Source organism: Pempheris klunzingeri, chromosome 7, assembly GCF_042242105.1.
Source record: "Pempheris klunzingeri isolate RE-2024b chromosome 7, fPemKlu1.hap1, whole genome shotgun sequence".
Taxonomy (NCBI): domain Eukaryota; kingdom Metazoa; phylum Chordata; class Actinopteri; order Acropomatiformes; family Pempheridae; genus Pempheris; species Pempheris klunzingeri.
The window spans coordinates 24,838,791-24,982,969 of NC_092018.1; the positions used below are offsets into that span (position 1 = coordinate 24,838,791).

Below are 144,179 nucleotides of genomic sequence, written 5' to 3' on the forward strand. Positions count from 1 at the left end.
ACAGCCACATAGGGAGAGATTCAAGGGAGCGTCTGCATTTTGTCCAGCAGTTGTAAAAAAAAAAAAAAAATCAAAGCCAATGAGCGTGCCTTAACGTTAGAGGGTATTTAAAGATCAAAGTGAGACACCCCTCCACACTGCAGTCTATTGTAGCAGCTGTGTGTTTTTAAAGCCGAAGATGGGTAAGCGAGCCACACAGATCCAGTCCCCAGAGATGATCAGATGTTGCCTTGTGCAGAAATGTGGAGTAATACAGTACATGATAATGCATGTTATCATCTGTCTGCGCAGAGTATTCTGCACACCTACTGATGCATTGCTCGTCACACTGTGAAACTAAGTGTTATCCCTCCACCAAAGAAGATGATTATGTAAACTGTCTGCAGCAGATCCACTTTGTTACATTTCATTAAATGACAGCTGAGTCCTTTTCCACATAATTCATGTTTGGAGAAATGATCTCTTTTCTCTTGTACAGATCCAAGTGCAGCATAAATTATCATATTATAGCATCTGGTGACAGATGGAAGCATCATCATGTAAAGGTGTCACTCTCAGTGCATCTGAATGTGCCGTGTGCTCAATTTAAAAGTAGTTTGCACTTAATATCTGTAAAGATATCGATATTTTTAGGACTTATTTGTAGAAAATGTTAAAAGTGCGAATATTAATCATGGCTCAGAACACAGGAGTTCTGCACGAGAACTTTTATACTGATATGCACCAATATGGCTGGAATAAAATTATGATTGATTGATTGAATTAATAAAGTATCACATAATTCTCCATAATCTATGAATCTGCTTTGGGGAAGTTTAAACAACTTAAATACAGCTTTCTTCTTATTCAGAAGAAAAAAACAATCAATGGAGGGAAACTGATTTTGCTGCCTCAGTTTCGTGATCATAGTGATACAGAGGCACTTGGGTCGGAAATCTGGCAGCAATCTGCCTTTTCTATTACAGGCTAATGCTGAAAGCTCCCCGGGTGGAAATTAAATTATCTGCAGCTTTGTGTAAAATGATGTGTACAACAGTCCTCAGAGACGGATTATAAAGCGTCTTATATAGGGAGCAATTAGACCTGAGGTTCTCCCATGTTAGAGGTGTCTTGTGAGAGGGTGCACTGCTGTCAGCACAGTGGTGATCAAATAAAACCAGTAAGGTCATACTTTACTCGCTGTTTGTCTTGCACTTCTTCGGGGACAGATAAATCACGTTCCAACGACAAGGCACTCATTATAATTAACGATAGTGTTATTACACAGATAAATAGTGTGAAGCGTTAACACATGGACGGCTATTAGTACGCCTCCCGAGGACTCACATATTACATTAGTGTGTACAGTAGGCCGGCTAACAGATGGACAATACTCAGGAGAAGCTTGCACCACATCTATCCTTCCTGGCCATGAATAAATAATGTTGTGTGCCATAATCCACAGCAGAGGCCATGTTCACCACTACACAACAAAAACAAACTAACCGGCGCGGGGGTCGTGAGGTTGGAGGCATATGGAAACATTTCACTGTAATTTGGATAATATCGTATTGATTTTCAGTCAGATAAATGGAGGCAGAAACACAGCCTTTTACTTATCTCGAATGCGAGCTGTCAACTTGTACAATAAGAGGAGGAATGAGAGCAGGGGTGTGTGCAAGGGGGTGAGTTCACTTAATCTGAATTTACACACATCTTTTTAACTTTTTATAAGATGTCACAAACTTTTATAAGATAACTATATAAACTTGTGCATAATTTAAGACACACGTATGCTGCATAAAAGTATTTCTAACTAAAGAAGAGCTGCAAGCGGTGAGTCGATGAATTAATAAGTTGATTGCCAGAAAATGAATGGGCAACAATTCTATGTATTAATAAATCGTTTCCAGGAGACACGCTTATGTGCTTCCTCACTGCGAGTTAGATGAGAATATCAATACCACTCTCATTGCCTGTGAGGTAAATACGGAGCCAGAGCCAGCAGTGGGTTAGTGTAGCTTAACATAAGGAGTGAAATAAAGGGAGGGGGGGGAGAACAGCTGGGAAACAGTTATACGCCTACCAGAACCTGCAAAACTGACTCATTAACATGTTATGTAGGCTGTGTTTAATCCATACAAGAGCAATGACTTACTGAAGTCTTATTGTTACTGAGATACTCAATGGAATCACTCCTCCTGTCCAAGAAATAGTCCGGCACAGAACGCCCAGTAAGACGACAACTTGTGGTCTTTACACCGGGGGTTTTGTAGGGAATTAATAAATGTGACATATTATACTTATTAGTGAGCTTTAGAGTTGCTGGTAGGTGGATTTTATTACCTTCAGATAGAACCATGCTAGCTATTTCCCATTGTTTCCAGTCTTTATGCTAAGCTAGGCTAAGCTACTGGCTCTAGCTCCATATTTAAAATTATTATTGTTATCAATCAACCAATCAATCAATCAATCAATAAAAAAAGATAAAGATGCATCTGTGAGGACATCCTCTTTGATTCTGGGAAACTGTGAGCGATGTTTTTTTTTTCACAGACTAAACAAATGATTGATTATTCTAGAAAATAAATGATACATTTACCACTAATAAAACATTCATATCAAAATCCATAAAACATGCATTACATTTTTTAAATGCGACATTTTTGGCTAAGGCAGATGCTTTTCACTTACCCCTGTTACACTGCATAAAGAGGAGAACGGTTTCTCATCATCTATATGGTAGAAGAAGTGTTGCATTGCATAATAAATTTGGCCCCTCGCTCACAAATGGATGCTTTGGTATGAGATCTCTGGCCTTGTATTCTGTCTTTGGTGGAGAAAAGGAGGCAAGTAATCCTTGGCTTCCTTTCATCCCCTTAATCCCTCCTTTTTTAATTTCTATTCTCTGCGCATCCACCTGCTAGGGGCCCTGAGCCCCCAGCGAGCCTTACGAGTGTCCACCTGCCCCCTGCAACCCTCCCCTCCATTGCACACACACACACACATAAACACACACATCCTGTCCACCTGATGCACAGCAGCACCTCCTGCTCTCCAGGCCTGCTGTCGGGCCTGCTGGCTCTCGCTCTGCTCCACTTCTTCCTGCCTCCGGTTTAAAAGCTGGACCTCGGCCAAGCCAAATAAACTTCAGGCATCCCTTTCAGTCCAAAAAAACATTTCATACTACAATTACCATACTTGTTGTGGCTGGTAATTTTTCAAAACTAGGTTTTTAATTGTGAGTCGGCCACTCTGCCTATTAATAGGTTTTGTTGTGGTTTTTATTCTTAATCCTTTTGCAGTTACGTCAGATCCCCTATTGTGAAATCTACTTAAAATAGGATCTGATTGATTGCCTGTTCACTAAATGAGGATGTTTACACACTGAGTCCAGTTTAGCGGATATTTTCCAAGTAAACAAGGCCACTTGACACATGACTAACTTAGAATTAACCCATCATGAATCCTTTACAGCTTTAGCTACTTCTCTACAGTCAGGTGTAGAAAAGGCGAATTGATGAGAACTGAAGAATTAGACCTTATCAAATGGAAGTCTGGAAGTGACTCAGCTGAAAGGAAAGTGGGAAATTCAGCTAATGTGTTGTAATTTGTCAACATAAGATAAGAAAATGTGAATGTTGAGAGCAGCTGTGAGTAAGCAGCAGTCAGTCTGTGCCACCACCCGCTCAGACTTCATTTCTGAGTTCCTGTTTTTTCGGGTGATGACTGGAGTGCTGCGCTCAGATTGCCAGGCAGTGTCCAGGACTGCTTTTTTTGTCCGTGTGAAACTAGCAGGCTTCCTGCTGTGGCTGGCTGGCTGCCAAGTCCCCAAACCCCAACCCAACTTCCACCACCCCCCTCCACCCCAAACCAAAACTCCAAACCCCTCCCATCCTGAAAAGAGCTGAAACATACAACGGAAATTTCCAGGGCCTGTCCGCCCAAGAGCGTGCCCCCACCCGTCCAGTGACCCCCACCGCCACCCAAACCCCTCCTCTCACCCTCCCTTTTTCCCTGTGGCCCCTGCTCCCTCCCCTGCCTTAAACCCAAAGGGACAGAGAGCAGCTGGAAGGTGAAGTGCAGCTTGTCGGCGCTGAGCTGAAAGTCAAGCCAGACACCTCTCGGACTCCCTCCAACTCCTCCCGTCTGAAACCTCCCCCGAAACACCACCTCCTTCACTTGAACCCCGAAGTGCCTCAGAGTGCTGCAGAGTACACTTGTACGCTGCACATAAGCGGTGGAGAGACGGGGAGGAAAATGCTGAGAACTACTCAGTTTGACAAATCAATTGTCCTGCTGTGGTTAACAGTCGCTTTAAGTGTAAGTACATTTCAAGCAGGGGCCTCTGACAAGGCCATTAACATGCACAAATAGCTCTGACTTTAACACTATTAAGTACAGCAGAGGAGCAACCAGTCACGGTAATCGATGGGGTGTCAGGGAAAAACCCCTGACACTTACATTTCTTAGTTTTCTTAGATTTAAATGCATGTTTCATAAGGTGGCTTTATTCAAGCAGATAGTCTGATTAAGATCACGATGTTAAGAGAGCCCTGAAAAAAACATCAGCAAGTAAATCTTTCTAGTCTGGCTTATTTATCAAGTGCGTCAGTTACAAGATTTGAATAGGAGAAGAGATGTGGGGTAGTTTGGGGGCGTCATTGCATAACGTCATTCAGCTTTGTGGTCCAGAGAGCAGAGACCAATGTCAAATTTGTTTTTCGTGATGAAGCGTAACACACTGTGATAAACAGAATTTAAGTGAAGTGATGATGGAGCAGCAGGGCAGTAGAGGAAGTCTAGAAGTGATCAAGTGCAAACAGAAACGTCGACTGAACAGTTTTTGTGGTTAAAAAGGACTGACAGCTTTTAAAGGACAAGTTGGTATTTAGAGAAACACGCTGCTTCCTTGCTGAGACGATACGAAGGTTGATGCTGCTGCCGCATATGTACAGTAAATATGTAGCAGAAAGTTAGCGTAGCTTAGCATGAAGGGGGGGGGCTGCTGCATTTCTGCTAATAAAAGCACTTCAACATTTACATTTCTGAAGCAATTTCAATGTGTGGATTTTATAATCAAGGGTTTATGATCTACATGGAGTTTAAACTTTTTTCTTTTTTGAAAACTTCAAGTCAATGTGCCACCCACGTACATATGTCCATCATGGATGGATAAAGAGAGCTGGATACAGCTTTGTCCGTTCTTATCAAAACTGTTCGGTGCATGAAAAAAGTTTAACTTCTTGGGTATAAAATGACCCAGATCCTCGGCCCTCTGGGGCCCAGAGAGCTCGTGAACTAGCCAAGCTGGCTAACTACTGGTTAGCCTTCTGCTAACTTGAATGTGGATAAAATGATGACTTTCCAAATGTTATCGGACGAAATGTATTAAATTCCGATGGCGGGGCCCAACGGCATCACGACTGCCCACATTGTTGGAATTGCACTCTTTGGCCACCATGTAAACTTTGCCTCAAAGCCTCGCACACATCGTGGGGGCTTGATGTCTGCGCTGTGCTGTGCTATTTTTTGACTGACACTTCCTGGAGTCTCCTCTGGTTGCCTGGCAACTGGTCCTGGTCAGGAATGGTCAGACTCATAACCAGCCATAAAAGGATGAATTATTATTTTTCATACTTTTGGTGCAGATTAAACAGAGAACATATTATTATTGTAAGTAGTAGATCTTGGTAGACCAGGTAATAAGCTTTAGAAGTGCTGGACTTAGCTACTTTTATACTTTTTTCAGTCTTACTGCTATGCTAAATGAACCGTACCCTGGCTCTGGCTTCATATTTAATGCACAAAAATAACTCATGTTGTTCTTCTCATCTAAGTAAATGCGTAAAATCTCAGCATGTTTGGGTTGCAGGAGTTCAGGTTCAGCGTCTGACTGACATCACTCATCCCATTACTCTGACATCCCTCCACAACAACAAGTAAAGCATGTCTGTGGGTCCTGTGTGTGCATGTGTGCGTAGAAACAACAGTGGAGTGTAAAAACTTAATTTCTCCAAGGGGATTATCAAAGCATTTCTTCATCTGGTTATACTCCGAAGCACTTCCACCAGACAAAACAAAGCAGAGGGCGAAGAAGAAGAAAGCAGGGAGTGTCCACTTGATGCCTGATACAGTGAAAGTGGAAACAATGAAGAAGGGAAGGATGATAATTAGAAGACCGTGGTGGCTCTGCTCTTTTGCTTTCTGTTTGTTCTTTGCTGTGTTCACTCTGCTTAAACAGCACCAGAGCTCATCTATGACTAAACAACTGCTCCGCACAGGTTTTCTTTGCTGTCCGACAATCATATTCCATGTTGCCTTGTTTGGCTGTTTAGTATCCAGACCTCCCACATCACAGTCTCCTTCCCAAGTCCAAGCCTCAGAGTCGAGGAGTACGGCGGCTCTGCAGTGTTTGCAGAGCAGGATGCACCACAGACAACAATGCAGCCTCCAGGACTCTCTCTCACACACACACGCACACACACACACACACACACACTCTAACACACACATTCCTGTGGGCCTGGTGGTGGGGGGAGACTTAACCTCTGGAGCTCAGCAGGCTTTGTCTACTTCTCCCCCACCTCCGCCCCTCCCAACTACAGGCTACCCCCACCCTTTTTACCAAACACTCACTTACACAACAAGCTTTTCTCACACCAGAGGCAGAACACGAAGACCTCCCTAATCAATTCCATTCGGAGTCAGGAGCCAGATTCACGTCAAAAAGGATGTGTTGCTTAATGGACGAGCGAGCGCAAATGAAGTGAATCCTTGATTTCATCAATACGGGCCATGTGATATATATTAAAAGCCATTCAGTTCGCAGTCATTTATATTAATGACACCACTTTCAGATTACTGCAGGCTAATGGGGGCAAAAAAGTGTACATTCCCATGAATGATGAGCCCTCTACGGTCGTCCTAAATTGCATTACAGAGGCAGTAATGATCTTTGTTGTTATTATGTAAACTGTGGTGAATCAGTTATTCATTCAATACGGTCCCTAATTGAATAATTAAATTCTTGTCCGCGTAAAGATATGCATGTTTGTCTCCCCCCCGCGCCGGCAAGAGGCAACAGATGGAGCATGTTATGTAATCACATTGATGTAAATTAAAATCACAGATTATCCTGAGAGACATATAACAAAGTGGCACGCATGCATATCGCACCGAGGGTGATAAGCACCTGCAGTCCTTCGGGATAACGGTGTCTGGTGACAATGACAGAGGGCGTGCTGCGTTTTTCATATGGAGAAAGGCGACAGAAAGTGCAGCTGAGAGTGATGATAATATCACGTCTCTTCCCCTCTATCCACATTTTCTGCCTGGAAACAGACATGCACAGGGAAGGAGTGCAGGGTAAACTGGTGTCACATGCTTTTTCAGCCTTTCTATATGTGGGATGGATTGATATAGATCTTCAAGAGGGATATATAATAACATTTTATTTTTTTGCCTTAAAACTGTGATATATTCTACTTTTTTATATACTGAAACTGCACAACCACACAATATACACATTAATGATGTAATACTTGTAAAAATAATAAGGATTTTTATATCTGAACATGTAGGGATCTGAACAACTACTGGATTAATGGAAATGAAAGTTTGCGCAGACGTTCTTGGTTCCCAGATGATGTATCCTTGTGACCTCTAGCACCGCCATGACGTTGACATTTTGTGGTTCAGGCGTTTGTGTTTCCCTCAGTATGAAATGTAATAACTTTGGAGAGTCCTTAACTTCTCATCTGGCACCATCATCAGGCCAGAATTTGTCCCAGACTGGTGCTAAAAGGCCTCACTGTGTTTCTCTGCACATTTTGTTTTGCGCATGTGACAAATAAAATCTTTCTTCACAGCTGCATCTCTGTTTTGTCTCAAAAACAAGTGGAACGTTCAGCTCTAACCATTGTGACACAGCCAGTCCCCTCAGACGCCGCCACAGAGCTTCAGTGCCAGTGAACTTCCCTCTTTGAGGTCATCAGTCCGAGTAACTCAACTTAACCCCGCCATGGCAGCCACTCCAGCCTGGCCCCGGGGCTGTGAGTCCTCCCCTGACCCACAGAGCCACAACATCCCCTTTTACTGCAGCGGGGGGCCTGGAAGTCATCACTGATACTGGCAACACACAGGGAGCTCTGAGGTCATCAATAATGACTCCATTTACTTAACACCGACCCAAACACCTGCTCATTTATCATGGCTGACACATGTCAGCCTGGCCCATTTCTCACAGAGGAGCCAGCCAGCCACTGCAGATCTTGATCAGGTCACCTCCGGCTCTGTGAGGGCTTTACTGAGTAGATTAATACACAACACACAGAGTTAACTCTGAATACTAAGACACAGACAACTGGCTTTTTTGCAAAATCCCAGATGCATCCCAGTGTGTCCAAAAAACCTTGACTGTGCTCAGTAGATTACTCATTCTGGTCGCATTTGAACTGATTATCATACACTGATTATTATTCAAGGATTCCGTCCCATGAAAACATTGTGTGTGTGTGTGTGTGTGTGTGTGTGAAGGTCCGTCTTGATAGCAGCTTCATACTGCGTGAGAGTGTGTCTTCCTATTGAACTGTCACATGCTGCTGGCCACACTATGTCTATGCGTGTAAGTGACGACACATAAGGAGTGCAGATGATTATGATCACGCATCCTCTGAGCTAGAAGATATTTCAGAGAGAGTCACCCACCGCCATCACCGTGACAACGGATGAGGGAATATCTTTTGCCAGAATGGTGTCCATCCCTCCAATAAAGTTCCACACGCTCAGGGGATCTATGACAAGCAGCACTGACGCTGCTCTGGAGGCTCATGGAGGTCCAACGCTTCATTAACACCAAGATTAAGACGTGTTAAATTACAAGAAACGTTCCAAGTTATCTCCAGTGTTACTCTGACAGGGACGTCTCGGTTTTATTTGCCATCACCTCAATACACCGGGAGTGACCGGAATTACCATTGGCGGCCCTCACAACATTAAAAAAGATGACACGTCAGAGGACTGCCTCTGGGGAATACGAATGATTGCACGAAATTTTACGACAATCCACCCAAATAGCTGTTGAGGCGTTACACTCAAAACTGCAAATGTCAGCCTCTTGGTGGCGCCAAAGGAAACATCAGGGGACCATCAGGGGATGTGTCCCCTGGGGACCCTGAATGCCATATTTCATAGCAATCCATGAAACAACTATTCAGATAATAGAGGAGCTCCTCGTGTGGATGAAATATTCTGCATATTCAAGTTTAGTATGTTTTATTGAAACTACCCTTTATTCCTGTGGACTACTAAAGGGGTGTACTGTACCCCCCCCCCCTTTTTTAAATGTGCCTTGTGAAGTGCAACATATTTTTTTCTTTACCAGAGCTGAGTTTACAGCATTTCTTAAGCCGAATCTCTGAGGCCCCTTTGCAGAGCAAGTGGTAGTTGCCTTCAGTGCCCTTCAGCTCGATGCTCACACAGCTGAGCACACAGCTGAAGACAGAGCTTCTCTTCAGGGATTTCTTTAAGGAACAGCCATAGTCCTTGTCTTTGAGTTGCCACGGCAGTCCGCCTCCTTTCTCTGGAGACACCGTGTCAATGATGATGGCTCAGCTGACTCCTCCACCCAGGACTACTATGTCTCAGATGGACAAGATTTTGATATGGGCCTCTTTCCCTTCCAGCCCCGCTTCGTTTCTCAGCATGCAACAGGCAAAGGGGACGGAAACGCCCGGGAAAGGTCACCGGTCCACCACACAGTCACATAAGGGCTCCTTCACATCCACACCCAGAGGGAGTGCGTGTTTCTGCACTGTGGATGTGGGGAAGACAGGAACATCTATCTATCCATCTGAGAACAGAAAAGAGGAAACAGCTGATAGAATCTTGCAGTACAACATTCTGGTGGAATGTCTAAGGGAAGAGAAGAAACGAAGCGTTAACACGAGGTATTAAATCCTCCTCATTATGCAGCTTGGGTGTTAAATGACTTTCCCTCGACATTCTGGGGCTTCCTAACAATGTGAGAAAGTTACACATCATCAATAGAAGTTTAGCAGAGTGATGTTAGAGATTTCTTCATTATGTGCTCCATTCAGTGAAGTCGATTTCTGGGGTGTTAAAGAGTAAAAAAAAAAAAATCACCTCCTTTAAGGCTCCGCCAAACCTTTTTAGATGAATTCCAAGATTCAGCGCATTTCTTCAGTATGACTAAATATCGCAGGAGAGTTAACATTCAAAGCAGACATTGCTTTTCTGAAGGCGACAGCGGATCTTGTTCGGACATGCCCAGACATTTTGGAGATGTGCAGGTATGTCTCTCTGAGTGTGTGTGTGACTGCTGCTGCTGCATTTAAATGCACTCACCTGCATTCTTGTACCCGTTGATGCTAACAAGTGCACCAGCGAGTTTTTATTTCATTGTGACATCAGTTAAGGCCAAGCTGTCAGACTCTGAGTGCAGCCGTTAAAAGCTTTAAACACACACACACACACACACAGACTTTGATGTGTAAAATGAGTGCATTTCCCCTTTAATGTGAAATGAAAAGTAAGCTGCTCTAAAAGGCCTCGACTACAACCTGACCTGAAGATGCACAGTATGGCTGCACATACTGCTACACATACTGTACAATAGCTCATGGCGCAGATCAATATAGATTTATTCAAAACAGTTTACATCAATGTTGAAGGTTCTAAGCAGCTTTACTCCAAATCACAACTTGTCACTGGGAAACAGATATTTGAATATTGTAAACGCTGTTTTAAAGGACCACAGTTTGATAAGAGCAGCACTTGTCTGCCACAAAATGATTGACAGCTGCTGTATACGACACCACGTCACAGATTTCTTCCCCAGTGAATTATGTAGCGTGTTTTTTTTTTTTTAAACCAAGCGCTAAAAACACCTCGCTGTCTGGGCTCTACGTGCTGCTGTTTGAAGCAGGCTGGAGCCACAGCTGCAGCGAGCAGACACGCAGAACAACCAGAGAGAGAGAGGGAGAGAGGGAGAGAGAGAGAGAGAGAGAGGGAGGGAGGGAGAGAGAGAGAGAGAGAGAGGGAGAGGAGCTGGAGGGTCTCTTGTTGTCCTGCCTTTGTTTGTTGCCCTCCTCCTGCTGTCTTTAGCTCCATAGGAGAGCTTAGAGTGCGCGCCTCTGAGCATCAATAATAGAAGGCTCACAGCATCGGGCGCAGAAAGGGCCGAGGCAGCGGGACAACTTAATACCATTCAGCTACTAATTAACTAATTGAAAGACTAAAGTCTCTAAATCTGGAAGTACAAATGACTGATTATGCGTCTTTGTGTCTGTACAGAAAGTGCTCATCCGTTTTAAAACGAGGCGTAAAATCAAGTGTACAGTGAGTGTGAAATCTTGTGGCTCAGCCCAATATGTCAATGAGATCAATGCTCTCTTATTACTGGCAGCAACAAGAGCCCATAAAGACTTGATTTATTGTCGTCTCTTTAACTCTTCTGTGTGTGGAGGAGCTGGACGGGGCTGTAGGTGGTGAGTCAGGCCCATGAGGTCAATCACATAAAGCTGGAAAATGAGATGTTACCCACATTCAGGAGGGCCTGGAGTAGAGGAGGACAGGGAGGAGAGGGGGAAAAATATAGAGCAGGGGAGCTTCAGTGGAAAGAAATGGACTCCATTTTTTGTAAGTCCTCCTCTCCAGCTGTCAGCCCTCTCCCTGTCCCATGGGGGGTTGCCACGGTGACAGGAGGCCACATGTCTTGGGGGCGTCGTTTTGGTCAAAGGACCCCATTGTTCTTGTGTTAAGCCGTCTTCACTATGCCCGTCTGCCAGGGACAGGGGCTTCGGCTTCACACCCCTCTCACTCACAAACACACACACACACACACACTCACACACACACACTCCCGCTCTCTCTCAGACAGACACAGAAAACACACCCCACACCCACTTGCATGGAGCTGCAGCAGTTTGGCACATTAAAACAACCCATTCATAAAGATGCTTCCAGTTACAAGTTTTAACATCAGAGCCATGAAAAGACGCTCAGTCACAACATGGGCACATGATCATAAGAAAAGAAACGCACACTAATTGCTGAAGTGATTCTTGTTCAGCAGTAACACCCGACAAAAATCCCTTTGACGCAAATAAATGTGCATCGGCTGAATTATTATCCCTCCTGACGACGGCATCAGTTCCCAGGACTCCTTTCATCTCCTCACAGTTCATCAAGTTGACAGATGAACGACTGCAGCTCCTCGGCTCGGCCACCAGATGGCAAAGCAGCCCCACCGAGTTTCCCCCCCCAGAGCTGAATCAGTGGCTATATGATTCTGTCCATTTGTCTTCCAGTGGGAATACAGAAGAGACCTTGGCACAGGCTTGGAGCCAGAAACCTCTGGTGTCCTTCAGCCAAGTGACTCTGACTTGATGTAAAAGGAGGGAGTCAATTACCCCGTGATGGATAGATTACAGTCATGCATCATTCTGGGAGCCAATTTTCCTATGTGAACTGAATTTGAAACTCAATTTGTTACTGCTCTCTCCATTCCGCTCTGACAGATGGATGGAGGCAGCAGAGAGGAGCTGATCTGAATCTGTGACTGCTGGAATCTCAGGTTAGAGGTCAATTTACTTGCAGACATTTAGCTGTGTTCAAAATGTAGATCGGAATGGTAATTTATGTAGCGATGCATTCGATCACGGCGAGAGGTCCTGGTTTATGTGAAGGGAAGAGCTGCTGCACTTGAACGGAGGTGACCACACAGCTGGAGCATCGCACGGGTGGAGATCGGGGCGGTTTGACTATCTGGATGAGTTCCTGTCAAATGAGTCTAAATCATCTGGTTAAAAAGAAAACAATCTGATCTAATGAGGCCACTTTACATGTAATCAAAACATTTAATCAGAATCGCAGTCCAACAAGGAACAGTTTGACATTTCAGGAAACTCGCTGAGAACACTTATTTTTCATTTGCTGAAATGTTTAAGGCCACTGACAGCACATTAAAACCATCCATTAAAAGCTCTGATTATGCAATGAGACAGGGACCTCTGGACATTTTCCTGAATGTCAACAGTTTGGATTATTAAAAAAAAAAAAAAAAAGAAAAAGAAACAACACACTACAAAAGAACCCCACAAAACCACTCCGGCAGCCACAAATAAACTGAATTATTTTAGCCTATTAATTTGATATCCATGTGGAAGGCACACTCCCTTCCTCCATTACCATTCCATTAATCCAGCCCCCACATCTATCCACAAAGAGCAGATTACTGACTTTCAGATGCTCGATCCAGTGACTGTGGACACTGAGCCTGATGATGCACTGTGATTAGCAGCTGAGTGGCTGGCTATTGATTAGGTGGTGGTCAGCACAGATGTTTGGACTCTGTATTGACTGGCTTGGTTAGTGGAGGGAAAGTGGCTACAAATTACTGGTCAGCTCTAATAATTCATAGGGAACAAAAGCATCAATGCTCTGGCGGATATAAAACAAGCTGCCTGTTCTGAACCCATTTCATTTGAAGAGAACAGTGTAGGTATTTATGAAGGCCTGATGTCCCGTGTCCTCATATCTAAGTCTCACAAGCGTTGTCTTGTGTTTCCTCGGGGACTGAGGGTTGGACAAGTGGAGCAGCACTGAGCCGGCGGCCCCGGGTCCTCCTGCGGGCCTCTCTCTTGGAGTCGGGGGAGGTCCGGGGCAGCCAGGCGAGACCAGCACTGTTGCTGCTGTGCTCTGTGCTGGCCTGGTTCCTCAGGCTGCGGCGGACTGAGCGCTGCCCTCTAGTGGCTACAGGTTTGAACACATCTTCAAAATTAAAGTCAGCCTGCCAGGGGGCCAGGTCCAAATTGGCTATTCCCCCCTCTTCCTGGCTATCAGAGCTTGACCAGATGTTGTTTTCCTGCTGGCTGGCTGCTCCCTGTCCCTTCTCCTCCCCATCATGGCTCGTTTGGTGCTCCTCTTGTGGGACTGAGCTGTGTAGAGGGCTGCTCCTGCTCCCCCAGGCTTTTCTCTGCGCTGGCTCTAATGGTAAGCTCAAAGTGTTCATAGATTCTTCACCTGAGGGTGGGCCGTCTGAGGTGGGTGCATCCAGACTGCCATGACAGTCTAATTTTTTTCCATCTGAGTGTGTGCAGTGTGTATCTGTCTGGGCAGTAAGTTCAGTGGCAGCTCCTCCCTGTTCAGGTACAGTATTCGTCAGCGGGGTTTCACTTGATGCATCGTCCAGGTTTGTCGTGGTTTGGTCTTCACAGTGCTCCTCTGTCTTTCCTTCAGTCCGGTCCTGAGTCTCCTCACTGAGCAGGACACCATCAGCATCACTGACCTTCCTTTTCTTCAGCCCTCTCCCACTGACTCTTGGCCCCGACAGCCTCCTGCTCCTCCCTGCGAAGCTTTCTTTCCTGGAGTTGGGAGATGTGACAGAGTCGTCTGAAGCATTTGTCACTCTGAGGTCGCCAATTCCTTGAGTGCCATCGGCCAACTCAGGGTTCACGTGGGTCTCATGATTTGGGGCTGTTGGGAGAAAACAAACAAAAACAGGGAAATTAATTAAATCAATTTGTCCCTCACAAGGTCCAACTAGGGGCTGAAACTGTAGATTCGGAGGGGTTGTGCTACATGTTATGGAAAGACTGTACAGGAAAGAAAATAATCCAGGGAAGTTTTCCCACCCAGCAAAGTAGAGGTGAATTCCACAATTAACCACAAGTTAAGTTAAAGTTAGTTATTGGCGGCATGTCTTACCTGTGCAGCCAGTCTGCTGTGCTGCTGGAGACGGGCTGATGAAGGACAGCCTCTCGGTGATGGGACTCAGGGTGGGGTTCTTAGAAGCGTATGCCCGAGAGCCGTACAGGGAGCGGTCCACGTCCCTGTTCCACCGACGCGCTGCTGCGGAGGCCATCTGTGGAAAAGCAATCTGCATCGTTAGGAAGGTCTGTGCCGACATGTCCATTCAAATCTGTCATTAGCTGGTCTGATAGGACGCAGAGTGATTATTTCTTGTACATCTAAGTATTTACACACGGCTCTGTTTAAATTTCAGCTCAACTCATTTTCTGCGGAGTGCATTGGCCAAACTGAAAGTTATTAGGCTAACCCATTTTGGCTTAAGAACTACTACAAGAGTGTTAGAGGAGCCAGACACTACAAGCTCAGTAAATCAGCTCAGCCCAGACAGCCAAGTGCCTTCAGACAACTTGTTTTATGCTGAGGGAATGTATGATCAACTACAAACTGCCCACTGTACTGCTGCACTGGATAAACCTCCATGCAGCATTACGCATGTAGTTTGTGAGAGGCACAGCTCTTGTGACTCTTTATCAGCAGCACTTGTTAAAATACTTTTTACCATTAGCTGTGAGAGCAGTGCAGGTTCTCCACTCGAGCACAGTTTTATGTATTCATCTAAGATTCATTGCGGTATTCCTATCATTCATAATCCTGTGTTGACCTTAATAAGCCTGTGGTGGTATGTCCACAGATGGTGATAACACTGCTCCACTCAGCCCAAGTAAGTTGTAGTGCGGTTGTGCAGCTATCAGCTCCATGACTGCTTTCCAGAAAGACACGTCTGCAGATCCCCCAGTGAAGCGGTGTAAAGAGAAATCAAACGAGTAGACTCAGCCAACTCACCTTCATTTTCCCAGAGGCCGACTTGGCAGCAGAGCGTGTCGACCTCTTCACAGGTTCGCTTTCCTCCGACTGCTGGAGGAACACAGAGTCGGCATGAGCATGCGTTAGAAACACCGTCTTTGCCACACTCTCTCTCTCACACACACATAACGTGATATCCTCGGATGTGATTAAGTTCAGATCCAGTGGAATTAAACAGTAGATTAGATGGGAGCATGTTATGACCCCTAAATTATTAGAAAGACAATCTCATCTAGTAAATGGAGATTTCTACAAGTGAGATGAAGCTGAAAGCAGTTTCTGGTAATAGCAGACCTTTCTCTTTCGACTGCTGGAGCGAGCAGGAGCCTTACTGGGATATTCACACTCTGGTGCTGGCTGCTATGGAAGACATTTAAAGTTTTAGTACAAAAAGGAAATGTCACTGTGTGGGACTTTGTAGAGGAATGTAATAATTACTCTCAAGCTGTTTAACAGTCAAGTTGCAAAAAACATATCTTGTGCGGCAACAATAAATATATATATATAACGCTGCCAGACCTTTTTCCTCAAGTTTCTAGATTGGGTCGGAGCTGCAGCTGTACTGCCTGCTTCCACTTGCTTCTCACTCTCTGCTAAGGACGTAGGCTCCTCCAGGGCTTCCGTCTGGGAGGTTGTGCTGGTTTTAATCTCAGATTCTGAGGAAAAACTACAATATTACACCTGAAACGACAACTGTTAAACACCCTCAGCGCTGGTTAATATTAATAATGATTCTGTGGGTTAGCATAGTCTGGTACTGTCTTTGATAAGTCCGTCTGGTGGTTTAACATGCTTATGCATCATTTTGACCTCCCTGATATTTATATTTTTCTACACATGTAGACTGTCAATTGGCTTGGCTTCTTAAGATGACTTAAAAATAAGAAACCGAGCAGAAGAGCAGTTTGAGCTACACATATTATAGCCCGACGTTCTCAAATGTGTCATGCAACAGGACAAGGAAGAGAACATGGCAAGAAGGCGTAAAGCTAAGCGACAATGAAAAGCAAAAATAGAGAAGTAGGATGGCAGTTCACCTGTCTGAATCTGACAGAGAGCCTCCTCATGGAAAGCAGTGTTTAAATTCAACGGCTGGGCTTCCCACGTACAGTCTGAAAATGCAATAAAAGGAAGGCTGTTATCATACCAACAGAGTTTGAATGTATTCTATTAGAGAAAATAAGTTATGACTCTCAGAGCAAATAAACTGCAATAGCCAACCTGAAAAGCTCATCACTATAGAGTCGGTCTCCATCACAACAATCTAGGACACAGAAAATGAAGAAAAATAATGTTCAATGGCAGCTATAACAAACACAATCTAGACCAGATAGGGGCTCATATCCTGGTCCTTGTTAGTAATATACAAGCATTAATCAATACGGACAAATGATTGTATATTACTGCACATGTAGTCAGTTATAAGTGCAGCAAGAGAAAGTAGTAATAAAAACCACCACAGTTGTAGCTGATTGTGGAAATCTTGGATGTTAGTAGATGATCCATGTTATTTTAATGCAAAGCTTTAATATAATATTTTACAACATGTGCAGTACAGTATAAACACCAAGCTACCATCAGAGAAACAGCTTAAAACAATCCTGCCATTGTCTACCTTTCCATTCTTCTCTGCTCCGTCCTCTCCCACAGACTGCAGTCTGTGGCTGCGAAGCATTGCAAGTGTGGGTGAAGCATCAAACATAGTGGGGCTGCACAGGTCGGGCTCAGCTTGTGGTGTTTGGGATTCACTCCTCTGTGGCGTCTTCAGCAGTGAGCGCAGCTGTAAACTCCCACCTGGCGTAGGCGCTCGCACCGGCGTGGCCCCTTTCTGTAATGGAGTGCTGGGGGGCAGGTTCTTATCAAAGAGCTCAGGAGAGAGCGGACCTCCAAAGTGCACCCTCTTTTTCTTCTTGGTAGTGGACATCCCAGTAGAGTTATCCTCTCCTACAAACACAGTGAAACTTTAAATGCACAAGTATGCCAATTACATTTTGTTATCCTTATTACAAAATACAGGAAGAGAAAGCTACTTTGCCATTAAGTCTTTTGTAGATGGTTCTTGGTGTTTAATATTTCATCTAACTTTCAAATATCTTCTGAAAAACATCAAAAGAGATGTTTATTTATAGTTCAGTGTAATAGTGCAATAAACATACATTTAGAGTTTGCAGATACTTCTGTGCTAATTAGAAACAGAAAATAGTGTTCAAAATATTTTGTATGATATACCAGAAATGTAAAACTCGACTTAAAATAATAATAAAAATAATACTAAACTGTATGTATGACTGCATCTGACACATTTCAGGACACTGGATACTTGCATGTCATGAAGTACAAATTGTTCCTATAAATGACAAGTGGGTGATGGGTGCTGAACCCTACATTGACCAGCTGGTGCACATCCCATGTTGGTCTGCTATTTAATACCATCACTGCAATTTCATGGGAACCATTAACACCCCCCTTGTAGCTAAAACACACACAGTGCTCTCCAACATAGAAAACTCAAATGGTGTTAATTGACATGATTTTTCTCTTTGAAAATACAAATTTGACACTCTCATGGCATGTAGCCTGGATACACTGAATCAAGCTTAGCTCTATATACCAAGCCTCAAAGGCAGGATTAGATCAAGATAAAAGGCCGGGCACTCTTGCATGGCCACTGTGTGTTTACCTGTGGGTTTCATCTCCAGCAGAGAGGGGAGAGAGATAATGTGGAGGGAGGATGCAAGCCGGGCTGTTGAAGCAGCGGCAGGATCATCAGATGGGGGTTGGCTGGGGCTCTGGAGTTCAAAGACGCCATGCTGCTGAGAGAGAATAGATAAGAGCTTCTGTTCTGTTGGAGTCCATGGAGCTTCACAGAACAGGTTGTTAAATAAGAGTGCATGTGAATGCAATTTATCTGATATTAGCATCAATTAAAGTCTGTATATAAAAACTGAAGGGATACTGAATGTCAAATTATGCAAATCAATTCATCTGATCAGCCCACTGTAGATTTCTTTCCTTGCATCATTTAAAACTGGTCCACTGACAAAAAAAAACATCTAAATCTTGTATTACAAACCAATTATTTTGAACATCATCAGTTAACACTCATGTAAGGAAGACAAACTGCATTTCCTGTAGCTACTAGATAAGAAAAGCCTCCAAGCATTTAGCCAGGAAAATGTTCTAACGTAACATAGAAAAGCAGATCAGAAAACCGAGGCCGTTATATCTTGGATGGAAGTAAGAACAGGGATGTAGGAGAGGTACAAACAACCCAAACTGCAGGGTACTTACTCGAGAACTTGACATAGTTTTCTTTCTAGTTGGCACAGTCAGGATATTGTTGCCAGACTCTGATTCCACAGACTGTCTTGTTATTACCTGCTGTATGGCTGCACTTAATGCACACGATCACTTTTAGGCACCATATTGCAATAAAAGTGTGCTAGACTAAGACTGTGAGCCGAGGCCATTACATGATTCATTCAAAAAAATGGTGTCATTGGTTAGTAAATGTTATAAATCTGTTTCTGCTTGAATCCTTACGGCATCTGAGGGCTATACTACGAAGCATAATCAACATAGCCAGGCTTTCTTTGTGTTTGCTGGCTCGACAAACTGACTAAACTCACAGTCAGAGATAACTGGTATCACAAGTTGGTTGTCGACTGTCTGTGTCAACCCAGGCTTTTCTGCTTCAGACTGTGCGGGTTCCTGATAAAAGGGGTGCTTGACGCATCATTTGACTCTTTTTGCTGAATGTTTTCTCAATAAAGATGCAAAGAAGAGCCTCCTGTTCTATTTGAATGTAAAAGCTGCACATTTTCAGCCTCTTGACTCATAAAGCATACTTAAACATAGTGCATTTAGACTCCGTCCCATAATAAAGGAGATGTGCAAATCGTGTGAAATATGCGTGTCATATTAGAGATTTTCTGCATCACTAACTGAATGCTGGAGGTTCCCGTGATAACATGATGCTACAGCTTGTGCTACTATAACTGCACTGCTTTGTTCAGTGCCATTACTAATATACAGCTCGACAAGTTTGCATCACGATTTGCATACACAGTATAATGAATTCCTTCGCCTGAGAATCTCAGCTGGGAGTGGATATTGTTGTGGAAAAGAGGGCAATGCTTAAAGCTGAAGCTGATTCAAGCTAAGGGTCTGAACACAACCTCCTCCGGACCAGGAAAAGTTTACAGCATAAGTTACCACAGTGATATAAGTTTGTGACACTGAAAGCTCATCTATTTTTGCATGAGAATCATGGTAATGTCACTCTATTACTCAAATGGCATTATATCACAGCAGGAAGCAGTGTGTGTCACAGCAGAATCATTGAAAGCCTACATCAGTTTCTGTGATTCACGCCTAACTTTGGTGTGCTTGCTTGTGTGTGTGTGTGTGTGTGTGTGTGTGTGTGTGTGTGTGTGTATGTGCGCTGCAGTCTGAGTTAAGACCTAACCTGCTGGCTCTTAGTAGGGGTACAGGCTTGGAGCTCCGAGTCACCATGAAGGGGTGGGCATATAAGCACAGCTTGGGCCTCATCCACAGCGTTACTGGATGGCAGTGGTCCTTGTGTCACAACCTGCGTCACTGGTTCTTCGTCCTCCTGTGGATATGATTGAAGGATTCCCACTGCTTTAATTTTGCTGCACAGCACCACAACCGCAACAACCCTACTACTGTGGATACAGAAAATATACCAAACTGCTATTTTAGTGCTTAGGAGAATGCATGAGACTTGATATTGCACTTTACTGGATATAAGTTTTGTAGAAGCTCAGAGTATAAAAAGGCAAAAAGATGCAATCATAAATAAACAAACTTTAGCTTGAGAGTGCTTGTTTTTCCTCTTTTTGGATGCTTGTAGTCAAAAGCATGTGCATAGTACTGGCATCTACCATTCATAGAGGAGTTAAAAATAATCAACAGGCTCAATGGAAGCCATGTACAGAGAGGTAAAACCTTTTAGTTCAATTATTTACAGCAGTCAAGTAAGTACATGGTCAGAGTGAGTGTACCTCCTGTTCCTTCAAACTCAAGTGGAGGATAGGAGTGCTGGCCTCTCTAATCTCCACCTCGCAGCCCTCTTGGGGCCCCAGGCGTCTCCTCTTGCTGGGTATTGGTGTCATCGTTAGTGGGTGGTTCTCCTTCTCTCCATCAGAACTGTTTCCATCTGAGAGGAAAAAACACACATTGAAACTACACATTGAAAAAGGCTCGCAACATAAAAATTTGGGCCACGCAGACACCTCTGTTAAATGAACATAAAATCACAGCTTGAAAAGAAACTTTGATTAAGTTTATTAAAGGAATGGAGATAAAGTCTCAGTTCACCAACAAACAGCTCAGAAAGTGACCCATTTAAGAAGATGACCAAGCTCAGAAGAAAGGACTGCTGTAAAATGTTGTCAGAGTCAGGCTCATACTGTGCTATGCATTAATCCATTGCTTTTGAACAGTGCCTCCAGACATCATAAAGAAATCCTACTGGCATAAATCCTAGCTGAGAAATGAAACTATTAATCCTGTGGCAACGAGGCAGCCTCACCAGACAGATAATCTCTTGTCTTGATGCATCCTCCAGTGCTGCTGTCCTGCCTTGGCGTCGGATCACAGACCTCACTCTCTTCCACATCCATCAGGTTCTGGAAGGAGGCCATCTTCTGCCTCAGTGTGGGGGCGACCCGGGGTAGGAGCGGGCTACTTCTGACAAGCTGAGAGTTGAGACAGCAAAAACAAACATATCAGCTCAATGATGCAGCTTGACAGGCCATACAATTCTGAAATTACTGAAGTGGTATTACTGAGAGGCAGCACATCTATCACATACTCTTTGCACACATACGATCCAAGAATATTATGGTTTGCTGAGCTGTGCGTCATCTAACAGGCAAGTCACAGTAAGTCTCATGCTTCTGTCGTAAGCACTCACACACGTGTAAAAGAAAACTTCCCCTCAAGCTAAATTTGACCCAAAATGAACTCATTTTGCGTCAGACTTCCCACCTCCTGACTTGATAACTGGTTGTTTTCCCGCTGGAAAAAGGCACCAAAACTCCAAAGAAACTTCTTCAACCACTTCTGCAGCATAATGCACTTTTCAGCTGTTGATTATGTACACGATGTTCCAAACACACGTTTTGGTTAAATGCACTTTCATTTGAATCCTTAGCACAAGCCATTTGTACTTAAGAACCAATTCATGCCATTGGCTTCAGTGCCCACCTACGATCCTTCATTGGTCAGAAACATGCTATCTTAAGGTGTGACTCCACCCACTGCATCATTCTGAAAAACACTAAAAAGCAGGCAACAGGCTGAAGGAGCAAAGGGGAGTGGCTGTGTGAGGCATGTGTTGCTCTGTGGCATGATCCACTGACCAGAGACAATGCCACAGACTGACACAGAACCACACCGATGGGGGGACTTTTTCCTCACATATTTGAAAATGAGTGTGGTATCACAGCAGTGGGTGTTACCTTTTTTTAAAAATTATAATTATTATAATTTTATTAATATTGTTCTTCATCAGTCCCAACTGGTAGACTCTTTCAGCAGGGGCTTTGCATAAATTTGAGCCGATTTAAAACAGGTTTTTGTTAGATATTTAAAATATATTCAGCATCGGTGTGTTATATTACAGTACAGCAATATCATTTCGTTAACAGCTCAAAAAACATGTTTAAGTGTGCAGAACCTCGCACCTTTTAACCTTAAAACCGGTTACACTTGAAATTATTTTTCTCTTGTAGAACTGTAAAGCTCTTAAAAGAATGCTGGTTTCTGTTTTTAACTCAAATGTGAGGCGATTGTTTTTGTTTGTGCTGAAGTTCCAGTTAAAAAGAAAATGATCCAATGTGATGAAGTATGATATGGCCATTTTAAAGTTTTTCTTCATTACATTTACTGTATTGACATTTACCATTGCCTTGATATAAAACTACATTTACAGAAGACAGAGAGCATTGAGAGCTAGAGGAGAAATCTAATGGAAGTTGCCCATTTAAAAGCTTAATCTCAAATACTACATTTGTCCTTGTACATTTCAGCTTAATTCATATACACTTTTAAAAATCATTGTGTGATTCAACTGATCATAATTCATATCAGCCACAGTACTGTGGTTTTCTGATGCTATTAAATGCATTCATGCTTAAGTTAGACACAGAGGTTGTCTACTGTTAGTCCAACTAGGATGTTGCAAACATTATGGTTTGGGCTACACTGAGAAAAAGAATGGACACCACCCTTGTGTTGGAGGGGTCATGGGAGTTTACCCATCCAATCTACATGTGCTTTGTGGACTTGGAGAATCCATCCGGTCCCTGACTAACCAAAGTGAGAGCTGTGCCCGCATTCTCAGCACAAAGTCAAGCATGTACTCAGCGGGTGTTGGACTCCGCCAAGGCTGTCCCCTGTCATCGATCCCATTTGTAATATTCATGGACGGGATCTCAAGGTGCAGCCGACGTGAGGAAACTGTGGTTTGCAGCTGAGTGAGAAGCGGTCGGGATTAGAGTCAGCACCTCTTAGTCTGAGGCCATGGTTTCCTGTCGGAAAACAGTGGATTGCCCCCTCTGGCTTGGGAGGAGGTTGCTGCCCCAAGCGAGGGAGTTCAGGTATCTCGGGGTCTTATTCACGAGTGAGGGTAAAATGCAGAGCGAGATGGACAAACGGATTCGTGCAGCGTCAGCAGTAATTCGGGTGCTGTACTGGTCCACTGTGGTGAAGAGGGAGCTGAGCTGGAAGGCAAAGCTCTCAATGTTCCAACCCTCACCTGTGGTCATGAGCTCTGGGTAATGACCGAAAGAACAAGATCACAGATGCAAGCGGCCGAAATGACTTTCCTCTGTAGGGTGTCTATACTCAGCCTTAAAGATAGGGCGTTGAGCTTGGACATCCAGGTGGGGCTCAGAGTAGAGCCGCTGCTCCTTCACATCGAAAGGAGCCAGTTGAGGTGGTTGGGCATCTGGTCAGGTTGCCTCCTGGGTGCCTCCCCTTGGAGGTTTTCCAGGCACATCCCCCTAGGAGGAGACCCCGGGGCAGACCCAGAACTCACTGGAGGGATTACATGTCTCATTTGGCCTGAGAACACCTCAGGATCCCCCAGGAGGAGCTGGTAAGCATTGCTCGTGAAAATGACGTCTGAAGTGCCCTGCTTGACCAGTTGCCACAGCAACCCGACCACGGATCAGCAGAAGATAATAGATTTATGGACATTTCTCATTCTTTGGTCGTTACAAACATTTGACAGCTTCAGACACAGTCTGAGTCTTACCTTTGGTAAAAAATTGTGCAAATGCCATTTAAAATGAGAGGAAACCAACATAAATATGTAATGCACACTAACAAACATGATACATGTTTTTAAAACAGGTTTTTAATTGCTCATCTTGCCATGTCACTGACCCTATTACACTTTCACATGGTTTGACCTCTCTCTCCATATTGATCTTGTCGAAGCTTATTTTGTGGAGTCAATATATTATATATCCTGTGGTTTCCCTCACACTAGTGCAGTGGAAACTGCTTACAGTGATCATGTCTATCGGGATCAAATTGATCACTATAGGCGGATAATCATTACAAACTAATTTTATTGAATTTTACCAACTTGCCCCGCATTATGTTACCAAGCATTATCAATCCACGTGACAAGGGCAGCTCCAACCACAGGCACTTTTCCCAGTGTGCATTTGTCTTCTGTATCCTTTATTTGCTGCCATGACTGTTTCTTGTTGTTTGAGTTTAATACATAAGGCAGCCTCAGAAATGCCAAGTTTCACAGCAGCATCTTGTTGCCTCATGTTTTGACAGTTTGGCATAAGTGTTGAGTAACATGGTGAAAAGTAGCAGCGCACACAGCTTAAAAAAAAAAATAAAATAAAAAATCACTGTATTGCAGCAGAATCAAAAACAAACAGAAAGCTCACTGCTGAAATGTGTTCGTTTTTACCCTAAACGAACAGGAAGACTATTGATCTGAGTGCAGACGTTCTGTTTGTGTTCTCATAAGCTTGAGCACCAGCCTCAGGTAGCCAGCTGGGCACGATAGTAAAAATATTAGTAGATTTAAACAACTACTCGGTTGTATTAATTGCAATATTTCTTCCTCCACAATGAGCGCATCAGTTAAAAACTACATCTAACTTGTTTCCACCAAGACACGGGTTGTTCTAAATTGGTCAGAAACTTAGTAACTGACCTCACTAGCTTTAGTAATATCTGTCTAGCATGCCTAGCCCAGTTTTATGTAAAACTTCAGTCATGTGCAGAGGTCGCACAGCTAGGCAGGTACATAAGTAGACAGGCAATTAGGCAGTCCAACCATTTCTTTTAGGCCAAATGCAATGATTGGACAGGCTTATTACAGACTTGAGACAGCCACAGATAGCAGATCGTTTCCTTCTAAAACCATTTGATATTGATTACTGCTGGACTGTTATGACGGTTTCAATAAATATAACAAAAATGCCTCCAAGTTACATTTCCTGCCTTTAAGCTGCAGTTCTTTTATGTGGCTGTGAAAAGTTCTTTATAGAGATGAATATCGTTAAGATTGTCTCGATGCTGATTGCTACTCTTATTGATAATTATCAGCAAAATGTACAGAAATTATCAAATATAAAAGTAGTTGTAGTGCAGTAAAATACCCCGTCAGTGTTTTCCTACTATATCTATCCGTTTCTGCATTAATATTACTTGTTATTCAATGTATGATGCAGTAGATGGTTGAAGTTGTGCTATCTTTAATTACTTTATATACTATTGGGTAGTTTAATCCGCAGCAATGCATCATATTCTATAAGATCATTAGGGCTGGTGTCCATTGGTTGATATGTTCATGTCAAACATTCAATTTGCAGGGAGAGACTCTTCTTCTGCTGTGAGCAGAGGCAAGAAAAAGCCAATAGACGATTAATTGCCCGATAATACCTCCTATTTAAGTGATAACATCCCCCATTTAAATTATCACCTTATAATAATAATGATATACTCTACAAAACAGTCCAACTGATATGCACAGAATATGTGTTTTAATTCAGTGTTTCTGCTGCATTCATTCACATGTGGCCATCTGCTAAGCTTGAATTTTCTGTGCCATAGCAACCCCCCAGTACATAATATTATCATATTGGACAGCATTTGCCAGAGGTCGCAGCGGGAGCTCCATCATTTTCTGTTCTGCTCTGTTCATTTGCGGCATTAAAGTGATGTTGATACATAAAGCTACTGTCGATATTATCATTCTATGAGTGTATCGTAGGCAGATCATGACATGAATTATTATTATTATCAAACATCTTTTGCAGGCAGAAGGGAAGCCAATGCATGCTCCACACCAAATATTTATGGTGTTGTGGAAAACAGTCCATCCGTTGTCTGTGACTTCTACACGAGTGCACATATGTGATGATATACTATAGAATAGTGTAATGTATGAACAACTATATCTAGTAGTGGCACTGACGGTCTTTGTATGCGTCTGAAAGTATGCTGTACAGCATCAGAAAGATATGGTCAGTTTCAATATGGCTCACAAAGATCCAACCAAAAGCCAGACTGTAGTCTGAACACTGCCTCACACTACAAAATGGAGAGCTTGACTTGCTCAACTTCATCCCAAAGAGTATCTCACCTCTGGAGTTTTGAGGGTTAGTGGAGTCTTCATCCTCTGTTGTGCCATGAAGCGGATGAGGGAATTCGTCTCTGGGGAGCCCCGGACACCAATGCTGGACCTCCGCCTCGCCTTTATTTGTGCTAGACGAGACTTATCTAGAACAAGAGGGAGAAGAATACCACATTAGTAATAATCCATTGGTGCCATATATGGGAAATATATAATTATATATATGGGAATATATTATTAACCTCAATGTACTTTGGCTCTAAATTTATGCACCAGTGGTGGTGAACAGTGCATCTGTTTTTAACATTTCTGACTTATGTATGGTTTAATCCTTTCATGCATAGAGATCACTGCAGTGTACACCTATTCAAAAGCTGTTTTCTTGTATATGTGTATATGGGTTTTGATGGCATAGTTGCACATCAGCCACTACAGTGGATGCTATTGCATCATCTCATACACTGCTACCCAGTGCCAAGCCATTGCAAGTGGAAAAAAAAAAAAAAAGAGTGAAACCAAGATGGTCGACAGACAGCCAGAAACACCAAGTTGGTCATTTTATTCTGTTCAAACCTTGTATAAAAAGAAACCCTTGCCAGTAAGAAAAATATGGTGACATCAATTAACATCTAAGGAGTCATGCAATTGCAAAAATTTTTATGATTAATCATATGTCCACTGAATTGTACATCATGCATCACTAGCTATATTTCAACTACTGGACATGTAAATATATCTTGATAAAATAAATAAAGTTCAAACCTTTTTCCTTGCTTAAAGATGAATAAAAACATCTCCAGAGTGAGGTTACCATAATTCATGCATGAAAGGGTTAATATGCACACACAAATAAACTCTAACATTACAGCACATAATAAACCCTGCAATATATATACACACACAGCATTTCTCATGTGTGCACTAGTGGTGGCTGAGCACACCCAGTTCATAAAAATTTAACACCTCTGCCGTTTAGCTTCAAATAAGGACCTTCTCACCTTTGCGGTTTGACACTGATGCTGGTGTAAAGCTATCGACAGAGATGCCAAATTGACAAGGTGTGAGCCTGGAGAAATTCAGGGGAGCTGAGGTGTCCTGTAGAACAGTAGAGTCCTCTTCTGAGGGGGGCGACCTTTTCTCCTTCTGATCTCCATTAGTACTTGCGGTGTTCATCTCCACAGTAGCCATCTGAAGAGAACATTTCACAACATTTTATTTTTCAAGAACATCTGACCCACAACATGAAGTGTCTTACTGGGGGGGGAAATTTGAGACGGATGACAGCAGAGGCCTTGGAAGTCATCTGTCCACGAGTTGATCCAATGAGGCTCGTGGTTGTGGGATATGATGGCTAATGAAACATTTTGTATACATACAAAACGTCATGTCAAGGTCCATAACAAAAAGTTACAACAAAATAATGCTTCCGGACTTCCACAGGGTGTTAATGTAGTTAGCCGGTAATGGTAAGATACGCTGTTAGTTAGCTAACGTAAAGATAGGTTAGCATTAGCGTAACTCAAAACGCTCTGCATGTGCTTCAAAACAAACGCTTGTATTGGATGAATAGCGAACTGAATGGTAACTGTTTAAGAGAGACTTCTTGTAGAAACGTAACGTCATTATCGTCGGCTAGTTAGCTAAATTAGCACTAATTATTGTTCAACTTAGTCTGCCTTCACCTTCTGTTCATCGGGACGTTAAGTTAGCTAACTGTAGCAACAGTGGTGTTGAAGATAATAGACTGACAGCGAGTACAACACTTACCTTGTGCATTTAGGGCGTGTCTACAGTTAAAACGTATATATTAAAACACATATAGGCGACTGTTTCATAAAAAGTCCGCTAATATCTCAGTGATTTCACATGCTCCCAAGTAAAACAAACCATGAATGGAGGACCATTCAAATTACGCTCCGCTGCGGAGCAAGCGGCTGCGTAGGGATCCCTCCGCGAAAACGTCAGCAACGCTTGTAAAAATCAAACCCTTATACAACTTCAAAACCACGCTATATATTATGTAGTCTTGCTTATATATTCAACGTGTTAATAACAACAGTATGCACTGTTAAAAATATCGACAATAACTGGGAAACTGTACCGCTCGGAGGAACTAACTTCCGTATTTTTAAGGATTTGAAAGGGCCCGGAACTCGTTTAATATGAATTGACCAATAGAAATACAGAAAAGATACCACGTGACGTCCTAAAGCTAAAGCAGGCTTGATAGCCAGACAGTTAAATGGATGAATAGATTTTTTTTAAACTTAAATATGTTTTGTGTATATTATGAAACCAACATGATTATAAGCAGGAGTGTGACTTGATACAACAACAAAAAAACTTTTTGCACATCATTAAAACTTGCAGGCTTGACTGATTTACTGATGCGCCCTCCTGAGACAATGAGCACCTCATTAATTTAAATTGATACTGAGCAAATACTGATCTATAGTCCAGTTGCACATAATCAATCATTTTGATGTTTAGGAGTAAATTTTTATTAAACATCTTTTTTCCCCAGTGATCCAGCTGGACGGGAGCTGGCTCCATCGACTGTCGGCCCCCATCTGCTGTTGGTTGTCTTGAAACCAAACAGCTGGAGCTCGGCTGCATCCTTCTCTCAGTCTGGTGGTTCATAGCTGACCTGATGCTCGAAGTGAAAACTCCCCCAATCTGTCAGTCAGACAGGCAGTTCTCAGCATTTTCTTCTTGAAGGTTATATCTGATGTTTTTAATTGTACTTACTACTTTTAACACACATATCAGAGAGATAGGTTTGGGGTTAGAACTTTTGGGAAGCATTGTACTTTGTGTCCATTCACTGTTTTGCCCCCCCTGGTTTTTAATGGTGAAGTTGTGGTAAATAAAAAATATATAAATAAGATTTGACGTTATAAGCCAAACAACCACCAGCATAAACCAAAATGAATGGCGCTTTAAGAAATAGATGATCTATTTCACCATAAATTAGCACATTTTCACGTGGTTTACAATGGTTTGACATAACTCATAACATCCTGTATGTGACTGAAAATCAATAAGCCCAAACAGGTGGGTGAACTGTGGTCTCCTCTTGAAAAGCTCAGACAACCCTGCCCACACATGCCAGACACAAACACACACAGCATTTCTCCCTTTGTGAGCTTTCTGAGTCTGTGGTGCAGCTGAGTACAGTGAGATCAGATGCAACTGTGAGCCTCTTTCCACAGCCGGGACTGTCGGCCACATGAAGCATGTGGCTTCTTCTGTTGACACCATGCAGGCAAGGCTGTGCGAGTCGATGGAGGCTTGGCTGTCGTCGCTGTTGCTGTTGTTGTTGTTGTTGTTGTGAGGCGCAGGCGGGGGGCATGAAACAACTCTAGACATTCACAGGTGAAATAATCCTGTTTCTCTGTGAGTTCCTGTCCAAAATGAGATCAAATTTAAAGCCCTGTTCTTTAAAGATAGAATGCGTTAAAACACCACCTTATCAACAGCACTTGTTCCAAATGTCTTGGTCTGGTGTCATTAAACACTATAATCATAAAATTGGATCATGTTACAATATTTTTTTGCATGTAAAACATTGCTTGTGTGGATGTTTTTGGTCACATTTGTATTTGCACCCAGCACTTCTAATATTTTAGTTCCACTTCTGCTTGCTTGCTAAGTTTCTCCATGCCTTCAATCTCAGGGCTTGGTGATAAATGCTTCAGCTGATTCTGGTTCGTTGGAAGTGCGTCAGACTACTGGAGCTTGGTTATTAAAACAAAGATCAGCCACACACCAGTTTGTAATACTGTGTGTTTGTTTAATTTCCTCCTTAACACAGGTATATATATATATATATATATATATATATATATATATATATATATATATATATATATATATATATATATATATATCCCAAACATAATGGCATAGATACCCCCTGAAGTGCAATAATAGTGGCTCCTACAAGTCCACACTGGCATAACTCTGACATCACTATGACATCACCAGGGTCATTTCCTCAGACTTGGCAAAGCTCCTTCAGACCCAAACTGTTTTCACAGGCTGACTAGTATCTCCTGTGACTAGTAAAATTGGTGTACTCCCTCTTTAACAAACACACGCGCACACCTTGAGTATATCTCTATTTTTATTTGTGTATATATACACATATAAAAAATAAGGACATATGTACAATGATAATAAATATCAACATGTTTGTACAAGTGAAATAAGTTACTTAACATATCTTAAAAACAAACAAAAGAACAATAACAGACAAGCAAAAAGGGGGCAAAATGAAATTGGGGTGATAATACAATAATACAAATACTAATGCGAGAGAAGAGCAGAACTTAAAGCCTTGTGTGACTGAAAATATTATGAGCAAACAAATACGAAAGAACTCAAGAAATGCACATATAGTACATTACACATGCATTTTCTTTTCAAGCTTGGGACCTGTGTTTCTTTATCTTTTTAGTTTTTGCAACATGTTATACTAAAAGAAAAGCCCAATTGTACAAGGGAAATACATGAAGACATAACCGAGTACCAGTGTAAAGAGCTAATGTGTTTTAGCTATCTGCTTCGGGGGATTTAATCATTTAAAGTGGAGACACTCTATCACTGATCTGCTTTGAATCAACAGATACTTATTTAGCTTAGAGGGCTGACAAATTAAATAATGGGTAACATTTTGGTACATTGATCAGCCTTTCATATAGTGAGGAGATAAAGAACTGGGTCCAGCAGATCACTACTGACACATAAACAGGAAGCAAACAGAAACTCCATCAGCCTCAAAGCGTTTTTTTTTTTTTTGCGTTTCGCTTGAGGGAAAATTTAACTGCAGATAAAATATGCAGAAAGGTTGCACATCAGCTCAGTGTAGCAAAGTGGACGGACTGCTCAGACTTAAATATTGATCTGGAATCAAATAAAATTAACTGAAGTATTTCGACGAGAACAAGAGCAACTGCAGTCTACTTTGGCTTATCCAAAAGGTGAAGAGGCACAGAAAAAGTAAACACTTTGAAACGCCATGAAATCCTGTACAACCCTTGAACCATAAAATCTGACATATTTTGTCTTTTTTCCCCCCAAAGAGAGCATGAGTTTTCCACAATGTCAGCATCTGTAAAAGTCCAAAAATGAAAATGATGCACTTGTACAAGGGTGATCATGTCAAACATGTACACTCCACTTGCAGAGGATCATGCAACACTAGGATGGAGTGCTGATGGCTGAGTACCTCTTCAACCTTGGGATCATTTTGATATTCTACATCTCTCTCGGCACTCTGTACACAGTGGAGAAAAAAAACATGGTATTTTTGTCCTCCCCTTCCTTCTTGCTGTGCTCCTCTGGTCCCGACAGACACGTCCCAAAAACAAAAGCCACCCCTGATGGACAAAGCACAGAAAGAGGACAAAATAACATAAAGTTAGGAACAGAAAAACATATGTAGTGTTTGCTGTAAGTTTCAGTGAAATTAGATCAGAAAGTAGGTTGTATTTTTTTTTAGGACGGCATTACATCATCGTGGAACACATCACATTTTGGGAAGATTGGCCTTTTGGTGAATTAGATCATTCATTATATGAGGGCAGCCTGTAGGGGAATGTGCAGCAACTGGAAAACTAGTGTGTGGTTATATCTGTTATTTTTGAGTAGGAGATTGGTATCTGAATCTTGCAAGTAGAACATCGTTATAAAACAGTCAATTCAGTCTGACAAAGGTCTTTCTCAGGTCAACTTGTTTTGATCCTTGTCAGATTGAGATGTTTTCTGTTTAATGAAATGTTCTGCTCGCACGCCTCGGGCAGTGTGGGTCCCTTTCTTATCTTTTGCAATAAAAGTAGCTTTTCTGATGCACCTGTCCCTTAAGACTTTTATAAAAGTGAGTACAAGGACAACTTTTGATGAAAAGGAAACTGGTCAAACGGTGCAGAACATACAATACAGACATACAGACAGTCTAACATAATAACTCTATATTATATATATATACACTACTCACAAAACGTTAGAATACTGAAAGTCGAATATCCCTAACTTTTTGTGAGTAGTGTATATATATAATATATATAATAAGGCTACATTAGCCATATTGCCTTTTATCATTTCATTTTATTGCCATTCAGTCTTTTAAGCCAATAGGGAATCTAATGTAATAACACTTCTTTATCTTATTTAACTTTAAGAGTCTTCTAACTGTGGATATGGCTAGTCTGTGGGAGAGGCTCAAGTGAAGTGTAAAACAATAAATTGTAGTTTGACATGGGGGTTATGCGCAGACAATTTCTTGGCCAGGAGCAGTGACTTTGTGGAGCTCTAAACTTGTTTTTACACTGTGTTTTTTTTGTGTACAGATTAAACAAACAAGATATAGCGTGTTATGTAGTCAGCCCTTTGGACAGAGACTGGCTTGTTGTTTTTTTCCTGCCTTTAAAAATGGTACTTCCCAAAATGTTGAATTTTTCTTTTCACTGGTAAACTGAGCAACGGGACGACGGGATAATCCAGATAGATGGACTAAATCATTCTAGACACTACACTGAGCAGCCAGAAAACTGAATTGGGAATCGTTAAAGGTTGGGACATTGCTTAAATCTGTTTGCATGAATTTAATTAAGTGGAGCAATACCTTTCACTGGTTCACGACTGCTTCCCGCCTGGAGCCAGTAGTTTATCAGCACAGCAGCAATCAGTCTGTGTGTCTGTCCAGTCTTCCATCAAAAGTGAGTCTGTCTTCTTGTTGTGTTAGTGTGTTTTACAGTGCTCTTCCTCTGAATAAGTCCACAGTAGCCCCAGGTCAGTCTCTGGGCATCGGTGCGGGGGAGGGGTTTCATGGGGGGGTTTAAGGGTGCGCCACAAACACACTGACGCCCAGAATGGTTGGCATTCAGTGGACCGTGAGTGTGGAAGTGTGTGGGAGAGCTAGTTTCCTTCTTGGCAGTGCAGGTTACCACCCTCACCAAATACATACAATATAAAGCACTTATTGAGACATCCACAGCGGTCACGACAGTGAGGGTTCAGCTACATTCTCCATGCCTAATGTCTTCACGTCAGCTTCAATTTGGAATTAAGTGTGCAGTTATTGTTCCGCTGCTAAGAGCTGAATGCAAATAGTCTTTTTCTTTCTAAAGAGATGAACAAACGTCCAATAGGGCTCAACCAAAACACAAATCTGTTACACTCTGTGACCTAATAAATGCTGTTTGGAGTGCACTTGTAATATATTGGACTTGAAGGTGCATTTGAAGGTCACCGCGCAGGGCTGCGCGGGGAACGGAAGCGCTTGCCCCCACATCGTCATTCACAGAAGGGACCATTAGTCTCTCGATAACTGTTTGAACGCGGCTGTAGTCCGTAAAGACATAGAAAAAGAACAACAAGAAATGTCTTAATTCAAACCAACCATCACAACAAATTAAAGGGGAAGGGATTGAGGACTTTCTCTGGTGTAAATACAACATGGAGGAAAAAAATATAGAAATTGAGCAGAGACAGTCTTGAGAGATTGTCCTTGATTCAAAAACCCCCTTGCGTCTTTTACTCCAATTCACTTCATTTTCCATTTAATTTCCTCTCTCTTTGTCTCTTGCTCTCTCTCTCCTCGCTTGGTCCCATGCAGATCTCCTGCTACAGGGACTTGATTGTCGTCTTGCTTCGAGATTAATTAGTCTTTTTATACCACTCTCGCACTCTTGGCTCACAAATACAAAAAGAGAAGATGCGCTTCCAGTTTTTAAGTGCAGTAAGCTGAACAAGTCTCAAAGGAACAGAAGGACTCAGAATCAGTTCAAAGTTTCCAGTCAGTTAATGTTTGCCGTTCGTCAGCTGGTTTCAGCACAGGGGCTGAAAGCCACACTTGGTCCACTCAACGTAAAAGAAATGTGCCCTTCAGGAAACATGTGACGCCATTTGTTCAATTTCCATGCTTGAGGTGTTCTCTTCTGCTTTCGGCCTTTTTAAATACACAATTTACACAAGTGGCAATTGCACAGTGGAAGAAGAAAAAGCCACAATCATGACTGCATGTTGCCCAGTACACAATAATAATAGGAGTGCATGTTGGCAAACACGGTGTATGAGTGTGTATATCTAACATGCTGTGTGCTATAACTGTCTACAGTGAGCCAAACAGGCATTGGCAGAGCGAGAGAGAGAGAGCACGGGGAATCAACAGCATGTCACTGAAAAAGAGAGAGAGCGCAGGCATCCTCAAAAGGAGGGAGGTAGGTTGGTTGTTTTGTTTTTCCAACTTAGGGAATGGAGACGGAGGAGGACAGGCCTAGACCGACGACTCCTCGGGATTGGCGTCGGGCAGCACACTTCTCTGCTGCAGAGTGCGTCTCAGCTCTTCCTTGAAGGGGCTGGAGTAGTCGTTCCCGCCCATGCCCAGGCCTCCCAGCCCGCCGCCCCCAGCGCCAGCGCCGCTAGCCCTCTCCTCCCCTGCTGTGCTCAGGTTGAGGCGTATGTAGCCGTTGCTACCGGAGCCTCGGATGTTGGTGAGGCTGAGACGACTGGGGGAGTGGATGGGCTGGCCGGGAATGGCGCTGGGTGACGCCGTGCTGCTGACGCTGCTGGGCCCCAGGGCGTGACCAGGAACGATCTTCAGCGAGCCGTCTGAGTAGTAGTAGTTGGCACCCGTCTCCCAGAAGCGGTCCTCGTCGCTGGGCATCTTGCTGGGCACGAAGGTGGGTGGCTCCTTGGGCAGAGTGATGGGGTAGACCAGGGTGCTCTCGAGAGGCTTCATGTCGGCTCCCTTACCCAGTGCCAGCTTCAGCCTCCTGCGCAGGTAAAGAGCTGCGACAAGCAGCAGCAGGCACGCCGCTCCGAGGGTGATGACCAGCACCCAGAAGAGCCCCATGCTGCTGTCTGGAGCCCGGGCCTCCATGAAGACCGGAGCGCTGGCTACAACGGCCACCTGGTAGCGCTCTGTCTGAAACTTGACCCCCTGCTCCTCAGAGTAGCAGATGTAGCGGCCCGCTTGCATCTGGCCCGCTTCAGGGACGACCAGGGCCTTGAGGGTCCGGTCAAAGCGTGGCCCTCCCGCCTCAGGGTCACCTAGCTGGAGCTCACGGTCGTTGAGAACCCAGCAGGGCTGAGCCAGGTTGGAGACCAGCTGGCAAGGCAGCACCATGTCGGAGCCCACCACCACTGTTACGTTCCTCAGACGAGAGTGCTCTGCAACGGAACAGGAGAGGAGTAGGAGGGAGAGGTGGGGGGGAAAGGAAAAGGGAGGAGGGGGTTAAGTATCATCCATAATAATACTCCACAGCAGCCAGCTGTCTTCTACTTAATTCAATGTATTCATCTCCATCTAAATGTATTCACTCAGTCCAGCTCAAGTCTCTTTCCTCGCTGCACTGAAAGTCAGTTCCCACAAGGGGCCACTGCTGAGGCCCCACACTCACCAGGGCTGGGGATGGAGACGGGCTTATCGAACTTGGCTTTTCCTCGGCTGAACCTTTCCAGCATGAGGTCCTGTGACAGGGAAGAGGTGGACCTGCAGGGGAAACGACAGAAGATTAATAATGATCTCTCACCAGAACTGAGAGACAGTAGCAGAGTACTAACAATGGACCCAGTATAACTGCAGTCTGTTGTGTAAGATTAGTGATGAGAAAACAAAGTGACCAAAGTCAGAGCAAAAACAGAATTTTAAGCGAGATAATTACATTTTAACTACTAAAATGTAAATGTACTCACCCCTCATCCTACCAACATATTTAACAGACAAGGACTATTGACGGGGTCCCCTTGAGACCAGTACATATTAACTATGTAATTAATGCTCTTCGAGAAAAACAGTTTTTTATTATTATCCTAGGAAGCTTCCAGTTCATTTTCATCCTGTGTAAAATGAAAATATTTCCTTTAGAATAGGAAAGCTGTGTCTGCTGCATCTGTGTCTGCCTCCTTCAAAATGACCAATATGGTATTTGATCATTTAGGGCCCACGGCAAACATTAACTTAATATACCTAATATTACAAACAGTTCCATCTGTTAAAACTGCATAAGAAGATTTGGATGCTTCAGACTGCAGTCCCTCAGGACTCCAATATAATGTTTTTTTTTAACAAAGCGCTAATTAAAACAGACACAGAAATCAATGGTATGAAGTAATTAGAAATAATCTGATTGACAAAGTCATTAAAAACTGGAATGATGGAATAAAGCACCTGTGACACATGAGAAAAACCTCTGTGGTCTGTGGGTCCCCCAGTCAGTAGGATGAGGCTTAAATAGACAAATACAGTATAGTGGCCTTAAATTACAACATAGTTGTGGTAAATGTTGGCCGTTCTGATACGCAGGAGGTCTCTCTCTAACCAAAGCTTGTCAATATAGTTTTATGGTTTATGTTTGTTTCACAAGGCTGACCCCGAAATCAGCATGCAGTGCAGCAGGATTTTATTCAACAGCTTCAGGGTGAAAGTCTGTAAAACCTGCAATGAAACACACTTCACTGTTCTACAAGGAGCTTCTTTTATCCAGCTAAAAGACTTTAGTATTAGTAATAGTATGGGTGTCAATACAGAGTTTATGGGTGGTTAATATCTAAATACTGTTTCAGAGGCTTTTCCAATATTTGCAGATTTGTTTAAAATATCGATAAAGAACTTGAAAATACCTATTATCAATATTGGTTTATATCTACAATATCATACGAATGTCTGGTTGCACGTAGGTCTCTCACCCGCGGTGGAGGTCGATGCGGACGCAGGCCCGACCCTCGCTGTCCCAAGCACAGTAGGGGTCCCGGGCGAGTAGGCAGTCTGGCTGAGACTGATAGCGGCTGCAGTTGGCCAAGGGCAGCTGGAGAACCTCAGAACGAGAGCCGATGTACAAGTACTTCTGCAGAAAAACGGAGAGATAATAAGAAGAGAGGAAGAGGAAGACAAAGAACAGATCCAGCCATCACCCAGAGACAGAAACCAGAGAGAGATGAAAAACAAGAAGAAAGATAAACAGAGAGAGAGAGGGAGAGAGGGAGAGGGTGAGTGACTCAGTTAGGGGTTAGAGGAGATAATGGGATAATCACTCTCAATTACAATAACATTCACCCCCCCGACCCTCTTCCAATCCAATCTGGGTTGCGCTCTTTTCGCAAAAGCTGTTATAAAAAAGTCTGGTCATGGCTAAGCCAGCATTAATGAGATAAGCAGTGGGCTTAGGGCTGGGAACACCCCGTCAAAACGGCATCGATCGGCGGACATGCCACTGTAGAGCCAAGGGGACGCGGCCAGCGTCAACACATACCCTCAGCTGACAGGGCAGGGAGATTGAGAAAACAACAGGGCCAGAGGTTCCATTCCCCGCTGTGGTGGAGGATTGTAATTACTGCTGTTGTGAAGAGGGTTTTTAGATTCATGAGGCGACACTTGATCTGAAAAAGGGCAGTGTTGATAAAAACATCTGCTGAGTGGCACCGGGCCAATGGCACCGCGCTGATTGTTATTGTGCGTTGTCAGTGGATCCGTGATTGTTAGTGTCTCGCATGAACAATTGGTGCACGAGCTAGTCAAGCTAATGGGACCCCAGAACTACACTTTGCGAGGGATATGATCAGTTGAAGCACAGAGACACAGTCGGGGAGGAGATTACCAAAACAACAAAACCTTTTCCCCTGAGAGACCATTAGGATTTGTCATCTCTCAAAAAGATAGACAATAATACATTTGGAGTCTGTTGCCATTATATACACATGCTTGTGCTTCAACATACTGATTGGGAGCGGATGGAGGCTCAAACTGTTCTTCTTGAAAGCTCCTCTGCCTCAATTTGCGGTATTGACTCTGGTCCGTTAACTTGTTCTTAACAAAAATGTATCCAGACTGCAAAGCCGGCACAAGACGAGACACGACAACACTCCTTTTAGAACCAAACGCAAGTCATGTATCTTGAAGGGGTATCGTGCTGATTTAAACTCCAGCATTTTTTCACTCCACAGGTGGGAAAATAAGCAGGATTTGAACTTCTCTCTCAAGTTCACTTTGTTCCCATCTTTACAAAACTGTCTGTCACTTTTTGCGTGAAAAAAGTGCAACACCATGAATGCCCTTATTTACATGATCTACCAGTGATGACCAGCTAATCCTGGTGACATCATCATCATATGTCATTTATCAAAGACTGTACAAAATAGATGGACATAAGTTCGGGGCCTGAAATTTGAAAAACCTTTCAAATCTTTTAAGGGGTATTGTGCTCGTATAGTGAGTTTATGGTCTCAGACCCCAGGTTCAAGACAGCATGATGTTCATTTTGTAAATTATGGTTTAACTTAGAATAAACTAGAGGATGCTGTGCTTTAAGGCGGGACAACCTTGTGACTAACCAATCAGAGGCAGGGCATGCCTTAGCTTAACCAATGAGCGTAGATAGCGACAGCAGTAAAAACCATGATGGTCATTTTGAAAATCCACAAACAAATGGGTGACATCACGTTGGCTATATCCGCTTCTTTCGCTTGGTCAATGGGGGACAAAGCTCCACCAGAGCCACAGAGCCCCTGGGATTAATGTGAATGTGTGGTACAGGTGGTAAATTGCTGCAAAAAACAAATTCCTCTGAACAACTGAGAGACCGCTTCTGCCATTTTCCTTACCTTGGAGTGGGAGATGGTCAGGCTGTCCACTGGCTGGACTGTCTCAAACAGCTGGATCTCCTCTATGACGTGGGCTTCGGAGCCCAGGATCACCACCCTCTGCAGCCAGCCCTCCGCTGCAACACACAGGGGAGGAAGAGGACTCAGCTCACTTAACTTCTGTTCTGTTCAGTCAAACTTTGAATTCAAATTCATTTCAATGCAATACACTTTCTATATCCCCCTCTGGGCATTTTTCATGGGATGCGTGAAAACATACAATTTCAAACAGATAGCTTTGGCACTTGGCACTTGAGTCTGGATACAAAATACCCAATAAACACACAGCTTTGACAGGAGGGCAGCTCATTTAAAAGTCATTAGTATAATATTAAAAATATTCACACACACACACACACACACACACACACACACCGGTGACAGCACACTAGTTCATTTGAATTATAAAGATGTGATATCATACATTTACACATACACCTGTGACTGCATACCAGTCAATTTAAATATTAATGATCTGTAAACAAACACCTGGGACTGCACAGTATTTTACTTAAATATTAATGATATACTAATACATTCACAGACACACACCTGCAACTGCATACATGCTTCTTTAATTATTAATGCACAGATATTATAATATACATCACACTCCTTTGATGCCCAAACTATTGATTTAAATATTAATACGCAAGCTGAGAATCTGCATTCCTGACCTGCATCCAGCTCAGCAAGAAGCAATCTAAAGGTGAACTTTAAGGAGTCTAGGTGCTGTTCCTGGACTTTTAAGGCCTTGGGTAAAGGGAATATTATCAGAGACATTTTAAGACTTTTTTCAAGTGTGGTGTGTGTGGGGCGCTGATGCTGGAGGAGGAGGAAGAGGAGATGCTGCATTCCTTTCATGTAGGGCATTGTGACGAGTTCAGATCCCCTGTGATGAAAGGCGTTTCAGGCACAGCTGGTGGGGTGACCTTGATGTGTGTGTGTGTGTGTGTGTGTGTGTGTGTGTGTGTATCTGTGGATGGAATAGTGTTACGTGCTGACATGTGGTTTCTTGTGTGTTCCTCTTGATTAAGAGACTGTCACAGATAATATGAAAACCTAACCAACGGGAGGCTTGAGAGAAGGAAATACATGTACACACTCACACACACACGCAGACATAGCAAGAAGTAGGCATATCATCACACTCGCCTCTCGCGGCGTCAGGCACCAGTGTCGGCTAATCCCTCAATCCTGTAGCCTGTTTTTTTTTTCTGAAAAACAGTCTCGACAAGACTTCCCTCTCTCTCTTTTCACATCAGCTGTTGCTATGCTGCAGCTAATAGCTAATCAAGCCCGCAGCCCAATTGGCACTATGAACGCACGTCTGCCAGGGGCCCTGTTGAGTTTGTGCTGTGAAGCACGACAAGCGGGGATGACTGCTCTTGGCTTGGCTCAGGGAGTGTGAGTGTGTGTATCTGTGGGTGTGTGTGTGTGTTTATCAATTTGTGAATGTGTTATCCGTGTGTGTGCCCACGTGTGTGTTGGTGTGTCCAATGTGTGTGTCCGGGCTGGCCTCCCTGCTTACCAGGAGAGAAGCCTTGAGTCCGCTGTTGTCACACTGTCAGTTGCCACAGTCACTCTGCCGCTGCAGTGATCTGAATGGCAACTAGTTGGGTCTCTCTTCATTCATGGAATAGGCTGCATTCAGATTCACATTCCCTGGAATCCACTGTCAGATCTGTGTTATTCAAGATTAAGGCTCTGGGACGGCCGTCCGACTTCAGATCCGTGCCAACACAGGACACCTGCATATGGGCCCGATGGCTACGGACTGGAGATATTAATTAAGTTGCGCGCACATAGACGCTTCCTTTGATGCATGACGATGGATGTCAGCATGCAAATGGAATCCTTAATTGAAACCCAGCTGAAGTCTGGCCAGATGGCATGTTGTTTTGTACCACCATGCCTAATGCCAGTACCTGTCCCTGTCTGCCGCCACGGCCTGTAAGCTCACATCTCTTCAACAAATTCGGTGTGCAACTCCCCTCAACACATACACAGACATAAACACACACTCTTCTCCAGAGGGGGAATAGGGGAATATGAGGAAAGACTGTGCACCTACTACCTGCTGCCACATCTAGAGAGCAGCACACAGGCAGACAGAAGATGGGGAAAATAACAGGAACACCACATACTGTGTAATGCAAAAATACTAGCTTTAGCCTGGACCTGCGAGGGTTAATTTATAGATGCAAATACTATATCATAAAGGTGATAATTTAACACAGTTGTCTTTTCTATGTGCTGACTCATGTAGAAATTTGCCAACACTGTAAAAATAGTAACAGTATAATCTGAGATGTCGAATGGCTGTTGCAGCTTAAGCTGGAGTGTTTGCTGCAACCATTAAATTTCAATTTCAAGTTAAAGACCTGTGGGCAGTCTGTCAGTTTGTATGTAAGCAATGAAAATAGTGAAACTAATATTTGAAGTATGAGCTCTGAAAGCAGTTAAACCGTCATTTGAAATTCGATAATGAAAACAATGGAATTTTCTTATGAGGCCGAAACACCAGAGAGAACTGAAGCATGTTCACGGTAAATAGTTGAAGTGTCAGTTGGCTTATTTGAGCTGTCAGTAAGAAAGTAAAAAATTCTTCAAGCGTTTTTTTTTGCAAGTGCAGAGACTGAAAGCAGTTAAAATGTCATTTGAAGTGTATAAAATAAAAGCAATTAAACTGTTTCTTACAAAGTAAAAGTGAAATGCCCAAATAAGCTGAAGCACCAGAGGCCTGGCTGAAGTGTCAGAAGGTTCAAGAGCTGACGTGCATGGACGCATCACTCCATGTCTGAAAGTTTTGTCCACATGTAATTTGTACCTGTGCCGATGAAGAGCATGTTGTACGCCCGCTGGTCCAGGGCGCTAACTCGATCCACCGCCAGCCTCGTGAAGTTGACACCCTTGGTGAGCAGCAGGGGGCGAGCCAGAGCCTTGTCCTCCATCAGTGGGTGCTTCTTGGCAAAGTTGAGCGTGGCGTCAGGCAGCTGCAGAGAGCTGTTGAAGCCGTTCTCCCTGTCTGAGTTAGTTATACACTGCAGCACAGATGGAGGACGGAGATACACAGGTGGGAAACGGATGGGGGAATGGGAAAAGGGAAGGTGGAGAGGATGAAGGGAAGAGTGAGAGGGCCAAGAAGGAGAAAGAGAAAGAGGAGGGAACTTCTTAGCTGCAGCTGGTACAGGTTGGTTGCTTTGAGACGACTGCTCTCCCTCCCTCTCTCCCTCCCTCTCTCCCTCCCTCTCTCCCTCTCTCCCTTCCCTTCTCCATCACACCACTTCTTCTGCTTCCTTTGGGCCTGGATCATTATGTTCTTAGCTTTTCCTGTTGTGCCAACTTTTTCTCTTTTCCACTTCTATCGCTACAGTACCCCAAGCCACCCTTTTCTACTTCCCTCCCGCCTTCTTTCATTATCCCTCCTTTGCCCACTCATCTCTTTTTTCCGATTCAATAGTTCACAAAACAGATGCACAAACCCCTGCATTTCAGAATAATACTCTGTTTTATTCTAAAATGCAGGGGTTGTCTGGAAATATTTGCATTTACCAAACATCATAAATCATGTGCAGTAGTACAGGGCTCCCACTTTCTTACCGATCCAGGTCGTGGAACAGGGACCGCACCGGTGTAGCGTCCCCACCTTTGGGATGCTTCCCTGTACTCTTTGTAGGATCCTTCAAACACCTTCTTCACATCTCCGATCTGGTACTGGCACACCGCTGAAACGTCCACGTCACCCCTGAGACACGGCGGCAGGACGGGGGAATTAGTGATGTGTGTCAGTGCAAATCGACAGATGGATTACCTGTCACCCACTTATGGAAAATGCTACTTTTCAGCAACAAGCACAAGAAAATCCAGCCTGACATGCAAGAATTTGAGATATACTAAACAGAAGGGAATAGAGAAAAATATTCGAATTAAAAATAAACACGTTCACAGTAGGCAAACACTGGCGTGGTGAGCAGATGTGCTTTTACAACATCTTCAGTAATCAGTGTGTAGTAAATACCTACAGTAAATATTAAGGTACAGCCTACACCGTCCTTTATTGAGTGAGCTGGAATGATTAGACGTGTTAACACATCTCCACTCTTTCTATGGTGAAGCAAACTGACGAACAAATTGAGGTACATGACATGTAATAAATTTCCTTGATAGGCCACTGAAATCAATCAGTTGGTGCTGTGACTCGGGAAATGCATTTCATTTAATGGTAAAGTCGGGGGTGTGGGATCTTAATTTTTTTTCCCAACACAATTTTGGACCTCAAGCGAGTCTGAAATTGGGCATTGATGTATAACCCAGACACATTAAATCATACTTGTACGCCTCATCTCACCAGTATACTTGATTTGCTCAATCACTAGAATGAAACATTTTTTTTTAATTTGGCTCTCAAATTGAGTCACTAATTTTTCTAACAGAGCCATATTAGTTATGAACAAGCCAAACGTTGATACATGACAAATACGCTCCTGAGCGGTTCTTAAGCAGGACGACATTCACTCAGTGAGTAGCAAAGTCCCAAATTTACAGACTTATTACAGTTATTTGTTGGAATATTCATCAATGAACACATCTCCAAATTTAGCTTGAAATGGAGTGTGCACTTCTGCTGTAAATGGGAAAGAAGAGGCTGTGTCCATTGATTGGCTCTGGAACAGTGCTGTTAATGCGCAGCAGTGCCACGGGTTTGAAAAGGTGAACGTCAAAACCAAAAGGACAGCGCTGATGTCTTAGCGAGTTAAAAAGCTAGCCTATTCAGCCAGATTATGGCTTGAACTCCAAGTCATCATTTCCATAATGTCCAATTATCTTAATGTTATCTCTATCAAAGCCACAGGGCTTTGAGGAATCCCCAGTGAGTCACACGGAGAAAAGGGATTAGGCTTTTTCTTGCGGGAGCAGTAGGAAGTTCGAAAGAAGAAACAAAGCTTGAAGTTCAAAGCTGCTCCACTTTGAGATATGATATCTTATGGAGAAATACAAAAGACTCTCATCAAAGGGCAGCACCCAGAGATGGAGAAAGTCTCCAACTTTCCTCCCAAAGAAAACCTCCTGCCCCCCTTCCCATTTCTTTGTTGATAAGTAACTCATTAACACATTACAGTAATGTAGTGGTCCAATAAATGCCAATTTTTATTGCACTAATAACACCACAATCGCTGATCAAAGCTGACTTATTATAGTCAACACCCTTCTAATTACCCGACTGTGGTTGAAAAAACCTTCTCTCTGGAGTTACTTCAGAAGAAAAGCATCAGAAAAGTTTATTCTATCCTAAATTTTTATCAAGCTCAAAACTAAGAGCCAAGAACAGTGGACATCAGCGGAGAGATATTGTTTCCCCTGATCAGCCTCCCAAATGTTCAAGAGACGTAAGTTACCGTGGACCTAAAGTAATCAACAGAATGGTTGAATGTGTGCTCCCAGGAAGAATAAAGTAGTTGGGTCACGATTCTCAAGATTGGAAGATGTGACAAGTGATGAGAAATATCAAGAATTTGATTCAACCATTGGCTCAAATGCTTTAATTGCTTGTCAATTGATATCTGTGATGGAACGTCTTCTTATGGAAAGTAGCAGAGGTCCTGATTTTATCAGACTGCTTGCATTTAGCAAATGTGTTCATTATCATCTGAGACAACATCAAGTCTACGTGACATTAAATCACTAATAAAACCAATAAAACATATTCGAGCACACTTAAGTTGCATCCACTTTAAATAACTCGCATCACTGTCAGTTACTGGCCTGTTATATTAAAGGCCCAATTAGAGAGTAAACACCTAATCACATAAAGTACATAATTAGGATGCATCATATCAGAGAGACTGGCTGACCTGTGATTTTAATAAAACCTGAGTATCTGACATGTTGGCAAAGTGATGTAGTCTCTCGCCCAGACAGCAGATGGTACATCCAGTAATTAACCGGCATTTATCTGAGGAGGGTCCTGAAATTGAGCTCTGCCTACACTCGCCGCTACATGTCTGTGACAGCGCTCGCTCGGACTCACCACTGGGCGTGGAAGATGCCGTAGAAGGTGGTCCCCCGCCAGTCCTGGCCGGGCAGTGTGAACACAGCCCTCAGGTTGTTGAAGGAGACGTGGCGCTCGGGGAGGGAGCACTCCAGCCGGGCTTTCTGGAAGGTGGTCCACTTCTTCTGCAGAGTCCTGGTACCACCCAGATCCCCCTGAGAGAGGACACGTCAGGTCTCATCAGTGGCTGATGGTGTTATACATTGTGCAGATCTTGACTCTAGAAGGCTGTTTTCACATTCATCTGTTTCTTCGGAGATCGTGCACTCTGCTGCGTCACTGTCGCATGATGCATGATGCAAGTCTTGTTTTTCTCAGCCTGCAGTGCTTTAACTTCTCAGCTTATTGCAGTGATGTAGAGATGTACCACAGGGTGTGGCCTGTACAATGTGACATCACTATTGGCTATGGCTACACAGCACACTTCCTGACCACAGCGGTGTGGTGTCAGAGGGGCAACAGAGGGCAGTGAAACTCCACTTTCCACCTGGTGTCCACTTACTCTTTAAGCTAGCAGCACTCTGCTCCCGTTCTTGCTCTATTTTAGCCGTGTCTGCTTACTTCATTAACCTCACCTTCACCTCTTCACATCCACCTCTCTGTACATGCTCCATATCGACATAATTATCAACTTATTCCGCATGTATGGTTTAACTGTTGCCATGATGGAAAAGCCTCTTAAGGAGCCTTTAGACCCCGCAGGATAAAGATGATAATAATATTCAACAACACAATAAACATTGCATTAAATACAATGATGAGCGGTCCCCTTATACAAGTGTTCTGTGGGCGCAAGAGAGGACTGTCAGCCAGATACATCTCGTTCCTATTATCCTCAGTGATTGCAGAAGCTGTAAAAAAGGAATTAAAGATGCAAATGATCATATTACTGCAGTGAGATATAGACATTGTGCTTCTGCTGCAATAGCAATATCAGGAGGATGCACTGAATTATTCACTGCTCTAGCACGCATCATGTGTGAGCATCTGTTTCTAATTTCATTCAAAGAGCTTTATTGTTCATCGCAGCACAGACATTAAAGGGAACTTTCCATAAAACAGTGGATGTGTTGTACACTTAATTACACAAATCTCCCCAGACTGTTAACAACCTGTCTGCATTTTTCCTCAGTTTAAATGTTACTGAGATGATGTGGGTGTGTAATTGTAACCTGACCCTAAACCTTGTGCTAGTTTAAAGGTCAGTGAAATCAAAACGACCTCAAAATCCAAAAGAGCTGCGGTCTAAACCTCTCCGAGTGACTCTCCTCACAAGACCCACCCCTGACGTCTTGCCATAATCGCTGTGGTATATCAAACTAATCACTTATCCTAATGAGGCCATTAATTAAGCAAATTAACACATTAATTACCAAATAGCTCTATGTAAATGTGATTTTCTTCACATAACACATTGTTAGTAAAGTGGCGTCGGGCTGCATGTCAGCTGCTCTTGTTGTGAGCAAAACTGAAGCACAGGACGGATGAATAGTCGCAGCAGTTTGCATCACTTGCATTCAAAGCCGACCTAAAGCAGAGCAAGGCTGGTCAGCGTTTGATTTATCAGCTTTGCAGGTATGAATATTTATTTGACATATATAGCCGTAAAACAGCTCCACTGCTTTCCTTCTTATATGGCCATCGCTTGTTGGAATCTGTAAGCCCTAAACTGTTAGCAACTGCCATCTCACATTATTATGTGCTCAGAAACAGCTGTCAAAACAGCTGGAGGAAGAGGGAAATGGCTGATTTCAAGCCCAGCACGCATATAACTACGATTTTGCAGTCAAAACTTGTTGTGGGCTTACAAATCTGTCCCTGCGCACTCTTCAATCGTCACTTGCAGATTGATCACTGTTTGAATCGGCGTGTGCTTTTCTCGAGCATCTCTCATGGGGAAACGTCCACGCCCCGCACCACACACGGAGAGATAATAAGGTTTTAGGAGATTCCCCGCTGAATCCGTTCTGATCAGATTTGATTATCAGTTGAAGCATTACCTTGCAGACGCGGGCCACCCTGGCCACAGTGAGCTCGGTGTCACAGTCCATCTCCAGCGCCCGCTCACTGAAGAAGAAATAGATCTTGTCGTCGTCCCCCTCTTTACTGCCGCTGCTCTCCCTCACCAGGGCTGAGCCCACAAAGTCCGGCTCTGCACACACACACACACACACACACACACACACACAGACACAGAAAGTATATTTACACACCATAGTAAAGACATACATCACAACAGAACAAATAGACATCTTCAGCCTGTGGGTGCATTTGGCCCCCTCAACCCCTCCCCACACACACACACACACACACACACACACACACACACACAGAAGCTTGACACCTCCATCTCTTTCCCTGCCGCCCCTTCTCAGCTCCCTGCCTATTTTCTATCATCACTCTCTCCTTCACCTCATCTCTCCTCCAGTCATTTCTCGCTCCCCGTCTCTCCAGTGGTCCCTATTAGCAATCCATTTTCCATTTTGTGTTTCACACTTCCTCCCGTCCTTCCCACCTTTCTCAGATTCTCTCCATAACCAGTCCTCATTAGGTTGTGAATGATGAGTGTTTCTTTTTAATAGGCAGATACATAATTTTTTTCCTCTCGGGCTGCTGGGGATTTCAAATTCAACCATTTTTATGCAAAAGTTTTTTTTTTTTTTTTTAAATCACAAGGAGAGTATGTTTCTTCAGATAGACAGTTAAATAGAACTTCAGAAGCAATATTTTATCATGCATCATGGGACACTACAACTCTCCACTGAAACCCAGGCCAATTACATGCTTTTAGGCTGGTCAGAGGCTGCTAAATTAAGGTGAGGCTGGCTTCATTGGTCCAGTTTTTCATAAGAGTTCGGTATCAGCATGAATAATAAACGGACACAGTGGTCCAGATCTCAGCCTCATCTGTATGCTCCTCCTCTCCTTCCCCTCCATTCTCCATTCCCCTCACCTCTCCCTCTATCTTTTCATCGCCAATCCCAATGTCTGTTCTTTCATCACCCATTTTCTTGCTGTGTGACTTCATCCTCTTCTCTCCCACACCCGCCCACCCCCCCACTAAAAGATAACGATCCTTCGCTGTAGTCGAGTCCCGGGCTTCATTTCCTGCATCTCATTTCTCTTTCTCTAGTCCTTTTTATTTGTGTTGCTCAGTTAAAATAACTGGTGCTATCAACTTCTTTTATGATTTATTTTAATTGAACACACACTTCAACCTTCAACCTGAACTTTCATTTTCTCCTGAATATAATTTCAGGATACAAGTTGACAGATACTACACAGATTTAAAAAGTAAGGAATGCATTGATTATTGTTTATTGATTATTGTTTATCTGCTTTAATGCCTGGCAACTAGCTTACTACGCCCTACAGTAGTAATCTAGCAGCACACTCATGACTACTAGCTAGTGCACACAGTGTAGCTAGCAGTAAGGAGCAAATCATTACCTATCTAAAGACTTAAATTGACCAAATTCATCAGTTATTTCTTCTTCTCTTTTGCTTAAATGAAATATATAGTTTGAAAATACAAAGCAAAGGCAGAAATTAAATTCAACTTTTGTGACGCTTGTCCAAGTATGTCTCTCTGTAGTAAGCATCCTATTAACAAGGTTATTTCAGAAGTGATTTTTTAAAATTCAATAATAGAACATTGCTGCTCCTTATTTCAAAACGACCAATTCCTCAACAAACACATATCTGTAATTTGATTTTTTTGGCAAAGAACTCCTCAAATACAAAAATTATTGACGAGACTTGTAAGAAATGAAAAATTAAATTCTTTTTTAAATTCTTTGCAGTTCCTCCCTCCTTTTCTTCCCTTCCCGACTCCCACTTGCAGTTGGCAGGTTTACCCCTGCTTTCTCTTTGCCTTTCTCATGTCCTCTTTATCTCTCACCATTGAGCCAGGCAGGCAAGTATTCGCTCTTCATGCTGTAGTGCTGTTGGCCCAGGTTCCTCAGAATGACTGGCTCCGTACCCAGGAAGTTGTTGAGCGTTGCTGAATACAGCTCCTTATCTGTGGCAACAAAATGCAAGCTTTAGTTTAATTCTGTTCTTCAGCCACAATAGTACAGGCTCACAATGAGAGAGGGTCAGTGGTTCAGCGGGGAGGCACAAAAACAGAGAACAGAATGGGCGCCTATGGGTTCAGTGAAGCTGTCAAGTCAAGGCAACATGCAAACTTAAATTGGTCTCCTGGACTCTTGGTGCAATTGTGTGGCTGCAAAACAGATGGGAAATGCTGCAGGAGAGGTTTGTGGAGAATTGATGGACATTTTATGCTTCTGTTTGAGCTGTAAAAACATGCTGCTGTTCACTTTAATACAAAGAGCGCTGAGATGGAACAACAGGCACCGCAGTGTTTGCTGCTGATGTGCAGTGCAAAATGTCAATGGCTAATCAGGCATTTTTAGTGTCAGATGATCCTCAGATGATTATTATACCTCTTTAGAATCACTCAGTACTTTAAAACTGATTTTTTTTCTCTAAGTTGGGGTTGTCTGTATATAGACTGCATGAACACATGCATGCATATACATAAAGCAAAAGCACAATGTGTGCTCACACTAAAAGACTCACACTTTTACTCACCCACTATCAGGCCAGTATGTCCCTTGGCAGGGTCATATGGGCATTTACCCTTCCCATCCTCCAGGGCAGTGTTGAGGGTAAAATAATCTGCGTTCTGCAAGCACACACACACACACACACACACACACACACACACACACACACACACACACACACACACACAATGAGGAACACAGATTGTCCGTCGTCAGTGTTTATTATGACCAACATGACACAGCTGCAAGCTCTGTCTGTCCATTACAAGGACCACAGCATCACCCCTCGCCATGTTGTCCTATCGCATCAGTGTCACATACATGCACAAGGACACACACACACACACACACAGAGTACTATTCACACATTCAGCTAACCCTGCGTGACAAATATTTTCCCATTGCATTTATTTTTGTTTTGTCACACTGTGGTCTTAGCCTGAGGTCAGATGGCAGACATCCCAAGTTGACACCTGTCAGCACTGGCGCGCAATAACTCACTATCTAGGAAAACACACACACTCACACTCACACACACACACACACACACACACACACACACACACATACGCATACTTACCACGTAGGTGCATTTGGGCTGGAAGGCGTAGGTGCCACAGGTGTAGAGGTGAGTGTTGTTGTAGCTCTGCAGGAAACGGATGTAGTTGAAGCACTCGGTCTGTGAAGGAGAGAGGGGGGAATTGTTAGAACGCTGTTGTCTTTCTTAAAGGGGCAATCAGTGCTGTTTTGTCCTCTGTCGAGGTGAAGCCTATTTCACCATGAAGACCTTCAGTATGCTCATGCACCCTCTGAGATTCAGTTTTACTCTAATGCTTCAGTGTGACTTCTTTAAAATCCCCATTCACCTGAAATGACTCAGTAACCTTGAAACTTGCTCATGCTTGCTGATAATTTCCTTTTTAAAAAAATGTGTGAAATCATTTGGCCATTAAGCGATTGAAAAGACCTTTTTTTAGGAGCATACAAAAACCTGAAAACACTGAAGTTAGACAGCCTTCAATAGTGACACTATAGCTTTAGGTGCTTTGTGTGTGATGTCAGTCAGTTGAAACAACACTATTCAAGAGGTCAGTGTCATATAGAGGACATCACTTAATAGGTGATGCAACCACATGATCTCAGTTCTGCCTTTAAACTGAACAAAAAAAAAGCGACAGATTGATTCCATTCAAAGGATCTGTGTGTAATTAGCAGTTTAATATATGCAGTGTTTTACAGGAGGTGGCCTTTAATGTTTGCACTGTGATGAACAATAAAGCTCTTAGATTAGAACTGGAGACAGATGCTCACATATGATGCTGGAAGACTGAATAATTTGGTGCATCCGGTTGATGTTGCCATTGCAGTAGAAAAACAATATCTGTATAATACAGCTGTAATAAGAACAATATCTTTTTTTGTTTTTATTATGCATTTTTACTGCTCCTGCAATGAGCGAGGATAATCAGGATGAGTTGCGTCTGGCAGCCCAGACTACAACGTTACATAAAAAGACTAATCATTAAATATAACGACTGACAGTGCAAACACCATATGGTTATTCTAGCATAGTACGCAAATTCCTTTCATATACATATATAACCATATGTTAGCCATCACAGCTATTTTAGGCACTGAACTAAAGTAGCTGAGCAGAAAACACTTACTTTTGCTGGTATTTTTTACTGAATCATGATCACAGGCTATCAATTTTCAAAAGGTGAATCTTGAAGACACATTAAGTTTTAATAACTATTGGAAATCGCAAGAGTATTTTCAAAGGTCAGTTTTAGTTTAACTTATGTTGCCGCTCCAGTGAACTCTTTCCCCTTTTATAGTAAAACTGCATTTAAAGTTAGTGTTGCGCAATAAGAGAAGTTTTAGCTTTGTTTCCAAAAAGCTGTGTGTTTCTATAAAATATTAGCGAGACTCCTCGCAAATGTACATTATCCAGCCTGAGTGAGAAGCTCTTGGTGAGACTGAAGTGCAGAGCTGGGGCCAGCTCACTGTCTGTGTTTACAAATGAACCACAACGGATGGCCAGAAACGGAGGATTTCATAAGACCGGACAATGTGTGAGTTGGCGCTGAATTACAAAGAGTTATTCAGCTCTTACACGCCATTATAATAAAAGTGGAAAAAGTGGACCATCATTCTGTGTCTTTAGATGAGTGAGGAGTGTATTTCTGACTGTGGTATATCATCATAAGAACCATATGCACATAGGAAGGGAATAGTGTGTTGCAGAGATTTAGATGAGAACACTGACCACCACTTGCATGCCTGTCTGTTGAAAACAAAACCACCACCTGCGGCTGGTTAGCTTAGCTTAGCATCAAGACTCCTACTTAACTACAGACATGAAAGTGCTATTGACCTTCTCATCGAACATTAACACTAAGCGCATTTTCCAGAATGAACATTTATTTCTTTAATGGTAATACCTTATTTATGACTGCATTTCCTATTGTTTAATGTATGCTGCATAAACACGACATCAGTACTGAGACTATCAGCAGAGAGAGAAGCTCCTAACCAGTGATGTGGAGCTACACTTGTGTATATGCAAGCTAATTATGCATGTATAGTATTCACTTTAATTCTTTTTCATGCTATTGTATTAAGCATTATTGAACTGATAAAGCCTCAGTGTCAGTTTTTATCATATGTCAGATTCTTTCTGGTGCAGAGCCTCGCCCTCTTTTTGTTGCTCAAGACGAAATCATCCCTGAATCGAACCACTTTAAAAGTTGCTGATCCCAGCCCTCTGTGGAAGATGCACTTCACTGTGTGCTAATGCAATGACTGGAAGGTCTCCAGTTTAAACCCCCAGACTGACTTGACAAAATATAACTGAGCGAAAAGAAGGGAGTAATGTTGCTCTGAAACCTAATTGCCACGGTGCCATTGAGCACGGCAGGTAACCCCAACAACTCAGACACTCTGCCAGCTTAAATCCACGTTACCTGGTTGTTCTTCCCCTTGGCGACGCACTCTCTCTTCTTGTCCTGTGGAGCCGGCCATTCGATCTGGAGAAAAGAAAGAGACAAATGGAATGATGCTGTCTTCCTTCAGCCCCTAAGTAATACATTCTGCAAGTGTGTATTAGTAAACCGTGTTCTCTCCTTGCCGTAGACCACGACAAATAATGCACACCATAAATAGATGTGTAAATGGCATCTGAATTGTATGAGGGCAGTGGTTCGGCGGGGAGGCACAAAAACAGAGCGCAGAATGGGCGCCTATGGGTTCAGTGGAGCTATTCATAAAGTGAATGCAGCATGCAAACTTAAATTGGACTCTTGTGTGGCTGCAAAACGGACGGGAAATGCTGCAGGAGAGGTTTGCGGACATCAAATGGATATAATAAACAGATGTGTCAATGACACATCTGACATCACGTCGTTACTTTCTAATAGGATGCACATTATGGCAAACTATTTATTTCACACCGTCCTTGCTGCCATTTTGCTTAACTCAGCCTCTAGACTCTGAACTCTTGACCGCTAGCTGCTGTAACTATGGCAACAACAGATGCAGAAAAATAGCTTATTTTAATGCTGAATACTGCACATTTTCTGAAGATACACAATGCGCACAGATACATAGTGGGCCCTAATGAGAGCGTGTGCAAACTGGTGTCTGAAAGATCGGAGGATAAATGCATCCTAGTTTAGCTTCAGTCCCTGGCAGCAGTGTTTCTGAGTTGGCCCCATCAAACGCACTGTTAGTGGTAGGTAGGTGTGAGGTCTTTAGTGCAGCAAAAAATTCCCTAATGATTAGACCATTGTTTAAAGCATTAAAAGACCATAATGCATCTCTAGTGACAATCCTTTGTCCCCCAAAAGGTACAATTCTGCTGAAACATGCAGAAAGGAGGCAAAGAAAAAAGAAATATGCACCATCTTGCACCCTTTATAAACCTGTGCTTGCCTTGACCTTTGCTATTTAGTATTATTTACAGTAGCTGCTTTTTTTAATGACTGCGTGACACATGGCTGAACTTTGCTCTGCGGACAGAGATCCAAAATATGAACTGTGTTTACTAAGAGGTTTCCACACCATTAGAAATAATTACACTGGCCATTACACGCAGAGAGCTGCGGCAAATTCTGTATTACACTCTGATTTACTTGACTGGATTTCAACCATCAGCAGTCAAACAATGAGTTATGACTGTATACTGTAAAGGTAAATAGACTGCTCTTTAAAAGCTAGACTTAAAATAGTGACTCATACCATCATTTATCATCATTTAGCTTAGTAAGAAATCTCTGATCAGTGTAATGCAAGTCACAAAAATGTGATGTCCGCATTTAAATGTCCACATTTAATTCTCGTACAATTCCCATGGTCACTGCAGAGATGATGGAGTTCTAATGGTTAACATTTAATAACTGAATTAATCATTAGGATCAGCGGATACCAGCTATTACCTGTGGGGATCTGTGGTTTTAACTAATTCACTTTTTTAAATAAACTTTATTCCCATGGGATTCTCATTAGTGACTAGCTGCTGATGGGAATTCACTCTTCATTTCAACACGGATCAGACGTAGCTGTAGAAGCTTTAAGTGTTCGGGAGCGAAAACACGTCTACAAAAGCACGTCTACCAAAATAAATGACCCTGACATCACATCAACACACCGCACGACGAATAAGCAACAGCTATTAGGCGAATATTTCAACTCTTTAGATACATCCTTTTGGTCTCTGTGTGACAAAGAGATTGTAGAAGTTAAGAATGGCTAATTTGTATTTGACGTTGCCATTGAAAATGCAATTATTTAGGGAAGGACCTCAGTGCTATTACACGGCCACTTGGTTTCAGCATTTTAAAAAGGCATGTGCTTATGGCTGATGTTTTATCTCATGCATGCAAATAATGCAGTCAGTGCTTTTGGCCATTAGCTAATGAATAAAAAAAAAAAATCTTAAAATTAACACAGAGGAGCTCAAAGTGCTGACTGAATATATAATATTGTGTAAAAACAAATGTGTGTAACAAGGATAAGTAGATATGTGAGCCAAAATGTCGTGTTATTTGGATAACAGTTGCTGCATTTCGTGGTATTTAAAATGCGGGAGCATGGTGAAACACTGCATTAATGTTGCAAATTTAGTCAGTGGTGTTTTATGGATAGAACATAACTAAATAATGTAAAAGGAAGCACTTCAGATACGATTGGGAGCTGCACGTCTGAAAGAAAAAGTCAAAATCCCTAGAAAATATTCAGGGAAGAGAGACAGATATGAATGTAATGAAGGAAGACAGTGAGTAAGACAGCAGCAAAGGGGGTGAGAGAGTGATGGGCAGATGGTGACAGTGGGGATTGACTATTCCCTCGTCCTCGTGCAGCCATTTTTCTATCTTAGCTCCTTCCCTCTACATTGCACACTGAGGGCTGACAACAGGTGGTCTTATCATTACTGTAAGACACATAACCCTCACTAGCACAGCCTGTGCCTGCGTTGTGTGTGTGTGTGTGTGTGTGTGTGTGTGTGTGCATCTAATAGCTGCTCATTACGACGGTAAATCAGATAACAATCCCCAAACCACTGCAGGCTGCTCACTACACCTTCATTGGACTGCTGTAATTGTATTGATCGCAATATGGACCAATTACTGGGGTAGCAAAGCAAAACCAGATTGAGTCTCGGAGGCTGTAGCGTCTGTGTGTGTGTGTGCGTGCATCAGGTCAAGTCAAGGGTGTTTATTGAGTGCTTGGTTTGCTCAAGAGAGCTTCACAGAAAAACAAGATACACAAATTAAAACGAGGACAATAAAAAAACAGGATTGAATAAGTGCATCATAAACTCTGAGAAACAAAGCCAAAGCCTGAGCAAGTGTGTGTGTGTGTGTGTGTGTGTGTGCCTGTGTACTCCCACACATACACAGTGGATATGTTTGCGCTGATAGAAGTGAAATATTGGAGCCAATATAGCCACGCATGTAACGATCTGGCAGATGTACTCACACTATTACTGTCGTGGGCTTTTAGCAACAGAAAACATAAATAAGGATGAAGTAATAATTTGTCAGAAAACATCTGAACTGGCTCCAAAATACATAAAATCTCAGAAGGTCATCAAGTTTGAAACACTATAAACAATAAGACATCGGTGACTAATATTACTATTCATAAATGAATCATTTAATTGAATTAAGTTATAAAATATGAATTATTTACTTAAAATGAAGTTTAAACAGAAATGAAACTTCCATCCAGTTGGTTTTTGTGTCTACGGAGCCAGTAATTGAATCCACTGACGGCTAAATGCACTAATCAGCAGCATGTTCAGCTAGCTGCCTGACTGAAACTAACTTTCATCATAAAACCACATCAGCCAGCATGCGTAACATTAATCTTCATTATGCAGAACTGCTGATTGATGTAGCATCGCTGTATGAACTCTTGCAACAGCAGCGAAAGCATTTTTGATGGCATTAGCTCACATTGAGTTCACAGGGGCCATGCTTTCATCCTCGAATCATTATGTTCATCTTCAAGTGGAGCCTTCTTTGCTCTCGTCTTTATCAAGGACCACAGTGGGAATAAAGTGCATTTCTTCTCACATTGTTGTTAAGTGATGTATTAAGTTGACTTAATGATAGCATTTCACTACATTTTGTCAGTCTCAGGGCTCCGTATATACATGGTTTTCAGTGGTAGAACAAAAGCTAGAATGGTCTTAGGTTTATCCTCTCAAAAAGCAATAAATCAAACTCGAAAAATGCACGTGTGTCACACCAAAAGTAAAGCTATTTTCTGCTTTGAAAAGCCGACATACTGGAGGGCTCTTAGCTAACAGAGGCAATTAAAACATTTTATTATATTTTTGACCCTTCAAGGAGGACACTTTAAAACATTTTGAGAAGTCTTAAATTGCTTGACAGTTCCTACATTATTAGCTTCTACAACGCCTGAAGATTTAATAAAAGAAGTACAGGCCAGACCAATAAAATACCCAGCAACTGGTATGACTCAGTCGACTTCGTAATCGTTGTATTATTCGGTTCTTTGATTATCTGCCAAATTTTTGCTTGTGTGTGTTCACTCAAACGTCCTTGAGTCCCAAAATGAGCCAAAAAAGAATAAAATAAGGTCAGTCTGCAAGTTAATAGGCAGCAAAAGGGTGGCAGAAGCAAAGATTATGTTTTCTTTCCATCCCTGCTTATCCAAGCTGGAGCTCTGTAATGTTTCAAGCTTTTGTACAATAATTATATCACAGTTAATATCATAATTGAATTTGGTGTATTTAAATTAAGTATTTGAAATGTGTGTTTATCTCTGCAGTGCCCACTAATCAGGCCTTGTAGAGGAGAAGGCGGTCTTTGTTCCTGAACTGTCCATCATGAAGCTCAGTGATAATATTATCATTTAATTTCTTGCACTTTCTACAAGAACCTCAGACCGTGTGGGTGTTTGCTGTGACAGTCAGGCAGTGTTGTGGGAATAATTGTTTTTCTTGAAATCCTTCCTTTTCTATATTGAACTTTTTGTAAGTTTTAATCCCCTTAAGTGGTGGAAAGTAAAGCCTTTAAAGAGTGTGTGTGTGTGTGTGTGTGTGTGTGTGTGTGTGTTACCTGTGGCCGTAGCTGCCTGCTAATGTCGTTGGGATCCAGGGCAAACAACGTCTCCCGCGCTCCGACGTACAAAACCCTCTCGTGGTCGGACAAAGTCAGCATGCTGTAGTTGAACACTCCCTGAACGCTGAACCTCGCCATGCTGTCCAACCCATCTGGATGAAGACACAGATGCATCATTACATTATTGGAAATGCATCACTGCAAAAAAGGCTCGTGTTTCCTTTTCGGCTGATCTGTTGACAGATGACAGGATAAAACCCGAGAAGAACATTTCACACCTCCCTTGTTGAATTTCGTTGATTTATTCACACCGTGGAACCTCGCCCACTCCGCCACCTATAGCTTAATGTCATCCTGCTTGCACCGAGCGTGGTACATCTCACCAGCATCTTTGCTTTTCATTAGTCTGTTGTCCTGTTTATACTTCCATTTAATCCTCAAAACCCCTCTGATCAACATTTTATATTAAAATGTATTTATATTAACCCTTTAACGCCTACTGTATCATATTTGATACATACTCCTTTACATCATCGGTGTGATTTTTTGTGTTCTATATGATTTTGTTTGTTTAAGATTAAAAAAAACTGTGAGCAATAAATTGCACAAAAATGCTGGATGTAGCAAAAATGATACAAATTAAAACTTTTTAAGCTTAAAATTGTTTTTTTTTTTTTTTGTAATTTGTCAGAAGGTTCAATAAACACTCCAGTTTCAAAAAATTAGAATTTTATGGCAATTATTTCATGGTTCAGGCTTTAAAGGGTTAAAGCATTTTCTATTTGAAAAGTAAAAACTCTTGCATCTCACATAGCACAAGCACGATGCAAAAGATCAGCTGAATATCAAGACGCAGCAGGCAGCTGTTTCAATGAAAGAAGCTGTGCTAAACCCCCTGTGCACTACCTGTCCAGGACCAGACTCTGGAAACAGAAAGATAGCAACTAGCTGGAGAATATGGCATCTAGGTTTACCCCACTTACACCTCTGCTTTGTCTTTGACTACCAGCATTAAGTTCCACAGTGCATTTACAATTCTCCACAATTTATACACACTGAGAAGCAAGAGTCCTCTTATTCAAGACTTTAAATGAACAAAGACAGTGAAAGTAATAAAATATCAACACACACGCTGAAACTACCCACAGTATCCAGCTTTAATCTGCTGTAAATTATTCTTGCATGATGGAACGCCGTGCTGAGCGCTTCCCAAGCTCTGTATTTACTTTAAAAACCTGGAGCAGAAGCCAGCCTTCAAGGCTACTCTGATAACTTCCAGATCTGCACGTCAGAAGTGAGATAAGGTGGTCGCCTATTTAGAAAAGCCGTATAAATAAACAAGAAGCAATGATGCTCTTGCCCGACCAGCCCTCGTTTCGCTGAAGAGTGCGGTGGCACGAATCAGAGTGAAGGGCAGCGTCTGAAGCCTCTGAAGTAGAATTAGATTGATGAATACAAATGATATCAAAATTATCTAGGACTGATGGAAACTGTTGCAAGTCTGCACAATCTGCAGAATCACTAAATCTTTTTTATCTATAAAAGAAACTAAACTTCAACAGCTTCAATCAGCCAGAGCTTAAATGTGAGTTTTAAAAGGGAGTTTCTTATTGAGCCAGATGCTCAGAGATTTGTATTCATACGACTTGTTCAATACAATTCCATTAAGAGGAGTAATTTCCAAATAATGAAAATCGGCTAATCTTGTTTTGGTAAACAGCCTACGTAGTGGTTTGCTTCAATTTGATACAGCTTTTAGACTAGAGATTGTTAAAGGACTCATTCACTCAGCTCTGCAGCATTAAGAAGACAGCGGCTTAATCTAGGCTACACAGAGCACCTATATACAACAACACAGGGATTTAGAGTTGGACTAAGAAGCATTATTGCAAATGGAAAATGAGATCCAAGTGACGACGTGGACAGAATGCAGAGCTTTAAGTTGCTTATGAATGCACACTAATAATGATTGTAAATCTGCAGGTGTGGTTGGATCGTTCATTATCTGGGCTGGCAGATGCAGATTTTAATACGAGGCCTTTTACTCTGATTAGGTTATCGCTCGGGTTATTAACAGAACATCAGCCTCCTTTGTGAGCCCACTTATTGATCCTTTAACATCAAATAGCTGATCTCCGAAATATCTAATTTGATTAAGCCGCATATTTCTGGGTTGTTTCTTATTTTGCTGCTCGCAGACCGACACAAACAATCTCAAAGAGATTATGAGAGAATCACAAAATGTTCCCTCCACGGTCCCATCTGCGGGGCTTGTTGAAAAACTACAGCCGACTTTTTTTCATCAAAATTTAAAAAAGATGCACCCACTGTTTTGCTGTTCGCTCTCACACACACACACACACACACAAACACACACACACACTCGAATACACACACAGTGCTCAAATCCCCTGACTAGCATACAGACAAACTAGTGGTGCAGAGCAGATGAGAAAGCAAGACAGAGACAGGAGGAACGAGAGAAAGGATGGTGTTTAGTTTTCATTATCCACACTCTTGTTGCTTGTAGTGTCACCTTGTTCTCCCTCTCCTCCTCCTCTCTCCTCCTCTCTCTCTCTCACTTTATCTGGGCTGATGGAATGTGTGCAAAACGCGAGGCGGCGACAGCCCGTGCTGCACTTAATGCGATCTCATAAATTGAATAAGAATATTTTTCCTTTTTTGTTTTCTACCGCATGAATATTTTCACTTCTTTCAACGTTTCTGCGACTGAAAATAGCAGCTGAAATCCAAGAAGGAACAGCAGGAACCGGTGTGATTTATGGTGTGACTAACTGCTCATGTGATGCTGTGGCCTAGTTGGGACTAAATAGACTTATATACATGGAGCAGGATGTACTGGATGAAGGAGCTGTGTGTGTGTGTGTGTGTGTGTGTGTGTGTGTGTGTGTGTGTGTGTGTGTGTGTGTGTGTGCATGTGTGAGAGAGAGCGAGACAACAGAGAGGTTAGAAAAATGATGTTTGTTAGTAAAAGATTGCTAGTTAAAAGCTTGATGGTCTAACTGTTCAATTACTGATGCCAAACAACTGCTCTTTCCTCATAAATCTTTTACTCCTCTCTTTTACAGCCACTTGATAAGTCATTCTGAAAGTCATTCAACCTAAAGCCAGTTCTTGGAAAATCTAGCTTTTGTTACTTTAAAAAACAAGGTGAATCTTTTTATACTTTTTATTTTGACGGAAAACGATCACATCAACCGCACTGACCATTTTATACCAAAGGTGGTGCCGAAAAAAAGAATAACAAGCCTTACTTTAAACATGAATAAGGAAATAATAATGGAAAACCCAAACATCCACAGTGGCATGACAACTGTGTGAACTCTTTCTGCTGATGAAGGCCATGTGAAGTGGTGGAAAGTGCCAGACCAAGCTAGTAAACAAACCTTGAGTGAAACTTGCTTTGTCAACTGCTGCTTCCACAGTTTAAGAATAAACTACTGAGCACTAATTTACTGTCACGACACACCAAAATGCATCTTAATGTATCTGCATGTATGTTAACACTAAAAGAACCTTTTCTTGCCTTTTGGTCTGACGAGTTTGAGACCCCAGACTTCGCAAAAGTGGGCAAAAAAAAAAAAAAGGTATCATGGAGAGAAATGTACTACCTAAATGAAAATGTGATTCGGGGCAAAATGTCAATATGAAGTGACAATTTCAGACCAAAGGTGGTGCCAGAATCAAGAAAAACCACAATCTTGGGCATTATTAGCATTTTTCAAAAGGCCAACATTTGTTTCCTTCCCAGTCTTTTATTTGGGAGTCATGATCTAATTTGAGTAAAACTGCTTTTTATTGCACATTTGACATTTAGCAGTTTAACCTGTCTGCTATGGCCTACAGCAGTCACATGAAACCCTAAGGACCTAAAACTTTTTTTTTTAAACCACAAAGTTGAGGAAAACAACCTTCCCAGTGGCACAAACATCATCTGAGGCTAAAAGCTTATATTCTACACAGGTAAGGAATTTATCTATTTTAAGTTGGACTATAGTTGTGCTTAAAGATGCCAAAAGGTTTAACCCTTTATCTGCCATGGGACCATATTTGGTAACTTAAGTGGGAGTTCAAAATGCCGCCCCTTGCCTCACCATGAGACAGTAGAACTACGAGATTTCTCCAAGCCAATCAGCAACAATCAGACTACATGACAGACCGGCAAGAGACCATATATGGTAACTTCATTGACCTTGATTCACCAGAAAATTGAACTCACAAAAGAAAAAAAAAGTCTTGTAATGACCACCAGTAATGGTCTCGGGTTGAAATTTTGAATTTCTCAGTATTTCAATGAGTGCCCTATAAAGGGTTAACTGATGCCCCTAGAATAGTTCTACAAGGCCTGGAAGCCTCTAACGCAGCATTTTGACCACCATGGCACAACAAAACCCTTCACTTTAACCCTGATGATAACCAGCTACGGTGTGTGTGGAGGCACCAAACAGTCAGTCGGATCTGGTTATGTTAGGGTTAAAGAAACACCTGAGAGTCGACATGTTGTGAGAGGTGCGGAGGGATGGAAGGACAGAGATAGAAGAGAGGAGGGAATAAGTAACCAAAGGAGGGAAGGGGGATAAGTACTGAAGTCAGCTTATTATCTGAAGAGCAGCGGTGTATAAACATTGGAGGGTATGTACGGATGAGGGAGCCTGATGAGAGTGAGTGAGAGAGAGAGAGAGAGAGAGAGTGAGAGAGAGAGAGAGAGTGAGAGAGAGAGAGAGAGGGAGAGAGAGAGAGAGGGAGAGAGAGAGAGAGAGAGGCGGCATCCTCCGGGGAGAAGTGAGCACATCTGCTGTGTTCCACACAGCCAGGCAAAAAAACTCCAGAGCTGACACACTTTTGCTAGGTTACACACACACACACACACACACACACACACACACACATACACACACACACACACACACTCAAGCTCACACTTGTGTTGAGTTATGTGGCGGTTATACACACAAATCAGTGCACGTCTGAACACACAAACACACGCAAGATATACAAAGTTTATGTGTAAGCTAAAAGACACATTGCATTTGCACACACACACACACACACACACACACACACACACACACACACACGTATACGCTGTTATGCAGAGTCCTGAATAGTTCTCCAGGGTACCTGCTTGGTGACTTGAACGTCTCTCCACCAACAGAGGGAAAGTGTTGCTCCGAGTGGCTTGTTTGAAGTGATCAGCGGCTCTGTCATTAAGAGGCGATACGGCCAGATGCACTAACCATCTGCCACCACACTGTGGCAGCCCTGAGGCTACACACTGTGTGTGTGTGTGTGTGTGTGTATGCTTCTCAATAACAGACACAACACTGCCCACACCTGTGGTTCATCACGGTTTATGTGCAGGTGAACGAACAACTGTGGAGTTTTTTTTGTTTTTTTTCTTTTGGAAAGAGAGCCCGAGTTCAGATTTTTGTAAACAGCATCTGTAGAAAAAGTCAAACTGTTTAGTTGTTTTTACAGCTGTGGAGAGCTGAAGATAAGGAAATCTCCTCATCCGTGACCCGTAACGCATAAAGACAGCATGTTGTACAGCTGACCTCGTGCTGAATATACTTTAATGCAGCATAAAGAATCCAGTCCTTCTACTCTCTTCTGAAGAGAATCAGCTCCGTGTTTACTGCAATATGAGGCATTTGAAAGCTGTTTCAAGCTTCAAACTAGGCTGGTTGTGGGATGTTTCCATCACTTTAAGGAGATGGAGAGTACGTGTGTGTGTGTGTGTGCGTGTGTGTGCGTGTGTGTGCACATAAGGGCGGTTTGTGTTAAATTACAAGGCCTTTGATGCTTGAAGACAACAGTTTGTAGGGAGCAGAAGAAAAGGGAGAATATAAATAAAAGATCAGGAATAAAAAAATGGAGGGCAGAGATGAGGGGAGGCATAATGAGTCCAACAGATGACGGGAGAAATACAAACAAAAAGGCTAAAATAGAAAGCCAGAGTAGAGAGGGAGAATACAAAAGATGAACAGCGCAGCACCGCTGGAAACACAGATCACCAGAGATCACTGCAATACAAGACCTCTTCACTTTGTCTTTCGATCGGTGTGAGACTGTGACAAAAGAGGGTAATAAAAAGAGACCAAAAGACAGGCATTTGGCTGGTATGTGTGTTTGGGTGGATTACTTACATTCTTAAAATTACATACATTCAAACAAAGAGATGTTTGGGTTCTTCGGTCCGGTACATGGACGGCATCACAGTAACTGACGCTGACCAGCTTTAGCTCATTCACTTTGCATTTTAAAAAGCACACCACGCATTTTTAGATCGATTGCAGCCATTATATTTCACTCATTTCATCTTGCAGAGACGTGAAACGTGCCTTAAAGAGGTAGACCATCACAGTGAATCTGTGCTGACGGACGTGTTCAGGCCTATTAGCTTAGCTTAGCATAAAGACTGGAAGCAGGGGTAAATAACTAGCCTGTCTAAAGGTAACAAAGTCTTTCTACCATCAGTATCATAGAACTTATTTGTTTAATTTTGTTTGCCATTTCCCAAAATGCCAAACTACAACACAACACAAGTAAAAGTCCTCCATTTAAATGTTTCAGTATCAAGAGTAAAAGCACTCATAATGCAGAAGCTGTATATTGTCATGGATTAGAATACTGAATTGTTGTTAATGATGATGTGTAGGCAGCTCTAACAAAGCAAAGCTTACGCCTTAATAAGCCATTTATTCTAACAATGCCTTTACAGTCACCATATTTGCGTGTATAATCTTAATATTCAAAGTAAATAGTAATTATGGCTATTGTAAAAAATACAATATTTCCCTCTGAAACGTAGTGATGCTTAAAGTATTTAAATAGAGGCACTAAAGTACAGCACTTGTTGAGTGGTCATACAATCGTGAATTTGGAATAACCTCTTCCTATTCGCTTCATGAATGAGAAGCAATAACGTCTGAGCCTTGAGAGTAGTAACTGCTGCCTGAAACAATCATTTTCACCTCAGCCCTCCCCCATCGGTCTTTCAGCTTTTACTTGTTGAGCGTCTTGTGCATTTGATGTACGGCAGATTAAATGAACAAGTTTAGTGAAGCTCAGAGAACTTTATGAAATAGACCTGCGCAGCCATTGGCCCCTATCAGATCGTTTGTACTGCACTTATTAATTGGTTGACCTCTAATACAAATATGCTTCATGGGTTAAAATGTGCAAGCAGTGAGGCAATTTACTGGAAAGCCTAAATGAAATATTGCTTTTGTTTAATACTAGTAGCTGTTTGCTTTATAGTGAGATTTACTGCCATGGAAACTATCAGGGTGTGTAACGTGCTTGTGTCTGCGCTCAAATGTGTAGGGTGCAGGGTATCTCGAGGTCATGTCGCCGCTTCACCATCCAGCCCTGCCCAAATCGGGCCGAGCCAGACCAAACAGAACTCCCATGCGGGGCGGAGGAGAGGGAGGAGGAAGAGGGGACGAAGGGGAGCGCCTGCTGTTTCACGGCCGGCTGAAAAGGTCTCGATCCGGGCCTCGCCTCTGTAATCTGCCTCCATCAGCCTTCCAGCGGAGCTCCAGCCTCCCTCTCCCCGTCTGCTATAAATACGCCCAGCCTCTGCTTATAGCTTCTAACCGCAGAGCCACTCACACACCAAACTATGATTAAAGGCCTATTTTAGGGAGAGCTTTTGAAGCAGCGACAAACACCGAATGAGAGGCAGAGACAGACAGACAGAGGAGGGAGAGACGCTGTGCAGCGCCCACATAAACATGCAGATATACCCGAGCGTGCGCCCGAGAGTGCCGTCAGACTTCATTTGAGCAGGTACCCTCTTTGAAGGAAAACAGTGCGCACACAAACACACACACACACACACACACACACACACTCCCACGCGGAGACTCAGGCTTTGTCTGCAGAACAGACGACAGGTTCACACGAGAGTCAGGTGTGCGACAGAATGAGAGCAGGGAGATAGAGAGAGACGGGAAAGGGACAGATATATATGCTTTCACTAGCTACATCTGCAAAAGTATCTTTAGGTTATTATGATGATATGCTATTGTCAATATAGAATAGAGATTTATAGCATTATTCAAACTGCAACACAAGAAATCCTTGTACGTAATTCACTTGAATCAATACAAAATAAAGAATAATAGCTAGTACAGAAATGAACATAAAACATGCTGCACGTGTGTATACATTTTTCAGCTGAGTAATTAGCCGTCTCTAAAATGTGTAAACCCTTGTTTATTGGTTACGGAGCATTTGTATTTCCTGTAGAGCTTTACCATTACTGTTTCTGATCAACAGTCATGGCAATAGAGCGACTGAATTGAACAGAATTGGCAGAGTAAGACGAAGGAATGGGAGAGTGGGAGGAGAGGAAGTGGTAAAAGTGGATTAACACAACAACGGAACAAGTGAGCCCAGTGGGGGGATGGTTTTCTGGGGGTAAAGGCAGAAGATGAAAGCGGGAGGGTTTGTTGGTGGGTGTGGGTGTGTGTGTGTGTGGGGGGGGTGAAACAGCCTGGCTCGGTGGGGGGTCGCCATTGTAATCCACAACAAGCAGAACAAATCAAGAGCTGGTTGTTGCCACAAGTGAGGTTTTTTTTTTCATTCCAGCGTCATGGTTCAGCATGTATGACTGGTACAGCAGCGGGCACCAGCTGGGGAGAGTTAGGCCCTTTTTTGTATGATGCTGGGGTGATGAGGCACACACACACACACACACACACACACACACACAGAGATAGAGCTCAACGGGTGAAGCATGGCACTGCTATAGTTTGAGAATCTGACTCACTGAATGATTTCCATGCCAAAAATTACAAGTATGTGGTGATTCACAAAGAAGGGGAACTCTTGTTCAAGCGAAAAGCCACTGGCCCCACTGAACAGTACACTCAGACCCAGCACATTAATGATAAAACATGCGCACACTGTAGGAAGTTGTGTGGAAGCTGTCAACTTTTCTCATTTACCCAGAATTTTGAAAAACCTCGGCACGTTTCCACTGAAATTACCCGTGGAAAAAAACTTTCACTCAACCCCAAACTTTCTCTGGAAAAGGTCCTAGTAGTGAGTAGGAACTTTTCAGATTACCCCAGAATTCTTGAGGGGCGGGGCTGTGTGCTGAAGAACGCTGATTGGTGGAACACACTTGCAGCGTTGCACACTTCCGTGTTTAGGCCAGTGCGGCTGCGAACTTGTTTACTTCATTTCTACGAGCTTCACTTCGCTTGTGTTTTTGATCATTTGGAAAACGGAGCAAAAGAAGAGAAGCTACGAGAAGTGGACGGACAGCGAGGTCCAGGCCGAGGAAGAAATTCAGCGGGACGGCCGAGTCTGTGGAAGAATAGCTGGCAGAGCTAAAGTTGAAGAAACTTATGCAAGATTATAAGAAGCTGAAGGACCACGGTCCCACACATCATCATCAGCCTGATTTGAATAAATGTGCCGGAACTTTGAGGTGCAGTGGAAACGCAAACCACACAGATTACCAGGAATTCTTTTACCCAGGTACATAAATTCCTGGTAATAAAAGTTCCTGGAAATGTTGGTGGAAAAGGGGCTAAATAGTCAGAAAAGAATCAAGTTAGGTCTCCACACCAGCCAGCACACCCAGTGTAGTGCAGCGTCTTTCTCAAGCACGCGTTTGAATGTGAGCAGGAATGATTGGGGATTGAACCACAAACCTGAACAAGCTTACAGTTAAAACCAATCTCTGCTCTAAAAAGCCCTGTGATTGACTGTTGTTCAGTCCCGCCTCTTGCCCCACGTTAACTGGAATTGGCTGCAGCCACCCCGTGACCCTTAAGGATCAGCGGTATGGATAATGTATGAATGAATGTTCTGCGAGCTGAGCTACAGCCTCGAGCTGTATGTTCGATTGCTGTCACTTACATGTTACTCAACAAAAAGCACCTGCTGAATGACTGTGGGTATTCCTGGTGTTGTAATTGTGAGTGTCGGACAAAAAAATGACCCACTTCCTGCTGAAACTGTCTGTGGGGGAGGCAAACACGTGCAGCCACGCGAGGTACAGCGTGCAGTCTTGTTCATGCAGAAAGCTGCTGATACGTCCAAAACCTCCGACAGGTCTGTGTAGGAGTGTTTTTGGTAGCTGACTTACTTTTAGTAACTTTGTATTATGAAATGGTAAATTATACAGTGACAGTGATTAGTTTTGCATATGATTTGTATCAACACATGCTGCATTTATATGATATCACGCAGTTGTTGGTTTGAGAACTGGCACCTATTCTCAATTAATTGATCTAATCATTTAGTCCATAAAACAGAGAAAAAATGCTTTTGCTGACAAATAGTAAAAAACCTTATATATTCAATTTACAATGCGATAAAATCAGCCAATCCTCCCATTTTATATGCACAAACCAGCTAATTTGAAATGACTTTAAACAACTACTTGACTTTGAAATGTAAAAACATTGCTCTCACATGTGATGTCTCACATTTCACAGGAACGTCATGAACGTCACAAGCGCTCGAATGTGGGACGTTCACTTTCACAGACGGCTGTGCTTTTTAATATAATGTCAATAATAAAAAAAAAAGAAGGTGTGAAGCAGTTCAGCCGTGGCACCGCTACCATAAGAAGGTGCTTAAGATGAGAGCAGCCTCTTTCGAGTGGCATTTTAATTTTAATCCACATGTCCACTTGCCCGCACATCAGCTCTCACAAAGTCAGTATGACAACAGAGAGCTCTCCAGGTCCTGACATCTGGTCCCCGCTGTTAATCTTAACTGACCAATCAGCGCGGGGTCAGGGGATGAGTGACACTCATAGCAGATAAAAAGCAGTGATGAATCTCCTTCTCCCATCCCTCCCTCCTTCTCCCCCATCAATCCTCCCAGTCACGCACAGCCTCTCTCTCTCTCTGCCTCCTCCTCTGCCTCGCTCTCAACCACTCATTACTGTAATTGGAGGGTTTGGGGAGATACGGAACAGAAAGAAGAGGGAAAAAAAAAAGAAATGTTGAGAGTGAAAGAAGGAGAGAGGTTTCAGGAGGTCAGAGGCCCAGCCCTTCTGCTCTGTGTTTTTTTTTTTCTCCCACCATCTCTCATTCTATCTTTCTTTTTTCTAAATCAAGAGGCATGCGTTTGCTTTGGCTTTTCTTTAAAGATGCAGGGCTCATTTGCTTGATCAAAGCAGGCAAGTTTTTCAAACCAAATATAATAGTTCTAAGGACTCTACTTCTCTGACTCTCTTCACCTCCCTATTTCTTTTCTTTCTCTCATTTTTTCCTCCTTTCTTTGTTTAACCACAGCTGCTGCGTTTTGTCATAGCTTTGGCTTACTGGCCTCTGTCACTGGGCTGGGCTGAGGAGTGTGTGTGTGTGTGTGTGTGTGTGTGTGTGTGAACCCAACAGGACAAACCCAAAAAGAACGAGAAAAAGATAGAGAGGAGAGGGAGAGGAGAGAGTGGTGTTATCAGCTTAAGTATTTTCTGCGGTCAATGGAAACGGGTCAATTTAAGAGCGTGAAAATAGCTTAAATCACCACAAAGGATGCTCCAATCAGCTGTGGCCAGTCCAGTAAGAAAGGAGAAAGGACGAGCCGTCCACTCACAGGAGACGGGAGTGAAAGACAGAAAACACGTGACATTTTCAACTTCTACGTTTAAAGGAAGAGGCTGGTGGCTTTCTGTTAAAGAATGTTGAAATGAACAGAATGAAAAGAAAATATAAAAATTGACGCTTTCGACTTTGCAAGACACAACTTGACAAAAAAAAAGATTGGAGCTTTACTTTTGAAAGGACAAATAAGAGCTCTTCCTCTCACAAATCAATCAGGAAACCTTGCTCTATTCTCTACACTTTAGGCTTTGACAGATAGAACCTTATTAGGTCTACCCATTGGCCCGTGGTGGCTAGTTTGAGCTAATACAGATGCTGCCGTGTAGAGAACATTACTATTGTCTCACCAGTACGCTGTTTTCTACTGACAGTGTTCCACTTCATTTTACTGCTCACCATAATGTCTCCTGTGGTCACTCTGGCAACTGTAAAGCTGAGGTTACATATTTGCTCTGAATGCAGCATCACTCTTCACTCTTTTGACTTGAGATGACTCCAACATTTCAAAACCCTTCATTTTTCTGACAAGATACTTTGAATCAACCAACAGCAATTAATCAAACGACACCTGAAGAGTCTATTGTTGTCCAAAACTTTTCCAAGAAAATGAAAGTATTTCTTTGTGTTCTGTTTGTAGATTTAAGTTTGGTTTAATGTTGGTTTTGGCCTTTTCCTGAGATCTGTTTCCAGAAAGGAAATAATTCAATAACATCACCCTTTCCCTGTAGAATTAAGTAAAAATTTATGGATGAGAAAACCTTTGGTAAACAGCAATGAATGAGAGACTTGTACAGTATGAATCCACACAAAAGCGAGCTGAAATCAAGATACATGCACATGTCAGTGATTAGAAAAGAAAAGTATGTAAATTTACAGCGCTAATTAGCCGCTCTACGAGGGCTATGCATAATGTGTGTACATAAAATGTCTCATTTTCCCCCTGTAAATGGGATGAGCGGCTGGTGAGGAATAACAACAGCCTGAAAAACAAAATGTCAGCATGTGACTTTTAAAGAATAAAAGAAGAAGAAGGGGCAGATAGAGAGCGAGGGAAAGACAGACACACACACACACACACAAACACACTCTTGCCTTTCTCTCTTTGTGAAGACACTCATTGACGTAATGCATTCCCTTGTCCCTTACACTAACAACTAAATGCCTAATCCCAACCCTAACCCTAACCCTAACTTTAACCTAATTCTAATCTTAATCTTAAAACCAAGTCTTAACCCTCAAATGACCCTTTGGAGTTGCGAGGACCAAAATGTCCTCACAACACAGGAATGTCCTCACAACAATGGTTTAAAACCAAACTTTTCTCATAATTATACAAAGAGTACACACACACACACACACACACACACAGATAGAGGGAGGATGTTTGTGTTTCTTCTCTTGCAACTTCATGTAAGCCTCATGTAATTGCTGGTGGGGTGGTGGTGTTGGTGGATTGGAGGGGGTAAATATTATCTCTTCAACCATCTCTGCCCCACCATAACCCACCCAGCTCACACACACACACACACACACACACACACACACACACACACACACACACACACACACACACACACTCCGATTCTGCACCCAGAGCTCCAAATCCCTCAGACTGCCAGTCTAAGCAGTACACACACTCACACACATATATAAACAAAGGGGGATTAGATAGACACACAGCTACACACACACACACACACACACACACACACACACACACACACACTCTCTCTCTCTACACAAATAGGTATAAACACACACGCCCTCCATGCCCCCACATTTTCTCTCACTCTGCTTTTTCATTGCCTGTCTTCTTGTCTCTGTCTTGCAAACTCACATTGCATGCAAACAACAACCCCCCCACACCCACACACACACACACACACACGCACACGCACACACACACGCACACACACACACGTTAATATGGATGGTGTGTGTCTGTACAGGGAGATGCCTCCATGCAAAATGAAACACAGACTGAATGGCCTGCAGAGCTTGTGTGTATATGTGTGCACGTGTGTGTGTGTGTGTGTGTGTAAGTGTGTGTGTTTTCCTTTCCCTCTGTCGTTCCTCTGAAGCTACTTTCTGTCCTTTTAAGGCAGTTAGTGACTGGCCTCTTTCTACCAGGGTTCTCTGTGTCTCTCTACCTGTCTCTCTCTCTTGCTTTCTTTCCATTATATATCTCGTCTCTCTCTTTTCACCCCCAACTCTTAACCCCCCCCCCACACAGCTTTGTTTTTCCATTTCGTCTCTCTCCTATCTCCTCCTCAGCTGTGTAGCAAGAACCCATCCATATAAGTCATTTAACCCAGTATTGAGCCTGAAAATCTCATTTTTCTTTAACCAAGTGGAGAAATCTGTCAACGGGCAGGATAATCCGACTTGTTTCCAATGCAAATCAATTTGTGCCAAGAATCTTTCTACACTCAAGTGCCACACTCAAATCAAGTATGATAGAATTGACGTGATCTGCCTTCTCCCCCGTTTTTCATGGTTAGGCTTTTATTTCAAAGACATTCGTGACAAAAAAAAAAAAAAAAAGTAACAAGGAGTTATCTTGTCCCTACAGGCAGATTTATTCATTCATTTTTCAGAAAGATATTAGAAATGACATTAGTAACCCTTCCATATATGACCATATGTTTGCTGCTGTCCTTATTTGCCCTGTCTGGTGTGTCCTGACACAAAAGTGCAGCTGAGATCCGTGCCGCTCTCTGCCAGCATTGGCTTTGCGTTCTTTCACACTGGAGCGTTTCACCAGAAAGTACTGACACCCTATCTGCCCCCCTACCCCCTCCACCCCTCCCTTCTCTGTCCTCATATCCCACCACATTACCAGTAACGACTGTAGCATGGAGGGATGAGAGGAGGAGGAGGAGGGGGGGAGGGGGGCTGTATTGAGAAAAAGGGAGAAGAGGAGTGGGGGCTGCATGATAGCGGCATGAGAAAGCAGCTTTTGAAATAACCCCACACTCCACCACCACCACCACCGCCGCCGCCGCCGCCGCCACCGAGCGCCATTCTCCTCGAGAGCGGCTGAAATCTGAGCTCTTTGTGAAAACGCTATAAGAGAATTTCGGGCTCATATGATGAGCCGCAGCATACAAAGCAAAGAGAGGAGGGGAGGAGTAAAAGGCATAAAGAAAGGGGAGGAAGAGAGCGGGAAGAAGAGATATAGGTATAGGATGAAAGGTGGAATAGGTGGTACAGAGAGGTGAGATGATATAGCTTTTTCCCATATTTTTCTCTCTTTTTATAGTATGTCTCTAATCCCCGAGAGAGAGAATGCAGCGTTTCCCCTCTGAGGGATTAAAAACAGACTATTTTTCAGCTTGCAACATTTGGCATTGTTCAGCGAAGAAAGCGGGGCCTGGTTTCAGAGGAGGGTCAAGATAAAGAGTGTGAATACAGTTGAGCGGCAGGATTAGACTGATGGATTGTTTTACTGACGCCCTCTTGACAAAATCAGAAAGCATCCACCTCTGATATGATGGAAATTCCTCCTTGATTGTTGTAATCCATTTTTGCAATTATTGATTTTGTATGACATGTCTGACCAGATAAATCATTCCAGGACCAACTTGAAGGATTCTGCAGCTGTAGCTGTCGCTCCGTAAACTCCGTCTTAAGGTCTGGACTCAGTGGATTCGGTGCACAAAGGAAAGTAAACCTTGAGTTAAACTCAGACTCAACATGAATAATTTGTACTTTTATTTTTCTGAGAAACTGCGCCATGAAAGGGGAGTAGTTTCAGTGAGTCAGACAGTTATGAGGAGGAAGTTGATAGCACAAACGAATGTTTTAAATAAACTGTGAACTTATTGTCATGTTACCGAGCCGAGAAACAGCTCAGTAGAGAGAAAATAACAAAGACACCAGAGAGCTTCAGTCGTTCCCCAGCTAGCTGTTTGAGTAGTCACTGCGTCAACAAGCTTCTGATCTCACATCACCTTTTCACTTCACTTCACCACTGTGAACGGGCCTTTAATAAAAAGTACAATGTCCAATTCTATTGAAAAAAAAACCATGTTGTCTCATCTTGTATGCTTCCAACTAAATCCTTCTTGTTCCTCTTTCCGTTTAACTATATTTGAGAACTCATCTTGACCCTGGCTTGGGTTGTCCAAATCACATTTGATTGGATAAATGTACGTAGCTGCCCCCCCCCCGAGTTCAGGAGGAGCTATTTTACGGAACAAGAGGAGAGAGGGGATTTACTAAAAGTACAAAAACTCTCAGAAATATTTTTTGGACAAATATTCAACATGTAACAAGGGCTATATGAACAACGTAAACACAGGATTAGAACTTGGAAAATGTGTTTTTTCATTGTGACTTTAAGATGGTGCTACCTAAAGGAGGCACTCAACAGTTTCAGTGCCTCCTGAGGTCTGACTGGCGGCATCAACTGGTGTGACAGTGCTCACTCACCCTGGTATCGAACAGTCTTGCGTGGGACTGGGTTCCAGTTGAGACCCAGCGACTTCTCCCATCCAACCAGAAACACCAGGAACAAAACCTTTGTCCCGCCCATGGAACCCATGTCGGCTCCCATTCGACAAGAACTGGTGTTGAGTGATGGATCGAAGGATCAATCAGTTGATCAGAGGGACTCGAGAGAGAGCAGCCAAGCTCCTGGCAGCCTGCCGAGAGAGAGAAAAACCACCACATCAGCTGCAAGCAGCTATTCACTTCTTTTATTGGCTTGGTTGTTTATCAGAAACAATTTTGTCACAGCAGTATTTACAACTTGCACAATTCTTCAAAAAGCCACACAAAACAGTTCGCACGTTCAAGCTGCACTGAAAGATAAATTTCTCACTTTGAAAACATGTACTATAAAATTGAACACGGTCATCAAATCAGCGATAACGTAAAACAGAAATGAGTTATGCAAATCATTAAAGCCAACAAGGACATAGCTGTAATCAGTGTAGGTGCCTGTGTGTGTGTGTGTGTGTGTGTGTGTCTGCCAACAAAAACAAACCCAACATTTTAATGACTTTTGGCCATGCGTGTGTGTGTGAAGGCGGGGGGTGGGAAAGCAACGCAGGAAAGTTTCCCCTGTCCCTCCCCTCACTCTGAGCAATAATCCACCTATCGCCACTCAAAAATCTCAGAAATAGCTTATCGCCGCACTCTTGTCAAGCCAATTCAGCAGCAGTATATTAAACTGGGGCTGAGTTATCAAAGTTAATTGGAGCTGGCAACGCATCAAACGCCAATGTGTTGGGAGATGAATGTCGAGGCAAGGACAATCCAATAACACTGTGTTGTAAATGAATTGCTTTATACCTAATGAACATGTCAAGTGTGCGGCTTCAGAGCGGCATTACAGTCCAATAAGAGCACGGCATGATTGACTTGTTACGGTGCTGCAGGTGAGACTGATGCACGGGGTGAGAGGGGGACGTTCACATTAAATTAGCACTTACACACACAAAATGACACAACAAAGTTTGTTTTTGTGTGCTTGTGAGGACCTGTCAGCCTTTCAATCTTTACTATGCGTCATATAGTCACTTTGTATGAACTACATTTTATTAGTTAGCGTCATAAATCTGTCAGGCACACTCAAATTCAAGATGGAAAAATCTAAATCTTCAACCAAGAAAATCAGTAGTTTCGTTTTTATTAGCAGTGCTAAAGCATACACAGAGCTTTTTAAACATTTATTTTTTTTTTTACTAATGTTGGACTGCCATCATGTGCCGCCTGTGCTGACAAACCTCCATGATCAACGATGCCAAGTGGGCGATAACACAGCTAAGACAGTAATTACATGATTAAGTGGTTAAAGGATCCATTAACCCAAATTACAAAGAAAAAAAACATAATTCTAACTAATTACTACCTCCAGTGTATCTAGTCATGCAGATGGTTTTTAGCCAGTTTTAATTGTTTACTACAGGCCTCAGTGTGCCACAATGCGTCATCTGACTTTTGCAATTAATAGCCCAAATACAGATACTCCTTGCTCAAACGCATTCATGGAGTCAAACTTGGTCACTGCATGTGGTGGGTCTGATTGTCAGATTGATTGTTTTTTAAGGTTTAAAGATATTCACAAGCAGCCCTGCCCGATTATACCATTGGAAATTGGCTTTCAGACACTGTTCCATAACCTGTTCAGCACTTTGTTAGAAGCATATTAAGGTCTTAAGGACAACAGAACAAAACATTCTGTCCATATTGTTGATTTAAGGACTCACTGTAACTGGCACACTGGAAAAGATAACGCTGTTACATTTACATGACATTTTAAAATGCAGAGTACCACAAGCAGCAACTTTCTGTTCACTTCCATTATGTTCTGATTGCAGCCAAACTCTCCGAGATGGATATATAAGAACCACAGCACATAAAACCACACTTATCTGCATAGATACCACTGAGAATGGCGGTTTGAATGGATGAACTGACCCTATAGTGGACCTAATACAAGTCTAACTACCCCAATACTAGACCAGTTACTGAACTTTAACTTAACCACTGCAGGCAGAAGGAATGATGAATCTTTCTTAATGTTTGCATTCTATGAGGACCAAAGATTCTTGAAATACAATGATGCAAACACACACTGAAATGCACACATGCCATCTGCAAGCCTTTGCACCTGCTGCTGCGTATCAGTGAGTGAAATGGCGGCTTTGATGATGCATGTTCATTGGAGAAGGAAATCCATTGACTTTTAAACAGGCACGGAGTGTCAAAATGTATTAACTTTAATTTAGCAGAAAAAAAAACACTCTGTATACGTAGCACATTTTATATCTCCCACTCTCTCGCTCTCTCTCATCTATTCCCACGTGTGAATATTAAATTCCAGTGCTGGCAAACAAACATTTGGTCTATTTGGTGGATTGGCAGGGGAGGTAATTGAGATTTGGAGATGTGTGTGTGCGCACGTGTGTGTGTTTGTGTGCACACGTCCAACCAATGTGACTGTTATTGATTAAACTTTTGAGAAGAAAATAAGAAGAGGCAGAGAGAAGAAGAAAATCAAACACCGCCCGCACTCCCCCTCCAACCTCCACCCCCAGATCAGATCATGGCGACATGCTGTTAAATGAGCATGCTTAAACGCTGGGTTTGGTTGAAAGCTCTCTGAGCCTTGCAGTGCCGGCTACCAGCCTTATTGGATCGATGCCCGAGGCCTTACCGGCCAACGCTTGAGCGAGCCGAGATTGAGATGGAGGGAGGGAGCGAGGGATGAAGGGCTGGATGGATGGAAATGGAGGGAGAGTTATGGAGAAAGAAAAAACACGTCTAGAGGCGTTGCAGGAGGCTTGCAGTCTTTCTTTTTCTTTTTTTCTCTCTCTCTCTCTCTCTCTCTCTCTCTCAACATCAACTCTTCTGTTTTCGTGTTGAGAGGTAACGAAGTGAAGTGTGCATCCTGAATTGAGTGAAGAGCATATAAACACTACAGGGGAAGATGATGGAGGGGGATGGCAGAGGAGGAGACCAAGATTTAAGGCTTCTGCCTTAGTAAGAGCTTAAAAATCTAAAACATACACTTTCATTTTCACTTCCTCTTCTTCTTTTTTGCTACCACAAATTTTACCATTGTAATAAGACAACAACAAATGGTATTTTCCATAATGAATGCCCACTGAAATGTGTTCATTGTGACTTACATACATAAAACAGCATTGTAAAACCCACTGTGAGCATGATCCATAAGCAGTGGTGGAAGATTATTTACCGTCCTTCACTTTTAAGCAAAAGTAGCCTTACTAGTACTAAAATATACTTTAAAATAATGTAAGTTTAAGTCCAGCACCTTTAGTTTAGTAAGTAAATGTACTACACTCTGCCCCTGTCTCTAACAGGGTAAATAGCTGCCACTGAACATGCTCGCAAATCACCTCTCCAGCCCTGGTGCAAGCTTTCAGAGCATTTAAATGTGGAAACCATTTCAAAAGTTGCAGAGCCATGGTCTTCACTTCCACCTGTATCATTCAGACGCTTTAATAGCATATAGCAGAGGGATTCCATCTAGCGCCCCTTATAGAAAATGGAGCTATTCACCATAGTGCCATTACAATCAACTAAGAACAGATACGCTGGCTGAAGTCTTGTTTTCTATTCAGCGCTGTTGACCATTTCTCTGCACTCGATGCCACTCTGCAGCACACTGAATCTTCAGGCCTCATCTGCTGGGCGCTTTATGAATGCCGGGGGAGGCTGCTGAAGTCTGTCTATGATGTATTTTTTCTTTCTCTCTCCATCAAACCGACTCTTAGGATCCCTCGCTGCGTCGTAAGAAGCGAGATTCAACCTCGCTCTCCCCCGGTGACCAAATTAACTCTGTCTCTCACCACGGCCTCTTTAAGGTCCTGCGGTGTCACATAACTCTGCAGGCGGTATCAAATCATCTTTTAGCTGCTGGTGTTGTTGTTGAGCCTGGTTTAGCTAATGAGCTGAGACACGGCAGCCTAATAATATCAGTCAGCACTCCACAATGGAGAGCTCATTAAAACATACAGAGAAATAGGTCACATGTTCTGATTAGGTTCCTGAGCTCCTGTGAGTGTTTTGGCTGTGCTTGTCAATTTGTGTTTTTATATGTATGTGTGTGTGTTTTGCCTGAATGTGCGCTTGCATGTTTCTAGTCAGTGTATTTGAGAGCACTGTAAGACGAGTCCCTGTAGGGAACGGCAAACGAGGGTCGTTTCTTCGAAGTGAGCGGGCGTCGGGGGAAAAAGGAAGAGAGGAAGAGCGTCTTCAACCCCCATCTGTCTGTCCTCTTTTCTTCACCGCTGTGTGTGTCTGTGTTTTCCGTTGTCCTCTTCCTGCCCTACATTTTCCCTCTCCTTTCCTGGCAGCCTTTTCCTTACCCTTCCTCACATATTACTACACACACACACACACACACTGACCTCTGGTGCAGCCCCATGTGATTGCTAGTCCTTCCAGGCATTGTTTGACTTTTAACCCCGACCTCTGACCCCTTTGTGGGTTACAGAGAGCCAGGGCGCCCTCCACTCAGACTATCACACAGGGACAGACTTAATGTCCATTAACCCCAAACTATCCCCCCCAACACACACACTCACACACACATGTACGCCTAAAGGACAACTCCCACCCTTCATCTCCCCTCTCGCCTCCCTGCAAAACAAACACAGCAGCTACCGTCAGCTCTCTGCCTTCCTTCCTTCCTTCCTTCCTGCAACCCCGTCCCCTCCCCTTTCCCTCCACCTTTTACTGCTCCGGGCTTGTTTAAAAACACACAAACACACACAAGTGCAAACTCTCACACATACAAAAGCTATTTCACCTAAATAGAACAAAGTGGATCAAACGATTTCACACCTCCTGGACGGAGGGATGAGAGTGGCTGCAGGACTTTTATGCCGCGGTCCCTCACTTTGAAAGCTGGAGCAGCGCTGGTGCTCGGACATGTACTGTATGGGTGTCTGCGGCTGCCGGTAGCCATTTTTCAACACTGGATCATTTGAAAAATAAAAAGGGCCCAGCAAACTTGTAATGCTGTTAGGATGGAAAAGCCTCTGAAAGATGAGAGCATCTTGGGAGACTGAACTACAACTACAGAGACCAGGATTTATAACAGAATTGAATAATACCATTAGATAGATTAGCATTCGTGGTCCCCAGAGGAAGAATCCTACTGATTTTGGCGATGGTTTGAAGTGCTAATTAGTAAGTGTGCTAACATGCTAGAGGTGAAAATGGTAATCATTATACCTGCTAAACTCATGTTAGCAATCTCACTGTGAGCTTATTAGCATTAAGCACAAAGCAAAAGAAAAAAGATTAGAAACACGGTTTTCAATGCACTGACATGTTTTTTGCACTTTACAAAGAGCAACAGACGAGAGTTACTTCATAGTGTGATGATATTTTACTCCCTGTGACCAGAGAGGAATCTCCATCATAGAGCCAGTGGATGTCAGCGAAAATGAAAAATGTCCTATAAGAGGGGCACTTTGATTGGTGGCTTGGCTTTTTGAACTTTACTTTCAGAGAGAGCACTTAAAGATAAAATGTTCATACCTCCTTCAAAAGTGAAGGATTTATTGCAAAATGATAATTTGATAAAGATTCAGATTCATTCTGAAAGTTCAAAATGTTATCAGGGTGTCTGAGAACCCACCAGACAGCCTTGAGAGATGTTTCATATGATAATTTCATCAATTTTTTTCCACAGCTGAAACGCTGTGATCTGAGATCAGCCCTTAAAAACAGAGGTCCCTCAAAAACAGTTTTTCGTGATTTGAATCCAAGCTCACATGCAAGTTGCCGTGTGTGACAGCTTTAGCTAAATGCCTGGAATATAAATGTAAAAATATACAATGGCTCAAGTTATGGCAATCGATCAAAGGAGAGATTTCAAGGTTCTGGGTTCAAAACCAGAGCAAAATGGCTGTGAAATCGGAGTGGAAAAAATATCGTGTTACAGCGCGCACTGCAAAATTGATGACTTGTGGGATGTGAGGGAAGTCAACATGGACTTCAGTATTTTTTTTGCTATTTCTTCTCATTTATTCATACAGTGCTGCAGAGCCATGCGTACAACAGGGCCAAAAAAAAAAAAAGACAGCTCTACACTGAACTGAGAAGCTTTTTCTGAAACAGTGACAGGAAAGATGATGGCTGTAGAGCTGCGGCACTGGTTACATTCAGAGTATGGTGCTAATGGAGCAGACATGGACACTCCACTGACAGTGAAACATGCACACACACCCACCCACATCTTTGTACAAAGGCACAGGTGGACACTTGAAGCGGGTAGCATGTGTGTTTTTGTGTCTGCATGGTTTGAATGCACAGTTTATAGGCAATATCACGCATGAGCAAGTCTGCATCTAAGTGATAGTAGTAACTAGCATATCTGTGAATAGGTGTGAACACCCAGTGCTGACCAGCTCACATTAAAGAGCTGTGTGTTTATGGCTGTGTGTATGGGGGTGATGTGCCAGCAGATTGTGCTGTGTGTTCATGCTGAGCTGGCAGTGATGAAAGACTGATTATCAAAGAGGGGTTTGATCAGCTGCATTCAGTGGGTGAATGCCTGTATGAATGTAGAAGATGAATGCTAGAGAGTGTGTGACCGTGCTCGCCGTAGCGTTCTTCTGAAACATCCAACATGATGCTGAGATATTCTAGAAAGCGTTTGAAATCCCTCTTTAAAACTGCTACCATCAATATGTGAGCCACCCATTGATTTCCATGCACCTGAGCACATGATTACCCAAATTTGCACACAATTAAAGATTTGCTAACCAGCGATGGGGCATCAAGCAATTCGAGCACGTCAAGTTAATGTCATTGACTTTCCTCTCACATTGTGATTGGAATTCACTTTCCATCCTAATTACCTCAAATTGAAGCAGAACTGAGCACCGCATTTGACTTTAAACAACCCATTTGTACTTGATGGAAATGTCAAAAAAAAAAAAAAAAATCTCCCATGAGAGCTTGCAGTGTAACATCTTAGCCTCCCTGCTGCCTCCCCCAGCACTCTGCTCTTTCATGTCTCTCCCCTGGGAGGTTCTGCAGACCTTCAAATCTCCATCTTCTCTCCTTTCATCCCTGCTGTAACTCTTGCTTGCTCACCCACACCAGCCCCCCCCCTTTGCTGTCCATGTCACAGTCGGCTGGTCAGGCGTGGTCGGCTCATAATTCTTTGATCGGCGCTGTGATCTCTTCCATCAGTGCCAGGGGCTCCAGCTGATTACAGATGAAATGGATCTGATTTGGACTCTGACTGCGGGCCAAACACCTGCTCAGACCCGAGGAAGTGATAGAACAGGAGGCGCACGCAAGATGAAACCAGAGAGACTGACATCCAGCTAATCGGACACCGAGACCATCTGTGCTCTTGGTCTGTGAGGGTGAGCACATGTCTGATGAGTGGACATGGTATGGAGATAAGTCACTCCTATTGAACTGTCAGTACAAAGCTTCAACAATAGCTGGGAACAATATTTCCAGGTTGAAATAATAACCCAAGAATTTTCTACAAGTTGGCTGAAGTTTCTGATCAAATATTAAAGCTGCACCATTTCATATTTTGCAGTAAAATGGCTGCATGTGAAGTGAAAGGGGCCCCTGCTGATGAAACCACAGAGATTTATCACAGACCTTTCACCTTCAAGGTTTAAGTGCCCTTCACCTCTTTGTTTTGGTTTTGAGTCCCACAAATGGAATATTTTGGGTCACTCTAACTCTCAGGCCTGTCTTCTGTGAAAAAGCCCTGACAAGCCCACTGTACACCAGCTGCTTGCCATCAAACAGCAGGCAGACAGATTTAGTGACTGGCTGGTGAGCATTTGGCCACTAAGAGGCAGATATTTCCCTCAGGAGGGTGTAAATCAAAGGAGAGCTAAAAGCAGAGTGAATATTGGACTTCCATTTGTCTGGTGCAGACAAAGACACAAAGACTCTAAATTAATAGTAATGTTGCGGCCCATCTGCTGGGTGTGCAAATAGGCAACTGTTTGCTAACACAAAAGCCACTCAATCATATTTGACAAGTATCTGATTGGCTCTATGAAAAAGCTGTCATTAGCTACTTCGAGGAGCTGAAAACCGACCCTAAGGAGATTCACGAGTTCGAGATTGAGAGGAGGTTTTTACTGTGTCCAGGAAGCCCGTGGTTTTCATTCTAGCTAATCGCAGTAGCTAATTTCACTTTCACATTGTATCCACAGAAGGACGCATCTGCTTTGTCAGATTGGTGTTCACTGACTGCAGTTCAGCATTTAACACCATAGCCAACAGCGTAGCTGCTTTTGACACCAACATCAAGTTTGGTGGGTCTGATCAAGGACAACAATGAAAAGGCCTTCCTGAAGGAAGTAGAGGACCTGACCTGCTGGTGTCAGGGCAACAACCAACTCCTGGACGTCAGCAAGACTAAGGAGGTGATGGTGGACTTTGAGAAGGAGCAAGGAAGGAACTACGCCCTCCTTTATATCAACAGGTTCTCCATGGAGGCGGAGGATCACTTCCACATGACCGGTTGCAGACCTGTGTCCTGCATGCTGATTCAGTGGTGAGAAAGGCAAGGCAGAGAGAACGCTTCTCAGTGTAACTATGTAGGATACAGAAGACTGCGAGGAGAATACATTTATTTTGGTAAGAGATTCCCAATCTAACTACTGTACACTAACCTCATTTTTTTCCTTTACCTGATTGTGAAAACGTTTTTTTTTTCTTGAGATTCAAGAAATAAGATTACTGTAGAGGGCCAAAAATAACCAGGCCACTTATGTGGGAGCAGACATACCGTCTGTTTTCCCCTCTCTCAGTCTCTCCATCTAGGTCTCTCTCTCCCTTTTCTCCCTGGTCGACCTTGTGCTGTCAGCCCAGCGTATGTTGTTCCTGATGAGCATACAAGCGCGGTGAGAAATGGTGAAAACCACGTGCACTCTGCCCTGCCGCGACCTGCCTGCCCCGAGTGTAGACCAGGGGGATGATGGGATAGTGCTCTGACCTGCCATCAATGCACATACATAAGTGTGTGTGTGTGCCTTCCCATGATCACCATGTAGTCACAGGTCGATCAGCCTTGCCCCAGGCAGTGGACTGGCTTATGAGCAGCAGGCTTACACACACGCACACACACACGTAGACAAATAAAGTCATTCAAACTAACAATACAGTGAATATACTATACACTGAATAGAAATGCTGCACACATATACTGTGTATGGACTAGCACGTGCACGGACATCTACATTTATATGTGCATACACTGTACACACATACGTTACATAAAAGGAATGCTTTATCATGTGTCATATGCATGTCCCCAGGTGCACATACACATCTCGCTACCCGCTCCTCGCACACCAGCGCACTAATCAAATGACTCCGACAAATATGCTCTTTTCCCCCCCGCCAGCCAGATTCAGACAAACAAAAAAGCTGACAAACTTTCTCTGTTGTATTTCAAAGCTTGTTAAAAAGTATTCACTGCTGTACGATTTGGCGTTGTAATCAGCTCTGAATAATAGAAATGGTCGTATTGACGCCTGCAGGCATCCGACGTACTGTCTCATTTCGCAAAAACAACCGCTGGGTGCGTGAATGCAAAACACTATGACACACACACACACACACACACACGCCCACGCACGCACTATCTCCCCCTTGCTTTGGTTTCTCTCTCTGGCTGCCAGTCTCTGACACACTCAGTATATTCTGGCTTGGGGAGGCCGCCTACTATGCTCCTAGGGGGGCTAATTGTCCGGTAGCTCTCTTTTGCTTTCCCTCCCACTCTCTCTGTCCTCTCCCCTCTCCTCGGGTCCGTTCTTTGAGTGTTTCTTTCAGGAAGAGTTCAGGAGTTCATGCTGAGCACAGAGCCCTGAATCCCAGTGAGGTGCCACCGGGCAGAAAGGTTACACCTAGCTGGACTCCTATAGACACAGCCCACACACCTCAATGGCAGGCAGGGGGGGAAGGAGGGAGAGGGGGATGGAGGGAGGGAAGGTTACAATGATGGAGCGATGGATAGAATAGCCGATAGAGGAAAAAATAGGACTGAAAGTTACTTTGTGGGTTTCATGCTAAAGTTTACTTGTTCGTCTATCCATGGAGCATAGTTGAAATGGTTGGAAGTTGTTTTATGGTCAAATGTCCGTCCAAACAAATGTGGCTCTTACTCCAACACCAGATGGTCCATAGAAACACTCATTCTGCATGCATCAACACTCTGCACTGCAATCTTGCTATTACACCACTACCTGCTTTCAGGTCATTTAACTCCTTCCACCTCCCCAGCTGCCTCCTGTATTAGCATTTAGATTTAGCTGAATTTAGAGTGTTTCTCTCAATATATATTCATGTTCATCAGATGTTGTGCATCTCAGGCTCTGCTGCGCGATTTGTGACAGTTAAGCCGGAGCATCACGTGAAGCAGAGCCACAAAGAAAAATACGTATTACGGTTGAAGTGAATAGTTAAAACTTGACCTGAACTGTTTTCTGATCCTCGTCATTCCCGTTAATAATGGCGATACTGCACTAATTATGTTAGTTGCCAAAAATCTGGAAAAACAAGGCAACATCTGATGAAGCAAGACACAAGAAACACAGGAAATGATGCGCTTTCTTGTTTTACTTTTCATTCATAAGCTATTCAGATCCCTGGAAGTCAAGCACACGCTGTAAAGGAAAATAGCGGGAGGCACTTTCCCCTGACTCGACAGCTCCTACGAATGAAAGTGCCCTCGAGCAAGGCACTTACCCCAGCTAGAGTCAATGTGCTCACTGACTGAGAGAAGTCTGGAAACAATGAAAGACTCGAGCTTCTGGTACTGGGCCGTTCCCAGTGGCCAAAATTAGCAGACTGTGGTCGTACTGGGCAGCTCCCAGGAATGAATGTGCACTACTGTAAAAAAATGCAAAGCAGGACATTTCTGAAGAAGCGTGTGCACACTCAGCAGAAGCAAATCCTACCCTGGATGAATAAATGTATAAAAATCTGCCAACGACAGCTATAGGATCAGTTAACCAAATCGACGGCCATCAGCTAAAAATGCACCTGGCAGACAAACATTGCAGACGGATATTTGTTGAGGAGTGAGGAGAAGTGAAAGGTGAGAGGAGCAAGAAGAGAGTGGCATGCCTTGACGCTCAAACCCAGGGTCTATTAGAGGTTGATTGGGACCATTAGGAGAGAAAGGCGATACGTGAACTGCGAGCCGCACTCCTCCCTCCCGGCTCTACATTAACCACTGCCTGCTCTCTACTTTGTTGAACACACGGGCCTAATCGATAGCAGTGAGGAGGGAGGAGGGGGGGGGGAGGGGGGAGAGGTGGCGAGGTGAGCAGCAGAGAAGAGAGGTCCAGGTTTACGGGAAGATAAGATGTGATCGATAGAAAGACAAGGGCTGCTGCCGCGTGGAGAGAGGACGGAGGAATGCGAGATGCGGCAGGTTCACAGTCGTTCACCTCATCAAACCTGACGGAGGGGAACCTGTGGGTGTGAGCCAGGACACTCGGCCAAGCGGCAATTCTTCAATATACTTCCAACTGTCAGGGGAGGCCTCTTGCGTGTTTGCTGCAGCAAAGGTACATATAGCATATATTGCTATTTGGGTCGATGCGATTGACTACCATAAAAGCATTTCACCCACATTACCAAAGCACCACTTCCATCACCAGAAATGATGTCTCCTACTTCACTAAATAATTCAAATATCTTCTACTTTGCTGTTTTTTTGTTGTTGTTTGGACTTAAGCCACTGTGAAATTGACCATTTCCTGGACGTGCATCACATTGAAAGTCTACCTAGAAAGAGGCTGATCCTGCCGTTATGGCTGCTGGAAGGCTTTCAATCATCATCAATCATAGACAAAAGCTTAACAATGAATAATAACCCCAAAAAAAACAACCAAAAATTGGGATGAGTGTTTCTGTTGAAGGAATAGTTTTACATACCAACAGCTTTATATTCTATTTAATCTCATTATTCTTAATCCTGACACCAGCAGTTTGCATTAATAGCTAGAAAATAAATAAATAAACTGATTAATAAAAATAAAATTTTACTAGGATTATGATTAAATGAATTTCTGTCTTCCAGATAAAGGCCTGCTCCTCTCTGTTGTCTTACATGGACCTCAGTGTGCAGGCTTGTGTTAGTCCTTGTGCTGTTATCGGGTGGGGCCGCGCATATAAATGCAGTACATTTATTTGTGCATACCTGACACCTGTCACGTTGCCCCGATGATGTGCATAACCTCCACCTCCATCTTTCCTGCATTTTCCCCCTCCTCCGCCTCCTCTTCTTCTTCTTCATCCCTCTATCACTCCATCGCTCTCCTCTAACTGACACGTCCCCCCCTTACTTCCCCTTTCTCTACCTCCTCCCCTCTTTCCTCCCCACGCACTCTTGTGTCTGTGATGGCTCCCTGTCAGAGGAAAGCTATTTATGATCGGCAACCAATATTCTCACAGAGATAAAACACTGTGAGACACACAGAGAGAGATAGCGAGAGAGAGGGGGGGGGGGGATACAGAATTATTAGAAAGAACGACAGATAAGTGCATTGCAACAGTGTGAGTGAGGCAAGCACACACACTTGGAGAAAAAATATGGATTGAGGAGTAGAGCAATGTTGCCTGGGGCTGTTTTTTCACGCCTCTGTGTTTTTATGTGCGAGTGTGTGTGTGTGTGTGTGTGTGTGCGGCTTGGTCGTCGTTGCATGCGTGTGCGTTTGAGTGCATCCCTTTACTGCCAATGCGTCTCCGTATTCTGCAGGTCAAAGTTAGGAAACGAATTACTTTTTTTTTATCTGAGGCAATTTACTCGAGTCTGAGGGAGCTCCCGGTCACTCGATCGAACAGAATACTTACTGTAAATGAGAGAGCCCTTCATCACACACTTAAAGCAGGAGAGCAGGCGAGCCACCTGCTGACTTACACACACGCTCTCAACACGTACAGTGTAATTCATACACAGTGATATCCAGTGTCCTACTACGACCGGTGCTGGGAGCACAATGGAGTGTCGGTTGTGGATTGCAACCCTTGTTCTGTATGCGCACGGGCAGCAGTCTAAAAACTGGGGATCTGAGTCGACACTTGAGAGGATTGATACCACTCTCACATGTTGAATTGTTCAATACGAACCTGGAGACAGGTGATGTTAGTTTAGCACGAAGACACAAAGTCTTGGATGTCTTGTTGCCTCTGTGAGGTTGCCAGGCAAACAGAGAAGACTTCAGGAAATCACTGTTCCCAGCCAAGAAATAATCTGGCACAGAACGCCCTGTAAATCCACAACTTGTCGTCTTTACACTTGGGTAATGGGTTTAGAGGTGCTGCTACGGGGATTTCGTTAACGTTGGATTGAGCCAGGCGCACTGTTTCCCCCCTTTGGCTCTAATCTTTATGCTAAGCTAAGCTAAATGTTTTGAATTTACAGACAGACGACAGTTAGCCTAGCTTAGCTCTACCTGCCTTGAAGAAGGGCTTTGTGTCAAAGTTGATATAGAGCATGTTCAGAAATTAATGTGAGCAAAACAAAAAGGGCGCAGCTAATTTTTATCCTGGGGCTCAAAATGGGTCTTTCATCCCTGAATATTGTCTGCAGATCTTCCTGAAAACCTGCAGCAAGATGGTTAGGGCGGCCTGTATGTAGCCTGGAAGGCAAAACCCAGGGCAAAAACAGGCTATTTTCATTTAGACTACAACATATATATTATTATTATTATTATAATGGAAACGATGATCAAACGTACTGAATACAGATCATACAATTCATTCTCAGCAAACCTATACTTTAGTTTACTAGTGGCAGTGATGCAATTTATACATTTTCCACCTCACTTTCAGGCACAATATGGCCACCTCACTTTCTTTCACACATACACAATCAGGGAACGAGCAAACACTCTCACAGTCATAACCTTCAGCATCATTCTTAACAAATTGCTCTCAAATCCAATATCCTACCCATGTTCTACTTTTTCTGTCTTTCTCCCTTTTCTTTATGTTTGCTTTTTTTCTTATCTCCTGGATCTCTCTCCTCTTTCTCTTTGTCTCGCTTCAAAATAATTTCTTTCTGGGAGTACCCGAAAATGCCTGTAATTTCCACGTCCTGTTTTGACAACTGCCACCCTCCTCCCTCCTGCATGGCTTTTCTTTTCCTCCTCATATTCACTTTCTTATTTCTTTTGATTATTCGCTCATTTTACATGCCCCCCCACTCTCGTCTTTTCTTTCCTCACTCATTTACTCTGCCAGCCATGCTGTTTGCTGAGGAAGGTTTCAGAGGAGGCAGGATGCTGTTGTGTTTTTCTTCCCCACCCTTTACTCTGTTTTTACTTTCTCACTTGCTTTTCTTCTCCTCCCTCGTGCGTCTTCTTCTTGATCTTCCTCTCAGTGTTTTTGCATCTGTCTTCTTCCTGAATGTTGACTAGAGACACCAGCTCGGATGAAGGTCACATTGGGCTAAAGGAGAAAAAGAGAAGGAGCAGAGAGGGGGAGTGAGTGTCGGAGGTGGATGTCTATGCTTGTGTGAGCACATGTATGTACATATGAGATTGGCAACGCTGCTCTAATCATTTTAATGTCTCTCAGGGAAAATCTGGTACTCAGCCTGGACACACTTATACGTACAAACACGCACACACACACTACACACTACTCAGTATATTAGAATATTATATTTCTATATAATCTAGTCTATGAGATACACACATATACACTAACTAATATCACTAATTACATATAATTGCTGCATTCAATTGTACACACACATGAACATTTAAGGACAAATTAAAGGCGTGATCACAGCAGGATGTGGCACAGTGAACTCTACATAAGAAGGGTGACCATATTCACAAACTCCCAAACAGGACCCTTATGTATGCACGCACAGACCTCTGCACTTGTGCATGCCCCCTCGGCATTTCCTTCAGGTTTGACGCTGGAGGACAATTATTTCAGTACTTCGCCCACCTACTGAGTGCACCTTTTATCACAATGGATGCCACGAAGGCAGCATTTTTTTCAATGTCGAGCACTTTATGAAGGAAGGGGTAAGCCTCCTGAAGCTCTTTAGAAAAGATAAGCTTTCTGTTACTTGCTCAGACTTACTGCTAGCATTCCAAAAAGGTTCTGTCAGAAAGAGCCGTGTCATAAGGTAGCCCTGACAACGGCGCAGTGACTGACACACATAGAGACCAATCACTGTTGAACTCTGACATGTGGTGCAGTGTTTATGTTAATGGAGAGGGAGACAAAACATGATAAACACCTATGGAGAGCACAGAAAAGAAATATAACATAATTATTATTCTACTTGTGGTGAAAGCTGTCTTAATGTGGACTCGGGGGACCCAGCTTGAAACCGGGACATTCCTGGACAAACCAGGACGTAGTCTACATGGGACATGTACTTCTAGAAATGTAGGGACTACTCACACGGACAGCTGGTGAGCGTACACTAACGTGCTACCAAGCTGGGAACATGCTCGCCCTCGTTAGTCACATCAGAGAGCATAAATAGATAAATTTTTCATGGCTTTTTTTTAAATGCTTCAGATTAATTGTCATTTAACTTGATTAATTTAGACCAATCAAAGAAATGCAGAGTGTGAAAACGCATTGAGTTACAGAAGCTCAGAGAACAAGGCTAGCCCAGATGTCAGAACTTCAATTCTCTGAGGGTCTCTGAGCTTTTTATTTTCTGTGTACTTACTCCCTCCTGACATTTTGTTCATAATTTCATTCAATAAAGAGTTACCGAGGACGCAAGCTGGCAAGGAAATGGAAAAGCTCACACAATTTATTCAAAATGTGTAAATGTGCTATTGACTCCTCTCTCATAACTGTCTGATAATCGTTCCTTATTTGTGGAGCAGACTATACAGATGCCACACAGCTAACAATTTTGGAGTCTCTGGCTTTCCATTTCCTCAAAGGTCAGCATCGTCAAGGCCAACGGCATGGATTCATACACCAAAATTCCCTGAAGTTGAACTTGAAAAATGTACTTAGTTTTGCTATTTTAATTGCTGTTCTGATTAGTTTTTAATGCATAAACGGAACACACACATACAAAGACAAATCTCAGCCAGTATGTGTGTGTGTGGTATGTGTATGTGTATGTGTAGAAGCTAAGATTCATGTTAACATCAGTGGCCAAGCTGATAACGTCAGTAACGTATGGGCCGTCTAGTGTTACATAGAGGGAGCATACAAAGGCAACACCTAAACCTCGGACACCATCATAGTTTATTCACTGCTGTCAATACACTAGATACTGGAAACTCAGCGGCACTCTGGCCTCACTGTGCTGCACTTTATCGACTGAAACGCTGTAATGTTCGCTACACTTTATTGACCGAACATTGAAAAAAAATACACAAATCGTGCGCAGAACCTTGACATAACTTTCCCAGAAAGGAAATCCGAAAAACCTCTGCAATTTAGACTTTATGGCAAATTTATGTGAATGCCCTTTAGTATCAATTATTAAATGGAGAAAGAATCAGTGTCCTGTGAAAGTGGACTGGGCTACACTGGGTTGCACTGAAAAAGAAAGAAAATCAGCCCTGTTTTTATCTTCATGGCGTTTTTCAAACAATCCGACAGGATTTCAAATGGCTCATTTATTTTATTTGTTTCTCAACTTGAAAAAGAGCATTTAATCCTTCGTGGTTTTCAGTGACAATATAATAACCTGCTATTGACGTGCTTTTCTAAAGGAAGGGAATGCCCAAAGATGGAGCAAATCCTCTTTTAATGGTTGCAAGAAAATAAAAAGGTTACGTAAAATCTGTAAGTCTATTTGACAGCAGGTCCTCAAGAATGGAAAGTGAATTTAAACTTAATGAGCAACCTCACGGCTATACACACCATATGAGCGCAAGTGTGTGTGTGTGTGTGTGGCTGTTAGCTGCTTCTGGTAGAGCGTTTAACCCTTCGCTGAGTGTCTCCACCTGGGACTGACCCGGCAGCGTGTCTGCTGAAGCTTTAACAGCAGCAGAATAACTTTAAAGGCTGTTTTGAAAAAAAAAAAAAAAAATCTCTGCAAAATAAAATATACTGCTGCCACTGGGGCCACTGGCGAGGTTACCTATGGAGGGAATTGACTCAAACGCAAGAACACGCAAACACACACAACTATGTGACAGCACAGCAGCATACTGGCCATCTCTACTGGATTTTTCCTAAATAAGTAAGTCATCCAGACCTCAGCTTTCCATTGGCTTCATCCAGGGGAAGGCAACAGCCAAAACCCTGCAAGGCTCCACACAAATACACACATACACACATAAATATGCATGCACGTCCACACACAAACCAACGTGCACACTTCCAAAACACATACGGGCAGGCAGACACACACACGAGGCCAAAAAGGAGGGAAAAAAGGGGCGGAGTGGAGGGGGAGTACAGGGGTCTGGTTAAAAAGCAGGATTTCAAGAACACCTGCACACACACACATACACAAACACACACACACACACATACACACACATCTCCAGCTGCTGGCTGCCTGTGCGCTTGACAGGCAGCACAGTGAGTAGCTGTGTGGACGGCAGCCAGAGCTTTTGAATCAGCAATGACTAACAGTTTAAACCTGCACTTTCTGCGTGTGCATGTGGGTGGGTGTGTTGTACACCCACGTGCACGAGCGTGGCAGCATTCGTGCATGAGCGTGTGTTGATGTGTTTGCCTGCGTGCTGTGACTACATGAGCCTTCTTATCAGGCTCAATTGTGACAGCCCAGGCCTTTAATTGCTTTGCACCAAATTTGACATTGTCTAAGCTGACAGCACCCTGATGAGCAGAATAAAAGTGAAGTGACGATGTAACCCGTCACTTCCTCCAATCTGCCTCGACAAGAGTACAACTTTGTGCTCCGTTTGATCGCTGCACAAGACAACGCAATGGGATGCTAATCACATGCAAAGGCCCGAGCTTTGAGCGCGTGCCAAAGTGTGTGGGTCTGCCTCGTAAGAGTGTGTTCGCGCAAGTGTGTGTGCCAGTAATGGCAGCTCTTATCAGCAGCGGTATTGGAAGAGGCATGTGGCAATAAAGCCCAACAAAATGCCTGCCAGTCCCTATTAGAGCTGAGCACTCTCCAAAAACCTGGCCGACAACACACGCACATATACACGCACACGCGTTCCATCTTGCTGGACATCCGGCAAAGGTCAGAGCTACGTCGGCACAGCAACTTCCACCACCCTTATCACACCGCCACCGCCAGCACCCGCTGATCCACAAAGCTTGACTTTATCGTCTTTGGCGATAAAGTTTTTGGCGTGAGTGATTTAGTCGTAAACTCTGACCCCTCTAAGTGCAGCCCATTACTCGCGGGTTATGATTTACAAACTGAAATTAGAGGTGGCCGCCATTTGCAAGCGCCATTATCAGCGCAGAGGGGCGGCAGAGTCAATCCCCGCTTCGATCCCTCGTGAGAGTCGTCAATCAGCGGAGGGATCGATCATTCAGTGCACCATTGAAATGACTCATAGACAGCCGATGGTGAAGCATTTGTCTTCTTCATGCTTTGCCTTGTATGTGAAATATTGCGTCTGCCCTGCGTTACTACTTCTTGTAATGGAGTAGAGTGATATGTGGCTTTGAAGATCAGTACTGACATTTTAACAGATATGCCATTCTGTACAGTCACTATTTCAGATGTGATAATTGGGTACGGCTTCTATAAGTTGTTATTAATCGCTTTATTAATGCTAGTAAAGTATTCACTTATGCTTTATTGATCAGTTATAAACCGTCAAGTCATTATTTAAAGTGCCTTATTAGACAGTGGTGCCAATAATTTTTATGATAAAAAATTAAAAGAAAATATCTACTGGTCTCAGTGGGGCACTAAAACTCTCAGAGGAAAATCATTAAGCCAACAAAAAGGAATAACTGAATAAAATAAAGTTTCTTATTAGCCTTCAATGCCCCTCATGTCTCTATGGAAAATACAATGGGAGAATGCACTGCTCTCACCACTACCAACATTACCAGTACCAGAGGAAAATAGCCGCTTTGCTCGATCCAGACTTTGTAACTGCAGCCCGCAGCACAGATGCTATCAAAGCCTCTGGCACTGCAGTCAGTCAGAACGCATCACCCAAGTTTTTGGCAGCGTCAACAGGCGGGTTTAATGTCCTATTGTCTCTGCACCGTGAAAAAAAAAAAAACACTCTGCAATTGTTGGTGTCATCAGATAAAGTGATTGCGATTTTGTTTTTTTCAGTGAAGTGGGACCCTTCCACTACCGTCCACTCATTTCCTGTGCGAGGCGCGGAGCCTGCATTGGGTGCTTTTGGCAGCAGATATTGCTTTGAGCTGAGGAGCTGCGATTATTATTCTCACTGTGGCGGAACACACGGGAGCCACAGTGGACACAAAACACAGAGCAGCACCTGGTGTGTGAGCTAAACGGAGGAGGACAAAGAACAAAACTCGCATTTGTCAATATATCCAAAAGAAATGCTTTATATCACAGGCACACACTCCTCAAGGTTTTATCTGTTTGGAAAAGTTAAAAGGGATGAAATCACCCCACGAGGGCAGAGAGTTCATTCTATCGCATTAGCATAAGTTTGAAGGTGTTCATGCATGAGAGGAGGAAAGCCCTGTAAAATGAGTGGGATGAGTGCATGTGTTGGGAGGTCTCTCTGTGTGTGTGTGTGTGTGTGTGTGTGTGTGTGTGTGTGTGTGTGTGTGTGTGTGTTGTATGAGACATCTGTTTACACAAGTGGGAGGATGTGATGATAAAACACTGCTTTGGGCCCTGGCCTTTTCACAACAAGGCCCAGCCCCAATATTTGTCCCGTTAAGGAGTAAAGCCAAACAAATCCCTCCTGCTGGAGCGCTGTCTGATAAAACCTGCAGCGTTCCACACGGGGCTTCTGTCACTTGACCGCCGTATATTAAACTGCATAGAGACAAATTTGGCAGCTAGCTGGTGGATGCATGTGGACATTTCGCTGCTAAAGAGAGCGACGTATCTTTTGATGGTGGAGACCAAACACCGTGTAACAATGTGTAAATATGTAAAAAGAAATGTTTGCTAGCAAGTTTTATTACTACTTCATAAGGTGGCAATACGTCATGGTTGTATGTAGTGTTATGCTGTGTTCAATGAAATAAATAAAACAAAAATAGCTATGCATAAAGATAACTGAAAGCCAGATAGATGAAATAAATCTGGGTAATAACACGAGGTATTCTTTTTGTGGACTTGTAATAGGTGGATAAAAAAAAAAACCATCTAATTTTTGCTCTTACTTTTAGCATCTATCTCGCATTGATGCCACATCTCTGCCATCATTATAAAAACCTGCATAAACACTTTTTCTTGCTATTGGTTGACACACTCAAGTTTCCTGACCTTGGCCTGTGAGAGAAAAATGTTCATGCATGCATTAGAATCGTTGCATTATTTAAGAAAGAAAAAAAAAAAAAGTTTTGAAAAAGCTTTTTTCTGTAAGTAATTTCACAGCATTAGTCCTGACACCAGATGCAATTGAACTGCGAAAGAGGACTAACTGGTATGACTCAATGTCTCCCTTAAGGAGAGGCTTAACCATTACGGGGGAGTACGCAGCATTTCAGGCCTTGCGTGGGCCCTGAAGAAGAATGGCACCCGCCAGTGAATAAGTCAACTGGGTAAACATACAGCCATTCTCTGCATCCTCTGTGATTTTATAGACTCATTCAAGGTCAAAATGAGTGTGATTTTTCTCCTTCCCCTCTTGTGGAATAACCAGAGGCAGGAATATCCTGTTTCATTAGCTTTCCTCTCACTGCTGCTGCCGTCTGTCCAACAAAATGTAACTGGCTGAGGGTTGGAGCCACAGCTGAAATAGCAAATAGCCAGGGAACCCTACATGGGTGGAGGATTATTGACAGAGAGGAAGGTTAAAGAGTAATATATGTGAGCGTGGATCAATTCATACAAATACCCCTGTGAGTTTGTGTGTTCATATTCCCATCACATGCATATTTCCACTGGGTCTTTTATGTTTGTGGAGCTTAATTTGTGCACGTGTCCATACTTGCATTTGCCCCTGCACGTGCATGTGTGTGTGTATATGCTGGTGTGTGTGTGTAGGTGCCAGTAACAGCTTGGGCTTCATGCATTATCTCATTATGTGGCTCTCCCAGGCTGCAGGAGGACCCTGTCCCTAATGGCCTCTGTGCTCATCGTGGTGGGGCAGACAGAGGGCAAAATGAGGGCTGCCCTCCCCCTCCATGGTAACTGCTGGACCCCTGGGGGCCCTTTGCTTTGCTGGCTGTCCCACTCAGGCTCTAGCTCCATCTCTGGAGGACTGGAAACAGAGAAGAGCTCTACTGCTAAACAAATGAGATCACCTCCCACTACTGACCACCTAACCTGAACCTAACCTGACTTCAAATACAGTTAATCAACATATTTTAGCTAATCCAAATTCTATCTTTAAAGGGTCAGTTCACCCAAATCACAAACAAATATTTTACCTCTAGTGATACAGTATCTGGCCATGCAGGTGTTTATTTTTCTCAAGTTTGCCACAGCTTTTGCTGCTTTTGCTTCTCCATGCTGGACCTGGAGAAGCTGTTTGAATCCTGTCCAAGCAATCCTGCCTTAGGAGAGCTTCTGCTGCTCGATATTATAATAATGAAAAAAAGAAATATGTTGCAGTTGACAGTGTGACCGTGATTGAGAGATGGGCTAAACACTAAAAATTCCTCTGCTTTAAAAGGTCTAGTTTCTAATGGACAGCATGTGTTGCGCTGGTAATGTCAGACTTACTTTGAAAGCTATTTTGCTTGTTAGAGCCAATTAAGTCAAACAGCTGATGCAAAGTGACGCACTTTAAAATCATTGTAAGAAATCACTGATCAACAACAACCAAAATCAGCTACACGAGGAATGAAGTGAGAAAATATAACAATTTGTAATTTCAGTTATCTGACTTCTTAACTCTTAACCAAGTCATGCTGCACTTTGAAGGGAATTACTCATCTGTCTATTGTGATGACATCTGTTCTTCCAAACACACTCAGCAGGTGACATTTGCACACACACACACACAGACACACACACACACACACAGTGGACCCAACCTGCTTAGCCAGACATAATGAAGCACATAATCACATCCACGGACGCTGAGACACAAAGGAGTTATATCAAGAAGGATTATCCCTGTTGCATGCACACACACACACACACAGATGAATCTGCATGCATGCAAAGGCGCGTTATGAGTCCATGCAAACATAATGCAAGAACACCAGACTGCTGCCACAAAAGGACAAAAGGGACAGGAGACAGGCGATGAAATTTATGTATGAATACATAAAATTGGAATTCTTCTTCTCAAAATAAAAATAATTTGACTGGATCTTGGAGTCACAAAGAGGGACACACACACAGACGCACACACACACACACACACACACACACACACACACACACACACACACACACACACACACACACACACACACACACACACACACACACACACACACACACACACACCCTCTGAGTAGCTCTGGCTGAGGTCATCTTTATTAATAAACCCTCTGACAACAAACACACTCACATCAAGGCCCTTGCGCTCCACACTCCCTCCCTTACTTACCTCCTTGAGAAATGGCAATTGCCAGACTGACACAGTGGGGGGGTTGTTTGTAACTCCACACATATACACACACTTCGCTATCTTTGTGGGGACTTCGCATACACACGCACGCACGCATGCACGCACGCACGCACACACACAGGAGTGCAGGATGGCCTAGAGACGGTATGTCAGTGATCTGTCAGAGGGTAACAGTGCAGAACAGGTGTGTGCGTGTGAGTGTGTTTGTGTGTTTTGAGGGGGAAGCAAAAGAGAGGGAGGCTGGACAGACAGGAAGTTTGCCCTGCACACACACACGCGCACACACACACTAAGAAACATGCCCCGGCTCATTTGTTCCCACTGACAGCAGAGGAGAGGGATGGTTCTCCGCAAGACGCGCCTCAGGGAGGAGGACAGGTGTGTGTCGAGTGTTTGTGTGCGAGAGAGTCGGAGGAGGAGAAGCCGAGGAAGGGAGCTAAAATTTTCATCAAAGCTTAAGAATGAGTGTGTGTTGGTTTTGATTTATCTACTTATGCATGTTTATCCTGCAATATATGCGTGTGTGTGTGTGTGTGTGTGTGTGTGAGACGTCTGATCTGTGAGAGGGTGACTGACGGTGTGCTCTCCAGGGCTTATGGTGGAACATCTGGACCAGACCTGTGTTGCTACAGGTACTAGTGACACGAGGAAACATGTTCAGGGGAGGTTTGACCAAACCTGCCCAATGATTGCTGAATGAATGATTCTACCCATTTCCTGCAGCTTATCCGGGTCCATGTCCTTCTCGCTCGCTGTGTCCTCCAGTTCTTTCTGGTGGAGCTCGAGGTGTTTCCAGGCTATATGAGATATGTAACTCCTGTAGTATGCCCTGGGGTCTTAACAGTTGGATGTGCCTGAACTACCTTAAGAAGCAGCGGCTCTACTCCTCTTTCTGTTGGTTCCTCACCATGTCCCTAAAGCCCAATTTATACTTTCCCCATCCCAAGACTGGCCCCGTCTGCAAGGATCCACATGGACCATCTATTTGCAGCCAGAAGTATGTGCCTCGAATAAAACAGGACCATGCATGCAGACACCCCGTGCAGTCTAACCAGAACCACGTGCATTTGCTTTGGACTATATCTGGCCCTTACCAGTGATCCCACAATCTAAAGATGCTAGGAAGATAAGTGAACTAATTTCAGCAGCTTATAATCAACTATCTGGTGGTCCCGACACAAAGCTCATGAGCATCGAGAGTGCTGTCTACATTTTACACTTCATGTTCACTCAGACAGTCTGGTGGAGGGAGGTTAATCTTTTTTTTGCTGGAGACCTCTGTGTCCAGACCCCCGCTGTGCAAATGCAGTGTTCTCTTTTAAATGAATGAGGGGGCTGTGTTTCTCCACGCAGCGCGGATGTCTCTTTGAACACAGCCTAAGTTGGAACCTGTTTTGTATAACCATTACCTAATATGTTTTTTTTTATTTTAGGTTGGGCTTCTGTAGGTGGCAGTCTGTTGCTTTTCAAGGCTGTCACTATCATGCTTAACAAGATGCATCTTCTTCTAGGTATTCCAAACACTCTGCTGGTGCTGCTTTCAAATACGAGACATATTACTTTCCATGATGCTTCTTGTTCCAGACAATTCTTCACGGGAATGAATTATATAACACTGAGTGTTTACTACGGCAAAGCCCAAGTAAAACAAACACATAAAAGCTTTATGAATTAAATATACGTTTAACCCACTAGTGTGTTGCATCATCCTGCAATAGTGAGAGAACCAAGGGGACGTAGCAGATGATCACATTAATGAATCCCACCATGTTAAGAGTTTTTCCTGTCATATGCAGCAAGTTATGTATTACATGATGTACATTCTGTGACAAGACAAATTACAAGTCATGCCAGATCTTCAAGGGAGCTCAGGAGCAGAACATGTGACACATTTCAGCCTCAGCGGATCGTCTTGCTCAGTAAATGCAGAACAGCTGGTGAATTTCACCATTCGCTCTGGTTAGGCTGCATTTAACATTTGGTTTAAAGGCAATTTCTTTTTCCACCTCAACGAAGCTGTTTTATGGTATTTGTTCTCCTTTTGGATGCCACAGAGTGGAGAGATGGCAAAGACACTGAGGGTACAAGCATAAATGCTGCTACTGAATTTGAGCACACTGTGTTGTTAAGACCTCAGCTTAGACCTCTGAAGTCAGAGGGCATCAGCAGACTATATTTACTATCATACCTCATGCTTGAATGTATATAACGATTTGAATTCGATCATTGTTCAAAAATAGAAGTGAAGTAACGCCAAGAATTTACATTCATCTCACTGCTCTGCAGCTCTCTAAGTGGTAAACAACTGGCAGCCCAGACACCATGACCAACAAGGATTATATCACCTCGTCATAAGATCAGAGCAGGCCTGAAGCCAATTGCTCGATGTGCTTTAAACTGTCAGTACCAGTCGAGATGAGATGAAACTCTCCACTCAAACCCTGGGCTCGCTTACACTTTATCCATTTCCAATGTGAGCCTAACTGGAATCAATGGTGCAGTAATGGACAGTGAGAAACCTTGTTAAAGTGTAATGCTACCTGTTAAATGCAGTTGCTAGCCGTTCGATGTGAGTTGAATGCTTGCCTTGTAATGCTGTACGGATGGATTCCCTTTCACGTAGGGGAGGGGAATAGAGAGACACGGGATGGGAGATGGGGTTTGATTTGGATTTTGAAAGGTTTATATCTTCAGAATGAAGCGTTGGATATTCAGTGCTTTGGCTGGATATTCCAGATTTAGAAATTTGACTGTTAAAAAAAAAGGACTCAGCGCTCCCTGTGCAGTTCTCGGGGTGGAAAACTCTCTAGAGCTGCTTTTACATTGTCATGTGACATCCAATAACAACCCTACAAATGAAATTCTTTAAGGTGGGTTAGCAGTTCTTCAAGGCAACTTTCCCCGAAGGGTTTCATACGCTGACAACCCAGAAGCTCTGCTACTTCACCTACATCACAATCGCAGATGGAGAGTTAATAATATCAGCTTGATATTACTCTAACCAAAACATAAAGATCAGCTTTTAGAACCTGTAATTTATTCATACAAGCTGTCATCACACACAGCTTTGTCACTGGGAAGCTTTTTCAACTTTCCATCATCCATCACTAATTGCAGGCCATTTTGAATAATATCAACATAAACAAACCTGCCTCCGAATAAATGCGAAGCTCCCTGGTAGCTGACACATGCTGTCAGCCCTCAAATCAAAAACTCAGCAGTCAATTCAAGATGGAAAATGTCCTTTGTCTGGCAAATTGAAGCCACGTCTACAAATAATCAAAAACCAGTGGTAGGCTGACTGTTTAGACTGACTGGCAGCATTCAAATACAAATTGGTGTGCTTAAAGAGGATGTGTCAAATTCCAGACGCATCTATCATTTGTTTCTATTACATTACATAGAAATTAGGACACACGCTGAGGCAGTCAAAGGAAAACATGTGCGAAAGTCCACTAATTTAAAAAGTAAAAGTCGCTGAGGTAATTAATTGCAAAAGTAAAACCTTCACAAAATGTCCACCAGACATCGATCAACAGTTATTAAAAAGTTCTGATTTAAGAATTCTCAAAACTCCACAAAAGCGTCAGAAAGCGTGAAAGAGTGTTCCCTGGCCCTTTAAGCCAAGGTTAGAGGAAAGAACTAGGCCACTTTGTTGCTGCAATGGAAAAACAAAAGTGGCAGGGTGTCTGGGTGGCGAACAGGGAGGGGGGAAAATGACAGCGGTACAAAGAAATCAAATAAAGACTGACAATAAATGAAGTGCAGAGGAGGCCTGTGGTCACCGAGCAGAAGTCACCCAGCTGCTGACGACAACAACCGCACACTCGGCCTCTTTTTTATCTGCAGCATTTGCCACTTTCCTATTCCTATCTGCGTCACTCTATCTCACTTTCTCTGATTCTCTTTCATCTTCTCAAACACTTCTTCGACTCTTATTTGCTCTATATGACTTTTCTCCATTCTTTCCGTTATTTCTTTTTCTCTGCTGTCTGGCACTGTCTGACTTTTTCATGTAAACTGATAAACATGTCTCTCTGCCTTCTTATTTCTCTTGATTCCATATCTTATTAGATATCTACTTAGATGCCTGGCCTTGTATTTCGGCCTCTTTTCAGTCAGGTTTCTTTGAAAGAATAATATGACATTTTGGGAAATACATTTTTAGACTTTCTTTTAAAGATTTAGATGAAAAGATTGCTACCTCTCTCACGTGTACACTGAATATGGAGCTAAAGCCAGGAGGCATACAATAAAGACTGGAAACAGGGGGGAACAGACTGTCTTGTAAAATAGCAGTGTAGCCCCAATCCATACAAACAAACAAGACTGTATATAAGAAGTGAGAACGCAGCCACTGTGACATCCACCTTTGGTCTGAGGACCGTCATTTGAAGCCTTGCGGTCAGCTTTATGGGCGTCGCCATCTTGGTTTTTTTGGAGCCAGAAGTTACACAAAGGCCGCCTCTGATTGGTTAGTCACAGGGTGGCCCCACCCTAAAGCAGAGCCTGCTTTGTGGTTAATTTCACACTGAATAATGTACAAAATGAACATCATGTTGTACTGAAGAACGTGAAATTAGTGACTGAGAACCGTAGACTCATCAGCATTAGTGAAAAGTAGGATCATTTCCTCTTAGACTTCAATTCAATTGGACATCTTTGTAAAATGCAAGTTTAAGAATTCACATTTCACAGTCTATGGTAAAAACAGAGGATTATGTGCGGGACTACTTCTCGGACGGGAGCAGTGACTTCCAGGATGATGACACATCAGAAAGTTTTTCCTGAAAAGTTGAATTATTACACTACAGGAATAGTTCAATGGTTGAAGTAAAGTGCTCATTTCACCTCCATTCTTAAGAGTGAAATGAGAAATTTGACTGTTTAGACTGTTAAATGCAGTGCTGGGGCTGGGACTTGTTTAGCGTAGCTTAGCATAAAGACTGAAGAGGAAACAGCTCATCTGATACATGTTGTATCAACAGAAATGGAAAGAAAACTAAATGAAAGATACAACATTCCAACAAGTGAGCTTTAGAGGTGCTGGAAGGTGTAGCCAAAACTACCCCCTACCCCCTCCATCCAGTCTTTATGCTAAGCTAAGCTAATCGTGTCAGTCATATCATGTCACTCTCAGAAAGAAAGCCAATTTTGTCACCAGAGTATTGAACTATTTTCACAACGTTTCTCGGTCGTTTCTTTTTTTCTCTCTCAGGTGAATAGTGTCTACTTGTGCAGTCCCTCCAATTAAATAAACAATGACGAATTAACCAATCCCACGTTCCCTCTGCTAGAACCAATAAGTCGATAGACCCACTCCAACTGCTGCTACAAACACACACACTCTCACAGTGATAGAGATACCCATGGATGTCTTTATAGTTTGGTAACAACACCCCGGTGCACTGTCTTAGGTGTTTGTGTGTGTGTATGTGCGTGCGTGCGTAAGGTGTCACACTGAGCGCCACAGCCCGGGTAAGACGAGACACGCAATTAAATTATAACCACAACCATTTGATGCCTTCATATTAATTACACTGCCTCTGTGTGTGTGTTTACAAGAGTTTAATACTGTGTGAATGCGTGGGTGGTGTGACGCAGTATGTACGACAGAACCAGAATATGTGAGAACACAGTGTGTATGAAAGTGTCGGAATGCTACAGCGCATGTTTGTTGATTTGGCAAAGCTCGCCCACACACACACACACACACACGCACCACAGACACACTCTCCCTCTCTTTCCCAAACTCCTGGTGCCTTTGTGAGACACTATTGTCAGTGTGTGTGCACGTGTATGTGGTGTGTGTGTGTGTGTGTGTGTGTGTGTGTGTGTGTGTGCGTGTGTGTGTGTGTGCACGTGTATGTGGTGTGTGTGTGTGTGTGTGTGTGTGTGTGTAAACACATCTTAATCTCCCAGCTTAGACAAACCCTGCAGAGTTTCTTGTAAATGTTGTTAATAAAGTCTAGCGGGAGCTCTGTCTGTCATACAACTGTGGTAATACACACACACACACACACACACACACACACACACACACACGGATATACACATGCAGATATATTATATATATATATATATATATATATATATATATATATATATATATATATATATATATTTATAAAATGAATAAGACTAAAGGAGATGCAGACACAAAGCACTTAGACAAAGACACGCCCTCACACACACACACACACACACACACACACACACAAACACATTCTAACAAAGAGATAAAGATTCACACTGGTTATCACACTTGCATGCATGCAGACACAAAGGAACAGCCACACAGACTGAGAGAAACAAAGGCAGACACAAAGAAACAGATATATAGACGCACACACTTGAACACAGAAAAAGCCACACGTGCACACACACACACACACACACTGCGACAGGCTGTGTGCGTCTGACAGCATGCAGCAGATCCACCACCGGCGCTGTGACACACACAGCGGCCAGCCTATGAGCGACACGATCCTCACACACTACGAGTGCTGAGGCAGCATGCTGCCACGACGAAACGCAGCTCCACAGAGGACGGTTTTGTGCACGCTACATAATATGGGAGGTGTTCAACAGCAGAGCAGCTCTGTGGGACAAAGCAAGCAACCATGCAACTGCAAAAGAGAGAGAAATCACATAAACGCACAAACACAAAGAGCACAGCAGCACACAGAGACACTGGTTGATAATTATGAAGGAGTGTGAACACACACACACACACACACACACACACACACAGCTACCTGGCACAATGACTTGCCCGCCTATAATTTTGTATTGCAGAATTTTAATCAGATCAGGCTGGGGACAAAGGGATTCATCCAGCTGCTAAGTGTCTCCCTGCAAAACCCCATCCACTTTCATCTTAGCGGCATCCCTGGCCTGAAGAACAATGTAAAATCTCTTTAGGTAAAGACAGCTTCTTCCTAAATATAACACTTGTTGTGGTTGCTGGGAAATGATGTAGGCCTCATGATGACCTCAGCAAGGGAATTAGGTATCAACCAATCACTCCTGATCCACTTACAGTACAGTTTTCTTTCCCTGTGCATGTATTTACTATTAGCAGTCTAATTAGCCAACGTGTATAAAGTTACGTACTTTGCCACTTTTTGTGTGTGCTGCACAATAAATAAATGCAGTGTATTGTAAGGGCAGTAGTCAAGTAGGCCTCAGTGTTGCCGCACGGACAAGTTAGTGAGTGTGTGATGTCTCGGATCCCAGACTGACAATGTAAAAGTGTTTAAAACATTCAAACTTATAGCCCAGTTGGGTAGAAACAATCACAGGCACACACTCAGCAAAACGCACAACCCCACCCCTGTGTTACCCAGCTAAGCATTAGGGAAAGAGAGAACACACTCCACCATAACCATACACATCCACCCTGGTAACCATATAGTCACCCCCCCCCCCCCCCCCCCCCCCACACACACACACACACACACACACACACACACACACACGCACACACACAGCAGCTAACTTAATTTTAAAATCAATTAATTAAAAAGCACAGTCCTCTCCCACAGGGAGTGAATGACAAATTTGAGGAATTTAATCCTGCTACACAAATCAGAGCTGTGCAGCCACAGAGATGTGAGAGGACATGCTGGATGGAGGGATGGAGGAATGGTGAATAGAAGATGGACGATCAATGAATTTTAAAAAGGGAGAGTGATTTAAGTCAGTCGCTCTTGCTGTTTAGAGTTTTAGAGCAACACTCATCTATCTATCTATCTATCTATCTATCTATCTATCTATAGTGTAGAAAAGGCACAATCAGCAGAGAAGGTGAACAAGAGGGAAGGAGTTATTGTTTGTGTGTGTGTGAGTGTGTGAGAGAGAAGAGAGAGAGAGAGAGAGAGAGAGAGAGCATGTGTGCGTTGATCAACATCCCTCTCTCACTCCTTCACTGTCTCTTTTCATTAGTTTTCAGGCCTTTCTAAAGAGACGTGTTATTGATTTTTGATGTGTGGAAGCAGAGGGGGGCTCAGAGTTTTTGTGTGTGTGTGTGCGCCTGTGCGTGTGTGTGAGTGTGTGTGCGCGCGTGTGTGTTTGTTCTCCATGGCTGGTCTAACCTCAGGCGAAAAAATCATAATAAAGAGTTTGCCTTTCTTTCCTCCCTGGTGTTCCTAAAAAAAGACTTTGCCTAATAGGTACGAAAAAAGAAGAAAACACTGTGAGATAAACTGTTCCATGTGCCACAGTGTGTGTGTGTGTGTGTGTGGGTGCAAATCCATGCATGCGTGATTGTGTTAGTACAGTTGTGTGTGTGTGAGAAAATGCATGCAGCTTTCCATATTTGTCTACTGTGTGTTGGAGAACCTGTGAGAGTGTGTGTGTGTGTGTGTGTGACAGTCTGAGCAGTGGAAGAAGTATTCAGACACTTTCCTTAAGTCAAAGCAGGAAGACAACAACTGTCTCTGCTAACTGAAAACCACGCATCTTCTCAGTTGATCATGAATTTTTCAGATAAACTCAAGAAACAAAGGATGACTTATGGCTGGTATCGTTTTCACCGGGAGAGTTTGTGTGTGTGTTTTATGTCTGTCTGTGGACAGATTTTGTCACTGCTAGAGTGTCACATTGACCCACCATTGACACTCTGATGGCAGGTTACCAATCTGCCATCAGGAGGAGCCTACTCCTTCCTCTTAGGTCTAAAAAATGTATTCTAAAGCTCAGGTGAAGCTCATGCAAAAACTGAGTAGTGAAAAGCAAAAGATGAGAAAGATGGACAGAGAGAGTGAAGAAAGACGTTGGAGGCCAGGTTGGAAATTGATGGCGTAATTGTTGACTGCTGGTCGGCTCTTATCTTGGTTTCTCAGGGCTGTTGTCTGCGTGAGCTGGCTTCTTTCTTGCTTTCCAATCTCTGTCTCTCACTAGGAGTGGACCAAACCTGGCAACCTGCATACTTTTCTCTATTTTTACCACTCGCCAACCTTTGTATTCTTCCCAACCTCTGGTTTTCACCTCTTTTATCTCCTGTCTGTCATATTATTGTGGCCTCGTCCCATTGAGCATATTTCTTTTGTTTCTTTCTCTTTCCGCCCTCTCCTCAGACAGTTGGACATCATGCAGAGAGCACTGGACTGGAAAAGAGCAGCAGGAGAGGGGTGAGGGGGGTGGGTGCAGCCAGCCGGGGGTCAAAGGTGAGTCTGCAGCAGGATAGGGGCGGGCGCAGGGGGCAAACACAGACTCTGTCTCTCTCTTTCACCCCCTTCCCAGCACACAAGCCAGACCAACACCTCAACAACAGGACTATTATTGCTGCAGCTGCTGATACAGCTGGGCTCAAAGGAGATCCTGCAGCCGGACTGGAGGTGAGGCTGCTAATAACCAAGCACAGCGCTGAGATAGCGGTGACATTTCAATAAAAGTGTGTAGGAGCTGAGCTGGGGGAGGTAAATCGGTGATGCTGGATTTACTTGATGCAAGGAGTTTACAGGAGTCCCACTGCACATATCACACATCGTTATAGCAGCGTTGGGGCTGAGTTTAAAAAATTAATTCATCTCAATCTTCATTCGAATGATCCAATATTGCCTCATAAAAGCTGAGACTGACCCTTTATTATATGCCTCTTCCCCTGGATGTGTGAACATTTGACAACGATAGACCTCCAGTTGTAACTCTCGCATTGTCTCGCGATATTTTTTATTTTTTTTATCTATTACCGTCCCTCAATCAACCAAACTTTATTCGTATAGCACCTCTCCTGCAGGCTAGTGAAGTTCAACGTGCCTCACAGGTGACTGACGAGCCAACAGCAAGAAGTGCAGATGATAATGATGATAACAGATGATGATACTCGGCTCTGCTCAGCGTTGAACTTCACGCGCTGACAGAAAAATGCATAACACATGATCAGGCTGCATCACGCTTCAAGTGTACACACCACGACTGCTGTCTTTACATTCCTTGGTCTTCTTTATGATGTCGAGCTGCACGTGGGCTTGCACACATACTTGCAGAACGGGGAAATTTCCATCTCGAAACTGCTGCGGAGAAACTACTACTGTGGGGCTACTGTGTCATTGCTCCTTAAAGAGCAACTAGGAATCCACTCCCCAAATTGTCAAGGTATCTTTGAACAATTGAGCATTTTTGAGCATTTTGTGGTCATTACAAAAATCCAGGTACATTCCACAGTAGAGTATAGAGCTGAACCCTCTGAAGTCATACAGTGTAAAAAAAATCCTCAGAAATCCATATCAGGATCAAATATCTTTATAACTCATGTTACTGCTTTACTTTACAGGGTGTATTTGAATTTCATTCGTCGCAAAAGGGGGCTGTGTTGGACAAATCTATCGTACGAGGCGACAGTAACAGTGACAGGTTACCTTTCTGCAGTGGAGTTAGCAGCTGGTGTGAGCACTGCATCAGCTCCTGCTTGGCCGTAGATGAAGAGAAGGAGTAATGACTCATGGGTTCATGTAGTCGGCACACAAGGATCCATGTGGCCAAATGTCATTAGTCAGTCACCTTATCTCACCCTCAATCATATTCTGCAAATCATACTGACTCTTTACTAAGACATCTCCTGTGAAAGGAGAGAAATACACCTCAGCTGAGAGATACTGAGACAGTATTTCACACATTGTCCACCATCCTCTTCACACCTGCCAAAAGGGCCCTATGGTACTGAAAAGAAGTGCTTGCTTAGTAGAAAAGCCACACTGGTCTATCATTGATTTTTCGACAATAAAGAGTAACACTGACTTTCCAGTGAGATTTGATAGGGTGAGTTTCCATGAGGAAGTCCAATGCTAAGTTAACGTTGAATTTCCAATTAGAGGTGCTACACTAAACATCTGTGTTTTCATTGGGGGGGGAGGGGGGATTAACAAATAACTTTGTTTTTCTGCACGACCAAGATAGCACAAGACAAGCATTGCAGGTAATAAACAAGGGTAGTTCTCAGTCTCCCAACAGCTATGAAAGCGAAGCTACCCTCACATGCTAGCTCAGCTGAGCCCTCTGAGGGCAGCCGTGGAGGGCCCCTCCTGTTGCTGATAAGCCTCCATGGGGGCCTCTATAGTGCCTACCCTGGAGAGAGGCCATTAGCTCGGCTGCAGCTTCTTCCTGGATAAGCTGCAGCTTACCAGCCTGCGAGCCGCGGGGCAACTTTTTATTGTCCTTTTCAAAACTTTATGTGTGAGTGTGGGGCGATAGCTTGGGAGGGGCTGTGTGTGCAATACAGTATGTGTGTGTGAATGTGTGTGAGTGTGTGTGTGTGCTCAAGCTGCGCGCTCCCGGCACTTCCTGCCCACTAATGTCCAGTCCCACGGTAGGGAGGGCAAGCTCTACCGGACCAGAACAATGCCAAAAAAAGGCTGTCATAAAAACAAACTACCATGCTCTGGTTAGCACGGGGGAAGAGGAGGGTAGGGGCCTACTTTCCTTTACACACACACCTACTGCATACGGCATCTGCATCATTATTCACACACACACACATTAACACAAACAATCTCAGCCATGAGCCAGTGTTTTTTTTTTACCGTTATGTTATGCTGGTAGCTTATACTCATTTGCATACACCAGGAAACAGCGAGAAGCAAAAGCTGAATATGCATGGATTTATACTGTATGCAAAGTACGCTAACACACACACACTCACAGACACACACACGCACACACACACACACACAGACACAGCAATGTTGCCGCTGACAGTAGACAATAGGAACCTCCACATTTGCAGTTGGTCCTAACAGCTTTGACGTGTCACGAAACCAGAATAACAAAAAAGAGAACAATTCCAGCGGTCCTCTGTGCACAAAACAAAATGTGGACGACTGAGCCAGAAAACATCTGCTGAGTCGGAGCAAACAAAACAGCAAGCAGCTGACGAACAAGCATATCAGGGGCCTCAGAAAACATACTAAATACCTTACACGGTGCCCCTGAAACACAGTTTGGCATGCTGACGCCGTTTCTGGCCGAGCATGTTACTATCTCTCCCCAATCCAGCTTTACAATTTCAACCACAGCCAAGAATGGGCAGACCCAGGAAACAGGATGAAACAGGAACGATGAGTCCAGCTGCTATTTGAAGAGGAAATTACTGAATAAGTATCAAATATGGTGAAGATTTCTCTCCCTGAGTCTCTCTTTGACCAAGAGAAAAACAGATCACATGGCCAAGGATACTGTAAATGGATGCTGCTGTATAATTACAGACGCTACAGGAAACTTGGATCATTCAGCAGGAAGGAATGATATTGCTGCAGTAATAACTCATTAAAGGAATAGTTAGACATTCTGTATAGTATAAAAATAGTGCTATATGATGCTGCTTCCTTGTTTCAAAGCTAAGCTAGGCTGTAGCCTTAATGACAAAATGAGAACTCTCATTAAAAAAAGCCATATTTCCTAAAATGTCAAACTCTTCCTTTAATATACACCAGTGTAAAAGTGACAAGCATCAGTTTTATGGGAGCTCTCCCAAGTAAATTAGTCTGTATGCTAAGCTAACCATTTTCCTCAGAGTATTTTCATAACTTCAATAACTATTCCTTTAATTCACTTTAATTTTGGAAACATAAAGACCTTCACAGTTCTTCAAACTGTCAACCCTGCTGGATGATAATGAAATACTGTGTTGTCATACACTTTTTATGACATTGTTTATACTGAGCCCTGCGCAGTCACAAGTAAGCAAAAAATCCATTTCACCTTTCGAACTTTATGTGTCCTGTTTTACATAAAAACTTGGATGAAACCCAGTTATTGATAGGTAGTCACATGCAGAGCAGAGCAACGATAGATAGCGAGAAAGACAGAGGTAATGATAGACAGACAGAGGAGAGAGAGAGAGAGAGAGAGAGAGAGAAAGGGAGAGAGAGGCTGGCAGGCAGCAGATGGCCAACAGTGGTCAGCTGGTAACAAACAAGCAGGTCAGGACTGTCCTCCACCTCCATTCTACCACTCATAAATAATGCAGAGGACCCGAGCCACCCGGAGCAGCTCCACCGAGCGTCTTCTAAAGGCCCCCGCGAACTCTCTGAGCGAATCACATAAAAGCAGATAGTTTGCTGTGCTGCAGAAAAACCTTTACGTCATGACGGGGGAGCTATGGATTACTCCCCATCTGCTCCTTCATTTGTTTCAGACCACAATGATTAGATTTGGGCAATGACTCTCTGCAGTGCCTTCTGACATTTTTAAAATTAAATTGATCAGCTCGACAGGGGGGAAATTACAGGTCAGAATGAAAAGCTCTGATAAACAAAACTTCCACATTGCAAGGGTGAACAGATTTGGTGCATCCAGCTCTACTCACTCTACAGATTTGCCTCCAGTAGCATCAGTATGCACCATATTGAATTTTCCACCAGTCTGGCTTTGCTGGAAACACTTTTCCTCCCTCAGGGCTTATTTATTTATTGATTGTCCCAAAGGGGGGCTGCATCATTCATAGAGAGTGACAAATATTTATTACTAGCTTGTGTTCAATATTCTATAAGAGTATTGCCGTTTTTGGCAATAATGTACATTTGTGACAACAATGCCAATAGGACTTTATTTAATCTAACTGAATTGATTTGTGAGAAAGAGAGACAGATCCATAATGGCTGCTTCCGAGGCATTCTGGGTAGTGGCACTACTACTAGACCCGCCAAAAGGATTATACATCTTTCCTCTATATACGGACATAGTTTTCATTCACAATGGGCTGAATATGCACTTGTCTCTTCAATTAAAGTTGAGCTATATAAGTGGGAAGTGCTTACACTTTGGCAATGCAAAAATGACCTCATTATGCAACTTGAACCGAACTGAAACGAGTGAGAGAGAGGAAGAGGGGAAAAAAACTGTGGGTGAGAGGGACAGAGGATGAGAGAAAGAGAGCTCAAAGGGAAGGCCTGAGTTGGAGCTGCCAAAAGCCTCTGGATCCATCTTCACTGCCTGATGGAAACTTCTCAACGGGCCTTAAAGCCTGGAGGGCTGGAAGATGTGCAGTGTGTAAGTGTGTGTGTGTGTGTGTGTGTGTTTCAACTCGTGCGCAGTTTGCGTTCTATATCAATCGAGACTTTTTTTCCAGCATGCTTACATAAATAAATCATAGCTGCATCACTTTTGAGATATTAGAAACGTTCCTGTCGACAAATGAGCCCAGATGAGCCAAACTGCAAATATCAAGCAAATGCATCAAAAGTCATCAACACTTTGTCAGCACATATGTCACATTTAGAAAAAAAAAACGCTGCACATGAATATAACATTAGGTGGCGCTGTCACAAACATCACAACACAGTTACAAGTCCACACCACGTGCTACATGCTAACTCCTGTATAATGAAAGTGTTTCTATATGTTTTTGCTCACGCTTTGTCCAATTGCTTGTGCTTTTTTGTTAGTGTATATTTCCCTCTGTACCATTTGACAGCGTGAAGTGGATTGCTTTAAGCCCCAGAAGAAGTAGAGGATGCTGTTCTTTTTGCAGAGTTAAAAAAAAAAAAATTCAACCGCAGATGTTGGAAGGGGAGAAAGGCCAATTAAACAACAAAAAATGGTCTTCTGTCACATTTATACCCTTCAGGAAAGGCGAAGAGAAATAAGGGCGCATCGCAGGAAGTTAGGGAGGAAAGACGAGAGGGAACATCCTGAGGAAGCTACAGGGTTCATGCTGTTTAATCTTCATTTTGACAAACTAAGGAAAGGAAATGACGCCACGAGTTGGCTCATCATCTTTGATCGTATGGTAATGACGCAAGCTGTCATTATTAATGTGCCAATGACATGCTGATGTGTGGGAGTCCCTCCTGTTTGGGTGTCACCGTGCCTGTTTTAGCCCACAGCTGTGCACATATCGCACCTTCCTTAAACACACACACACACACACACACACACACAGTTTGATATAAGTAACAAGGTCTTTGATAATGAACTATTGGCAAAGATAATGCAGTCAGAAACGCAATGAAAGCATGGAAACATAAGGTTTCTATCACTTTGACCCTGCACCCTGCCAGAGCCCATTTACCATGATTCTTGTAAACAAGCCCCTTCCTTTCCTTTTTCTCTAAACATCAGCCTGTCCAGCCCAGCCACACATCCCGCTGTTCCCCTCCAGCACACACACTCTCTCTCACACACACACACACACACCCCATCTGCTTCTGCTCTCCAGATCTTGCATCTGGCCTGCCATGAACCATATCTCTGTTCAACACACATACACCTCTGAACACGAACACGATGAAGCGTCAAATCAAAAAAAAGAGTCAGGCGATTCTGTTCATGCAGCATCAGAACATAGAAGGCATGGCCGGAGATGTGAACTCAGCTCCGCTCAGCGGGAATCTCAGACCCCTTTTCACCAGCAAAAAAACAAAAGCAAATCTGCCTTGGGAGGAGAGTTTTAAAAGAAAAGAAAGGCAGATAGACAAGGATTGATGGAATGAAAGGGATGTTTTGAAATAAAATGCCTCCTGTTGCTTAGAAGAGGATGTGAAAAAAAAAAATCCTCTCCTACCATCGAAAATACATTATCGTCAGCGAATTCAGATCCATACATTCTCACAACATGAACACAGACTGAATGGCCTGCGTGTGTGTTACTGTGTGAAAAGCTGCATGAAAACCATTGGAGCTCCATTATCAGAATTCATCCAGTCATCACGGGAGTTTAAAAGTACATTCATTTGCTCGCCATGTGGGCCGCAGTGTCTGTAGCATTGACGTGATGCACGTGACACAGTCGTGACAATTAAACACACACACACACACATACCACACACACACACACACACACAGAGCAGACCGGAGACATGTGGCGCTGTGTTGATGTAACAGCTATGATGCAATGTTGGCCCTTTAGTGTCAAAACACACAGTTTGTCACATGTGCACGCATGCACGAATATGGGTAAACACAGACTGACGGTGAAGTACAGCTGTTGTGAAGTTATTGGTTTATCAATTGATAACTGAGTGACTTTTCATGCAAAGGTACCAAAAAATATCTTTTTCCAGCCTCTCATCCAGGATTTCTTTGTTTTATATGACAGTAAATTTCACAGCTCTGGGTTTAAGACCGTGAGTCAGACAAACCAAAACATCTGAAGACGTCATCTTGGGCTCCTGGAAACTTTGATGGGCTTTTTTCCTTCATTTTCTGCCATTTTAAGACCAAACAATTAATCGATTGATGGAGAAAATCACTGGCAGATTACTACAGTATGGAAGTATTTGCTAGTTGCCGCTGTGCAGGAAAGCGAACGGCAGCAGGAACACATGTACGACAAACACTCAGAGGGGACTGTAATCCGCACACATGCTGTGAATAACAGATAAAAGTTTCAAGAAATTCCACATCTGTTCAACTACTTGAAGGCCACAATATGATATTAAAAAACCATTTAGTGAAACTGTACGGTGGATGTGAACCTGCACGCATGTGCGCCTTAGCCCAACTGTAAAAGCATGCATTTATGTATGATACATGTGGTCCTTTGTCTGAGAGACTGTGCGCTGTTTAATTATGTGTGTGTGTGTGTGTGTGTGTGTGAGGAGCATGAGGAGTGTGTGAGGGAAGATGGGAAGGAGGCTGGCGGTCAGGATGTGGAGTCCATTGTCTGTCCGACAATGAAGAGATCGAGTCGGCAGGAGTCCTGTGGCTCTCTCAATGGAGGCATTAACATCTGGGGCCAGAGGGCTGCAGTGTGTGTGTGTGTGTGTGTGTGTGTGTGTCTTTGTTGCAACTGCCCTGGATAAAACTGGATTTTCAAGCCTTTTTTTCAGACTGGGAATAATGCAGATGTCAGGATGAGAGCTTCAACAACCAAACTGGTTTTTAAACTCATTCCTCATAACCCGCCTCAGTCTCACACAATCGAACCTGCGTATTTACATCGAGGATTATCGTATTGTTGAAGGTCTTTGAACTTGATTTCGCAAATTAAAAAAAGGTGGGTACAGTGAATTTCCAGTGGGATTATCCTCAATACATCCATTCACGCTGCAAATGTCAACTTACAGCTCAGTGTTAGCGCTGAGTTCTACCAGTGTGTTTCTTTCATTAATCTTTGCAAATGACACGGTGACATGCGTGAACACACACACACACACACACACACACACACACACACACACACACACTCAGAGGCATACCAAAAAGCCTCATAAAAAATAAATCCTCTGACAAACTTTATGAGGAAATTACACAAAGATAAAAGCAGAAAGTGGAGATCATCAAGCACGATGAGGCTCATATAACCTCATCATCCATACCTCCTCCTTCCCACATGGCAATAACATGACTCCACTAACTTCCAACTGTCTTTATTTTGTAGGGTCACCTCCCTCCCTCCCCCCACACCATACAGTCTGTTAGTTAACTGGCGCTGGCACCATCCAGCTTGTAAAAAAAAAAAAAAAAAAAAAAAAAAAGAGAGAAGGAAAAACAGGCAGACCCCCCACTCTACCCCCCTCCACCACCTTTTCACACAAATTCTTGTCCTACTGTCCAGATTGGACGCCTGCCCCCCCTCAGTAATTACAATGATCACTCAAGTGAAGCTAATACTTACTTCATTACGGAAAGAAATAATCAGAAGGGGAATAAGGGGAAAAAGCACTCCACAGTAATATCTCAAGTCAGTGGATTATTGTCACCATAAGAGCTTAATTTTTTGAGTGTCAGCTGAGCAAGCGGGAAATAGAGGCAGCAATTCAAGGCACTCATTGCCTCTGTGGCACTGGAAGTGTATGCGTGCTGTCATATATGACACCCATAACTACTATGTGAAACAGAACTCGTAAAAATCTCAGCAGGATGCTGTCCAACTCTGTCCTCATGCATCTGCGGGAGCACTTTATGATTTGCATTAACATCTCCAGATAAAAGTGTCACTTCAGGCAGCCAGCAGCAAACACAAAAGGAAGTTAGGAGGGATATTATAGCAATATTATAAACTGCAGAGAAAGTTCATTGTAAGGCACAGCAGACACCACACACTCCAGACTCAGAGATCAGAGATGTTACGGGAACATAATGAAATATAATTATATTTTTTGGAAGTGGCAAAATAATTCTGGCACGTTGCAGCACAAACAGCTCCTCTCCTGCCTGGCGCGGTGCTAATCCACGGTACGGCTTCATTACTGGAGAGGTTGCAGACCGTAGATGCTCAGACTACAGTGAAAGCCCGGAGTTGATTCCCTTCCAACTGCTCCTGACCGCAGTGCGCTGTGTTTACACTGCGCGAAACGGAGATAAAGTTGCATCACGTTGAGCCCCCCCAACCCTCCCCAAATCAAAAGGACAACGCACAGCACCTCAAATGATCCGTTTAGGCAGCGCATTGTGTCTTATTTTCCAAGAAAACGAGGCTTCATGGCAACAGTTGGAGATCCGGAGACTCCGGATCAGGATGTTTCCTACCTCTGCTTCCTCCCGTCTACTTTTAATCCAGAAAGCCTCGCAGGCTCGCAGCACCGCAGCCAACCATTACGACAAATAACGGCTCCAAACTTACCTTATGATTGCGGTGGTGATGGAGGTGATGATTACGGACAAACGCGTCCTGCGCCTTCCTCTCCGTCTTTCTCTGACGACAGATCCAGTATCCTTTTCTCCCCCTCTGCTCTCTCCGTTATCTCGGATTTGTTTTTGAGTTATAAATTATTCCACATCCTCATCTGTTTCAGGTGAATTTGCCCGCCGCGTCTCTCTTCTTTTCTCTTACCTCCTCTATTTTTATTTTTATTTTTTTCCTCCTCCTTGTTTAAATGTTCGGACCGTAAGGCAAAATCAAGCCATATGATCCTGTCATTCAGTTTCTACACAGAGGAACTGGCTCTCCGCGCAACTCCCTCCCAAGGCTTTGTAACACGAAACCAGAGGAGGAGGAGGAGGAGAAAAGGGGAGAGAGAGAGAGAGAGAAAAAAAGGAAAGAAAGAAAAGAAAGCGTGATTTAATCCGCGATCTGTGACGAGCTAGGTGGATCTATCCGCTTCTCTGGCTCTCTGCGCACAAGTTTCAGCGGTCCGCACCAAACACGCATGCCGGAGCGGTCGTGGCGCTGCGTCTCTGTGCCAGTCTCCACTGGAAATGATGGCTGTGAATGTGTGTGTGTGAGTGTGTGTGTGTGTGTGTGTGTGTGTGTGTGGCGCTGCAGCGTGTGTGCGCCCCTAGCCTACTTCTGCAGTAGGCATCGCAGCAGGGACCTGGGAGGATTTCAAAAAAAACAAAAAAAGGCACACAAACAGGTCTCCGCCCATTAGCCTCTCAGAAGGGCCCCGACACGGACGAGGGGCCCCTGCAGCCATTACACTGCTTGATTAAGACAGCTTCATTGTGTGGGAAGTGAGGCCTGTTTTGGCGAAGTGCTTCCCAACCTGAGGTCTGACACGCAGAGGTCCCTTTTTAAAGGGCCGTGGGTGGCCTGGGTGGGCCAAAGAGACCATTGTTAGCCAGGAGGGTCTGGTTCCACCGCTTCCTGCCGGTGAGCACGGGACCTGCTCTGTATCTGAGCCTGACTTGATATCCCCCCACGGCAGAAAGAAAATGTTCCACAAGAGATCAATGCCGCTCTAATACAGCAATATCGCTATTGCCTTCACTGTTATTGCGCCGAGCTGAGGAGAAATTATGTGTTGTTTTTGAGTCTTTGATCTCTTCTCAGATGAAGTCTATAACAAAATGTACCTTTTATAGCTTCTAGTGTTCCATTCATTTTCTCTTTGTCTCATGAAAAGACCAATAATGTGATTCCATAAAAGGTTTGTGGTCTAAAGCACCTTCCTCACATGACAACTGTGTTTATGCTGCTATTTTTTGTAAATGTTCAGAAGATGCCAAATGTATGATTTATATTTTCCTTAAGGCCGCCCTCCACTTACAAATCTGTCTTTTGGCTTATTGTTCCTTCACTTGGATGTTTGAGCTTCACTGACCAGAGTGGTGACATTTTGTGACATCTTCACTAGTATGGAAGCTGAGGACAACAGCAAGAGCAAGGTTTATTTCAGCTCTGAGGTTAACGTCCACTCTCTTCAACCAAAGTCAGTCTGATTTCTTTCATCAAGTTAGTGGAATCACAAGAAACCCATTCTAAAAAAGGAAGGTTTAAATCAAAGCAGCAGAGACTTATGACTTCTAGTCACTGGTGGGAGTCAAGCTCCAAAAACACAGAATCCTACATTTCCCATAATGCAATAGTGTCTTTCATTAGGCCCCGCTCGCTTTCTAAATGCCTGTCTTCCAAATCATTGCGTTCGTTTTGTAACCGAGCCTTTCTAGTTTAAGGCTTTGGGTCCCTGAACCCAAGCCGAGATAACTGTGCTTGGGTTATTCTCCAGAACCACAGAAGTCATTATATAACTGTTCTCACAGGCTGCGAAATGCGCGTAATGCTGCGTAAATTTTTAAAATTTGCCTAGTGCCCCTTTAATAATGCAATGTATAACAGCACTGGAACAGTGGAGATAATGTAACAAAATATAAAACACACAAAACACCACTGACAATGCAGGAACCCATAAAATGAGACCATCAGTTTGTTGTCCTGCTGCATGCTGGGAATTTCCCCTTCAGGCCCACCCCAGGTTGCTTCAGTGTAAACTCATACAGTCTGCACATTTAGGGTTGACTAAAAGTACAAGAATAAATGAGTTAGCAGAGAGGACAAAAACACAAAACAACGCACATGACATGGGATTATAATTCAAAGATTACGTTTGCAGATTAGAAGGCAAATATTAGAATGATAATCTCCATGGATTAGCACAGAAAACACTGGAAATTATTTTCGTCTCAGTGTAAGTATTGATGTAGCTGCAGACAGCATGGGACCTTTTAGCCCCAACACAAATCAATAAACCAAGCCTGACATAGTCTATTTCCCAAAGGAAAGGCCAAAACATCCTCTACTATGTATTTGTTGCAATTAATTTTACAGCAGCACTGCACGCAGCACTTTAAACACCCTTTACTACCGTCTGTAAGTGAGTCTAGCACCTTTTAACCCCGCCTGATGCTAAACTGTATGTGCTGTCTGACTTTACATTCCTCCTGATAGAAAAACACTGTGAAGATGGCTGCCCAAATCCTCACACAGACAGATTACCAAATAAACAAAGCTGAATTATAATGCTCATAATCTCAAACCCACATCAGGTTTAGACGCTCTGGCACAGATTTGTTTGGTTTGAGAGTTAATGAGTTTGGATTTAGGACACTAATTTGGAGTCGGACTCTCATTCCGCAGTGTGTTAAAAACAGCTCTGTGATGAAAAGAAGAAGTAGCACGGCCTCAGGCCACATCAAGAGAAACTGTTGAGAAAATGTGGGTTTGGTGCTGCGGAGCTGTGCATACTAGGGTGAATATGGCCCTCTAGGAATTTAGATAAAAAAGACAGCATTTTCAAGCAGGAAATAAGTAGACCTTGACCTTACTTCTATGTTTTCAGCATCTTTCTCAGTCAAAAACACTTGAAAAGTTATTTGAAAATTAATTTGCAGGGATTATTTGTACCCAAGGTTGGATGAAATAGACTTCAGATGTATTATATAAGTAAGCAGTCATGTGTGAAGCTCCACGCATGACCTCAAGTTCAGTTTGTCATTAATGTACTGTGGTGCCGATTCAGCAGCCGGCGTGAAATAAATAACGGTTTCAGTATCCTGAACAGCTTTATATGGTGGTTTGACTTCTCTTCCTCAATTTCCCATACGCTGAGACAGTTTCATGGCCCCCAGGCCTGCGACGGACATTCGGATCTTTAGAAATCCACGGTGCTGATCGGACACTACTGAAGTCTCTCTGCTATGTTTGAAATCTTTAGATTTGTCCGAGAGGCAAGTTCAGTTTCTGTTTCTTGATCATATCACCATTATATTCACTCCTCAGTTTCTAGTTAGATGGTCAGAGATGTCTGTTTGAAGTGTCTATCACAAGAGCACATTCAGAGTCTGTCTGGCTGACTTTTTTTCTCCTTCATAAGATTTAAAAATGTATCACATTTCATGCCAAACTGCATTGGAGTTTCATTCACACCTCCACTCCAATGGGAGCTTTTTCATTCCCCCCTTTTTATGTTTTGTTCGAACACCTGCAGTGGGCGTGAAGGAGCACTCAATTTGTCAGCGTTCCTGTTTATCAGTCAATGTACAGCCGTCAACAGACTGAAAGCGAAAACTTTCTCGCATACAGCAGTGCTGTGGCTTTGAGCATAAGGCCTTGAGAGAGTGAAAGCATAAATTATAGGCTAATGGCTGACAGAGCGGCAAAGAAAGATAGCGGCTGATAGCGAGTCAGCAGCTCAGAGCTTGCACAGCATCTGATAAACAATAACAAGGATACGCGAGTAATTACAGCATTCCAGTAGCATGCTTTTTTTTCTTTTTTTTTTTTTCCAGAAATTAATTTGAGATTCGCATTTTATTGAGAAGAGCTTCAATAGCTCATCTTAGAATTATAAAGTGTTTCAATAAATCACAGGTTTCTTTAGTCCGTGTGCTTGAGACTGCAGCGAGTTAACCCTCGGTGTGCATGAGTGAGGCTCTACCGACTTCCTCACCGACACGCCTCAGGCTGCGTGGCTACGCGTCGGACATGAGGGTTCGTAGCCCACGAGAAAGTCCTTTCTCCATTTCTACACGTCTTCTGCTCTCCACACTTCACCTACAGAACCCGGAAACTGCCATTTACAAACATCTTCTGACGACACAGTGATTGATCATTGATGGAGAAGAGGGTGAGCGAAGGAGGCCGATACAGGATTCTGTTGAGTGGTACGCAAATATGAGTTACCATGGTTACAAAATACACATAAAATCGCCTATACAGATTGGAGGATGACTTGCTTTACAGTTCAGCAAATAGACTGACTGGTAATTAAGCTTTTGGATGTTAAAATCCACTCTCGCACCGTCCTTTCACACCACTAAAGAACCTTGTGAAAGAGCCTTTCACGCCGGCCTAAATGGACTGCGCTTACCGAGCAAACGCACCAGAGTTCGATTGAGACCAAACCAAGCAGGGTGGGTGTGAGATCACTCTGAGGTCCCTAGGAGGCAGCTTGGCACTCAAACTTTTCTATGACTCAGCCACCTTGTAAGCAGCGGTCTGCTGGGGCAGAAGCATCGCAGACACACACAGACTGGACTAACCGATAAGGACGTCAGCTCTGTCCTAGGATGATCTTGGGATTCCACAGAGAGAGATGGATGATGGTCAAACTCCAGGTCATCATTGACAACACCCCCCACCCCTTTCATGAAACCCTGAATGCCCTGGGCAGTGACAGACTGCTGCACCAGCGCAGATCTATTGTCTCTGCTGCTGCCACATTCAATTCAATGACAACTGTCCTCAATAGACTAAACCATGACTGGAGTATAAGTCAGCCAACACTGCCAAGCATAACCTTTGCACCACTGTCTTGCTATATCAGACACACTGTGGCTTTGCTGCTACAAGCAAAACAACTATTGTTGAGCTGCTATCTGCAGCAACAAGACACTTTACCCAAAACCCAATTTCACTCACTTGAGTACAATTTTTATATCTAACTTTATTTGTCTTCTCACTGACTTTATTTGACATATTACACATTATAGTTCGATATGTTTTTCTATACAGTATCTAGTACCTTTTATTCTATTTTTGGCTACTTCACGCCTATAAAGTAGATTTTCATAATGTATATTAATCTTGCGTTTTAGTTCTTTCTGTGATTCAGTTCTGCTGCTGTGACACTTGAATGTCCTTTTACCTGCCAAACTTTCATTCGGCGACAGAGAGGATTCAGAATAAAGACATAAACGTCGACAGTGTGTAAGCAGACATCAACCTGATGCAGAATGCAGCTTAATCCACACCGTTAGCTTTGAGGACAGTCTGTACGAGGCTGGCCCGGGAAATCCAGCTCTTCATATAGTAAACGTAGGAGGGATTAACTCTAGTGATTCACAATTCAGGTCAATCTTCAGCGGCAACAACAGAGGGGGAGATTTTGCTCGTATTGATGAGAGCTAAACCCTAAAGCGCTTGAAGGCAGGACAAAAAAAAAAATCCCTGTACAGTCATTGTTTTGCTCCATTTCCAGACCTGGTGTGTCTCAGAACTGGTGACACCGGGACTGTATGACTGAGGAACATTATTTAGCACATGTCTGGCAAATGTAGAAAGTCGGCCAGGCAGTGTGAAAGTGGGGTAAAGTCTCATTATGAGGCAGAGCACAGGTCACCTCCCGTGAGCTTCCGCTCTCTCCGCATTGCTCTTCTCCGTTTGCTCGGTTTGGACTTTTCCATCAAAACGAGATCTTGGGTTTTGTTTGGCTGAGGTTTGGACAGGGGATCACTGTGGTTATTCTGAGCGATTACCTCATTCACCTCACCTTACCTTTCATTGTCTGCAGGAGTTTTTAATTACGCAGTGAATCTAAACAACTTTTTCATCGCCACGAGTGGGCGTTCAAATGTGTTACTGTGTGCACCAGCACAGCAAAGCATATGTGTGGAGCCTGTAACGTCTTTATATTTACAATTTCTCTTCTCCTAATGGATATTATGACGTTGCCTACTTGACAGACATCAGACCAATTAAAGTTGGCACAAGTGACCTTACAACAGAATTAGCATAGTCGACCATCAGCTGGATCATAAAGAGATGGAAATGAAAAGTAATGAATGGTTTTAACACCCTGCAGTGGCAGTTTGATTCTAAACGGCAAAGAACCAGAGTTGTCATAATCAATCCAAAGGTCTTTTCGCAACGTTAGCTTTTAGACAGAAAACCGCTCTCAGCCGCTGCTGATCTGTCACATTTCATCTCATTGCAATTTCATGGGTAAACATTTGTGGAACGAAGTGGAGGAATCTCCTGTCTTCATCTGAAATGAATGGCCCAAATGTTTCATTGCCTCTGCAATCGCCTGGTGGTTAATATCTATTGAGATGAGTGTATTAAAGCATGCCCCATATGATGAGTAGCTCCCTCCTTCCCCCGACGGAAGACGGAAATTACAGCTCAACAGAACATAATTTCATTCAACTTGTATATTCATTAAAGGCCGATAGGAAGTGACAGGCGAGGTTTTAATCAGAACATTTTGAGGGGAGGGAGAAAAAAAAGAATCGTCCAAGAATTGCTTTTCATTACCGCTTTATAAACATGCTTCAATCTTTCTGATCTGACCTGCAGTTGGAATTGTGGTGTTTGATTAGAAATAAAAGAATGGGACGTGCTTTCATAAAAGCAAGGTAGTTCAGTTTAGGAGTGTGTGTTTTTCCCCACACTAGAAGGGAGCTTAATTTTCTTAAAAGTCGGGGTGATAGATCAGCCAGATGACAGAGATAAACCACTGGTTCAGCCCTAAGTTTCTTTCACTTAATTTCACAAAGTCGCCAAGCCTATAAATCAGTGTTGGATCTCTGCTTAATTTGGATGTGTGCATAGATTGCCTCGCTGCTGTACTTTCTCTCTTCATGGGATAACAGCATGCTAATTTACTGTCTTATGTAAAAAGGAATATATTTGCAGAAGGTTATTAACTTCCACTGGAAACTGGAAAAGTGGGATCCCTTCAGTCCTCAAGCGAGAGTGTGCCGCCTGTCAGCGCAGAGGGAAAAACTGCTGAGGGAGGCAGGGTCGGGGCTCGTGGGACCCCAGAATCTCTCCTCCCCTCTCCATCTTCTGCTGCGCCCCTGGGCCCTAACTGGCTTACTATAATAAACAGCAGCAAGTGCCCTCACCTCCACCCTGTTCCATCACTCTGCTTGCTCCAGAGCCTGCCTGATGAATCTTCCTCGGCAGCGATGCATATGCAAACGCACTGGCAAAGATGAGAGAAATTATACATGGGCAGCTTAACTCCTACACTGTGCTGTTCTTTTGCACGAGGATACACGGGAGTCGGCTCTGGGTACGCCTGCATTTTGATACTTTCATTTGAGATGCCAAAAGTTCGGCCAGCATATGAATAAAAACAAACCTTATTTTAACAAAATCCAGCCATTTTAAAAGGCCATTTTCTGCCTCAGGCTCGTTGGTGGTTGGCTATGAATGCACAACGTTCGTGTCCACTTGTTTGCTTTGAGAAAGCTGCCGCAAATGTTGAATACAGAGAGCTCCACCAACACCAGCATTGAGGACGTGGTTCTGTGACTGTGCATTTTTTATCCACGGCTGGATTCCACATTGAATGCATGGAATGGTTTAACTAAAGTCTTTAACTGTAAGACTAAAATTTTGTCCCAGGTCCATTATACACACATGTTTTGACAAGAAAAGTGACAAAATTAAGAATTAGTACTTAGTTAGTACCAAAAAACCCTGATTTCTGAGTGTACTGCTGAAACACTACTCCCTCACAACACACAGAAAACCATTGAGAAAGCTGATTTTTGCTATACATCATTCTGACCAAATTGATCAACAAAACTCATCAGAATGTTGGGGATCACACATGTCTGTACAAAATTTCACAGAAATCCATCTAACACTTGTTAAGATGTTTCTGTCTGCCACAAAAGACCAACATTACCATCCTTAGAGGGCTAAAAGCACCTAAATGCAGCTTTTGGATGACATAAAATGCAACATCTCTTATATGCTCTGAGGACAGAGGCCTGGTAAAGGCGTCCATGTGCCAGCAATAGAGCAGAGAGGATTACAATCCTGCCACATTTCTCAAATCGAGCTTGTTTTTGTGTGTATTTTTCTGCCCCGGTGTCATCTAATGCAATCACTCTTCAATCAGTGTTCACCGGTGAAAATCTAATCACACTGGTTTGAGGTTTCAGAAAGCCATCTGCTTTAATCCAATTCTTGACAAATATCCCTGTCACGGCGCTCCCTCTGCCACCATAACTACTACCCATTTCAGCAGGCTAATTTTACAGGTTCATCTTGTTAGGGATAAGACAGATATGAAGGGTTGGCGGCGTTCGAATTCTGGAGACAGCCGCTACCACATCCCACACCCTACCCATCCCACTGAGGGCATTTTCCACTGCCGTGACCCCGGCTGGCCCATCAGACGTGTGGACAACGACGGACAGACACTGTATTTCTTTCTGTCTGCCAAAGCCTCCCTGCCTCCTTACGCCATCTTGCATTCTCCGGAGCCTGGGCGTAGGAATGCTTTTCCGAGGCATCTTTGCAATCCTAAAGGGCAACCCACTCAGCCGTGAAAAACAGACGAAATACTTACACTTGCCATAAATGCCTATAAGCTAGGCAATCTTTCATGCTTTATAATGTTGTCCCCGGCAACACGGCAACACTGAAGGCCTCTGATAGGGAAAACAAAAGACAAATGACTGACCGTGCCCTTTTCTAATCTATCAATTTCTTCTAGAGCCCTTTGTCCTTCAAGGCGAGTGCCGCATATGTGCCCGGCTGCGTGCAGCTGTGCTTGTATCACTCTAAAAATGCCTTGGACAGTGTTTGAACTTGCTCAGACACATTTATTCGATGACCTTTAGCCAAAACCAACTTGACTGAGATGTTCCCAGAGTTCAACCTGACATATCCGCTTCCCTGTTTCTGTCTTTATCAGACACCCATGCGCATGTAAAAAAAATGAGGAGTTTACAGGCAGATGTGGCATTTATACTGGACTCCATAGGATCGTTTAGTGATATTTAGCATTTCCTGGCACTGGTAGAGTGTCTCCATCCTGCTGGGTAAGCGAGTGGACTGGTACCATTAGCAGACAGACTGTGGGCACTGGTTAGAGACTTAAGACCCATTGTTAGAGGAGCAGTTTAAATACCAGCATGCTGTTAATACCCCCACACACTGATTCACACATACTGCCTTCTAGAATGCACACGGAAACACACATGCACGTCAACACTCCTACCTTTGTGCTCTATCTCCAAGAAATCACCACTGTTATTTCCAATAGCTTCTCCGTCTCCCAGTGTGTGTGTGTGTGTGTGTGTGTGTGTGGCGCAGTCAGTACAGTGTATAACAGTGTAGTTCTTTCTGGTAAGAGAGGTGAATTGTGCTATATAACCACTTAACCCTCACCTCCCCCCTATGCCACCCTGTCATGGCAGTCCCTATAAAACCTGGATTATTTTTATAACACAGCATATGGCTGCTGACTTTACAAGGTCCCCCCCAGCTCCTGGGTGAGACAGAGAGGGGAGGAAAGAGAGGAAAGAGGAAAGAAAGGCCAGGTTAAAACCGCCCTGTGTCTCCAAAAGGGCAGCATATCCAAAAGCATCAATGAGGGCCTTTTCTGCTGGGAGGAAAAATAAACACTGTGACTGATCCTTTTTCTTTTCAGTCTGGTGCTACAGAGGGAAATACTGTGGCTACAGTTCCCAACCAGCCCTGGTGACTTTCCTGTCCTGTCCACTATGTCATCTTTATCTTCTGGAAAGGTCAATTTTTGATGCGTTTGTGCAGTTAAGGAGCTCTTCCCTGTCTGCGATGACAGAGGGTGGCAAAAAAAATTTGAATCTTGGGAAACTGCTCGTCAGTATATCAGTGTATATTTGACACTGTTAGTTACACTACTGCAGATACAATGAAGTCTCTAGTTAAGTTATCCTTCAACATGTTCTCCACTAAGGTATTGTAGAAAAGTTATTTGGGGTAGACGTGGTCAGGAAAGGGAGAGCATAGTATCGCTTTTATTTTAGATTTATATTTATCTATTTTCTTTTTCCCCCAAACTTCCCTAGAGAGACATATGAAAAAGAGATCAAAATAGAAACATCAAAGGTGTGTTTTCCTTCCATATGCAGAGGACAGCAAGTCCTCTCTCTGCACCAGGATTCACATTCCAATTGAATAAGTAGCTAATAAGACCAATATGTCTCTTCAGTGACTGATGGTATCTCTAGCACAGAACAATTTTAATTTTTTTTTTTTTATCCAGCCTATTCTGCACGCCCACTTCTTTGCCGTGAGTCATCACAGAAAGCGGAATTGCAATGAAGTTAAATGTGTCATACGAAATTAATGCAAAGTTCACACATTGTCAGCTTTTCTGCTAATCCGTGCAAGTGAGATGAAAGATGATGACGGTAGCTGTTTACAGTTTGGAACGTTACTAATATGATGGGTTTAATGTTTCATTTTGCGGGCAGAAATTCCCTAATGTGTAAAATGAGAGCTTACCTGTGGCGTAGCTTTTAGTAGCTCGTTTCAAACACAGAGAGTCGCTGGAAAAAACATGATGCCCTATTTGTCATCATCAGCTTAAATTGTATATAGTTTTCCTCTTTCAGTCACTTATTGTTAAGCGTTGTGCCAATTCAACAATTTTAAGATGTCAGGGGGCAGTTTTGCAGTTTTATTTTCTAAGGACAAGGGTTGGGTCCAAAGAAAATGTAAAAAAAGTTGCTATCTTGCCATTCTGAAAAGTTCATACAGTGTGTTGTTCAATCACGCGGGAAGGTAAAATTGTTTATAGTTGTTCCTAGAGGCCACAGTTGGAACAACAGATATAACAAACAAAAAAAAGTGGTTGTGAATGTCGGATTGTTCTCAGACGCAGCCCCCCTAAGACCGACACTGAAAAGGTGTGGGGAAGGACCTCTATGAAGCTGCTAGATTATTGGACAAGTGGTTCTGATACCGACAGTTTAAGTGCCCTTCCCCCCTCAACCATTTTCGTTCCGTCCAAAATTTTATTGAGTGAACATACTGCAGGAAGATTGGCTGCCAAATCTGTTTGCTTTCCCTGAACACTGACAAAAGAGGCAGTTGAGTTATTGGAGATTTTGACTGCGAGAGAACGAGCAACTGCCAAAGAGGAGTATGATTTATACACCAGGTAATGGAACTCACAATTTCTTGGACTCCTTTCACAGAGTAATATATTTAATTACTCTCTTGGAAAAGTATTTTTTTACATCACTTTATTACCTTGCTGTAAAATTGTCAATCTCTTATCCTCTAAAATTGGAACTCAGCTTAATTTATCCGTGCTCCTTGATAAAATCAAAGTTGAGAGAATATTTCCTCCAGGCAAAGCCAACTTTTTGCCATTTCTCATCTGCGTTCAGCACGATGTGTGAGGGGACGATGACTAATTCTATGAAAATTAATCAGGTCGAGGGGTGGGGGGTGGGTGGGGGGGTGTATTTCCTGGATAATTCAATTTTAATGTTATATTTAGAAGTGGTGATAACAAAAGTAACAACTTATTTCTGTGATTGGAAGCTGTAATGTGGCATTACTTCAATTGAAATAGTAATTTGTTTCACTCCATTGTAGGGTGGCTCGGTGAAAAGGGCTGGGACGGGGTTGTGGGGGGTGGGGGCTGCTGGAGCTGCTGCATCAGCATGTGTGCAGTAATGTGATAGCGAGGTCTGGCCGCACAAAGAAAACACAACCAGCTCTCTAACAACCCTCCCTGTAAGATCCTGAGAGGGGTTGGCGGCGGGTAGATGGGGGTGGGGGGAGGCTGGGCAACACCGCTTCAGTAATTATGCTGCCTTCAAATGCTGGTGGAAATGTTGTACTTCTTAAGTTAAGCACATGTGATGAACATTAAATGTGGAAGCCTGAAGTGTGACCTTTAGGGTGTAATAAAGCAGGGAAGCTGTTCCAGGGCCTGATGGCAAATATGACATAGCTATTCTACTTTTTTAATCTCTTTTAGTGCCATATGTGCCTACTTTTTATCATTCAATTTATTACATATCATCGGTTGTATTTTTGATGTGAGCGCCTGCGTGCTCTTTAAAGATTACTTTTGCTATGGTGTCAGTTTTTCTTCAACCAAGACCTTGACTGCTGTTACACTGTAGGTCATATTTATGTCTGGAAGGAAGCGTTTATGTGGAGCAGCTGAAGGTAGAATGTTCAGTGCCAGACCTGTCCCACTTTCAACAGAGGTGCGGGCATAATTTTGGAAGTAGGAGTTGGTCAGTCTGTGGAACGGCTCCACCACAGTTTTATGGTGCCTTCAGTTGCTCTGCATGGCAGCACAAGCCGTGCCAGAGATTTGTTCTTGCTGAGGCTAGTATGGACTTCATTATTTACCGACGGGGATGTGGATTTTCTGATAAATACATGAGCGAGGCACAATTGTTGTTTGACGCTGTTCAACACCTGAGAAATACAGGAAATCAAACAGATCAGTCATTTTGATGGTGGGGTGGGCCATCATAAAACAGTACAGTCAAGGCATTCTAGTCTAATAAAGAGTTGAAAAGTACGGCAGAGAAAACCGAGATGACTTTTGCAAGAACATGTCCAATTAAAGCTGTGGAACGTATACAGGTACATGTTTACATTCCTATAAATAGGGATGGACTTGATTTCTTGTTGTTAATTACACCATTAGTTGTTGCCATGGTTTCCATGCCACCTCTGTGCATTACATATTGCTCATGCTTTGGAGTAAACTCTATACCACTTCTCTAATCCCACTTTACAGTTTTCACATCCACTGTTTTGTTTACCACTTATTTGAACTCAAATTTCTGTATTTGTCTCTAAGTACTTGAAAGTGGCATTGACGAGAGGCTCCAGCTGTACAGATATGGGGAGCGGGGTGGCTGGGCAGGCCAGGACAGATGTGTTTAAGCTGGCAGCGAAAGTAAAATGGAGGAGGAGGGGTGGAGAAACCCTCCCCAAGGCCCTGCTGCTTTCGTCGAAACACTTCCTGGTTCTGAACTTAAACTCCCCCCTCCGTCACTCCCTAGGGTGGTATCCCCTGACAGGGCTCAGTTTCACCACATAACGGACACACATTGTGCCGGAGTTTTGAAAAGTGGATTGCTATTGTAGCTCAGTGAATAGAGATCTGACTAACATGGCGCATATGGGAGGAATTGGGTCTTTGACTGTGTGACATAACGGCTCCATGTGACTTTTTTCCGCTCTCATATACACGTTTTCATACTGTGGACACACAAGCACACGTGTTCAGACACACAGTGCCCGGCTGTGCTGTCATACACACTCTGGTGGGATCAGGTGGGGATGAGAACAGAGCATGCAAGTCTCCACTAGCGAACTGGATCTGATGTGATCTGAGCACACACACACTCACACACTCTCACACACACACACCAAGACCTGTGTTATGTTTGCATTTGCAGTGATCCAGTTGGGCAGAAAAGAGAGAAAAAAAATCCTTTTGAAACCCGAACTCTTCTCCATCAGCAGCCCCTGTGCTCCCCTCCACCAGGCCAGCAGCAGAGCAGCGGCAGCAGGAGAACACGGGCCTCTGTTGTCTCAGCCGGAGCCCTTTGGATACATTTTGAACCCCTTCTCCCAACGGACGCAGCAGCATAGAGGCCTTGTTGTACTGAGGAGCATGTGAACGCACTGCTGACTTGAGTGTGGTGAGCAATGTGACTCGTTACTGTAACAAGGTCAGTCTGCGCTGACAGAGTTCAGTTTGTTTGTGTGTCTGCACATATTCATGCTGCGTGTCTCTGTATGTAGGCAGGCAGGGACATATTAGAGGCTTACAGCACAGTATATGTGTCTATGGCAGTTGCCTTTTAACAACTGCACAGAAATTGATATAACTATATTGTATTCTCTGTGTATAAAAATCCTTAAATCCTGAATCTTTTTAAAAAAAAAAAAAAAGAGTATCATTTTGCAACGAATGTGTCCCAGAGTGATTGACAGGTCTTTAAATACATAACAACAACACTTTACAGCTGTCTGGTGCTGTTGCATTTTTCGTTTTTACATCAGTCATGTCTGTAAAAACAATCCTATATTTTCAAGGATGATCAGTCGCGAAACACAAAACGTGGTAATTTTAAGCCATGCCAGCAGCATAGCTCTATGGGGATCATTCAGTCTGTTAATCTGCCTCTGAGTCTCTCTGACTTTGGCTCTGACTCAATTACCTCAGCAGCTCCTTGATGGATCACATTGAATTCTGGCACATTTTTGGTCTGCATATGGCAGGTTGAATCTTAGTCATTTTGGTGATCCTCGACTTGGTGATCATCCATTTGTGCCACCAAAAGCAAATGTTCTGCTTTCCCAACCTTTCAATTCACAAAAACTAACGAACAACAAATGATGGATTCCTGTCATCCTCACTCCACCTTTTTATCAGCATGTGTTATGGCTGTTTCCCACGGGTGGAGAGACCAATCGGAGATTTCAAGGCCGAACTAAGAATGGGGGCGTTATCTTCCGTCACCGCGACCTTCCTAGCTACATTCATAAAAGGGAAGAGACAGAAAAGCAGTGGCGAGAGTGGTTGAGATTGACACAGCTTATTGTAATAGCTATTAAATTAACCTTTGACCTTTGGCTTTGGTCAGTATGAAATGCACATAAGTGCTCCGTGCTAACATATATATATACACATATATATATACATATATACACACACACACACACACACACATATATATATATATATATACATACACACATACACACACACACACACACACACACACACACACAAAGTCAGACGCAAGACACAACGTCAGGCTGAAGGAATGAGGCGAAAACAAAATCGCGATTTAGTCTGACTTTTAGGATACAAAGTAAATCTAAAGCTGATGAGCTCAAATGACATCTGAGGCGGACAGATTGTGGCTTAGACTGATGAAAGCTGAGCCAGCTCTGACAACACCAAGCTGAGTCTGACAAACTGAGCCTGAGATGTCCAGAAATAGTAAATGCTTTTGATTTTAGGAACCAAGATGGTGTGTTCTGTGGCACCATCATGGAAAGGAACTAAAAATAATCATCTAGTCATCTAATCTTCCATCTTCCATTTCCAATCTCGTGCTCTGGCACCATGGCCGTCGACTTAACTTTGTTAAATCTTTATGTCAGACTCATTCTCCCATTTATGTACATGGATTTATGCATGCTGTATTAATTCCCTATGTCACATCCACTTGTATCTGTATGTCTCTGCATCGCTCTCTGCTGTGTATCTGAATGTCTACATGAATACCGCAGCCTACATTTGTGAATATCTTCAATATGGTTTACGCACTATGAACATTTGTCGCATCTGGAGGTCCTCGGGGGCCCTCTGGAGCTGCAGAGATCTGCTTAATGCACAGCAGCTACTGGAATTTCACTCATCTGCTCCAGAGTGTGCGGGCATAAACAGGAACCCCGGGGAGCTGGTAATATGTTAAAAGATCTGACTCCAGTCCTGCTCAACCTTATCCAGCCAAGGAAATAAGAGATATGAGAGCGTGATGTGTGTGCTCGTGCGTGTCTCTGTGACAAGAGCTCTGTGTATGTCTGGGCACTATGAGCACTGCCTCAAGATGAATGACACTAAGCCAAGCAAGAGGAAAGAGATCGGAAGAAAGAGAGCATCTGAGAAAAAGGATGCAAATTACCAAGACAGGACTGGATGAAATTGACTGGAATTGCTCCTTTGGTGTGGTGGGTGAGGCAGAGCTGCCTTTGTATGAATAGTTCAAAGGCAGTGGATATCTCTCTCCCGGCTGTAATACAGCCACATATATACATTAGATATGGTGTGATCCACGTATACACACACAGATAACGGTAAAGGTGTGTTTCAAGTAATACAGGATCAGAGAGCAAATGATGGCTGCCGGTGAGAAAGTGTCAGACTGAGACTTATCAGCTTGTCCTCCACCTGTTCTGGGACACCAGAGGGAGCGGGGCGAGATAGAAAGAGCATAGGAGATATAGAAAATGAGAGAATAGGGGATAAAAAGAGCGAAGAAGAGATACCAGGAGGAAAAGAGTAAAACACATGCAGAGGGAAGCGGAAAGGAAAAAAATCCGAGGTCCGGAGCGCGAGATGGAGAAATAGAACAGGAGCCACGGGGAGGGAAAAGAGCGGCAAAACCAGATAATGGCTGCAGAGACACGTGGCGAAAGACAGAGATGGAAAGCCACGTGGTGAGAGGAAGAGATGGAAAGCGAATGAGAAAGCTATCTTGGGAAAGGGAAAGAAGGCTAGAGAGGAAGATAGAGAGGGAACGAAAGCTCAAGAGGCAGAGAACGAGGAAAAAGGTCGAATGAACAAGAAAGATAACAAAAGTGCGAGAGATGGACGGCGAGAGGAGGGTGGGTGGTAGAGCGACGGAGAAGTGGATGTCTCAAGCCATTTCCTATGATGATAGCCGGAGGCTTATTTTTCACCTCCCTCCAATCACCACACAGCCCACCACGTTCCCATCTAGCTGCTCCTCTTCCACCCACCCTCTCCTAGTCTATCAAATACACGCTCACACCCTCACTCACAACGCTGGCACGCAATTTGATTGCGAAGCGTTAACCTCTGTCTGGCTACTGTAAAACGCACGGTGGCGCGGCAATAATGGAGTCCGGGAGCAACACATGTTTCTCAGCCCATTCAGCCTCGCTCAACAAGTGACTGCTTGAAAATAATTACATCTCATTTTATTCATTGTCAGTGAATTACCTGCTTGAGTGGTTGCACACAATGGCACCCCGAGATGTGGATACAGGGGCGGGGCTGAAGCTGTGGGCCTGAGAGTATGTGTGTGTGTGTGTGTGTGTGTGTGTGTGTGTTAGTATGTTTAAATGTATCTCAGTGTGCATGGCTGCGTGCACATTCTGCGCACACGTCTCTGTTCTTTCTCTCGCAGAAGGCGGGCAGAATGATGAAGATTTTCTCCGGTTGACAACATCCCCCTGGTCCTGATTGTGCATCGTTTCATTTGTGCATGTCATTTTACAAGTGAGTGTGGGTGTTCAGTGTGAGTTACATTAGAAGTTAACCTTTCCCTTCATTGTGTGTTTGTGTGTGTGTGTGTGTGCTTGTGGGCTGTTTGTCCAGACTATCGGAGAGCAGACGGCTGGGGAGAGGGAGAAGATGTAGCTGTAAATATTTAATGTCGTCCATGCGCTATCGTTGTCTTGCATTAGATTTGAGGCAGAAGAGAACACCTGACTGTTATGAGCGGGCGGCCTTGGACAGCATTTAGTTAGCAGAGAGAAATGTACAGGGGAGAATAAATCTGGAAAACGGCTCTTTCTTTCTCTCTGAATTTAGTTTATTTGTGGCACGGAGGCATAATGGTTCAGTAAAGTGGGCTGTAAAATGCTAAGAGGAGCAGTGAGTTGGCTAAAGCTGTGTAAAGTCCCTACATCTTATCAGAAGCCACAAGTGTCAAAGCTGCTGAGATCTGACTGGAGAGATTTCTTAGGATGCAGCTTGTGGTAAATTAATAGACATAAGGGCAACATTAATGTTTTAGGGAAATGATTCTGGTTGTGATGTGAAAAACAACAGCAGTGTGTTCCAAGCTGCACAAATCAATGTTTTTTCAAACTAACAGTAGATCTCATGATTATGCGTAATCTGTTATCAGCTGATTTTGCGGCCTCCCTCGTCCGCATGGCCTCTCTTAGCATCTTTCAGCTCAAGCCTTCAGCTGATTTAGTCTCACTGCTCTCAGCAACCCTGTTTCCAGAAAACAGCAGGCATGTGTTTATAGTGAAAAAAGCTTTTAAAACCTTCTGTACACTACCTGCCCAGCGCCTCGCAGCAGACAGACAAAATACACAAGTGACTGGTGGAGAGAGTGCAGCATTTAGCAGGAGAAACAGCCAGATACTTCCTCATGATAGACACCAGTACAGAGCGAGTGAACAGAGGGAATGTTGGCTGGAAACACCCAAGAGGGCACTTTATCATCTTTGCCATGTTTTAGTTGCAACAGGGGCGTCCATCATGGCACTTTGTCTGTGTTTTTTTATTGAATTTTTTTTTTCTCCAAAAACGAGGGCACCCAGGGTGGTGGTGGTGGTGGTGGGGGGGGGGCTGCACGTGAACGTCTGACTGTGTGCATTTCTGTGTGCGACTTTGCTTATGTGTTGTGCTTTCAGCTCATTTTCTTCCCAGCCCCCCTGAGCTTAATAGCATTACCTAAAAAACAATCATCTCTCGCCACTATCAATTTCATTTAGTAAGAGACTAAACTAAGTTCCTACCCTATTAGAACTGCTGTCATTTTTCTTTTTTAATTGCTTTCTGTTGGTCAGTGTCAGTAATAAGTGTATAACTGCTGTCTGCACAGCCGCTTTGGGGACAACTCATGTCACTTTTTCCCCTCAGGAGAAGCCTAGCTGTGTCACTTTCGATCTCTCCAGACTTCTGCTGCATCGATACGAGCCCTGCTGGCTTTTCCGCCTCCCTTGGCTGCAGCAGTGAACCATTTGGAAAAGATATTTGTGTACTTTGAGTTTCTACCAGCTTTGGTAGCAACTCTATCACTTCTTCTCCTCCTCTTCCAGTAGTTCTATCTTTCCATTTGCCTAACCTTCTGTTTTTTAGTGAATTGATATTGCTGAATTCTTTCCTTCGTCTTTAGGGTTTCTTGCCTGACCTAGCATTTTTTTTTCTTTCTGTGTCCTATATCAAGTCTGTCCACCATCCAGGATGCTCTCTTACTCTTTTAATCCTGCCTTCGTTCTTTGTTGTCATCTGTATTAATCTACTTCTACGGTGATCAGCCAAAAAAAAAAGTACTTTTAGGTATTTGTTTTCTTTCCAACAATGCAAGTAATCAAAATACCACCTTATAAAAATCTCTTTCTTTTATGAATAATGAATAAACATGTTTAATGGGTTCAAACTCTTGACCTTCAGAGGCTAATACCCATGTTAACTTTCTATTTTGAATTTTGCTAAATTGATTCATTGGTGTATTAAATGCTAAACATCTATCCCGTTGGTCCAATAAAAACTCAACTAGTGTGTAAACTTCACTCATGAAGAGTGTTTAAAATGCCTGGCTGAACCTCGTTTCAAAATATATTATTAAATAAAAATCTGAAAGTGTTTTGACCTTCCATTATCAATAGACAGTAGAATGAAGGTTTTTTTTAATATATTTGAAGTGGCTCAGATTCCATTATTCCTGAGGACTCATGTCCAGAGAGAAGCCAGTCTCTAACTAAGCCAGTCTCTAACTAACTCCACACAAAGCCACACAAAGCCCGGCTGACTCCTTCTCCCTCATTCTCCTCATTCCCTTTGCTGCTCTCTCTCTTCATTCTGCCATTAGTTCAATGACATTATTGGCACTTGTGCCAAGGCACTGCACAAAATGCAGTTTCAAACACCAGTCAACAATTCCCTCCCTCTTTCCTCCCTCCTCTCTTTTTAGTCTCTTCTCCAGCCTAGACAATGGCTGGCGTGGACAGACAATGTACAGCTGTCATCCCTCCCCCCCCCTGCAGTCCCTTGACTCCACCTCCACTAACATCTGTTGTGTCCAGTCAGGCTTTGGGAGGGGTGGTGAGGGGGTGGATGCTGAGGTCAAACCAATCTCGATGCTGACTGTAACGACTTCCTGTGTCCATCCTGCCCCCTCCCTCGTCTTTTTCTTCTTCTCTCTCTTGGTGGAGCTCCCAGGGGGCTGCTGGGAAGGATGTCTGAACTCTGAAAGGGTCTCTGTTACCGACAAGCTGTTGTCCTGCCAGATTCCCACCATCATTACTACAGTGAAAGAGTCTGAAAATAACATGAGCTCAGGCGAGCATTTACACACACACGGCACATACAGTACGTATGCACATCAGGCTCACACACGGAATATGGACGTGACTCCGCACTGCTACAAACACTGAGCCATATGGCCAGGATTGACAACGTGTCTGCCTTATGGTCAAGACAAGCAATTAAAGCCACTTTGAACATGGATCAATTGGTACCAAACAGAGGGAGTTTTCAGTTCTCCTGAAAAACCCCCTGGGATTGTCACAGGATGTTTGCAGCTTGAACACGCCACCAATGTTTTGCAAGCCTAGTGGAACATTTCCAAAAACATGACTCAAAGTCCCCATTTGCACTTGTCATTTTAAGTGTCTCATTTCCAGATAAAAGCCAAACACTCAGCCACATGTATGCGTCTTTGCTGGGCTGATATATCTGGCCATGTATAGCATTTAGTGTTTCAGACAAATCTAACTGCAATCCATCCTGGTTTTCACAGGCTGCATATGCCAGTCAGGGTCGGCCTTGTCTGTCCTCCGGTCCATGGAGAGAGGTAGGTGGTAATGCACCTGAGGCTCTAACTGCCCAAAACACCAAGAGAGGAGCAACTTCTGCAGTTTATCGATTTAGTTCCCACAAGAACATCTATAAATATATATAATATATACATATATATATATAAATAGTATAATAACAAAACAAAGACATGGACAGGTGTATCTACGAACTACAAGTGAGCCAAAAGTTTTATTGTAGCCACTCATTGCGGACTGTCATGCACACCTTTCAGTGTTTGAACTGATCAGGATTAGATGAATAGTACAGCAGGAGCCATTAATCCTTTTTGCTGTGATGAGAAAGAGAACGAATGATAATTTCAGTGTCACTTTAGTGTAACTGCTGTTATCACAAGGACAGAGGAGACAGGACGTGTGTGCATTAAGAAAATCAGACGGTGAGTGGATGCTTCCACAAGACGGCTTACTGGCATTGCTACACTATGGGAGAAGTAAAGATTACACGTGTGTTACGCGGGCAAACATCTGAAATCGATGTGTGCACTCGATTGATGAAGTAGAGTTTGCACATTCAGTAGTGCCTCTGTGCAGTGGTCCAACCATCACTGATGAAATCTCACCCACTGCAGACTTTCACACATTAAGGGCGAGTATATTGTAAGCACCTAAATTATTTAAGTCGGTCCGCTGTGTTCAAAATTCCGGCATGTTATAACGGGGGTAAGCAAATATCACAAAGATTACACTGGGGCCACGTTAGTGTTGTGGCTCAAGGGATCACTGGTAACACTGGTCAGTCGGTCAGTCCACCATTGTGATTCAGACTGTAATATCTCTGCAACTGCTGAATGGTTTGGTGCAGATATCCAGACAGGGAGACACCTTTAGTGATGCATCTGCTGCCAACAGCATGTTAACATTGTCCCTGTTGTTAGCATGGACACACATTCATTCCAAACTGTTTTCACTGAGGGCCACATACAGAAAAACATCCAAAGGGCTGGACCACTCACTAGAAGGGAGCTATGCTGCTAACTTTAATCCACTAGTAAAGTTGGCAAAATCGATCAAATGTAGGTAAATTCTGCTTGATAACTGAATATGATTCAAGAAAACAGCCTTTCATTTATTAGCTAGCTCCTTCTCTCTTCAAATCTGGTCCATTTCTGATCTCAGGAAATAAAACTGCTGCAGCACAGAGCCACGACTTAGCCCCCCCCCCCCCCCCCCCCCCACCCCCCCCCACCCCCCACAGCACCAGCATCAGCATCAGCATCAGCATCAGCATCAGAGAGGGAAGCTTGAAATAGTCTGTGCTAGAGCCCTGACGCTCGAATCAGCAGACTTACCTCCACTTTCTTGCCCCTCGGCGGACACCGTAGATTCCTTTGCGCTCGCCTGTCCCAGCTGGAGCTCCATCCGTCGTACCTCCACACAGCTCGTCCCATTTAAGTCCCATCATGCCAACTGCACCTGGCACAGCTTCAAAAACATCCTCACCCGTCGTGGTGCTCTTTAGCCTGCTAACATCCAGCAGCTCCTCCGTAATGCAAACTTTCGAACACTGAAACTTTCTACTCTCACTTGCTCTCTTACGTTTCTGAATCCTGCCATCTTGGGTCACCTGTAGCACATTTCTTCTTCTATTACTCATTTTATAGAGAAGCTGCCTCGTTTCAAGACAGTTACTCCCCCTAGCGGTGAGACTAAGAAGTAGTAGTTTGGACACCCCTGGTCTAAAACTTCCATCCATCCATTGTCTATATCGCTTTTCCTTAAGGGTCCCGTGTGTGTGTGTGTGTGTGTGTGTGAGTGTGTGTGTGTGTGTGGGGGGGGGTTGCCAGTCAACTGCAGTGATCGAAAACTTTACACACACAAAACATACAAAGGTGTGTGTTGTGTGAATGTACAATGGGTCAAAACCAAGTTTATTCACACACAAAAAGGAAACACAAGCCACATCTCACTAAATCCAACCTATTCAATTTGCATAACTGCACAGGATATTTATGTTTATGTGATGATTATGGATGAAAGATGTGAATTGCTTACAGGGATGCATGACTTTAAAATAACTTTAATCTGCCTCTGCTGATGCTGTAACTACTCAGGGATGCATAAGCAATAGTCACCCTTTTTCGCTATAAAGACAAGCAAGCAGGATAGTTAAAGCCGAGCTGCAACAAAAGTATCAAGGAAATGGCTGCTCATTACGTATTAAGTGTTTCCTGAAATGTTCCTCCATTTTGCCAAAACTGAGAAAGAAAAATCCCACCTTTTAGTTTTTGCATATGCACAAGTTAAAATCAAATCTGTTCATCCGAATGTTCGATGAATGAGGCCCAGCAAGCACACATACTGTATAGTCTCACATGTCCAAGATCAACACCTTCCCAATCTGATCCCATGGCATTCCTTTCCTCAGAGAGTGGGTGCTTTAGCTCAAACTGCCATCTAATTAAGAGAGAAATGAGTGCGCCACAGGGTTCTGGCTCGACTTTGAACATTATCATCTCTCTTGCAGATACCCTTGGTCGCCTGTTCTCCTCCAGGAGTCTCTTCTTTGGTTGTAGCGATACATGATCCCCCCATTTGTCTGTCTGGTTAATCAGCCAGCCCATTCACGTGGAGATGGCAGCTATCCACCAAAGCGACCCAGGAAGGGCGAGACACTCATTACCATGACTCTTTCTTAATCAGTCTTTCCTCCTCTTCCTTTTCTTTTACAGTTCTTTACTGTCTTATGGCAGTGCCTTTTTTTCTTTGGGTTCTTTCTCTTCATTTTGATTCTTCCTCTGGCTTCATTTCTCTGTCTGGCTGAAAAACCACTGAGGACCTGCCAGTTCTTGAAGCCATTCGGCTGCATCTTATGTGTCTGCCTCCGAGTCCCAGCTTGGTGGGGGTGAAGCAGAGGACACTGTGTTACATTTGAGTTAACAGGCAACGCTGGCGGGATGTGTCGCCATGGGCCCTTTCTGCATAGCGGCCGGGATTGCTTAAGCAGAACTTGAACAATGAATGACTGGTGACAACATGGAAATGATACCGCTGCGGATACTGGTTAGCCAGCTGTGAGTGCTGGCTCTAAGTGGTGTTACTGTCTCATGTTTGCCACTGCAGCGAGCTGCTATTAGCATGTCATGAAATATGCCGCTCCTGCTGCTCGTGGTGGGTGAGGGATGATGTGCATGGGAAGCCTGTTGAGTCACATGTGGCTCAATTGTGAAGATTTCCAAAGGGTCAGAGGTCAAACAGACACACACATACATACAAGCATACGGCTGCAACATTGTGTGTGTGTGTGTGTGTGTGTGTGTGTATATGTCGCTATGTGGGCCTGGCAGAGGGTTAAAGTGGGCACAGCTGTCTAGTGTCCCCTGAGGACTGCAGGCCGTCAGCCATGACTGTCAGAGGAAGCCAGTTTCTCTGACATGTCCTTCTGTTGGACTAACTGTACAGTGCATCCATTTGTATGCGCCCATGTATAATTACGTATGAGAGACCAATTGCTTCATCAGCCCCTATTGATGCTAAAACTTCTCAGGGAATAATAATCACATTTTCACAATAAAGAAAAACAGACTAATTAGAGCAGAGAGAAATAAATATATTATACTGAAAATTACAGTTTTTCTAAAATGTGTACAAATATTTTCTGAAATGATCCAAATCCATTCCCTCTGTGAAACTGTGAACATTAAACCAAAATCACACACACAAGACTACAACCACTTACTTAAAATCATGTAATCTAGTATATAAACACCATTATGAATGCCATAACGAAATACCATTACACAATCAGGAGAGACTGAGTATAAAAACAGAATCAGAATCCAACTCTCAGTATGTTACATTCAATTATATTTTTACAGTGTAAAACTTCATGACTCGATTCAATCAACAATTCCAGAAGTGAAATGATCAGAAGTTAAGGAAACTACAGTATAAGGGAAAAAGTGTTACAGCTATATGTTACAGAGGGGATTATTTATTTATTCATTCATTCATTCCTTTAACCATTTCATAGCATATTCCCTGTTACATGGTACATTGATGTTTGGGGCTTTGAACTACCAGAATGCAGGTGACACTGGTTGCCTGGCAACCCCACAGTGACAACAAAACACACAAGTCTGAATTTTTGTACAGAAAAAAAATAGAAGATATAATGTGGAACTTTTCTAAACGGATGTTCAACCTTTCCCTGTCACTGGCATCTTGTTTAGGATTTGTCAGAAAAAATGCGACTGCACGGTAGAACCAGCATTTTGCTTTTGAAGCTAATGTAAAGGCAGTTACCAAACAGATATATCAGAATTCCTTTAATAATCCCCAGGGGGAAATTGCAGCTCCAAAAGAATAAGAATAAACTTCAAACACAAAAGTAATAATAATGATAATAATAATAATGATACAAATAATACCACTACTACTAATAATAATATACAACAACATGTACACTCAGAGTGAGGAGCTGTATTATATCATTCTAATCATAATAACAATAATAATAATCAGGTGAGTCCAGAGTCCAGGGTCCTCTCCTCTCTGGTGAAACAGTTCACGTACTGGGTGAAGTTGTGATGTGATAAGATGTGCAGCTACACAGCTAAGAACAAATATTTGATCATTTGCTGGCAGGTGTGTTATGTGATGTTTGACAGTGATGTTTGATGTGACGTGTGTGTGTGTGTGTGTGTGTGTGTGTCATGCAGCGTGTCACAGTGGGCAGACAGATACTGGCAGCAGAGCAGAGTAGAGGAGACTCACAGTTGTTTACTCCATAAGAAAAATTGGACTGAGAAGTGTTGAAGGGGGGATAAGCAGCTGTCTCCTTAATTCCTCGCTGAGAAAGTGTGTTTGCTTTTCTGAAACTTGTTGTCAAAAGCCTTTCTTAACCATCCCTCCGGCCAGCCATGACTTTGTGATGTCAGGAGAGGAAAGAAAGAAGATTAGAGTGAAAAGGGGGTGGGGAGAGGAGAAGAAAGGGGAGATGAGGAAAGGAGGAAGGAAGCAAAAGATGGGAAGGAGAGACAAGAAGTTAGAGGATGAGACAAAAGGTGAAGTGCGGAGGAGGAACTGTATCAGCACTATACGTCCCTACAAGCAGTTAAAGTGTAAAGGGGGATTAGAGAAAGCAGAAAACTAGGTTGGAGGATGAGTACTGAATTAGAACAGGACCCCTGAGAAAGAGGAGAGAGAGAGAGAGGAGAGAGACAAGAGATGGGAGGTAGGGAGGAGAAAAGGGGAGACATGGAGCAGGACAGAAATAGTAGACAGGAAAAGACACCACTCAGCCAGGCGGAAGAGGAAGGACAGAAATAGAGACAGGAGAGGGGGGGGGGGGTGAAACAGATGAATGGAGGGAGGGGGCATGGGAGAATGGAGGGGAGGCAGCAGTATGAATGATGAGGAGGAGAGGAAGGAGGGAGAGAAAGAGAGAGAGAGAGAGAGAGAGAGAGAGAGGCAGCTAGCCATTACATGGGACATTGGCACATACAGATATGGAGAGTTAAAGCCCTGAGACATGGATTTACGCTGCTCCCCCTGTGTGTGTGTGTGTGTATGTGTGTGTGTGTGTGTGTGTGTGTGTGTGTGCACTTGTATGGTTAAGACATGGCTTTTGATTAAAGGGCAACTCTTCCAATTTTACACATGATGATCTGTAAACCTGATGATCTGTTCACCTGATGACCTGTGAAAAAACGTTTTATACGGTTCTCTGTGGCTCTGAAGGAAGCTTACTGAAGTTGGAGAAAATAATCCTGCTGATAGTCACCTCACATCGGGGCCTTTGGTCTCCAGTCTTCAAATTTATAAGAAAAAAGTTGAAACTTTACCAGGAACTAAAACTCAGGACCTCTGCTGCTTTGATTGTGACCACTTCTTTTTCATTCTTGTGAGCCAGTCATCTCTCTGCAGTCAACCAAACTAAAAACAAACCTAAAAATAACTACTAGCTAGCGACTGTCAATTTTCATGTCTGTGTCAGGCTGATCCACCTCCGCACCGTTCGCCTCCAGTTTCATCCCGACCGTCTGTCCCGCTTCACATCACATCCATCCAGACCTCCAGCCAGGCAGCCCTCCACCCTGTCACCTCCACCAACATCCCCACCACATCAGGGGATGCTCCATGTCTGTGAAATCTTTGGGAAGTAGTGAATGACTGGAAGGGGGGGGGGGGGGGGATTTCGGACACAGCCTCAGCAACTCCATCCACTAATCAAAGTCTTTCATTGAATTCAGCTACTGCTGCACCTGCTGCTTATTTCACTTTCCAACCACAGTGGAAATCACACCCTGACTGCAGGTGGTGTTCTATCTGTGGTAATACCCTTCATGGTCACACACCCCTGTATGTTTCAAGATCACATTTCATTTGCCTTCACTGTTGGAAACAAGTCCCAAAAATCCTGCCCTTGCTTTCGCTGGCAGTCTTTCACATTGTGAACACTCTGCTGGCCAAATAACGACACAGGGCAGCGTACACTGGGCATCTCATTGATTTAAAAATGATTTATTGATTTAGAATGTCGCCGACAGAAATAACCGACTGTAGAATGCCGTAATTGACCAATCAAAATCCAGTATTCAAAAAAGCCTCTTAATAAAAGTTTTTAACAAACTGCTTTTCAGCTGCAGGTTCAGGATGCTTGCAACATTTTTCGCAATTCAAGCAGTCAAGGTTGAGGTTAGGCATGGAATGGCTATGGTGAAGGTTAGGGCACAGTTGTCTGCAGATAATGCATGTAAGTGGCACAGTGTGTGTGTGTTTGTGCCTGTGTGTTTGTGTGTTTGTGTGTGTGAGAGCGAGTGACACAGAGAGAGTGGAGCAAAGAGAGGAAGGACGGAGGTATACAAAGGTAGTTGAGCTGCAGTGCGTGTCTAAAACTGCTGGTGTGTGTGTGTGTGTGTGTGTGTGCTGAGTGCACGTGGGCCCGCAAACACACTTTTTCATGCACACAGACAGTGAAGGACCTTTTGCAGCAGAAAGTACAGCGCTCGCGGCTTTTAAAGCCATTAACTGCTGGTGGAAGCTGAGGTCAGACTGGGACAGGCTGTTGCAGAGCACACTGCAAAATGAACGCTAATTGTGATTTGGAGGTGGGCAGAGGAACTTTACTTACAGGCATCCCAGGAGCGAGGAAAGGTTATCCCCCATCTCCTGCACAGACACACACACAAACACACACACACACACATAAACATGCACAAAACAAAAGAAAAGAAAACTGGTGGTTGCCAGTGTGGTGATGTTGGATCACTGGGGGATCTCCAGCAGGATCCACAGTGCTGTCATGTTGCAGGAAATGCTGTAAGTTCAATTTCACTGTACCAGAAACGATTTAAATCAGAAGAACTAAAAGAAAACAGGAAATAGTTTGATGTGTGTATGACAGTCTGCAGCAGTGATGAAAATGTAAGCCTGAAATCCCATCTGGCACATCTGCGAGGTGCCGTTCCGGCTGCTGTCCGGTTTTGCTACGTCCTCTACGCAGCTTCATATCCCGCCAGGGGCGTTTCAAGAGCGAGAGGAGTGTTTCTACTGGCTGATTAGTTGACTTGCTCACATTTTATTGGCTCAGTAACTTTTCCTTGGTTTTCGTTCTTCAAACTTGAGCAATCAGGATTCGTTTCGTCTTTTTGTCTGTTTTAATTGCGTTTATTGTAGCTATTTACTACTTTGTTGTGCTGTAGCGTACACACAGCGTGCAAAAGTGAGTGTTTCTCCACTACCAAGAAGAACCTCTCGACGTCCACGTCTACGTAGACCAGGCGCGTATGTTTTAGCAGAGTGGAATGCTGAGCCGAGCTGCTTCTGGGACGCTTCTGAAACACGTTGTGGCGCCTCTAGTGGAAACTGAAGCATCACCTAGAGTGGGTGCGATGCTCCAGGTGGGATTTAGCCCTCAGTACAGTATCAGTCTGTTGGTACATGTTCGTAAATGACTGCTGAAAACACGTGATTAGACTGTGAACTAAGTAGTTCTGAGGTGTCTGAGTTAGACCGTTTAACTGCTTTTCACCATTTTTGTGTTTTTTGGGGGGCGCGGCCAAAATCACCTGAGTCAATCCAACCTTGATAACCAATGTTATGATGGCTTGTGTCGACTGCCCTGCTGTTGCACACAGGATGTCTCCTCTACAGAGACGTGTCTGTGAGTTAGAGCAGCTTCTTTCTGTTAGATGCACATTGGATATTATGGACACTCCAGCCTGTTAACCACCTGCTAACTACGGGCTTAGAAACAAGGCTGCTAGCACCAGCATAGACTTGTCGGCAGCAACTGTGGTCACCTCTCCTGACTGCAAGCCAGTTTTCAACCCTCACTAGCCCTGTAGTTAGTCTCGTTTGCCCGAGAGCCTCCCCCACCTCCACCCACATAAGCCATCATAGCGCTGGTTATCAAGGTTGGGTGTGGTGACAGGTGCCAGACTAGTTTAAGCTCCGAAGGCTACCCCTAACACCAAGACTGGTTTGAAAACACATCAAGTGATCCAGACGAAGCACCTTAAAGTTACATTAAAGTGCCCGTAGAACCGTGAAAGGAAGATGGTAAACACAGTCCACTGAGGGTGCTTCTGTCTGGAGTGGAGTTAGAAGACAACCTCCTGTCAATACAGCCAAACACACAGCTGTTCTCATTAACTAGTGCCTGAAAGGGAGTCTTAGATGACTGACACCTATGTGCTGGGGGAATGAGAAGTGATATATGTAATGTGGGTGACATGCTGTTAGTTTCACAAGCCAGTAGAACAGCAGCGGCATACAAAAAACCAGAGAGAAAGACACATCACACATCACGCAGAACGATGCTGGAGCGTTTATTTCCTTCTTATTCATCACCACAATTATGCAGACTATCACCCCAGAAGAGTAAAGACAGTTATGCTGTAGATTATTGAATCACCTTGGATAAACTCTATAAGAAGCAGAGAAGATCTTGTTGAGAGAGGATGGCTGGACTTTCTAGCACGCCTTCCTCTCAGCTATAAGTATCCAGATGGAAAACCCAGAGGCTATATTTCTAGTGCACTTGTGGCGGTGAGATAAAAATATATCTTGATGAAGAAATCAATAAATCATTCCTGTAGAATATCTGTGAACTTCTAATGCGTCTGCACTTAATAGTGAGTTTATAATGACCTAGACCCAGCGCTTTGAAAAAAAAAAAAAAAAACATTCTTAAGTAGCGACTGAATGTGATGAGTCTGTTATAAGGAAAATGGAAATAAAAGTTTCTTAGAAAAAGATATCAAGGTGGCACAAAGACACAGCTGAGGTGGATAATGCTGTAGTCTGAAACCACAGAAAGATAAAGACACACACACACACACACAAAGAAATCACAAGCCTTTTCCCATTCCAAAACAAACTGGCAACATGACAACAAAGAAGCAATAGAAAATAAATAATGAGAATGCGGCTGGA

General features: G+C 43.4%; 2 protein-coding genes across 4 annotated transcripts; both read right to left on the bottom strand.

Moving 5' to 3' along the window:
- Window positions 1–12,846: 12,846 nt before the first annotated feature.
- On the bottom strand, window positions 12,847–28,070 carry cdca2 (cell division cycle associated 2). 3 transcript variants are annotated; one of them, XM_070833962.1, is made up of 15 exons: window positions 28,025–28,070; window positions 27,256–27,445; window positions 26,267–26,403; window positions 21,176–21,341; window positions 20,703–20,800; window positions 20,087–20,233; window positions 18,299–18,431; window positions 17,234–17,562; window positions 16,840–16,882; window positions 16,656–16,730; window positions 16,138–16,274; window positions 15,913–15,978; window positions 15,598–15,669; window positions 14,710–14,866; window positions 12,847–14,478 (listed from the first exon to the last, which is right to left on the bottom strand). In XM_070833962.1, exons 1-15 carry the CDS (start codon window positions 28,031–28,033, stop codon window positions 13,541–13,543), a joined length of 2,697 nt encoding a protein of 898 aa, XP_070690063.1. In that variant the 5' UTR covers window positions 28,034–28,070; the 3' UTR covers window positions 12,847–13,540. The 3 variants fall into 3 exon arrangements, with proteins under 3 accessions (XP_070690063.1, XP_070690062.1, XP_070690061.1); XM_070833961.1 differs by having other exon boundaries at window positions 18,299–18,428; window positions 20,646–20,800; XM_070833960.1 differs by having other exon boundaries at window positions 20,646–20,800.
- Window positions 28,071–33,559: 5,489 nt separating this feature from the next.
- Window positions 33,560–73,266, bottom strand: sema4c (sema domain, immunoglobulin domain (Ig), transmembrane domain (TM) and short cytoplasmic domain, (semaphorin) 4C). The gene is made up of 14 exons (XM_070833794.1): window positions 73,143–73,266; window positions 57,112–57,266; window positions 52,489–52,551; window positions 50,103–50,201; window positions 49,548–49,641; window positions 48,853–48,972; window positions 46,952–47,103; window positions 44,931–45,106; window positions 42,503–42,647; window positions 41,730–41,943; window positions 38,861–38,976; window positions 36,950–37,107; window positions 35,662–35,753; window positions 33,560–35,431 (listed from the first exon to the last, which is right to left on the bottom strand). Exons 1-14 carry the CDS (start codon window positions 73,264–73,266, stop codon window positions 34,536–34,538), a joined length of 2,604 nt encoding a protein of 867 aa, XP_070689895.1. The 3' UTR covers window positions 33,560–34,535.
- Window positions 73,267–144,179: the final 70,913 nt, after the last annotated feature.

What these genes read in the sequence shown, in the direction of transcription:
- sema4c (XM_070833794.1), bottom strand. Translation starts at nt 73,266, where the DNA reads ATGGGAGCCGACATGGGTTCCATGGGCGGGACAAAGGTTTTGTTCCTG. An exon ending in CTTGCCTGCCTGGCTCAATG is followed by an intron (nt 47,104 to 48,852) that starts GTGAGAGATAAA and finishes GTGTGTGTGCAG; the next exon opens with AGCCGGACTTTGTGGGCTCA. An exon ending in CGTCTCCATCCCCAGCCCTG is followed by an intron (nt 35,432 to 35,661) that starts GTGAGTGTGGGG and finishes GTTCCGTTGCAG; the next exon opens with AGCACTCTCGTCTGAGGAAC.
- cdca2 (XM_070833960.1), bottom strand. An exon ending in CCCCTACTAAGAGCCAGCAG is followed by an intron (nt 18,432 to 20,086) that starts GTTAGGTCTTAA and finishes ATTCTCTCTCAG; the next exon opens with CAGCATGGCGTCTTTGAACT. An exon ending in ACAGCAGACTGGCTGCACAG is followed by an intron (nt 14,479 to 14,709) that starts GTAAGACATGCC and finishes TTCTCCCAACAG; the next exon opens with CCCCAAATCATGAGACCCAC.